Source organism: Eutrigla gurnardus (assembly GCF_963514095.1).
Source record: "Eutrigla gurnardus genome assembly, chromosome: 3".
In the NCBI taxonomy this organism is placed as follows: domain Eukaryota; kingdom Metazoa; phylum Chordata; class Actinopteri; order Perciformes; family Triglidae; genus Eutrigla; species Eutrigla gurnardus.
This window is the reverse complement of record NC_139917.1, coordinates 7388884-7497097: the sequence shown is the minus strand read 5'-3', so window position 1 is coordinate 7497097 and position 108214 is coordinate 7388884. Positions and strand designations below refer to the sequence as shown.

Genomic DNA, 108214 nt, shown 5'->3' with positions numbered 1-108214 from the left:
GTCGAACGAATACTGAACCAAGACTGTGTGTGCATTGTTTTTATCTGCACTCCGTTCCGTCATTTCCTGTTTTCCTGTTTTGGAGTACTGGCACGAGACTAGCGCCACCCGCTGTTAAGGAGGCTTATTGCATCTCGCGCAAGCGCAGAACGTACACGCTGCTGTGGTGTCGGAAGCACGTCGAAGCGGTGTGTACAACGCAACTTTTCTGCCGAACGGGTCAGACGAGAGGCAACAGAGTGGGCGGAGAGTGGTCGGATAAGGCAGTTGGACGTCTGGGCGGTGTGTGGGGGGCTTTAGAGACCGACCGGCAATAGAATACAGGCCAATATTAGAGGATTTACGGTATATATATATATATATATATAGTGCAAGTGCACAGCACATTGTTGATGCTGATATGAGCCCGAACACCAAAACTATGTTGACAAACAGTGTCATATGCAGATTAAAAAAGGTAATATTCTGTGTACGTTATCTTATCACAATACTCAGCATACACGTTTAAAATGGCAGTATGATGTTGTGACTTTAGTATGGTGAAAATTCAGTCAGTCCCATCAGAAGCAGCCTCTAAATAGTGAAATCTTCTGTGAAGCATTTCTCTCCTCTTTGTTACTGACACCTAGAGTTGGAGATCTTTCATCTGGTTTGTTGTGTTGTTTTATCCTCATATTATTTTCAACCTTGTTTGTGTGTGTGTGATAGTTGTACCGTATAGCTCATAGATATTTGATAAGTGAGACCTATGAAGCAGATGTTTACCTCTATGTGGGGTTTGAGGTGTGAGCCTACGTCACAGCTAGTTGGGCAGCTGGCTGTCCTCCGCCTTTCCTTTCAGGTCTTCAATTAATAATTCACCTGGCCGGTCATATCAATAGCACCTGCTCTCTCTTCTCGTCCCCTCGCTCGCTTGCCGGTTCTTTCTACGAAAACTGCTGCTGACAAGAAGGTAGAAGAGCTCATTATTATACGGATGAGAAACCCAGAGAGAGAAGACTATCGTTCAATCAGACAGATGGTATCAGACTGAGGAGCAACAGTGAAGGTGACTCCCACTGCCTGAACACACCATTCTACTGAACATTAAATGGGAATACGGACTCTGTGCAGGAGTTTTTTCATTTTTTGAGGCCTTTTCTTTGTTTGAAGTTCATACTGTCTTTGAAATTGGTCGCAATGTCCGGAGCCACCAGTGACCAGCTGCACAAATCGACTCTGACTGTCTATGTGGTGAGTTTGTTTCTTCTCTTTGCTCTCCACACATGGCCTGTATGTAGTCGTTCACATGGTAGGATGGAGATGTGAGTATCTATCAGATTTTAAGCTACAGTGTGTTTAGTGATAGCGGAAGTCACAATTTCTCACTTTCGTGTGTTCCTGTAGAACCTGATGGAGCAATTCAACCCTGGCCTCCAGAAGCTTGTTGCTTTAGGAAACAGCTATGTGATGGCTTTCCAAGGTGAGTGACTGCTGGCTAGATAGACGCATGACACACATATTGTAACTTGTTTTACGCATTTAATTTTGAATCGTCAGTTGACACACATAAATATCTTCTTTAAAAATAAATAGAAGTACATATAATAATACTGCATGTGTATTTCTTTTGGTTTTAGGTGTTATACTGTTTCATGTTTGACAAATAATCTTTTTGTCTCATGTACAGTTGGCCAAATGAGACCGAAAACTTCACTAAATGTTTGAGACATGTAATATGGTTAATTTTACTCGGAAGTCGCTTGTTAAAATACTAACAACATAACGGAAAAACTACGGAATGGAATAGCGTAACGTAAGGGTGTAATCTAACAACGTAACAGTTTAACCTAATGGCATACACTGTAACCCAACACCGTAACCTCAAAACATAACCCAACAACCTAACCCAAATACTGACCTCACAACATAACCCAACAACATAATACAACACCGTAACCCAACAACATAACTTCATAACATAACACAACAACATAACCCAAATACTGACCTCACAACATGCCCCAACAATGTAACCTAACAATGTAACCTAACAATGTAACCCAACAACATACCCTACCAACGTAACTCAACAATGTAACCTCACAATGTGCTTATGATGCATTATATACATGACCTTCATAGAAAGGGTTACCGCTTAGGTTGTGTGTGGTTCGCTGTACAACATCACTTGCTCTGACTGAAAACGACACCAACATGACTGTCAGTATGTAGGAATAATGAGAGAAAAGCATTAGGCAGAATCTCAACTTTATAACAGGACCTTTTGTGTGAATCCCTTTGTACCGCAGCAGTCTGACTTCGCTAATCCCTCCAGTGTAACGTTGAGTGATTGGGTGAGCAGCATGTATCATTACAGTTTTTTCCGATTGCTAAGCGACAGCGGGCACAACTGAAGTCACATGTTCAAACTAACACAGTCTGCACCGCAGCAGTTCATGTGAACCAAACTCTACTTCCTGTTTCATTGCTTCAACACAGTTTTATAAAGTCTCCACACTAATGTCATGACTTTAACCTCAACCTGCACAACACTGCGGATCTACAGCACTTTGTTCACATGTTAACACACCGCTGTCTAAACTGTACCTCACATTCAACACAGGATGATTTCAGCCTGACTTTCAAACACTGATGATTGTAATTTCAGCTAAAAACCTCAGCAGGTGTCTGGTTTTACACTCGGTAGTGATCTCATATAGATATAGTGAAAGACAGGTTGGTGGAGGGAGAAGAGGGGCAGGGAGATTTTTTTTTATGAAAATAAATGCTGTAAATATTGATATTTTTATTTGAATTTTGCAAGAATTGTTGTCAGTAGTTTATAGAATAAAGCAAATATATGATTTTTACTTGAACACATACCTATAAATAGTCAAATCAGAAAAAGTGATCATGAAGCAAACTGCTGATTTTCATTCGTTCTTGTTGGCCTAAAAAACTATGAGTAACTTGTGTGGTAGGTTTTTTCGTCTCAGTGTATTCTGAGTGACAGTGTTTCGTCTCCATGATGATGATTCACACTGCGCCTGTTTTGCGGGTGTTGTGCACTGTTTAACTCCGGTGAGTGTTGGTGATGCAGACTGAGTTGTGGCTCCACTTGAGCATTTAGCAATCAGAAGAACTGTAATGTAGCTCTCTGGCTGATAAAAAGGAACAGGCCGTCAGTCACAGGGGGACAAACGGTGGTAAAACTATATCCACTGACACGGGGCTCGTCCTCCACCAATCACATATCACATATCAGCACCGTGAGGCTGGTGAGAACAAATACAGGCAGAAACCTTCCATCCAAGACTTGAACTGGCTGTGATATCTCTCATGTTAAGTATTCCTCCATTGTTGTGTGTGCGTTCCCTGCAGCCTTGGCTGTCTGCAGTGAGGCTTACTTCAGCGCAGTGGCTAAGATGGGTGACCAGGCCCTTCACACGCTTTCATCTCGCTCTCTTGGTAAGTGTGTGTGATTGAATACTCATTGATCATGAAAATAGTAAACACACTCAGTGGTGACACCCTCTCCATCCACTGCTCTTATCCTCTTGTGTGTGTGTGTGTGTGTGTGTGTCCCGAGTGCATGCATGAGTGCATATTTTATACAAGCTTCACTTTCACTCTGACCCAGGGGTCAAGTGATAGCATTGTTAGCATAATGCTAGCACGTCCCCATTGAGACACAGAGGTTCTTCTCGGATGGCTGACAAGGTCAGGGAGCCACAGCGTGACCGATGGCCTCTGAATTATAGATGGGGACAGTCTTTCAGTTGCCCTCAATTCATTAGCTCAACCAGAGTCCATGACAACAGCCAACACCAGAGGCACCAAAACATAAAGGGCTTGGCTAACTTTCCAACATCTGAGCATGTCCACCTGAGCAGTGTTAAACTCAAATATCAAGTCACTGCTAAAGCATTGTGTCTTTCTTTTGTAACTTACATAAAGTCACACAAATGAGTGAGTGCATTAGAACGGCAACTTTATCTTTTGTTAAGATTTTAAATGAAAGATATTTTTTCTTCAGACTATTGTGTTAAATTTGCATTAAAATATGAAACAGCCCATACCAAACAGTATAACATTAACAGTAAACTGAGTCTGTGACTAACAACTCTGTTCTACTGTGTCGATGTTTATTGTGTGTAAAACGAAAATTATAAAATACTATTTTTAAAAAGTCTCTGATTTCTCTTTTTTTGCTTTTGTTTGGGACAGGGGATGTCCTGATCCAGATATCGGAAACACAGAGGAGACTCACTGCAGAGATGGAAGGAGTGGTCAGTGAATGTCTTCAGTCAATATTCATATGATTCAAACCAAAATAGATATGATGGCTCAATCTAATGCTGTGTTCACACCAAATGCACCAAACTATTTATCTGTGATTTAATATCAATAACCAGATGAAAAGGTTACTGAAATAACTCCATAATGATGGTGATCAGTAAAAAGTGTGATGTCATGCTTTGTTAGGTCTGTCTGCAAGACCACAAGCTGACTACTTTTAAAATGCTTGTTTTCTGAATGGAGTCTGGTTGATGGGTGCTCGGCTATGCTAACAATGTAGCTGCTCCATCAACACTCCAAATAAGGTCATATAGACATAAATACAGCAGAGACCTTGTTGTTTGGACCACAGACAGTCTCTGTTTTCTCCACATAGTCTGGTCTGGTCTCTGGATTAATGTGAATTACTATCTTAGACCTCTGGGGGACCACAGACGGACACAATATTTGTATATTTCTGATTCTGCAACATCAAGAGTCACTACAGGAGGAGAATCTCAACGTTGATAGGGTTGAGTGACGCAAATTTCTCAAATATGCAAACTACACAAATGACATGAATAGACGCCACACACACACACACACACACACACACAAACACACACACACACAAACACACACACACATACAAACACACACACACACACACAAACACACACACGCACACACACACACACACACACACACACACACACACACACACACACACACACACACACACACACACACACACACACACACACACACACACAGAAAGGATGTGGGCCAGCAGAGGCTATGAACTGTGGCTCAGAGCCCCACTTTCCACTGTGTGCTCTCCTGGCTCCGTAATCTGCAAACACTTAGTCCTGAGTGACACAGTGGGATTTAAAGAGGAGCCAGTTTGTACAAAGGGTCCCAAACACAAAGCCCACAGCCGGCCATCGGGCCCTGTCGGGCTCTCTTTTCATCTCCGCAGCACCGTCGGCGGTGCACGGTCGCTCGGCCGATTGGCCATTTTGAATCCCACAGCAGACGAGGAGCTGTGATTTCCCTGCAGCAAAATGACTTCACAGTGGTGACTTTTTTCAGAGATGAGTGCGGCGACAAAGTCTATGATAAATCTGCTTTTGACAGCAGTCATTAGTCAGGATCAGCTTAGTGTGTCAGGGCTCCAACCTAACTGCCTAGACGCCGAGATCCAACTTTAAATACTTTTATTTTTGGAAGAATAAATAGAGCAGCAGGGAAACCGCAGGGAAACCACACACCTGCTCTGTGTTGCATTCCTTCTAACGGGTTTTTGGCAGAGCAGCAGCAGGCCTGTTTACCTGAACAGCTGCTGGCTACATGGAGCATGACAACTCTGGGATTACGGCATAAATGATCCTCACGATTACTTTTAGTCAATATTGAGATCCCGATTATTCATTGATTGACTAAATATTTTGGATTGCACACAGCGAGGGCACCAGAAAAATATTATTGGGGGGGCAATGAGGGGGTCTGATTGTTTATAGGAGGTGCTAGTGAATTCTGACACCAACAAATAATACTATAATAGATATAGATGTACTGTTCCCGTGGCCGTGCTGATAACCTACATGGGGGGACTGTGGCTCAGTTGGTAGAGCGGTTTGGCCAATGTTCGGAGGGTCGGCGGTTCGATCCCCGCCCTTGTCACTGTGTCATGGTCGTTGTGTCCTTGGGCAAGACACTTCACCCAGCTTCCCTCGTGTGAATGTGTGAATGTGTATGACTGCTGTATGTTTGAGGTGGTGGTCGGAAGGGCCGTAGGCACAGAATGGCAGCCACACTTCCGTCAGTCTGCCCCAGGTCAGCTGTGGCTACTATCGTGTGTGAATGAATGGAACCTAGAACCCTGTCAGAGCGCTTTGAGTGTCTTGAAAAGTGCCATACAAATCCAATCCTTTATTACATATTGTCGAATGCATGTTACTAAACATTTATCATAAACCAAACACAAGCATATTTAACCCACTAAACATTAGACGTCTGATGGACGTGCAGATCATGTCTATATTGCGTCCGTCAGTCCAAGACCAATTCTGGACCTCTTCACGACGTGCAAACTAGGTCCGCTATTTGGACGTCTAATCATGACCCCACTTGGACGTCAATATGCAGTTGAACATTTTAACGTCGGGCTAGGTCACTTTTTTGGACGTCTAAGACAGGTGCAGGGAATTGACGATGTAATTTATTTATGTATGTATTTATATTATAATTATTATCATAGTAGTAGTAGTAGTAGTATGGACATGATTATTTTGTGATTAAACATTATTTTTGAACATTTTTTTTTACATTTTCCTGTTTTTCTTTTCTAAAATAGTGTAATTCTGTTTAATACAACAATAAAAGTGTAGCCTATTGGGAGCAAAAAAAAAAAATACAGTCAACGCCATTGTGATTGGCTGAGGCATGTACGTTTCCCAACGTACATCCTAAGCAGGGGTCGCGTTAACCGAATATTTTCCGTCATTGACCATTTTTTGCAATTCCGTCATTTTGACAGATTGCAATTCACACCCCTGACCACTTGGTGGCGAAGAGCATATTACAGTAATTGGCTCTTGTAGAAGAAGAAAAGTAGAAAAGAAGAAAAATGTCACAGCAGTTGAGTGTCAAGGGGCGTTCACACGGGACGCGATTTGAGCGGCAACTCTACATTGAAAATCAATGTAGATGGCGCGATGACGCGCGATTCAGGCGGCGGTGCGAATGGAGCGTCTGCCGCGTCTATCGCGTCCGGTGTGAACGCCGCATGAGACTGTGCGTTTAGGCCACAGGTGAACTGTTCATATTTCACTATTCATTGTTCATATGTAGCCACTGGGGCCACACAGTCAGATGTTTTTGTTACTGCGGAGAAAAAGTTACATATTCTTCTGCTTGATGTGTGTATCCACAGTGTGGATTATTTGTTCAGCTTGTTTGGACTGAATATTCATTAAAAATTAATTCAAATTAAATGCAATTGAATATGTCATTATTATCATTTAAAAAATTAAAGTGACCGATAAAAATAGATTATGACAGGATTTTTATGACCCTGTCAGTCAAAATGTCAGACAACGAAAAAGTCTAGCGCAACCTCTGATCCTAAGAGCCACTCCCATTGGCCCAGGTGTTTCTCTTCGGTAGAAGCAAATGGCCGCTTGGCTTTGTGCACCGTCGACCTCTCCAACACAACAGTCCGAAAATCAGCGTCCACTAAATTGCAGGTAAGTTCGGTCAGCCGATAGACCCATATGTTAATTTTATGTTAATATGTGCATATATAGCGTTTGCCGTTTTAGCTTTGTTGTGTTAATCTACTTCAAACCTGTTGTCGCTACAATTAGCATTACATCTGCTAACGTTAGCTTTTGAACACGATGAATTTTGTTTACAACGAAGCCAGTGAAAAATCAAAGAATGAAGCGCTGGAGCCGTGGGCTGTTACCCGACCATCATTGGCAACAGGAGCCCCCAGTGTTAACGAGCAGACACAGCCACGTGGGGTTTCGCAGCCAAATGCATTTAAGTGCAATGGAGTACTGAGTTAAGGATTGTAAAGCTTTAGTTGGGTGTTTCTAAATCAGTCTTATCTTAATAGGTGTTACTTGTATAATATATGTTGTTTGTATATCTGGAGTTGTAACAAAAATAATTTCCCCCTGGGATTATTAAAGTATTTCTGATTCTGATTCTGATCCTTTTGTCAGGTGGTGTTTGGTCCTTTTGAAAGTGGAGTGAGGTGTCCTGCCCCTTGTAAGCCAACAAGGTACGTGACCTCATGCTCCTTTGCACACACCCAGTCAAATAAATTGTAAGACTAACGGACTTATACTGCATCTGTGTCTACAGATGTCTATGAAAATGAGAGACTGGCGAAAACGCCAAAGAGACATGGACGAACTTCTTCGTTATGACAGCGAAGATGGACATCAGAGCTTTGGAATTAATAGTGATGTTGTGGCTGGGAGTCAGAGTAGTTCTAGCAGTGTGCCTGGGACCCCACGCAGTTTAACAAGTGACAGCGTTCCTGAGACATCACATGGTTTTGATTTTGACACTGATGTGGACTATTTGACTTCTGACTCTGAATATGAACCAAATGATTATGAAGCTGAAGTGATCAGCAGCCTTGAAGATGACCTGAGAAAGTGGGCTACAGAGCACAAAGTGACACACACAGCACTTAACGGGTTATTGTCCACATTGTGAAAGCAAGGGCACCTATTGCCTGTGGATTGCCGGACACTCCTTGCTACACCACAACAAAACACAACAGAGCCTAAATGTGGGGGGCACTACAAGTATTACGGCTTAGAAAAGGGAATCTGTCGTTACTTAAGTCTGATGGACAGTAATGATGTTCACCTCACTGTAAACATCGACGGCATCCCACTTTTCAAATGTAGTGGAGTCCAATTCTGGCCAATACTGGCAGAAAAGAACACCAAGGACTGTGTCTACAAAGTTTTTGACAGGTATGTTTCTACATAAAGTATTCATTTTGTGTTTAATGTTTGGGTAGTATGTGCTTTTTCAATGTCTGAACTTTTTTTTCTGGCTGTGGACCAGACTCCATGTTTTCATTAGCAGTGTCCCTATTCTGAGTATGCAATAACAGGTGAAAATTGAATAACAAGTTCACAACACAATGCCTTGTATAGACTAGCTGTCCTTTATCAATGTATTATGAAGGGTTTATGACATGTGTATTCCTCTGTTATCCCTGCATATATTGTTCAAATTGATTTATAGATGTAATTTATTTTTCTTTAGACTCTTCACCAATGCCCTGATGGCAAATTTTAACATGAAGGGCAAGGGGAAAAAGTGCAAAAAACCCTTGGAAATGACAAAGATTTACAGAGCAATACAAGGTAAGCCCATATTTCATATTGAAGGGAAGAAAATTTTGCTCCTTCCAATCTCTAAATAATGACTTGATTTGCCAAAACATTTCCTTCCCCGTTGACACTTTAAAATACAATACCAACTGTCTACAATGGCTGATGGTTTTTGATACATAGCATGAGCAACATATTTTTGCTTACAGATATGCAAACTTGGTGTATGACCACATTTTGCCTTTGCATATTTCTTATCATTTGTCTTTTTCTACTTGTGCAGATGGCGTCATGCAATTTGATAATAAGGCCACTGAGGAACTTATAAGGACACATGCTTCAGATCGTTTAAAGCATGCGCCGCAAAGGAGTGGAGGGGGGGGCTTCACAGTCACTCAGGGCTGATTTTGTTAAAAACTATGCTCAGCTATATTATTTTTATGAATAGTTTAGTTTTACATGTGACACCTACACTGTAGTTGCTGTCCTGTTCTTTTTAATTTATTAATAAGATTGACAAAAGGAATGTTTGAAAATTAACCATTTATGTGTGTTAAAAAAAGGCCAGATTTCTGTTTATTTTCATTACGTGAATCTGGTAAGCCCTTTTAATTTTTCTGTGTTCAGATTGCTTTTTTACCCCAGTGTTCACATAGGTGTATATATATATATTGTGTGTGTGTGTGTGTGTGTGTGTGTGTGTGTGTGTGTGTGTGTGTGTGTGTGTGTGTATTATTATTATTAAATATATATATTTTGTAGTACCGACCGAAGAGGTGTAATTTTATTTATTTTATTTTACCACTGTTTTTTTTTCAAACTTAATTGAGGGTTCTGCTGTTTAGAAGTAGTCTCAACTGAAAGACATGTTTGCAATAAAGATGGGGGGAAAAAACAGTCGGGATTGGATTGTGATTTATTATTTCGTCTCGTGTCCAGAAGGTCGGCAGCAGGTTTTTAAGTGGAAATGTATAATGCCTTTATATGCATTTCCAGTTGCCATTTGCTGGTGAGAAAATCAAATGAAGCTATGGGAAAATGAAGTGGAACAGCATGCCACCTTCTGAAATGTGACTACAGTTATGCATAAAAACTAGAAGCAGTACAGTATAAAAACAATGTCTAAAATGAGTTCTAATTTGACGTAGAAAAGACGTCCACAAAGACCATATTTGGACTAGAAATATCTCCTGTACGGAGGTACTGTGGACGTCATAAATGGACGTCAAGTATACGTCGAAAAAAAGACGTTGTTTGGAGTAACAGTCTGCACCTTGAGGTGACCAAAATTAGACGTGCAAAAATGACTTAGAAAAGACGTTGTTTGGACGTCTCTCTGCGCAGTGGGATACTTTTAATGAAATGAAGTGCCAAACAACAAGCACAAAAAACAATACAAATCCACCACAGAGAACATCTGTGGATTTACAAGAGTGTAACTGAGAATTGTAGCACAGTGTATAGTTGTATACAGTATACTCTTACAACTGTCTCTGAACTCACTAAATATGTTTTCTCTCTCCTTCTGTTCTCCTCTCCTTCCCTCTCCACTCCTGTCTTCCTCCTCTTCCTCTCCTCTAAACTCCTCCTCCTCACTCTCCACGCCTGTCTTCCTCTCCTCTAAACTCCTCCTCCTCACTCTCCACTCCTGTCTTCCTCCTCTTCCTCTCCTCTAAACTTCTCCTCCTCACTCTCTCCACTCCTGTCTTCCTCTCCTCTAAACTCCTCCTCATTCACTTTCCACTCCTGTCTTCCTCTCCTCTTCCTCCCTTCTTTTCCTCCTCACTCACTCTCCACTCCTGTCTTCCTCTCCTCTTCCTCCCTTCTTCTCCTCCTCACTCACTCCCCACTCCTGTCTTCCTCTCCTCTTCTTCCTTTCTTCTCCTCCTCACTCACTCCCCACTCCTGTCTTCCTCGCCTCTTCCTCCCTTCTTGTCCTCTAAACTCTGCTTCACTCGCTCTCCAATGCTGTCTTTCTCTCTTCTCCTCTCCCCTCCTCCTCCTTTCTGTTCTCCTGACCTACTACCGCCCCTTCGTCATCCTCACTTTCATCCTCATCCTCCAAGTCCGTCATCACTCTGTCCTGCGTCCGTAAATCACCACCACCATCATCCACTCTTATCCGCTTTTTGGCTATCACAAATCGGTCCATTTCGCTCTGTTGACACAATCGCTAACTAGCCGCTACGCATCAACCACCGCCTGCCCCCCCCCCAATGATATATAATGATATATATATATATATATATATATATATATATATATATCATTGGATTAATCCTGTAGCTCTACGTATCCAACTCCAATCCAAGTCACAGACTATACTTCACAACGTGCCAAGATAATAAGACGGAGTAGATATTAAACTACAAAGCAAAGCTTGCCGTTTTGTTCCCAAATTTTTTCGGGTCGTCTGATTGGATGAAGGTGGTCAATAAGACCAGAACACCTTATTAAGTTAATGTGAAACTAGATGACGTCTTCACTGGTCACATGGGGCCGGTTTATCTCAAACGATCGGGTTCTGAGCTTCTCTGTGCATCGTCATGCAGACGTTAATACTCGTTAATAATACAGACACGTTCATACAAACAGGATTTTGTGACAGTTTTATGAGCAGAAAAGTGTGATGTGGCCAGAACACAAACACGATACATTCTTTCCTGTGAAGCACAAGCATCCAGTAGTTAAACTTCAGAAATAAACAATATTTCCATTTTGAGGGAGAAGAAATAAATGTCATTTGAATCATATTTAACAAAAATCTATTAGACACATTGTCATTCAGATATTATCTTTATGTCTTGGAGGGGATAGTTAAGAAAACATTCTTCAACAGCACTTGACTGGTGGTCGGGAAGAGAAGCAATTTAAAAGGTGTGACATTGAGCTCTGGGAGGCAACGGGGAATTTTTCACTATTTCTAAGAACGTGTTTTCATATGATGGTAACCTTGGAGACCTTTCACTCACTGCCACTCAGCATTACATGTATGCTTTTTATTAGTTTTCCTTTGTTTGTTTTCTTCTACATTGACATTCACACTGTCAAAGAACCAAAAAAAATACATCGATCCTCAAAGGTGGTGGTGTCAACGCAGCGAGAGCGGTGTAGATTTGTGTCGGCGAGGTTGAAGGGTCATCATGTATGAAATGAACACGTTCCCTGCAGCGGAAAAGGCCTGTCGGGACGAGGAGCGAGGGTTACATGAAGAGAGAGGGATGTGGAGAGATGGCACGAAGACGGCTCGTTGAGAGGACACACACCTACACACACGTGCAGACACACACACACACACACACACACACACACACACACACCTGGAGGCCTGTTAACATGAGCTCCACATAAGAGAGAGAGAGACGGAGAAAGAGAGCTGGCCACGCCGTCACAACGAAAAGGTAATTTCTTCTTCCCACTTGAACTGGCCTTAATGAAATTTAACTTGAGTTGTATTTCACATTAAAAGTCTCGACAGTCTTGACAGCCAAAACTGTATAATCACCTCTGAAACTATTTCACAAGCAGCAGCTGCCGACTTTCAAAGGGACAGACACAGGCAATTATCATCTGATTGTATTTCCAATCATCAAATTAACCGTGCAGTGCCGATAGTGTGTAACCACAGTGTGGTTGCAATGGCATGCCACTGACACCGTACAACAAAGAGCCAGAGGACGTGTCTCCTTCCATAATAGTTGTTGACTCATTTGGTTTACAGAAGGAAATGATTGTGATGAAAGTCATCAAGCCATCAATGTCATTTTTTTTTCTATGTAAAGCTTAAACAGAGGGAGACCAATCAGATGCAACTATGCAAGTGATAGTTTTTTCTTTTTGACCATATGCCAGTATTGTGAATGTAAGAATTAAGGCCAATTAACCATTTATTGAAAGTTCATATTGTTCAATATAAATGGTGAAAAATTGTTTTTTTGTGGTTTTCCCTGTTGGAGTGAATTCTTGCCAAACTGTGAGCTTAAAACAGAAGTACAAATGAAACTGGAAATTGTGTGTACCATTAAATCCGTAAATAGCACCATAAAGAAGTCCAGCTCTCCGGCATAACATGTTTTTTTGTTGTTGAACGATTTTTAGGCGTGTGCTGATTTTTGAGAGTAAAAACCTCTCCATGTTTATCGTTTTATCTGATATCTACCCATGCAAGGAGACCTCAAGTGTGCAAGAACGTGGTCTGTTGTAGGATATATTACAGTTGAGCGATTCACTTTATGAGTTTATCAAATGGGACGCCTGACACAAGCCCCCAGTACAAAATATTCTCCATCCAATCAATAGAACAGACTCTCTTGTGTATTGAATGCAATAAAGGATTACAGCAGTTAGAGCCATAAAAATGAAACGTAGTTAGCAACCATCTGTTTGTTGTTGCATTATAATAGAATTTGTTGTTTGCCCTTGTCCACCTCTGGTTTTGGCCTGTTCTGCTTCCGGTTTGTAAGAACTCTGATTGTCAGCTCTGACACCAGCAGCAGTCTAGAACTCCATAGGCCTTTTTTCAAACCAAAACTCCAAACGGTTGTCGAGCACAAGGAACACAGTCTGAATGCATTGTGGCAACACTGATCCACATCTGTGTCAACAGCCAACATGTCTCTAGAAGATTTCGACTTCCAGTCCGATGAGAGTGACTATGAGGCTGAAAGGAACTGGAGCAGTGATGAAGATGAAGATGAAGATGATGATGAGTGCAGTCATCTGGAGCTGGTACTCCTGCACAACAATCTGATGTGGTTTGACTACATCTACCTCAACAATGAAATGATGGACATGATGGTAGGGCAGCTAATGATTATATCTATGGAGAAGTCTTTCAACTAATCCACTAAATGATCAGGGGCTTAATGTGGTCTTAACGTTGATTTCCAACAGAGCTTTGATTATGAAGTAGATTCTGACGCTGAAGATTCGGCGTTGAGCCTCGACCCCAACTATCCATCGGCGAGCAGCTCAGATTCCTTCGAGGATTACGAGGCGTCCTCCACGTCGTCCTTCACATGGTCCGCCACGTGGTCCTCCACGTCTTCTTCTAGCTCGTCTTCTTCCAGCTCGTCTTCTTCCAGCTCGTCTTTTGGCTTCGATGGCCCTGACTGTGGATGGTGAATGCAGGACGGAGTCGCAGAAGGCCAGCTGGGAAACTGAGCAATCTAATAAATCACTGCTTCACCGCTTCAGTTCAAAAACGGTTTACATTTTTGGAGAAGCTGTCGACCGATAATATGGAACAATGACGGTTATCAAACGGTGGAAGAGTTTCACATTTTGAACATCCAACGGTGTACTGCTTCTGAGACGCCTGTCGGCTTTAGAGGTGTTGAATTCTCCTCAGGTGGTTGCATTAAGTAGTTAAGTATGTGACGAGGTCTATGCAGTTTGTTTAACTAAATATTGACGGAAATGTTTTCGCTCAAATTCATCCAAGTAAATGTGATATCTGACCTTGAGATGAGGGATCTCAAAAAGGACCAGACAACAGATGGGTTTAGAATCAACCCAAAGAAATCAGGATAAAGTAAAATAAAAAAAAAGCCACCACAGTCAAAAATGCCAGGATGCACCGATAACAGTACTGAATATCAGACCAATAGGGACACACAAATATCAAATATTCTGGCCAAATTGATTGAGAAATGTGCTTAAAACTTTTAAAAAAGGCACATTTTATACAGAAAAAAATTGTTTTATTGCATCACAGGTGAGACGCATGTGTTGGTGAACATACTTTTTAGTGAAACAAATAAATTAGATGATACTGAGATGATAAATCATGAGGTTATAAATGAATGGCATATATATATATATATATATATATATATATATATACACAGTTTTTCATAAATCATGAGGTTATAAATGAATGGTAATATATATATATATATATATATATATATATATATATATATATATATATATATATATACAAATAAATTAGATGATACTGAGATGATAAATCATGAGGTTATAAATGAAGGGTAAATATATATATATATATATATATATATATATATACACAGTTTTTCATAAATCATGAGGTTATAAATGAATGGTAAATATAAATATATATATATACACAGTTTTCGCTGCACTGAGCCTGTTTTGCAGGTGATGCCATTTTACCTAACTCCAGGAAAAAAAATGTCCCAAAGTGTTTGAATACAACATTTTAAGTATCACTTTTGACTTGTTCCAACCTGTTGGTCCTAAACTGAGGTTTGCAGAAAGCTTTTAGGAGATGAGCTGCTTTCTTGCATTTCACTGCTTGATAAAAAATGCATAGTGCCACTCGAAACCTTGTGCTTGATTGCAGTGGCTTTCAGTGATGTGAATAAGAAGAACTCGTCCTGAGGACAGAGCTCATTTGCATATAGATTCAGTCCCACCAAACAACGGCATGTTTGACCAAGGGGCTGATCTCCATAACGACGTGGCTGCATCTCAGGGACATTGTTCTTCTTTCTGCTACAGTTTCGGTGGTTCCAGATTGAAGTGTTGCAAGCCATGGAGAAGAACGTCAAGCTGGACGAGGAGTACGTTGATGTGAGTTTCCAAAGGGCATAAACAAGATTTTACTGGGCTAGGATTATGCTTTATGATAACTTGGCAGCTATTTTATTGTACATACCCAGTCAAAATGGTTTGCATAGTTATTTTATTTTATTCATTTTATTTAGACGTTTATTGAGCAGGGACAAAACACTGAATATTGTTTCATTTAAAATACAAAATAGATGTCATGCATACAGGTTTCTAGCGGAGGCTAATTTGTAAGCCCTGTCCATGGTTGGGCCTTTACTAAACGTTACACAAGCAAAGATACAATACACAAACTTTACATTCAGAACACCTACAATTCACAAACACGGGGACAACTATCAATGTGTGTGTGTCTGTGTGTATCTGTGTTTGCGTCTGTGTGTGTGTGTGTCCGGTGTGCACGCGAAATTAGTTGGCATATATTAGGGCTGTCATAATGAACGTGTTAATGCACGTCGGTTAATTACTTTGAGTTAATGCACTAATTTATTTTACTGCATTAATGCAAAAAAAAGATGGAACTATCAATACACTGTGTAACTGTCAAGAGGGTAAACAGTTGATTATTAATATTTCTACTGCAAACTCTGCTCTGTTTTTCAGGAAAACACAAAGTTATTGTTAATGTGATATATATATATATATATATATATATATATATATATATATATATATATATATATATATATATATATATACATATACAGTGCTATGCATAAGTTTAGGCACTCCATGCCTAAGTTATGCTAAAGAGGAATAAAAAAACATCTTTTATGAATTGGTCTTAATGCCTTAAAGGCGCTATATGTAAGAATGTGGCCAAAAACGATACTACACTCAAATTCAAAACGCTGCGGCGAGTCGTATCCGTCTCCCCCTCCACCCCCTCCCCTCCAGACTCGAGGTTGCCAGAGCTGTTGGCGTATCCAAACGCGCCGAAGGCGGCCGGACAGCGGAGTAACAACGTCCTCATTTCGATCATAGAAACAAACGTTAGCAGCACAGCTCGTAACAGGACAGTGCTAATGTTGCTAGCGTCCAGCCGATGTCCGGCGGGCCGGACAGCCGGATGCCCGTAACAGGACAGTGCTAATGCTGCTAGCAATAGCTGTGCTGCTAACGTTTGTTTCTATTATCGAAATGAATAACGTTGTTACTCGACAGTTCAAAGTATTCGAAATGTCCATCCCCGTCAAGCTATGATGCTAACTTAGTTAGCCAAGCTCAACTCCTGTCTAGGAGAAGAGTAGCCAATCCTGCATCCGATTTTAAATTCCCCTCAGCTTTCAACTGTCTCCACCGTTCAAATGCATCCCCTATATAGACCCTCGCTTTGCCTCGGTTTTTATCTTGGCGTTTTTGTGAATTATAACGAGCTCTTTTGGGTTTCGTGGCCTCCGCCATTGTAGCTCAGTCGAAACTGGCAACCCGTGGTTGCTCGGCAGCTGAGTCTCTACTGACTGCAATGATTTGTAGACGCCGGTAGGTGGCGCTACGTGCCAAGACATGTTTTCAAAACATAAACAAGATTTGCGGTCCACAAAAAATGTTTTAAATGCGAATATTTTGGCTGTACTGTTGTTGTTGGTGAGTTCAGTATGTTATATGGTCATTATTCCTGAGTCTCTATGACATATTAGGATGATTTTACGGCCAGTTGCTTTAGTTTTCTCACATATTGTACCTTTAATTAAACAAATGAGGAAAAATCCTACCTTTTAGGACACCAATTTTCTTTGAGAATGAATCATGTATCGTAAAGAAATAAATGTTCTTCATTTAAATACAGGGTGCATAAGTATGGGCACCCCTTTGTTAAACTCCCATAGAGGCAGGCAGATTTTTATTTTTAAAGGCCAGTTATTACATGGATCCAGGAAACTATGCATTCTGATAAAGTCACCTGGGCCTTTGGAATTCAAATACAATCCAAATCCTCACATACCCTTCACAAACCTAGAGACTGGCATGGTGCTTTTCAGTTAGCCTATTAGCTGGTTTGATTTGCATTGAGAAATCAGTAGGCTAACTAGCATGCTATGGGCTAACTGAAAAGCACCATGCCAGTCTCTAGGTATGTGTGTATGGGTATCTAGGTATGTCTATCTCTGTGCAAATCCTACAATATAAAGTGCATAGAAACTACAACTCGACATGGAAATAAAGCAAGATATTGATTTTTTTCTCTGCGACCTGCTGACTGGGGACCAATGCAGCAACCTAAGTCTGAATTCTTCTGATCAATTTTCACAAGACCAGAATCAGTTGAGAGGTAGTAAACCTCAGGAAAACCTTCCACTCCCACATCAGAGCTTCTCAAATGAAACCACTTTCTGTGCTGCAGGGTACTCGCAGAGTGTACGAGCTGGAGGTGAGGAACCAGGCAGAGGCTTTGGAGAAACAGCTCAGAAGAGGAGCCTACAGAGACTCTCTGGTAGTTCCATAAACATACACATAAACACAGGTTTATACTGTACACAATGCACACACAATGCACACACACACACACACACACACACACATAGTAGCAATACTTGTGAAGCACTATGTGTAATTTCTTTTTAGGAGAACAGTGAGTATATGCTGTACCTGAGGCAGAGTCAGCAGGAGATCCTGAAGGAGGAGGAGAGGAGGTATCGCTTCTTGGCAGAGAAACACTGTGGCCTCACTCAGTCACTGCTTTTCCTTATCAACAAGGTAAGGACACACAGACGGACACCTCTCGGTGGGGTATCTTGTGATTGACAGGTTGCTCAGAGCATTGTCCTGTCTGGGAGTTTACATATTACCACTTTAATTGAAACATTTTGGCTGCTATTCAGTGGTCGGTTATATTTAGCTCGACCCTCTAGTGTCACGTCTGGTTGTGAAAAAACCAAGATGGCGACAACCAAAAACAAAGAAGGTGACAGGTAAAACTTAAGATGAGGACGACCAAAAACCAAGATGGTGGCAGCCAAAACTCAAGATTGCAATGACCAAAAACCAAGAGGGCGGCAGCTGAAAAATAAAATGGCGATGACTAAAAACCAAGACGGGGACGACAAAAAACAATATGGCGATAGCTAAAAACCAAGATGGGGACAACCAAAAACTAAGATGGTGTGGCTAAAAACTAAGATGGACTCGACCAAAAACCAAGATGGCGATGACCAAAAACCATGATGGGGACAACCAAAAACAATGCAGATAGCATGTTTTTTTCTTGATGCTATGAAATTCACGTCTCAGCGTCCATTGGCTCATGTACTGAAGTGTTTGTGTTCATTCTGTTGCTGCCTGAGATGTAATGTGGTGCCCACCTTGCTGTTCTCATTTCAGACCGGTGCATCTCTCCAGCAGAAGGCAGATGGATGGAAGGAGAAGGTGAATGAGACCAGAGGGTCCAGACCACGAACTCCCACCCATTTGGATCAAGAAGCACAGGTACAAGGCGTTGCTTAGTTTAGTCGATTATTTTGATCCACGTGAACATTATACTTAATTAGTATTCTAAGCACCACATAAACATTTATAAACATAACCAATCAATAATGGGCCAGATACTTTGTTATTATGAACCGAAGAGATATCACTTCATTAGTACACTACTGTTTTACATTTTAAAGAGAATCATTCCTTGTTATGGCTGGAGGCATTATGTTCTTGGGTTCATCCCATTTTCCTGAACATGATTTCTCAGGGGGAAGTGGGTTGGGGTTTTGGAAATTGGCACAAACATCCACATGGGCTGCAGTTTTTCTCTAAGAAAGCTTCATAACTGAGTGAAATCACCCAGAAGGTTGTCATTGGCAGCCATGATGAGAGTTGGTTGGATTCTCTTAATGCTGAGGAAAGGTGTGTCAATGCTTCCTTTCTCATCTCCTTTACCGTAAGGTAACACATCCTTTATGAAAGGATAAAAGGAGATAATTAGGGTTAAAAATCTCTTTGTGATAAACGGTTCGATATGCATCTAGATACACAGGTTACGATTCGATTAAAAAACGATATCCTTTTTTTACAGACCGATTCGATTCGAATCGATCCCATACAGTGTAAGAATGATACGATTCCATTCTACGGTTAATATTGTTTATTTTATAAAATAAAGAAGCCGATTCTATGAAAGTGACATATCCCCAAGCATTGTGGCTGTATGACGCTGGCAAACAAAAAACAGAACAACAAAATCACATGTCAATGTATTTATTTTTAGACATGGACCAAAAAAAAGTCTGTCTGAATCGTTGCCTGGCGGTCACAGGACAGTGTCGTGGACGCTACCCGTGCTGTGGCCGCCTCTTGTGGCGCAAGTTGAGACACAAGTGCTGCGCCCGCCTCTCCACCTCCACCTCCTCCATGTTCCGTGTTGTCCCTTGTTTATAACTCATACAAGCTAGCCAGCTACGGTGTTTCGCGGGCAGCTTCAGCTCTTGCGTTGTTTTAGAGATGCTGGTGTAATGCCGCCAACCGCTTCAAAGTCTTGCGATACCCGATCCATGACTCTATAACCAATTCATCTAGGAATTTATTGATAATTCGTATCGATTGAGGAGGCTGCTACCGATGCAGCCGTATCTCTCACTTGTTGAACCGAATATCCGGTCGCATCGGTTTATTGTTTTCAACCCTAGAGATAATGTGGTTCCACAATTCCTTGTCTGTCAATAACATCCACTGTTGTTGTTTAATTGTATGGATACATGAAAGTGGTCTTTATTTGACTGTGTTATGAATAAGGTGCTTTAAAACAGACACAAATCTGGATATATCAGTGACCATCTTTCATTTAATGAGAAGTATTTAAGAAAGGACATAGGATATTATTTTTGTAATATTTGACAGCAGCCTTGAACTGCACCAGGCAGCAACCTCCTGTTCTGAAAAGTGAAAACAATGCTGAAGTGCGTATACTGGCGGCTCCGCATGGTAGCAAAAATAAATCTGATTGTTTAGAGGTCTATGAGAAAATTACGCTACTTCCCTTTTGATTTATTATCTCAGTAAACATTGTATACATGAGTTTATTGTCTTAATCTCTAGTTTCAAGTGTGCGTCAATCCAGCATGATGTTCATTTAATAAATGAAGGTCCATTTAGAGTCAAATAGACCAGAAAGCAGGGGGTGCTTTAGGGGCGGGGCTAACTTGGGTGTCATTCTGTCCAAATATGCTCTCTTCTGTTCACTGGTTGCACAAATGTGTACATGGCAACTAGAGTTGGGCGGTATCCAAATTTTGAAACCGTCAAACCTCCTCCCTATTTTACCCCGTTATACAGCATTACCGTGACTAATTAAAAATTATGACGTAAGGCTCAGACGACGTCACCAAACTCATTAGAGTTTAGCTTCTCTGCCCGAATTTACCACCACTACCCTCGGGCTGGGTCGGGCCGGGCCTTTAAACAAGCGTTTATGTTCGTTCGTTTGTTCGTTCTTTTTTTTTTTCTATCATTGCATTTATGCTAGCTTTCTCCCCTAATCTGAGGAGAAGGCTAGGCATACACATTAAATATTATTGGTTATATGTTGAGCAGAGTGGGTCTACGTAAGAAATGTGTACAAAGTTACACAAAGTAAAAAAAAAAAAAAGACGCTACACATACTGCGCAGGCATCATTCATAACGGTTCTGCTCTGTGCAGCTAAATCAAAGAATAAAGGAGTTACGCTAAAGTGCAACATGGAGCCTGGAGACATAAAGGATAAATTAAAAACAGGACAATTAACGTTGAGCAAGTCATCAGGAAAGTCCGAGGTACGGGATCATTTCAAGTGAGTAGTGGGAGGAGGCGATGACTAGGGATGGGTAAAAATATCGATTCAGCAATGCATTGCGATTCTTTTCCCCGCAATTCAATATCGATTCAGCCATCTTCTGAATCGATTCAAGCCCCTGGCCAGTGGGGACGCTGTGACGACACCCTCGTGTGATTCGCGCTGTACGGACGGGGGCCGCACTAGACCAAACTCGTAGCGGAGCCCGCTTCCTTTCGACTCCCTTGTTAAGCGATAGTGTAGTTCACACCAGACACGGAGCGCCGCGAATACGCGCGGCCGTCCCGCGCCGTGAAGCGATCGTTTCGGCGTCTGCTGATATCGAAGCATTTCAATCAATATCGAATCGAATCGATATTGAATCAAATCGTGACCCAACGAATCGAAATCGAATCGAATCGTGAGATTCTAAACAATACCCAGCCCTAGCGATGACATACGTGTCGGCTTTGTCCAGTCATATCCTAATCGCGGCACTAACGTAGCCTATAAAATGATTTGTATATTTTTGTGACTGAGTAGTGGTTCAGCCGCACCCCCACTTCCCACGGATATGCACATACAACAGCCTCTTGCATGAAAAATAATTGTTGGGTTGAAATCGGGCTCGGGCTCTTAATTACAGTAATGTGTCGGGTCGGTCCGGGTTCGGACAGAACGCGCACGGGCTCGGGTAGGGTCGGGCTTGATTTTCTGGGCCCGAACTAAGCTCTACTTCTCGTTAGGTCGGAACCCGAAATACTGCCAAACTGCAGAAGTCGTGTTCTTCTTTGAGACCAGGTCACTCGGTGCGCGACTCGCCATCTTTCCTCTCTCTCTCTCTCTCTCTCTCTCTCTCTCTCTCTCTCCTATATAAGTGCATTGCATTTTTTTAATGACGGTATTGAAACTGATAACGTTGCTATTTTTAAGACCCGTGGTATACCGTATTACCGTATTACCGCCCAAGCCTAATGGCAACTGCCAAAATGCTGAACTCTACAGTCTACCAACTGAATTGATTAAAATTTGGTGGCATGAGGTCACTTTGTCCTCAAAACACGTGACCATAATTCCATAATTCATATGCTACTCATGACAATTTCACACACGTCTAACTTTTATGTATTTAATTTCATAAATGGCTGACAATAATGAAGTGACTCATAAAAAGCTTTAGTGTGGCCCTACCTGCACAGATGCTTCTTTATGGCTGCAGTAAATAAAAAATAAAAAAAACGTGCTTGATTTCTGTTAAAACAACCAGCAATGATTGACCTGTGTTTTGTTTGTGAGCAGCTGCGAGGTTCAGTGAGCTCCCTGCTGCAGACAGTAGCCAGAGATGAAGACATGTCCTGGGCAAAGAGGGAGCAGCAGGCACTGGGCAGAGTGCCCTCTAGAGGTGGGAGGAACACATAAGTCTCATAAACCACCTCCATGTTTCCATCACGTGCGTTTTCGTCCCGAGGAAGTCCTCTAAAGTGCCACGTGAAATGTTTTGTTTGTGTCTGAACACATGTTCACGGTACAAACAAACCACACAGTCAGAGTTGCACATGAATAAAACCCCACCTTCTGTATTTCTACTGGCAGAATGCGTTTATATTATTTATTTATTTTCATCTGTATTTATTGATATCCTGATTCTGAATTCAATATTTAATAACCCAGATTCTGATCATAGTGCCTGTTAAACACTGGGAATTATTTATTAATATAAATGTTTTGAGGAAAATTTCAATTATGTAACTCATATCAAACACTCAGGGTGGTCAACCACATGTGACAGAATAGAAATGATGATGAATTATGTACATTTCTTGCTGACAGACAGACTTCACTCTCTCACTTTAAATCCATAAAAAAGGTAATAGGGGCAATAGCATAGCATGACAAAATAAATCTTTCCTATAAATTACAACGTTATTTATGGTCTTTTTGTTGTTCAGAAACTTCAATTAACACAGATTAACGAGATGGTGAATCGAAACAAACAAATAAAATATAAAACTTGATAGTTTAATTAGTTATCTCTCTTCTCTCCAGTATGAAACTTGTGATGTTGAGATCTATCAGATCAGTCCAATCCGCTGCAGAATACATTTACATTTACATTTAGGGCATTCAGCAGACACTTTTATGAAAAGCGTCTTACAATAAGTGGTCATAATTTGTCAGTATATCACTATCAGTACAGTAAGGATTTCACAAGAGGACAAAAGGATTTCACAAGAACAAGTTTCAAGCAGTTAACCCGTAGCTGGTATACATCTGTCGTATACCAGCTACGGGTTTGTACAATTTGCACACCTAAATTTGGTTTGCTAAATAAGAGCTTTGCCACATAAGCTCATGTCTCCTCAGAGCAGAAATAAGAGCTTTGAGACTGCCTTCAAGATGGCCGAACAGAACAACTTCTGGTCCAAAATGGATATGGAGTGCGGATATCAAATTAGAGACTTGGAATGTATCCTCTGATTCCATTCTGATGGCCAAGTCACATTTGCCTCTGCCGATAGATAATAACAATAATCGAGTTTGAGTCTGATTATTATCCTTTTATTTTTATTCATAAAAAAATCTTTCATTTAAGGGGAGGTGTTCTTCGCTGACTCTCTCTCTCCATCCCCTCACCATCCTCTCTTTCATCTACAACCTCTACTTGTCCTCCTGTGGTTCTCCTCCCTCCAGCGCCGTCTCCCCTCCCCAGCCGATCTCGCTCCAGCTCAGTCGGGGAGTCTCTAGGTCTGGGTGGAGGGAGAGCAATGAGGGCCCTGGTGTCTCATCCCTCCTCATCCAACCCGAAGCTTCTCCCTTTCAACAGGGGAGAGACCGTCACCGTGCTGGTTCAGGAGCCTCGCAATGGCTGGCTGTATGGACGCACCGACGGCAGCCTGCGGTGGGTAGCTGAGGTAGAAGACATGTGTCCCACTCCTTCCAGTGGGACTTTATTTTGGAAAAATATGTATGATACTCAATGGGGTTGAGACAAATATTTCTTGATCCCATTTGAATTGTACTGTGAATAACGTGTACGTATGATGTCAATGATTTTGCAAGTCAAGAAAGTTGCATTTTGTCATATAACTGACAGCTTCAGGAAATCCTTCCTCTATGCTGCTGTCAGCCTGCTCAACAAATGATTCAATCATTCCCTTCATTCACTCATTCATTCATATGCAATAATAATATCAATGCGCACTGTATGATAACAATATTTAGAACTCAACCGTTCTGTTTAGCCTCTTGTTCTTACAGTATCCTCTTTGATGCTGTAATACTGTAAATCTCGTCACGTGGAACTAATAATTGATAATTATTCTATTATATCTTATAACTGTGAAAATATGTTATTATAACACACCCAAACATGTGGTAAGCGTCATTTCTCTCTGAAGCTGCCAGGCGGAAACCTCTGGTTCTGAAAGTGAAGCCAACGCTGATATGCCTTAAACTAAAGTCAGACTGCATGGAAGTCTTTGCTTTATTATCTCAGTAAACATTGTAAACATGAGTTCATGGTATCAATCTCTAGTTTCAAGTCTTCTTCAATACATGAAATGAAGAAGAATTGAAACTAGAAACTAAATGAATGACTTTTTGATAAACCATGGGATCATAACTTACTAAAGTAGGGCATGCTTTTCCCCGCAGTGCGACTATGACCTCACTACCACACTACCAATGCAATTAGATTAAGATTACTTAAAAACGTAGCTGTAAAGTTGACACCAGAAGCCAGATGGAGCCTGATCCAGTAAGGTCTCAGTGCCAGATCCACCCAGTCGCTCATTGGTTCTCTTTCCGGCTGATAAATAGAGCATGTATTTCACTCAGCAGTTTGAGTTGAGTCGTGCATTTTGATCTCAACAAAGCAACACAGATCAGGTGTCATTTTGTGCGATGACCACAAAAAAGAGCACTGTACACAGCTGACATAGACGTTATAAACACTCTACACTCTACATTTCAAGTCTGAAAAATGCAATATGTTGTGTGATAGAATGTTTTATAGTATATACTCCTGGTGCAAAGAGGATTTATAGAGTGTATTGTTTATTGTATCTGTCTTCTCTGCAATCCAGTCAGGGCTGGTTCCCAGCTGCCTATGTTGCCCCCGTCGAGGATTTCTACAACACTTTAGCAACAAGGTAGGAATTACTGTCAGTCTGCAGAGACTTTTAAAGGTTGATATTCAGGTCTGTAGGGTAGTGGCAACAATAATAATATTAATATTAATAATAATAATAATAATAATAATAATAATAATAATAATAACAATAATAGGGCCGGGACTTTAACGTGTTAATTAAGATTAATTAATTACACAAAAATTAACGCGTTAAAAAAATTAACGCATTTTAATCGCACTTATTTTTGCACCGCGGAACGTTTCTCACTGGATGAGTTTCAGGCGGACCGATTATACTGGAGCACCAACTAGCGTTCATGACTTCAGACAACAACAAACCACAGTGAACATGAATGAAGAAGCTGATGAGACCGCTTTGGTTGGCCCCGTGGATGGGAAATTTTGTTATGAAAAACGAACGGATGGAAGCGTCGATAAGAGCATGGTTGTGTACAAGCTATGCAACAAGGAATTTGCATATCACTGAACCACTGCACATCGAGCCTCAAGTATCACCTCAATGCAAAACATATAGCAGCTAGCGTGGACGCTAGGACCCACACCCAACCCGCACTCCACCAGATGCTATTGCTACACTTAATGGCAAAAATTGCACTGGTCTGTTGGACTTGGTTGGACAAAAATAAACAATATTTTGTTGCTTAAGCTTATGTATTCGGTCATTATTCAATGGTATACTAAAAATCCATGTGAAAAAAATTACTTCTCACTGTTCTCAGGTCAAATTTATATGCGATTAATTTCGATTAATTAATTACAAAGCCTCTAATTAATTAGATTTTTTTTCTTATACAGTCCCAGCCCTAATAATAATAATAATAATAATAATAATAATAATAATTGCTGGAAAGGAGGCTCCGGCCGATTGTCGAACCTAGGATTCAGGAGGAACAATGCGGATTCTGTCCAGGCCGTGGAACAGTTGACCAACTCTTAACCCTGGCAGGGTTGTTTGAGGGCTCATGGGAGTTTGCTCAACCAGTCTTAATGTGTTTTGTGGATTTAGAGAAAGCTTTGGACCGTGTCCCCTGGGATATGTTGTGGGTGGTACTGAGGGAATACGGAGTACCGGGGCCGTTGCTACAAGCCATAAGGTCCTTGTATGAACAAAATACGAGTTCTGTCCGCATTCTCGACACAAAGTCAAGCTTGTTCTCAGTGGGTGTTGGACTGAGGTTGTCCCTTGTCTCCCATCCTGTCCGTGATATTCATGGACAGGATCTCAAGGTGCAAGATTGCATCCTTGCTATTTGAAGACGTTGTTGTTCAAAGGGACCGTGGTTCTCCACCGGAAAACGGTTGAGTGAGTTGCTTCCCCAAGCGGAGAAGTTCAAGTATCTCAAGATTCACAGTAGTAGTATAAACTATAGTAGGCAAGGCAATGTTATTTGTATAGCACCTTTCAACAACAAGGCAATTCAAAATGTTTTACATAAAACATTAAAAGCATTGGAAATAAACACATAAAAAACAAGCAAATTAAATAAAAATAATAAATAAATAAATACAAGAATATCATAAATGAGGACCATTTGTATCAAAGGAATAGAAATTACAGTGCAGTATAAGGAGTTCATAAGTTGTATTGTTTACTGAAAGGCAGCGGCAAAAGAAAAGCCTTCAGTCTTGATTTAAAAGAGCTGAGATTTGCAGCAGACCTGCAGTTTTCTGGAAGTTTGTTCCAGATTTGTGGTGCGTAAAAACTCCATGTTTGGTTCGGACTCTGGGGACACAGCAGACCATCTGAGAGGTCTGGATAGTCTAGGAGTAGCTACGTTGTGATCGACTGTGTTGAATGCAGCACTGAGATCCAGTAATAATAAGACTGAAATTCTACCATTGTATGTGTTTAATATTACTACTACTGTTTATATTACTAATACTTTTAATACTACTACTATTGCTGATATTAATAATCTAGGTGTTGCATATGAATACACGGGTCATTCCGTGTCATTTCATCAAATTTCTGAAAATCTTCCCACCTGACCATCTCAGAATGTCCTGAAAAAATTCAAGTACAAGGACACACTTGTTAATAGGAAAAATCCAAAATATTAGGTCTCTACTGTCAACAGTTTTCTCATGAAACATCATTGAATGAAGGGTAGTTTAGACGGTTTTTGGCATCATGCTCTGAAAAGCAATTTTTAAACAGCAATATCTGGAAAAATATCTCACGTGTGGCCTTCAAATTTTCTACAGTGTATATCTGTTACTAATAGCCTCCAGACATGAAATATCAGGGGTGTAGCTCAATGATAACCTAGTATGGTATGTACTTAAAATGTGGCTTGTTGAAATAAAGTAGTACATTTGAAGAGTGGCTGAGCTCCCATTTTTGCAGATAAAAGACTTCTATCACTTCTGCCTCTATCTCTGGTGTTGGCTTAAACATTCTACAAAATATGGTCTCTCTTAGATGATCAGTTTCACAGATATTAACGCTCAAAAATGGAAGTAAACACATCTTTGCCCAACTTCAGAGTCATATTCCAAAAAAAGTATCAGGTCCAAACTTACATTTTTTGAAAGATCATATTCTTGGTAAAATCATATTAAAAAATCGGGAGGGTGTTTTGCCTCATTTTGTTGCAGTGATTTTTTAAAATCCTGATATTGGTGGGGTTTTTGTGGACAGTTTTGGTACTGCATGTCCTAACAGCCCACTAGTAAACATCACAGGAGGGCAATTCAATTGTGTTTTTTACCATTTACCAAAGACTTACATGTGACTAAATGCTACTGATAAATTTAGCCTTACGAAAACATTAAAATGTAGGACAGTTGTAGTTACAGATGCAATAAGTCCTTGGATGTGAGTTAAACATGCTGAAAGCAGCTTTTAATGTCTTAAACCATGAATAAACATGATAGCATAATATTGAAGAGTGTACATTTTGTCATACTAGTATATAAATTACACAACCAAAATAAAATAATGATCTTAATTTGAGCCTAAAGATTTTACATTACAGTAGAAAAGTCTCCAAAGTTTGATATTGAATAACAGTTTGTCTCTATGCTCACTATGAGGGATCACACATTTTTCATCTTTTAGATCCAATTCCTTCATCACATTCATTAATTTGGCAGTCACTTTACAAATTGTCTAATGTACATCTCTGCTCTGTTGTGCTCATCTTTTTTGATGGCATACATGCGCCCAGTTTCTGTAGAGAGAACGTCAAATCTTGCAATTCTATGCTGCAGTGCACATTGCACATGTCTTCTCTTCTTGGCCAGTAGAAACTCTTGGCAGGGCCATGTGGGTGCATGAACTGAACCAGTACATCTTCATCTTGAACATCAACATGATACTTCCTATCCACCATTTCTGATCATACACAAAACTCACATATTGTCTCATAGTGAGCATAGAGACAAACTGTTATTCAATATCAAACTTTGGAGACTTTTCTACTGTAATGTAAAATCTTTATGCTCAAATTAAGATTATTATTTGATTTGGTTGTGTAATTTATATACTTAAAGTATGACAAAATGTACAGTCTTCAATATTATGCTGTTTGTTCATGGTTTAAGACATTAAAAGCTGCTTTCACCATGTTTAACTCACATTCAAGGACTTATTGCGTCTACAACTGTGCTACATTTTAATGTTTTCGTGAGGCTACATTTATCAGTAGCATTTAGTCACATGTAAGTCTTTGGTAAATGGTAAAAAACACAATTGAATTGCCCTGCTGTGATGTTTACTAGTAGAATATTAGGACATTAGGGCAGTACCAAAACCGGCCACAAAAACCCCACCAATATCAGGATTTTAAAAAATCACTGCGACAAAATGAGGCAAAATTACCAAGAATATGATCTTTCAAAAAATGTAAGTTTGGACCTGATACTTGTTGTCAGTTTTTTGGAATATGACTCTGAAGTTGGGCAAAGATGTGTTTACTTCCATTTTTGAGCGTTAATATCTGTGAAACTAATCATCTAAGAGAGACCATATTTTGTAGAATGTTTAAGCTAACACCAGAGATAGAGGCAGAAGTGATAAAAGTCTTTTATCTGCAAAAATGGGAGCTCAGCCACTCTTCAAATGTACTACTTTATTTCAACAAGCCACATTTTAAGTACATACCATACTAGGTTATCATTGAGCTGCACCCCTGATATTTCATGTCTGGAGGCTATTAGTAACAGATATACACTGTAGAAAATTTGAAGGCCACACGTGAAATATTTTTCCAGATATTGCTGTTTAAAAATTGCTTTTCAGAGCATGATGCCAAAAACCGTCTAAACTACCCTTCATTCAATGATGTTTCATGAGAAAACTGTTGACAGTAGAGACCTAATATTTTGGATTTTTCCTATTAACAAGTGTGTCCTTGTACTTGAATTTTTTCAGGACATTCTGAGATGGTCAGGTGGGAAGATTTTCAGAAATTTGATGAAATGACACGGAATGACCCACACAGCCTTCAGGGGCAATTTGGCTTTCAGTATCTTGCCCAAACATTTTAATGCAATGTTCATAGCTTCTTACTCGTCAAAACCAGGAGTTGTTTTCTATTATTTATAATTCAAATATCAGCTCCTTGTCCTGTTATAATTCACTAAAAGAACCTATATGTTCCTTTGAGCCACAGCATGAACAGTCTGCTGGACCCCACTGACACCTACACTGACCAATCAGAGAGAAAGAGCTTTGGCGACGTCCCGCCCCCAGCCACACCCAACCGCAGAGCCTCTGTGGACATCCGGCCCAGCTCTCCTCTCCCTGAGAAAAGGCTGGAGTCGGCGTTGGAGTCCAAGACTAGTCAGACCAGGATTTACAATGATCAACTGCCTCCCCCCCCACCGCCTCCTCCCTCGAGTCACTACCTTAGAAGGAGCTCCACAGATTGTCGACCAGTCTCTCTCCTCCCTGACAGGAAGGCTGAGTCAGCATCTGATGTCCAGGTACCAGAGGTTTCATTCTGAAAAGTTTGTTTTTCTTGTGTTTCTTTGAAAGTCATCCTGGTACACTTATCGCTTGTTTTGGTTGTTCACGTTGCAATCCTCTCTTTTTCTTAGGCATCACCACATGGGCCACCTGAGAACCCCCTGTTTCCCAGGTAACCTCAGTGTGTAATGGTTAGTTGGCTTTCATTGTCCATTAAAGAGGCAGTGTGTCGGAATTACTCCCATCTAGTGGTGAAATTGTATTTTGCATTCAAACGAATAGTGCTCTCTAGCGCGTCGCTTTGTTGCAACTACGGTAGCTGTTATGTACCAAGAAGCTATGACAACATGTCATCCAATACCACTTCACCAGTAAGTAATTACTCCTGGAGCAAGATAGTGATTTATGTTGCCATGTTGATATTGGTTTAGTTTTGGTAGCCTTCCATTAGTAGCCTATAGCATCGGCTAACAACAAACACAAACAAATGTGACTAAAGCGCTTATATTGCTCTACAACACTGACTGTTAAAGGCAAGAGGTCGTCCACCACGGGCGAATAACAAAGCTCGGTAAAAGTGGCTCTCTGGGAGCTCCAGGGGGAACAGCGGGACGTGGGTGCGCCAGTATCCGAGATCTGTGCCCCACAGGCGAAAAAAAACAGTCAGTCAAAGTCACTGTCCACTTCAGGGGGGAGAGCCGGTCCTGCGCACGCACCCTACGTGTCTGGAAGCGCCTCTCGCTGATGTGATCTCCTTTCATTTACGCTGGCTCTGAACAAAATCGCGTTTAGATGTTTTGTCCCTCTCCGGCGGTTATAGTCTTCAAAATGGTGGAATGACATGGAAGCCTGCTGAGGACTTACCCGTCCAATGTAAATACAATTAAGAAATTCTTTGCTTACGAGGATAAATCAGATTATTGGCAGAGGTAATTATACACTTATGAGGACCTATTTATGAATGAAGATATTGATTGTAGCTAATAAATTACTTAAAATGTTACACACTGTCCCTTTAAGGATCAGCGATTCAGAAGTCAGTGTTGTATCTGGGATGTAATTTATCATTTTAAAATGATTGTAATTCTACACAGTGGTTGTTTATGAAATGTATAGTGATTTCACCACTACTGCATTTATTTATTCATTGAGGAAAATACAACACTTACATCCTGATTGTCAAAGGCATATAGCTCTCTATCCGGTCCTACATTTAACAATAAAAGCCTAGACACATGTTGACCAGAGGAACTTAAATTCACTCACAGCATTTCAACAAGAGGCAATTCGTCAAAATAGTTAATATTATGTTTTTATTACATAAAAATATGTCTGTATGTCTCGGGTATACTAAGAATAAAGGAGGTATGGACCCAAATGCAGATAAATGATAAAAAAAAAAAGCTTTATTTAAATAATAAGCTAACAAAAAACATAGTCCAAATCCACCAGGTAAACAGAACTCACAAACAGTAATCCAGAAAAACACCAGTGAGAGGCTGGACATATCAGGGGGGTATTCCAGAAGGCTCAACCAACTCTGAACCTAACCCTGAACTCTGAGTTGACCAACTCTGGGATGGGCAACTCTGAGTTTAGCACTGTCGCCTCAAAGCGAGGGGGTCCTGGGTTCGATTCCCGGGTTCCTTCTGTGTGGAGTTTGCTTGTTCTCCCCGTGTGAGCGTGGGTTCTCTCCGGGTTCTCCGGCTTCCTCCCACAGTCCAAAGACATGCAGGATGGGGATAGGTTCATTGATGACTCTAAATGTGTGTGAGTGTTTATGAAGAAAACGAGGTCATTCTTAGAAGGCGGACCAACATAACTGCATAAAAGAAATACATGCATGTGATGCGTATCACACATTTACTGCCTGACGTAATACGTATAACTGAATGAAACAGTCGTTTGATCTAAAGGTGATAAGTCTTTATTTTCAGGCTCACAGAGCGACACTGTGATGTAACGGTTAGCAACGATGCCTACGGTGCAGGCGACAGAGGTTCACCTCCGTGGTTCATGAAGTGGAGGCCTCGAGGGATGCTTGACCTGGCTAAGGAGGCCTGGGAAGAGCAACCATCCCACCACAGATCAGTCATCAAGCATGTAGTAACGATGCAGCAACGAATGTCCCAGGTATGGCACCTGGTTCGAGAACACATGCAACAGGCCCAGCTGGCACAGTCCAGAGTGTATAACCACGGTGCCCAGGTCTGAGAATTCCAGCGAGGAGACAAGGTAATGGTCTTGATACCTACGAATGAGTGCAAATTCCTCGCCAAATGGCAGGGCACCTATGAAGTAACTGAGCAGGTCGGCCCAGTGAACTACAAGGTCCGACAGTCAGGCGGAAGCATGAGCAAAGGTATCATGTCAACCTCTTTAAACGTCACCTTCCAGTTCATGTCCTCTCTGCCCAGGTTAAGTCCTCTGTTCAGCCCGAAGTAAAAGTGGGAAGTCAGGTGTCCCCCCACCAGAGCCAGGAAGTGAGACAGTTGCTGCACCGGAACGGGACGTGTTTTCAGACACCCCTGGACGAACGTCAGTCATAGCCCACGACATTGTGATGGAGTCGGGCAAGAAAGTCTGACTACGACCATACCGCATCCCTGAGGCCCAACGGGAAACCATCAAGACAGAGGTGAGGAGAATGTTGGAATTGAGGGTTATCGAGGAGTCCAACAGCTCTTGGTCTAGTCCTAGTTCCCAACCTGATACCTCCACACGATTCTGCAATGATTTCCGCAAGTTGAATGAAGTTTCACTGTTGGATGCTTACCCAATGCCCAGAGTTGACGAGCTTCTATAGAGGTTGGGGCCAGCTCGGTTCATTAGCACCCTAGATCTAACCAAGGGATATTGGCAGGTGCCTCTGACCCCTCAGGCCAAGGAGAAGGCGGCCTTCTCTACCCCGGAGGGTCTGTTTCCATATACAGTCATGCCATTTGGGGTCCACGGAGCCCCAGCCACCTTTCAGCGCTTGATGGATAAAATCTTACGGCCTCATCGGGCCTGTGCCGCAGCATACTTAGCAGCACCTGAAAGGACCATCTAATTTGGTTGAAAAGGTACTGGAACCCCTCAGGGACGCTGGCCTGAAGGCCAAAGCGACCACGTGTTGTGTGGCTTTGGAGGAGGCAGACTATCTGGGGTAAACCGTAGGGCGGGAAATATAAAGCCCCAAGTAAGGAAGATGGATGCCATCGCGACCTGGCCACAGCCACAGACCAAGAAGCAGGTGAAACATTTCTGGGGTTGGTGGGATATTACAGACAGCTCATACCGAACTTTGCGACTGTTGCAGCCCCCCTGCATGAACTGACTCAAAAAAGTCTCCCCAACCAGGTGAAGTGGACGCCGGCTACAGAAGCAGAAGCTGCCTCTGAGTCCCTATGACGGGCCCTCTGTGGGGAACCAGTCCTATTAACTCCAGCTTTCTCTAAGCCCTTTCTGTCACAGACAGATGTGTCAGAAATTGGCATTGGGGCGGTCCTGTTCCAAGTCCAGGATGGAGCGGAACACCCCATCATCTACATAAGCTGGAAACTCTTGGATCACGCGAGGAGCTACGCAACTGTGGAAAAGGAGTGTCTGGCTGTCAGGTGGACAATGGAGGAACTGAAATATTATCTGAGGGGCAGGAAATTCATCCTAGTTACACACCCCACTAAAATGGATGGCAGTTAACAAGGAGAAAAATGCTTGTGTAACCCGATGGTTTATGGAACCTCAGAATTTCCAGTTCCAGGTGGAACATCGGCCCGGGAAGCGGCATGGCAATGCAGATGCCTTGTCCAGGAGGGAGGACTGTTTATGGACCGGTGCTCCCTGCAGGGGCTTGGAGCTGGGGAGAGGGGTATGTGGCACACCAGTGCCCCGGCTGAGGGGGAAACACCCTCACCACCATGGGCAGAGGCCCTTCCCACAACGCAGGCCACTGGGGAAAGTCTTGGCTGGCCAATATTTACCCAATTACCTGCTCACAGTCTGGGAGGACAGCAACAGCTGACACCGACCTCAGCTGATTAGAGCTGAGGGAAGCCACCCAGGGGTGGCTCATCAGGCTGATTTGACAGGCTTTGTTTTAAGCAGGAACAGGCAGAGAGGAGCGAGAGGGGACGCTTCAGCAGGAGCTGAAGTCTAGCTGGACAGAGGGACGAATAGCGAAGTTTATTCAGCGAGAACTACTACCCCAGACTGGGAGGAATTTAAGTTGTTTTTCGCCACTAACCCGCTGCTACTTTCTTTTGGAAAATAAAACTATATTTTTTGGACATTGCACCTTGAATGTTGTTCACTCATTTCCAATGGTTGGTTGAACTCACCTTGACCTAGGCCAGGCATGTCACATAAGGCACATTATTTTAATCATATTTCACATATTAAACAGTAAATATAAGTGTTATTTCAACACAGAAATGTCCTTAGGTTCAGGAGGAGTGCATGTGCAGGGCTGGATATTCTTGGAATTCCTTGAATTCAATAATGCAACGATACTTTTTCGATAATTAAACCTCAACTTAATGAGTAGATCAACTCTGTCTCTATAAATGACTGCATCCTGACTTCAGCTCATCTATCTACTATATTTAAAATAGCTTATTATGTAGGCCTAATCATGAAATCCATCCATCCCTTCATCGTCTACCACTTACCCTGTATTCAGGGTCACGGGGGGGCTGGAGCCGATCCCAGCTGTCATTGGGCGAAGGCAGGGTACACCCTGGACAGGCTAATCATGAAATGACAGTTGATAATATTAACATCCTGTCATTGTAAATGATAAGAAGTATTAGTTCATTGTTACATACACAGTACATATAAATGGCTATTTTGTGGAGTCTGGTGCAGTGTTCTCTCCACATGGGATGCACCGGGGCTACATGACATCACTTCCTACTAACTACGCAGAAAGCAATGAGGATTTGATTATTCTCTGGTTTATCTCAGTTAAAAACATAATCTGTCGGCATGTAAGCCTGTCGTTACTACATTACCTTCTCTCCACCGGTCTGTCCTCTTTATCAGCAGTGTATGAATACAGAGGACATACTGTCCATACTTACTATACTGGATCACATAAATGATAAATGTTTGTCTTGTTTTCCACCGAGCAACTACAGTAAAGCTCTGAAATGAGGGAAATTTTTCCTCACATCAGAAAAAAGACCACCAATCTCCACGGTCCAACTGTTGCACAGCTGTTATTTTTTTCAAGAAGCGAGATGGTCAGAGAATCTCCCTCCCTGCTGGATGACTCCGTTTATTTTCATTTTGTGAATTATCGCAACATATACGTATTAACAAACACATCGGACTCAGTGTGCAAGGTTTCTGTGCGTAAACATTTTCTCTCTTGACCCGCTCCGGACCCACTCTGGACCCGGAAGTCCTGGAGCTCCCGGAGAACGACATTTACCGAGCTTTGTTTATCCGCCGAGGGTGGATGTCCCGGTACCAAAAATAAACCAATGAATATATGGCAACATAAATCACTATCTTGCTCGAGGAGTAATTACTTATACATGCTCACGTTTGTTTGAAATATCAACCTCATCACCTGAAAGAATACTGGTGAAGTGGTATTAGATGATGTTGTCATAGCTTCTTAAATAACGACTACCATTGTTGCAACAAAGTGATGCGCTGGAGAGCACTATTCGACTGAATGCAAAATGCAATTTCACCACTAGATGGAAGTAATTCCTACAATTACCTTTAATTGTGTCTTTAAATGATTTTTGCAAATGTTAAGTGACTATGTCATCAACATTAAGGTGCAGATGCATGTATGTGTAGAAGCACATTTGTTTCATGCTTGCAGGGCATTATAGTGGAGCGGCTAAGTGCTTATTTTTGTCAGAATCTTTCAGTTGATGATACAAGCGTGAAAATTGGCATGAGCAGTCTCCATGGGTCACTTGCCAAGAAAACTGTCCGAGACATTTGAAATTTCAAGATGGCGGCCATTTTTCAAGATGGCCGACACCTTAGTGGATCAGTTAAGTGATATAATGGTTTATTTGGTGATACAAGCATGGAAATTGGCATGAGCAGTTTCTGTGGGTCACTTGGTAATAAGCCACCCACAGCTACTTGAAATTTTTGAGATGGCGGCCATTTTTCAAGATGGCCACCACCTAAATGGAGCAGTTAAGCCATATAAATACTTAGTTACTAACACAAGCATGCAAATTGGTATGAGCACTCTCTAAGGGTTGCTTGACAAGAAAACATTCCCAGCCCCTCAAAATTTCTATTTTCAAGATGGCCGCCCCCTGGATCCTGAAAAGATTAATTTGGATGCAGTAGCCCTGTGTAGTCATGAAGAGGCAGACTCAGCAAATGTCCCTCTGCAGTGGAAGATAAGTGACCTGCAAGCTTTGGAGAGATTTGTTGTGCTAATGTATGACAGGTCCAGCGATGTCACAACTGTGAACGAGGCCAGGCTTGATCTCTTTGCCAGAAAGCAAAGACAATATGACTTGATCCCACCAACTCAAGCAGCACTGTAAGAACACGCCAAACGTGCTTCTTATGAAGCTGGATACATGTGGGGACAGGCATTGAAGCGACATCCACAAATGCCAAGCCCATCCAACTGGGGATGGGTGGAACAGGATGAGGAGTGGAAAGTCTTCTGGACTCCACTGCCACCTATTGCGGAGAGTTGTTGGGAGTTGACCAAATGATCACCACATCGAATTGAAATTTCAAGAAGCCATTTTTTAGGATTACTACCACCTGCCATGTGGATCTTTAAATGAGACTTTTTCTCATAGAAATGTATTGGGTTCCTCAAAAGGCTCTATCAAGAGAGGTTGTTTGACTGTGTTTTGTCCGATTCCTCGCCCACGACCTGTCCAGTTTGGTAAAACCTGTCAGGAGTTGCCTCCCACCGGCAAAGCTCTTTCAAGGTTCACTGAGGTACACAAGCTCCCTTACCACGACAAGGTAACAGTCACAAGGGAGTTTTTTTTTAAAGTTTTTTGTTTTAACAGCCATTACATTTTTAAAATAAATACTAAGGGATGGGTAAACAAAAAATAAGATTAATAAATTAGCACAGTTGTGGTGCTGAACGAACAGTGCCCCAAAATAATAATTGAGCAATGGCTAATACTGAATGACAATAAGGACAGATCCAGAGGCAACAGCAGCTCTGGCTGACACAGCCACAGAACCATGACAAACAGAAAGTATATCAAACAATACTAAGGAACTAAACTGAAAATGTGCTTCACTGTTAGATATAGGCAGTGGAAGCAATGCTACAAAGTAACAACTGAAAATTTCACAGTAATAGGCTGGTGACAAAGTAAAACATGATGTGCCGATATGGCAAGGTGAAGCCGAGCCATAGGCCTACACCTGAAAACACAGAGGACAACAGGGAATAACTCTGGCAAAAGAAACATGCAAATAGGTTCTAGCAGGGGCAACTACATAGGCATTAGGGTTGCACATCTCTTTGTGATAAACGGTTCGATATGCATCTAGATACACAGGTTACGATTCGATTCAAAAACGATATCCTTTATCACAGACCGATTCGATTCAAAAACGATATCCTTTAATTACAGACCGATTCGATTCAAATCGATTCCATACTGTGTAAGAACGATACGATTCGATTCTACGGTTAATATTTGTTGTAGATATTTTATAAAATAAAGAAGCCGATTCTATGAAAGTGACAGTACAATAGTTTCTTTTCAAATATGTAAAATACCACATATCCCCAAGCATTGTGGCTGTATGGCACTGGCAAAAAAAAAAAAAAAAAACAGAACAACAAAATCACATGTCAATGTATTTATTTTTAGACATGGACCAAAAAAAAGTCTGTGCTGCGGCCGCCTCTTGTGGCGCAAGTTGAGACACAAGCGATCGACATTCAAAGCCGTCCGTCTCTCACGTGCCGTCGTGGAGTGCCTGCGGTCACACGGCAGCGTCGCAGCCGCCTACCTGTGCTGCGCCGGCCTCTCCACCTCCACCTCCTCCATGTTCCGTGTTGTCCCTTGTTTATAACTCATACCAGCTAGCCAGCTACGGCGTTTCACGGGCAGCTTCAGCTCTCGCGTTGTTTTAGAGACGCTGGCGTAATGCCGCCCATAGATATGATGCCGCCAACCGCTTCAAAGTCTTGCGATACCCGATCCATGACTCCGTAACCGATTCATCTAGGAATTCATTGATAATTCGTATCGATTGAGTAGGCTGCTACCGATGCAGCCGTATCTCTCACTTGTTGAACCGAATATCCGGTCGCATCGGTTTATCGTTTACAACCCTAATAGGCATGTGCAACCTAAGTCCATATCTGAAGCACTTACACCTTCAAGTACATGCCTTGGTGCAACCACATTTGGTCAACTCCCAACAACTCTCCGCAATAGGTGGAAGTGGAGTCCAAAAGACTTCCCACTCCTCATCCTGTTCCACCCATCCCCAGTTGGATGGGCTTGGCATTTGTATTTGTCGCTTCAATGCCTGTCCCCACATCTATCCAGCTTCATAAGAAGCAAGTTTGGCATGCTCTTTGAGTGCTGCTTGAGTTGGTGGGATCAAGTCTTATTGTCTTTGCTTTCTGGCAAAGAGATCAAGCCTGGCCTCGTTCACAGTTGTGACATCGCTGGACCTGTCATACATTAGCACAACAAATCTCTCCAAAGCTTGCAGGTCACTTATCTTCCACTGCAGAGGGACATTCGCTGAGTCTTTCAAATGTTTTTGAGACCTCATCACACACGTCTCATGTTTTCCAGGCAGACTTCTTTGATTTGCCAGGATGACACAATGTCACAACCACTGAAGGCATGGAAGAAGAGGATACCACGTGTTTTCTCTGGTCCTATGGCTGAAACCACCTCATGTATTGGGATCCATCTTGTCTTCTCTCCTTTGCCAAAAGTCACCCACATTTTGTCAAGGCCAAGTTGCATCAAAGAGGGCATAACAGATGTGGCTATGATTACAATGTGTGTCATTGGCATCGATCAACAGGGATTTGTGTTCTTGTTTCACTGCATGCTGGGCATGAAGGAAGATATGTGTGTCTGTCTCTTCATGACTACACAGGGCCACTGCATCCAAATTGATCTTTTGAGGATCCAGGGGGCGGCCATCTTGAAAATATAAATTTCAAGTGGCTGGGAGTGTTTTCTTGTCAAGCAACCCTTAGAGACTGCTCATACCAATATGCATGCTTGTATCACCAAATAAACCATTATATCACTTAACTGTTCCACTAAGGTGTCGGCCATCTTGAAAAATGGCCACCATCTCAAAATTTGAAGTAGCTGTGGGTGGCTTATTGCCAAGTGACCCACAGAAACTGCTCATGCCAATTGTCATGATTGTATCACCAAATAAACCATTAGATCACTTAACTGTTCCACTAAGGTGTCGGCCATTTTGAAGAATGGCCGCCATCTTGAAATTTCAAATGTCTCTGACAATTTTCTTGTCAAGTGACCCATGGAGACTATTCATGCCAATTTTCATGCTTGTATCACAAATTGAAAGATTGTAGCACTTATCTGCTCCACTAGTATTGTGTTTTCAAAATCAACTATCTTATCTAGTTATTTTCTTTACACAGTTATTTCTGAGTTTCTCAAAATGTTGTACTGAGGAGGAAATGATTATCAGCCTTCAAAAAGGACATTAGTTGAACCACAGCTTTTAAACCAATACATATTCACATTTAGAACAATGGAGAAACTCTGAAGCGTCCTCACTACACACACTATCTTCTGGTCTGGTGTTAGTTTCCCAACCGAGACTGTGATGAGTGGTGTCGGCAGAAAGCAGTTCAGTCAGCGTGTAACATTGTTGCTAATCTTTTTGTTTCAGAGGGACAAACCCGTTTGCCACCGTGAAGCTTCGCCCCACGACGACCAATGACAGATCAGACCCTCAGATCCACTGATGCAGGCAGGCTTTTGTTTCTGAGGCTGCCGGACCAGGTTCTGAAAGCAGGATGTAATTGTTAAATGTTTCAGGACAATGTATTGACGTCTCTGAAATTTGAAGCGTTTGAGTCACAGATGCAGAGGAAGGTTTTTTTGTTTTGTGTTGGATAAAAGATTTTTCTTGCACCAAGAGTGATACTGTAGATACTGATTTGATGATGTTTGTTGATTTAAAAGATTAATTCTTCAGGTCCAGAAAGTTTCAGTGTGTCGTAAGTGTGTCGCCATATCAATTAGGTTAGTTTCAAACCACTCAATGAACTACATCTCTGGTCTCACACAATGTACGTCACAAACACAACTGTTAGCTTGGCTAGCTAGTTAACTAACTTTGCTACGTTCCATCACAAATGTAACGTTATCTTAGCTGATGTGATTTATCCAGTGACTCTTTTTATGAGCAGGAAGAGAAAGAAGGAGAGAGACCTGTTGTTAGTGTGAGTAACGTTACATCCTGGTACCCAACACACAGAGAGACCTGTTGTTATAGTAACGTTACATACTGGTGCCCAACACACAGAGAGACCTGTTGTTATAGTAATGTCACATCCCAGTACCCAACACACAGAGAGACCTGTTGTTAGTGTGAGTAACGTTACATCCTGGTACCCAACATACAGAGAGACCTGTTGTTAGTGTGAGTAACGTTACATCCTGGTACCCAACACACAGAGAGACCTGTTGTTATACTAACGTTACATCCTGGTACTCAACACAAAGAGAGACCTGTTGTTATAGTAACGTTACATCCTGGTACCCAACACACAGAGACACTGTTGTTATAGTAATGTTACATCCTGGTACCCAACATACAGAGAGACCTGTTGTTATAGTAACGTTACATCCTGGTACCCAACACACAGAGAGACCTGTTGTTAAAGTAACGTTACATCCTGGTACCCAACACACAGAGAGACCTGTTGTTATAGTAACGTTACATCCTGGTACCCAACACACAGAGACACTGTTGTTATAGTAACGTTACATCCTGGTACTCAACACACAGAGAGACCTGTTGTTATAGTAACGTTACATCCTGGTACCCAACACACAGAGAGAACTGTTGTTATAGTAACGCTACATCCTGGTACCCAACACACAGAGAGACCTGTTTTTATAGTAACGTTACATCTTGGTACTCAACACACAGAGAGACCTGTTGTTATAGTAACGTTACATCCTGGTACCCAACACACAGAGACCTGTTGTTATAGTAAAGTTACATCCTGGTACCCAACACACAGAGAGACCTGTTGTTATAGTAACGTTACATCCTGGTACCCAACACACAGAGAGACCTGTTGTTAAAGTAACGTTACATCCTGGTACCCAACACACAGAGAGACCTGTTGTTATAGTAACGTTACATCCTGGTACCCAACACACAGAGAGACCTGTTGTTATAGTAACGTTACATCCTGGTACCCAACAACACACAGAGAGAACTGTTGTTAAAGTAACGTTACATCCTGGTACCCAACACACAGACAGCGTAGCTTCAGAGTGACATCACTAACCACACTTCATTTATTATTTAATAATACATAAGTAAGTAACAGTAAAGTAAATAAATAAGTAAACAGTAAAAATATAAATATAAAAATACAATCGAGACATCACTTACCACACTTTTGGGCGTGTCATCTTTATAATGATGTATTTTCAGTTTTACTACAAAATTATACTTTCTAGATGTGTAGAAATATATTTTAAATTGACTAACATAATGGGCCCTAGTTTCGTGGCGCAGTGCAGGGCGGCGCAGGGTGGCGGAGCCGGCGTAATGCAAGTTTCGACCCATGCAGCCTTGCGCACGGTCAGTTTGGCAGTTTGGTGGATCGCCTGCGCCAAGATGGGTGTGGCGGCGCAGCAGGGGGAGTCATCACAGATTCAGCTTGGCGTAGTGAAAGTTTCGTGGCAAAAAGCCTCGCCGAGACTGCACTGAAAGCTCGCCAGCTGAAACCTGGTCTACTCTCGGCGCAAGGCGCAAATAAAGTCCATTCATTCAAGGCGAATCACAGCTGGCGGAGTGGAAGTTTGGCTGACGGCCCGCAGTGCGTACACGTCACCGAGACCTCACAGGCAGGTTTCCACAGTTCCAGGCACATTTAAATGCAATAAATATTCACAACATACACTATTTAATGCAACTAATTGAATCAACACGTGAATTTATATCTATATAGATTGTCCCGTCACATCTGACGTCAGATCAAAGGCGGATGGCACGCGTAACGGAAACTCAGCCTGTCGGACCAAAACATCTCCCTCTCTCTCTCCTGTTTTTTATAATATCGGCATTGTTATTATTATGATACGCGCGCACAGCGCGTGATGCGCGTGGTTGGAGCGGCAGCGCTGCTTCTGTCATCGGGTTGTCAAGTGACGGATCTTACACTGAACCTCCCCTAACGCATTAAAGGTGAGGAGAGGAGCTCATTTGATTGGTGACAGTGTTGCCAGGTGAGAAATGTAGGATTATCGTACCAGAGAAATAAAATTATCGTATTTTGAGGGAAATTATCGTACACCCGTCATAACCAAAATAACAAGTCTATTGATGCGCTATAGTCACTCTAGTGTTGAATAGCGTCTAACATGTTCACTCATTTTCAGCGCTTCTTCTTCCAGACTGGCTCTGCTTCTTCTTAATTTTTTATTTTTTTTCCTCACTCATGGGGCGGGCGCAGCGGACTATTCAGCCAATCATGGCCGTTGTTCTGAGGCAAACGCATCACTCGTAGCTCACATTTAGAAAAGCACGATTAGCTGGAATTTCCAGCCAATCATGAAACAGATGCCTTCAGATTCACAAAAAAACTCAGACAGACAGTTGCGACAGGCTGGTTACAACCAATTACAACCACACATTCACGGAATGGTGAAATTATCGTATTTCTGATCTTTTTTGGGATTAATGATCGTACATCGTACAGAGGGCAAAATTGTCGTACAAATAGGATAATTATCGTACACCTGGCAACACTGATTGGTGAAGATCTGAATCGGCTGTATTAATCCCAGTCCACGCCTCGTCTCCTCCTCGTCTCCCACTCACGCCTTCTTCTCCTCCCTCTTTCCCACTTGCGCGGGTGGGCGAGACGGGAGGTGTGCCTGCGCAAGCCCGCGCGGTGCACGAAACTTGCAAAGTCCAGGCGGACACACCCCGTCGGCGTGGCGCAGGTGCGCTGAGAGCTGACTGCGCCTGGTCTACGAAACTAGAGCCCCATATGTGTAATTCATGGTACAACAGCTTTATTTCTTAGAGTCAGGTGAGCTATCCGTATGCTAAATATGAAGCAGTCAGCAGCTGGTTAGATTCCCATAAACACGGGAAACTGGCTGAACCCAGACGCAACCTCAGATTCTGAAAGTGAAGCCAATCCTGAAGTGCCTCAAACTTGCCTTCTCTATGCTGGCCATCAGGGGGTGACTCCTCTGGTTGTAAAAAGAAGTCTGATTGTATAGAAGTCTATGAGAAAATGGCCCTACTTCTCTCTTGATGTATTATCTCAGTAAACATTGTAAACATGAGTTTATGGTCTCAATCTCTAGTTTCAAGTCTTCTTCAATCCATCATGATGTTCATTTAGTACATTGTGGTCCATTTAGAGTCAAACAGACCAGAAAGCAGGGGATGCTTTAGGGGTGGGGCTTCCTGCTGATTGACAGGTCGTTACCACGCTACCAATGCAAATAGCTACTTAGATGACTTTAACACTTTGCTGTAAAATTGACATTGAATTGTGAAGCTAACTTTGTTCGCAGCTTCACACCAGAATCCAGATAGATCCAGATCCAGTAAGATTGTTGTAGTCCACAAACCAATAGGGGACATCACAATGACGTCCTTTTCTGATACACAGTCTATGGAGGAAACGGATCAAATGTGTATTTGTTAGCTCTGGACAGTGCAAGGCTGTTTCCCTGTTTCCAGTCTGCATGCACAGATATGTTAACCTGACTGAGGGAGTGTTCAGCATATAGACTTGCCTGATATCAATCTTCTAATCTAAATAAGGCAAGCAAAGCAAATAACTGTATTTTCCAAAATGTTGAACTCTCCTTTAAGCTGATAACAACATGTGTTTTCATTAAACTGTCACATGTCTTGTGAAACAGATCTGTCTTGACCCATCTGTACAATCCGTTCAAATCTAACTTTAAAAACTCATCTTATATTTGCTCATAAATACAATATGATATAATGGATCTCTCACCTTGTGATTTTCCAGTTCTGATCCTGTTCAGTGTGTTATATTTTGTGATTTGAAAGTTTTCTGTCCTCTGTGAGTAACAATAAGTAAAGAGACATTTATTACTCAAGTTTTTGTTTATTAATTACTCACTCATTTCTTACTTACAGAGCTTTGGTCTCTTCACAGCTCATATCATTTTATTTTCTCCATCATGTGATTGGAGGAGGAGATGAAGGAAGGTGGATGAGGAGGAAGAGGAGTGGGAGGAAGATATGTGAACATCTAGAATAAAAACCATTGAGACAAAATGCACAATCTGAAATACACACAAGAATTAAATTAATATTAAGAAGTCTTCATAACATCTACAGCACTAGCACCACCTAACTATCTTTATGAAATCATCCAGAAAGATTCTTAAACCCATACAGCATGTGATTAAATATATAAATATATTTATAAAATGAAAAATAACACTGCTGCCTGTTATGTTTCTGCTCATGGTGGGCTGCTTCTGTCATGTTCAGTAGGGAGCAGGCCAGGTCTGACTTCTTCTGTGGGGTCCAGAGGAAAGTCACAGGAGTTTGAAGGTGGCAGATACAAATCATGAATGCAGGTACGAAGAGGAGGAGGAGGATGAGGAAGAATGGGGATATTCAGCTATCCCCTACTCATGCACCAAGACCTCAAACTCTGAAAAAGAAAACAGTTGCACAAATGATGATCTATATATTCTACATGTTGGCAACAGATCCATTGAGGAGACCAACATTGAATTGATCCTACTAGCATATAGTATGTGTTTAAGATCCTCTTTCAAAACATGCGGTTGCACTTCATTTTTTATTGTCACAGTTGCAGAATAGAAAAAGGGACCAAAATGCAGACAAAACGGGAGGGAGGTAAATTAAACATAAAATGAGCTTTAATTACAAAAGCTGATACAAAACCAACAGGGAACCAAACACCTGGATAGCATGAGGAACGTATACCCAAGACCGGAATAAAGGGCTGATCAAATGGAAATGTGTCGCAAGAAATGCACCAAGCAAAAACGAAATACCATTGAAATTGTTTTCGATGGTATGGCATGAACTTATTCTTCTTGCACCACACATCATATCATTTTTCTAACGGTTAAAATATGAAAACATTCATAACTTTTCAGCAGCAGGTGCAGTCGGACCACTCGTCAATGCCAAACTTGGCAGCAAATCAAATCAAGCCAGAGGCAGCTTGATGCAGGTAGGTAGATGTGTGAGGAATGGACAATTCAAGGGTGATATTAGTGGCATTATTATTTCACAATCTTTTGACGGTCTTTTTTCCCCTCCTCTTCATCCAACAGCAGAGCAACATCAGGAGATCCATGTCTGCTTGAATCCAGATTCAAGCAGACATTCAGAAGCGTTTTAACAAAGAGATTCCGTGGTAAACACATGGTGAGGAGTCACGATAGCACCATTTATAAAGAACTTTGGTTTGCAGTGTAGCACGGCAACGGGGTCTCCTTGTACAGAAGCATCCCGGCGTATTGGACCAGAGAGGGCGTGACATGGAACATGACAAGGCTGATGGTGGTGTGATGTATTAAATAAGCGTTGGAAATATGATTAGCTCTAGTGAAAGGTGAACTTTTAATGTTGTGCATATTTACACGACTCTTCAAGTTGCTGTGCATCATATACATGTTGATGATACAATGGCGGGCTCGTGTGAGTAACTACCGCCTTTCTATCTTCTTCGGATTAACGTTGTGAGCATGTTAAATCCTCTGGTGCCGGGTCGCCTAATAACACGCCTTCAAGACGCCACCTTCTTTCGGCTTCCCAGCTCACTCTGTTCACAAAAAGCTTGTCTCGCCTCGTTTCTCCTCTGTTGTAGCTCTGAGACGACCTCCGTTGGTGTCTACCGGCCGGCCAGCCAGTCAGCCAATAAGCCCCGGAGACGGAAATAGGTCAGTCAGCTGGTTTGGCAATTATTTATCTCTTGCAGTTGACTACTGTACATATTGTTTTTCCAAAATAAGATCCCATGGCGGTCCACAGGAAGGGGCAGGACTTAATCTTTCTATGGACCTCCTAAATCTATGCAGTGTTCCTCCACTTTCTCACCATCAATGCCGATCTTGCCGTCTCCATCCTTGTCTGCAGCTTTGAGGAATGCTGATGTCTCAGAGTCGGTCAGATCTCTACCCTCCTTAGAAAAGCCCTTCAGTACAAACCTGAGAGAAAGTACAGCATGTGGCAGAAAAGCATCAGTTTGAATGAACACATGACTCAGACGTTATGCAGTGTGTTATTTCAACACAGTTTCAGCAGTTTGTGTAACAGTCATCTATTGGTTGCCTGCTGAGGGAGACACATTATCCAATGTTTTCGCATCCCAGTCATCTTCCTTTTGTGCCAACATAACAAGCGGTATGTTGGACAACAAGAGAAGTGTTTGGTTTAAGCAACTAAACCTCTTTGTTATAGATTTAGCAACAAAAAAATGTTAGGTTTCAGCAATAATAAAAACATTAGGTTTAGAAAATGCAATGTTAAAGGTTAGGTTTAGGACACAAAACTAATCCTTCGGGACATTGTCCAACACTGGCTACTTAAAGGTCCTGTGTTGTTGTTGGACATTGTTGTTGTTGTAACCAACCTGTAAACCTGGGTGTAATCCTCGATGACCAACTATCCTGCACCCCCAACATCACTGCTGTGGCCCAATGCTGCAGATTTGCCCTCTACAATATCCGCAGGATTCAGACTTTCCTCACAAAGGATGCAACACAACTCCTGGTCCAAGCACTGGTCATCTCCCACCTTGACTACTGCAACTCTCTCCTGGTCAGACTCCCGGCCTCGGCAACTAAACCATTGCAGCGTATCCAGAACGCTGCAGCACGCCTTGTCTTCAATCTACCCAAATTCTCCCATGTGCCCCCCCCCTACCTATAGCACTGTGCTCATAGCACTGTTGTTCTTAAGGTGGTGAACAGCTACTACTTTACTCAGACGAGGACCTAACACTTGTTTCTATTTTTTCGCCCTTACTTTATCGGACAAAAGCATCTGCTCAATGTCTTAAATGTAAAATGTATGTAATGTTTGGATTTATTTTGACTACATAGTTAGGTTTAGATAATAAAACAAATGTTTGGTTTAGGCAACAAAACAAATGTTACATTTAGGCAACAAAAGTAACGTTATGTTTAGGCAACAAACGCAACATTTGGTTTAGACAACAAAAGGAACGTTAAGTTGAGGCAACAAAACAAATGTTAGGTTTAGGCACCAAACCAAACATTATGTTTAGGCAACCAAACAAATGTAAGGTTTTGGCAACAAAACAAATGTTTTATTATTATTATTAATTCAATTTATATAGCGCTTTTATGAACTCAAAGACACTTTCCAAGTTCCATTCATTCACACACAGTCATACCGTGGTGGTAAACTACGATAGTAGCCATCTGCCCTTGGGCAGACTGAGGTTTCGGCAACAAAACAAACGTTATGTTTAGGCAACTAAACAAATGTTAGGATAAGGCAACAAAAGGAACGTTAGGTTATGCAACTAAACAAATGTTAGGTTTGGGCAACAAAACAAATGTCTTTGGGACAGGCAGTGCGGAACACTGGTTTTGTGGTTGAAGGTCCCGTGTCGTTGTTCAGTCTCTCTTACTATTAAATACCACATTATAGCTCTGGACATGCATACCACATGGATGCGTTTAATTTCTGAGTCCACCATGAAAATATCCTTATTAACTTTCTATTGTTGTTTTGGTGCTGAGAGATACTAACAAAACAGACAATGTGTGTCCCTGTACACAAAAGCAATACATTATTGTGTGACTATTTCACAACCTGCTGTGAGACTGGACTGTTTGTTTTTGTGTGACGTCCTCACTTGAGCTCCTCCTCCTCTATGAAGCCACTTCCGTCCACATCCAGAACCCGGAAGACCTTCTTCACATTTTCAGCTGTCATGGCCCTCATTCCCACCAGTTCAAAGAACTTCTTTGGATCAAATGTTTCTCCTATAAAAGCCAAGACAGACGATTAACTTTCCTATACTTAACTATACTGGTTCAAAAAGACATACACACACACACACACACACACACACACACACACACACACACACACACACACACACACACACACACACACACACACACACACACACATGTGTGTGATAACGTTTCTGTGTTAACATTCCTGTTCCTGTTTCTGCTGAGAATACAACAACTCTTACAGACCTGCAAAGGCTTCAAGAGCTTTCTTGATCTCCTCAGCTTTCAACAGATCTGTCATTGCTGTCATTTTGTCAGCTGGAAAGAAGGACAGAGAGGGCATTTAAACAGTTAGGAATAACATTTCAATTCAATTTTATTTAAAGTGTCATAGCATAGCAGATGTTATCTGAGGACACTCCATGATTGATCAGGACTAGAACACGGTCATGATTTTCAGAGTCAATACATTTTCAAAGTCCCAACATCACAAAGGAGCAAAAGTTACAGAGAGTTACTAGTGGAGAGAAAACACTACCTTAACAGACTTTTCGGCAGAAATCTGTAGCAGACCAGGATCTTGGGTTCCATGTGCATTAGGTGTTGGTAATAGTATAGTAGTAGACATATTAACGTTAGTAGTAGTATTAATAGTTTCTAACCTGACCTGGGAGCACAAGAGTAGAGGATTTGATGTGATCCAGAGTTATTAGAGGACTGGATGAATAGTCCATTGGTCGGAGATCACAAACATACATAAAGTTACTGCTTTTGTATGTTTTGCGATAATTAAAAATCAATTACAGTTTTGTCTGTCTTTAAATTGTTACATTTTATCTGTGGAGAATGTGTCAGTGTCATGTTGTGTTTTTCTTCACCCATGGTCTTGTTGTGCATATACATATACTCCAATCACTTCCATGGCCACAGCTGTATAAAAGCAAGCACCTAGGCATGCAGCTCTCAGGAGAGCTCATTTGAGCAACTTTTAGACAGCTGAAATTCAGGACCATGGATGGGTTTGGGGCAATGTACATCGAATCCACTGTTGTTGGACCTCTGACAGCTGTGTGAAATTGAGGGAAAACAGTATAATAGGGGACCTTTAAGTTGCAATTCTGAAACACACTTGCTCCTTTCTGAAACACACTTGCTCCTGCACACAACACTATTTCATATATAAGACACTTCGTTCAAAAATGAAATCTCTGGGTACCATTGGGAAGACACATCTATTCAAAACACAAAACACATCGGGTAATTGAAAACACTAAGATACACACCTGAAAATACTTACTTACAACACTGAACACCAATCAGCCAGCTACAAAAAGGCCTCAGTGAAGCCATTTTGAGAACTTTGCAAGGATGGATGTAGGGAGAGCAAGAGGCAGAGGTAGAGGAAGAGGAGGACGTGGTCAAAGAGGCCATGCACGGACCATTATTTCCAATGACATAAGAGCAACTTTGGTGGACCATGTCATAAACCATGGCCTGACTATGAGGGAAGCTGGGCAGAGAGTCCGACCTAATCTAAGCCATTTGAGTTTCATCCATAATAAGGACATTCCAACTGGAAAACAGGTATGTCTTCATACAGTACATACAGTGCTGTAAAACATCCATCCATCCATCCATCCATCCATCATCTACCGCTTATCCTGTATTCAGGGTCACGGGGGGGCTGGAGCCGATCCCAGCTGTCATTGGGTGAAGGCAGGGTACACCCTGGACAGGTAACCAGTCTATCACAGGGCCAACATGTAGAGACAGACAACCATTCACTCTCACATTCACACCTACAGGCAATTTAGAGTCACCAATGAACCTATCCCCATCCTGCATGTCTTTGGACTGTGGGAGGAAGCCGGAGAACCCAGAGAGAACCCACGCTTACACGGGGAGAACATGCAAACTCCACACAGAAGGAACCTGGGGCCGACCCGGCAATCGAACCCGCGACCCTCTTACTGTAAAACAAAGCATACCAATAATAATTTGTGATTGCAAGCCAACGCCTGTTCACCCAACAGCAGGAACTTGCCATTGTGAACCTAGTCAGAGCAAACAATGCAATCCGTCTCCAGCAGCTACGGCACCAAATACTTGTGTGTTCAACATAAACCGAGTAAGCATTACCAGTATAAGACATCTTGGTAAAGCACAAAATGACCATGAAGCAACTGTACAGCGTCCCATTTGAGAGGAACAGTGTCAGGGTCAAAGGACTTCAACGTGAATATGTACAGGTAAGTGTTACAGTCCTATAAATTTACAATATAGTATTGCTGTAATCCAGTAACAGCTGAATATGTACCATTGTATCAGTACCACACAGCCATCCACAATATGTATTTTTTGTTACAGAGAATTTTGGCCATTGATGGAGCTGCACAGCCTCATGAATGTATTTTCATTGATGAGGCTGGATTCAACCTTAGCAAAACAAGACAACTGGGTCATAATATAATTGGCCAAAGGGCAATTGTGCTTGGCCCGGGGAAGCATGGAGAAAATATCTCGTTATGTGCCGCCATTGTAGCCTAAGTGGCGAAGTTTCGGGAGCAGGACCACACCTCAACAGCACCAATTTCCGCATCCTATAAATAACCACCTGACCCTCTCCTCCGCTTCGCTCCCGCACTCTGCGCCTTCGCTTCCGTGAGAGCACGCGACTTCGCCCAAAGAACGACCAACTTTGCACGAGCAAACTCGTGCGGATCACCTCAGAGGCAACTCACCTCAAGATGGACTTCGTCTCTCTATCCCCTTCCGACGACGACCTCTTCCACCGAGGCCACGATTCACCAGAAGCCAACGTCACCTCCATACCCGAGACCCCGACTTCAGTGGCTCCAACGATGTCCAGGACGCCAGCGTCCCCGATGAAACCCAGCTCCGTCTCATCCATAGTCAGTATCCCGCCTGGTTCATCCCTTCTCCATATCCAAGACTATCATAGCTCGCCCGACGAATCATCCGTGTCTCCCAGCCCACCTCCTCCAGCAGCCAAGAGAGGACGGGGAAACGCGCGGACAGAACGTCGCTGTCGCCGGAACTCGCCGAGGACCACTCCAGCCTCCCGCCGTCATTCCGACAAACCCGGCCTAACAACTCGCCGGTCGCAACGGCACCATGCTCCAGCCAGATCCCCCGACCAGCCTCCAGCTTCAAAAATCTCCGACTGGAAAGTAGCCACACTCCAAAAGACCTTAAAAGATAAAGGCATTCCGTTTCACAGATCCGATAATAAAGCAAAACTCTTCTCCACACTCATGGCCGCTCGCTCCGTCAACACCAGGTCGCTTTCGGGTGACGTCATCACGCACACCCCTTCCGGCAGCGACGTCGACGCTCTCGTTAAAGGGACAGCACCACCAAACAACTCAGCCCAAAGGAAACAAGAAAAGCAACATCAAAAACAGAGTCAGAGATCATCCGCCAGAACCAACAACCCCAGAACCGTCACCACCACTTCCCGCCATCCCTACACTCCAGAGGGGGCGCCCAGACGGATGTCAGGACCCTCCAACCTCCACCAGGTTCATCACCACCACCAGCATCAGCAACCTACTACCTATTACCAGCAACCATCGCAGCCAGTTCCAGCCGGGGCTCCTGGCACCGGGATGCCAGCGCCCCCTGCTGTCTATTTCCAAACACAGCAGCTCGCGGCAGCAGGGGTACCTGGCACCGGGATGCCAGTGACTCCTGCTGCTTACTTCCAACTACAGCAGCCTGTTCCAGCAGGGGCTGCTGGTGGTGAGCAGGAAGATGCCAGCGCCCCCCGCCGCAGTTTTTCAACAACCACCACAGTCCGCTCCAGTTCCTGGCACCGAGATGCCAGCGCCCTGCGCCAGGTGGCAGGGACCTGCGTCATCCCAGTTCCAGCATTCCCAGCAGCCCTGGTCAGCTGGGGTCATCGGCTCCGGGATGCCAGCACCCGGGCTCCCCCCCCAGCAGGCAACTCCTAGTTTCACTCTTTCCACAGCCAACCTTCCTGCTCACCACCCTAACACTTTCATTTCCCGTCCTTCCCCAGTTCCCACCAGCCTACGTAAACAGATAATAGACGGTAATTACATCGACCTCGCACTCCTAATCTTGCCTTCCCTCCACCAGCCACCCGCCAATAGATCCAACGAAGGTTAAGAAGGGTGCTCCCACTCTAAAGTGAGAGCACCCACACGCTCTAGAGAACTCAACCCCACAGAGTTTGCCTACGCCTTCTCCCTTTTTCGAGACGTCTTATGTTCCAAATTCCCCACGCGACGACATGAACTGGACGACTATCTGTCCACCATCCTGAACCTTGCCTTCCGCTTTGGCGGAAACGGCTTCTATCAATACCACATACACTTCACCTCCCAAGCTGCAGCCCGCCTCTCACAATTCAACGAGGCCACCTACTGGGGCACTCTTGACAACGAAATATACTGCCGCATCTTCGCCGCCCGCGCAGCTCTCCAATGCCCCCTTTGCGGCGGCCCATCTCACCCAGCCTCTTCTTGCTCCATCCCCACCCACAATGAGCCGTATCAAAGCCGAACGAGAGCGTCAGCATTCTCCCGCCTGTCGTCGGCACCTCCACCAGCACCCATTTCTCCTAAACGGGTGTCATCCGCACCCTCCACCTTCCCCATCACCAAAGGCATCGATAAAAAAGGCAGACACATCTTCCACCAAGGAGGACGTTCCATCTGCAACAACTTCAATAGCACCGGATGCTCCATGTCCCAGTGCCGCTTCCTCCACGTCTGCTCCTTCTGCGGCGGGGGCCACGCCCGCCCAGCATGCCCGCACAGCATGCCCGCACAACCCTACCTCGCCGAAACCAGGTGAGCACTTATCTACACCCATTAATATCACAGCTTTAGCAGAAGCACTTTGTAACCACCCCGATCCAGCTTTCGTTCACTTCCTGATTAAAGGATTCAAAGAGGGTTTCCATCCCGGACTTTCCACACACCCATCCATTCCTTTCGAGGTTAAAAACCTCCAGTCAGCTATAACCGATCCAAAATCAGTCGACCGCCTGCTGGCAATAGAAGTCAAGGAAGGCTTCATGATCGGACCATTCGTCCATCCCCCTTTTCCTAACTTTCACATCAGCCCCCTCGGCATTGCAACCAGGAAATACTCCGGCAAGAAACGCATTATCATAGATCTTTCAGCACCCCACGGCAGTACCATCCCCAGCATCAACAGCTTGATCCCGAGTGAGGATTTTTCCCTTCACTATGCCACCATCAACCATGCCATCGCCCTCATTAAACTTGCCGGCAAAGGGTCATGGCTCTCAAAAACCGACATCACCAATGCCTTCAAGTCCTCCCCATCCACCCCGACTTCTGGCGTTTCTTCGGTGTCCGCTGGCGCAGTGTATACTACTTCGCCGTCAGGCTAACATTCGGCTGCAAAAGCAGCCCCAAACTATTCGACACCCTGTCCGAAGCCCTTTGCTGGATCCTGTCCAACAACCACGGGATTCCTTACGTCATCCATCTCTTGGATGATTTTCTTATCATTTCCCCCCCATCATCACCACCAGCCTCCGGCCTGGTCATCTTGACTTCAGTCTTTGCCGACCTTGGAGTTCCACTGTCCGCCGAGAAAACCGAGGGCCCCTCCACATCCCTAGAGTTTCTCGGTATCACCCTCGACACAAATAAGTTCCAGGCTTCTCTCCCGGTTGAAAAGCTCAACCGAATCAGCCTCCTGATCTCCAATTTCCTTTACGCCCCGTGCTGCACCAAACGTCAACTGCTGTCCCTTCTGGGCCACCTTAACTTCGCCCTACGCATCATCCCCCAAGGGCGAGCCTTCATATCCCACTTACTATCTGTCGCTTCTTCCGTTCCATCACTCTTGACCTCCATCTCCCTGGATAGCCCAAGCCGTGCTGAACTCCGCCTGTGGCTCAACCTCCTCTCCAACTGGAACGGTATCACCTTCTTCTACCACGACCAACTTACGCACCCACATGACATCCACCTGTACACCGATGCCGCTCCTTCAGTCGGTTTTTTGGGGTTTCTACAATGGAAGATGGTTCGCAGCAGCATGGCCCCCAGAACTCGCAAATGAATGCCAGGTCGCTTCCTCTGCGCTCTTCGAGATCTACCCCATAATAGCCGCCGCCATCTTGTGGGGACACGAATGGTCCCGCAAATCCATTCTCATATATTCCGATAACCTCGCGGTCGTAGACATCATTAACAAAGGTCGCTCCAACTCCCCATCCATCATGCCATTCACACGACGCCTCATCTGGCACTCCGTCACCCATCAATATGTTCTCCGCGCAGCTCATGTACCCGGTCATGCCAACACCATTGCTGACTCTCTTTCCCGCTTCTTGTTCCAGAAGTTCAGAAGCTTGGCGCCTCACGCCGACATCTTCCCGACGCCAGTTCCTCCATATTCAGCGCTGACATTCAACTTGTAAATCCAGCGCTAAGACCCCTGATCAGCGAATCCCAGAGCTCCATCATCAATAGCCTATCACCCTCAACCCTCTCTTCCTACTGGACGGCTTGGAAAAGCTTCCATTTACATTTACATTTACATTTAGGTCATTTAGCAGACGCTTTTGTCCAAAGCGACTTACAATAAGTACATTTGTCAAAAGAAGGAAACAAGGAAACCACAACGAATCATTGCCGATAAAGTAAGAGCTAAAAGTAGAACAAGTGTTAGGTCCTCATCTGAGTAAACTAGTAGTTCAAGAGCAACAGTGCTACGATCAGAGTGCTATAGGTAAGGGTTTTTTTTTTTTTTTTGGGGGGGGGGGGAGGTCATGCTAGTCGAGGTGAAGTCTGAACAGGTGAGTCTTGAGCCTTTTTCGGAAAATGGCAAATGACTCAGCTGTCCTGACATTAGTCGGGAGTTCGTTCCACCACTGAGGCGCCAGAACAGAGAAGAGTCTGGACTTTGCTGAGCGACATTTGTTTGATTTCAGCGATGGTGGTACCAGCCGGCCAGCTGAAGTAGAGGAGCGAAGTGCTCGCTTCGGGGCATGAGGTTTGACCAGTGTTTGAAGGTAGATGGGTGCCGTTCCATTGATGGCCCTGAAGGCCAGTGTCATCGTCTTAAATTGGATGCGTGCTGCAACAGGGAGCCAGTGGAGGTCACGGAGGAGGGGGGTCACATGGGAGAATTTGGGTAGATTGAAGATAAGACGTGCTGCAGCGTTCTGGATACGCTGCAATGGTTTAATCGCTTCCACCAATACGCTGCAATGGTTTAATCGCTTCCACCAATTCCACAACCTATACAACATAACCTTTCCGTCGTTCGATCTCATCACCTTGACTTCTTACATCACTCATGCCCATTCCATCAGGGCAATCAAAACACACACCATCAAAGCTTACCTTAGCGCCTTAAGCTTCTTCTCCAAGTTAATAACCGGCAGTCCGGGGCTGGCCACCAGCCATCCCCAAATAACTTCCCTCATCAGAGGACTCCTACGCCAAGAGCCAGCCACGAAACCTCAGCGTCTACCTCTTACCGCAGACCTGCTGTTCACCTGCCTCCACACAATCCGCTCCGGGTACGGCACTCCCCAAGTCGCCAGAACCCTGGAAGCCATGTTTCTGCTAGCCTTTTTCGGTTTCCTCAGATGCGCCGAATTTACCTCCTCAACCATCTACTACGACCCGAGCCGTCACGCTTGCATTTCCGATTTGTCCCACTTTTCAGACGACACCATGGTGTTCCACTTAAAGCAAACCAAAACTAATCAATTTGGTCCGCCTACACCCGTCTTCTTCTTCCAGGTCCAATCACCACTAAACCCCTTCGAAACCCTCTCGAACTTCTTGCAATTCCGCAAATCCCAGAGCTCTACAATGACAGATCCCCTCTTTATTTCCGAATCCGGCCAAGTGGCTACACGATTCTGGTTTCACCATCACCTTCGCCTCGTGCTCTCATCGTCCGGTATCGCGCCCCTCAACTATTCCGGGCACTCCTTCAGGATCAGAGCTGCCACTTCAGCCTCCCGTAGCGGCGTCCCAGAACATTTCATTCGCATCATGGGCCGCTGGTCCTCCCAAACGTACCACCGCTACATCCGTTCGGATCTCAAAGATCTCAGGTCCGCTCAATCTCGGCTAAAATAATTGGAGGTTTTGGGGGTCCGTCGCCGCCCGGGAACGGCGGCTGATCCTCCACAGAAGCCCCACAACGCTCCTCATCCAGAATCGAGATCTTCGACATGTCTTTTTCGTTCCAATATCAATAAAATCCTTAAACGCATCTCGTTGACGGTGTGGTCCTTGCTAGTGAATTGTAGCCTAAGTGGCGAAGTTTCGGGAGCAGGACCACACCTCAACAGCACCAATTTCCGCATCCTATAAATAACCACCTGACCCTCTCCTCCGCTTCGCTCCCGCACTCTGCGCCCCTCCCCCCCACCCCATTTTTCTCTCCCTGCTCTTCCTTCTATCCTCTCCTTCATAGGTCCATGAGGGGGTCCGTCGCCGCCCGGGAGCGGCGGCTGATCCTCCACAGAAGCCCCACAACGCTCCTCATCCAGAATCGAGATCTTCGACATGTCTTTTTCGTTCCAATATCAATAAAATCCTTAAACGCATCTCGTTGACGGTGTGGTCCTTGCTAGTCTGTACCATCATGCAAAACTAGGTCCACACAATACACAACATATCATCACATTTCTAGATGCTCTTCATGATATAGCTGTACAGGACAGACCAGAGCAGCCCAGGTTTGTTGTTGTCTGGGATAATGTCAGTTTCCATCAGGCTGCTCTGGTCCGGACCTGGTTCACCAACCATAATCAATTTGAAGTGGTATACTTTCCCCCTTACTCGCCATTTCTAAACCCTATACCTAAACCCTTATAGAAGAATTATTTTCGGCTTGGAGATGGCATGTATATGACCACCAACCACGTGCCCGCATGCCTCTTCTGCAGGCAATGGAACAGGTCTGCGGAGACATTGAGGTGAGGTCAATCCATGGATGAATTCGGCACACAAGGGGATATTTCCCTGATGCCTGGCGGGAGAAGACATTGCTTGCGATGTAGATGAGATCCTGTGGCCAGACCCCAACAGACGGCAGGATCCATAAGCCCACCTACAAACGTGTTTTTCTGTGTTTACAGTATAGTGTATTTTTGGCTTTATTTTTGTTTTATTTTTTTTGCTTTCACTGAATATATAGTACTGTGAAGTACTGTAGTGCAATGTACTGTATTGAGTATTTTATTTTTTTGTTTGTTGTGAAAACGTGCCTTCTGTAGAACTGAAAAAAAAAACAGTGAAAATGTAAGACTGCAGTGTTTTATATAAAGTAGACTAGTGTATTGCTGCTTATCTGAAAGTGTATCATATGATGCAAGGCTGTATCATTTTGTCATCAGTGACGTTTTGACAAAGGATTGTAAGGTTTTTAAAGCAGAGTTTAGGTTTCGATAGCAGAGTTTAAGTTTGACATGGATGTGAATGGTTTATTTCCCAGTGTTGTGTCTTATTTGCTTGTGTGTAGAGTTTTGACACAATGAGCGAAGTTTTGCAAAACATGTTAAAGCAACGGGCAAAAATTGTAATGGAATGGCCAGAGCTTTAACCAAGTTATGTTACCACCAGCAAGAGACGAACGACTGCCTACGACCATTGCTGCAGGCACGGTCGGTATTCTGCAGGGGACCTCTGACGTTCCTTCTAGACCTGTGCCATCCAGACCTGAGACATCCATGTCTGTGACCACTCAGGAACATGTTCTCAGGAACATAAAAATACATTGGCAAGAAAAAGTATGTGAACCTTTTTGAATTTCATGGTTTTCTGAATATATTTGTCATAAAATGTAAATCTTATCTTCATCTAAGTCAAGGGTATTGAGAAATATAATGTGTCCGAAATAATAACAACATTTTTTTTTAACTTGCATGTCTATGTATTGAGAACAATCATAAAGAAATCATAGTGCTTGTGGAAAAAGTATGTGAATCATAGGGGTTAAAGACCTCAAAAAAGCTAATTGGAGTCGGGTTTTAGCACACCTGGAGTCTCGTTAAGATGATAAGTTTGGAGGTGTGGACTACTACTGCTACTTTGACCAATAAAAACCCTGAGTTTGCTCTGCACAAGAAGAACATGCTTATGTGAGCCATGCTTTGCCAAAAAGAGCTTTCAGAGGATCTACGATCAAGATGTTGATCTACATAAAGCTGGCAAGGGTTACAAAGTGATTTCAAAGATTTAGAAATTCACCAGTCTGCAGTTAGGCAAACAATCTACAAATGGAGACACTTTGGGACTGTTGTTACTCCACCAAGAAGTGGGCGCCCAGTCAAAATGACACCAAGAGCACAATGAAGACTCATCAATGAGGTAAAGAAACAACCCAGGAAACATCATGATTTGGGCCTGCTTTGCTGCATCGGGCCTGGCCAGCTTGGAATCACTGAGGGGAAGATGAATTCCCAAGTATATCAGACAATTCTTCAGGATAATGTGAGACTGTCTGTACGTCAGCTGAAACTGTGTAGACGGTGGGTGATGCAACAGGACAACGACCAAAAACCCCGGAGCAAGTCCACAACAGACTGGCTTCAGAAAAACTAAATCCGCCTTTTGGAGCGGCCAAGTCAGAAATCCAGCAGGGACCTCCACCTGGACGCGACTGGGAACGTTGAAAATAAACGGAGTCATAGCAGGATCGTTGATCGTTATCATTTTCTTCTTTCAATTATGAGACGATCACTACATTATCATCACTGCTGGATGACTCAGTTTATTTTCAACGATCCCAGTGGTTGTGTTTTTGTTAATGTCGTGTTTTTCTTTTTTCATTGTGTTGTTGTTAATGTCATTGTGTTTTTTTTTTTTCGTTGTGTTTTTGTTTATGACGTTGTGTTTTTTTGTTGTTTTTTTTGTCGTTGCTGTTAGTTCAAGGCTACCATACTTCTGCTGTGCTATGTCACTATTGAATTGAATTGAATTTCCTGACAGTTCAAAAACATGGAAGAAGAAAATCAAGGGAAAATGTTTATTTTTTATTATTGATCCAAATGTAGCAGCCTGGAGATACTCTAGTTACCTTAATTCCAATATGTTCTTTTAGGATCCAGTTTTCATACTGAGCAATCCAATAACTTTTTGCAGACACCATAAAAACCATTGAGGAACATCTCAGAAGAAATGTACATATATATATATTATATATATATATATATATATATATATAGACTAGATCATTTAAAATACAAATCTGAAACAATCCTCTGAAAATATGTAGCATATTTAGTTTGATCACACAGCTTGAGATGTGTTGACATACAGTATGAATGAATAATCCCCCCTTGCTGCCAGTATTCAGACAGTCAAGATCAAGATTGATAAGAAATGATCAGTTCGTCTGCATGAAATTTATATTGCACACAAAAAACACAACTCTGCTGACATCTAGTGTTCCAAACGCTCATCACCTCTTATTGTATGCTGTTATCCCCCTCAGATTCATTGCATCTACTCTCAGCAGTATTTATTTTGTGTTTCTATCTGAAAAATGTTCTGCTTCCAGTGACATAAGAAGTGAGAGGATAGGAAGTCCATGCTGCAAGAAGAGACTCAAATGAACCAGTTTAGTGAGTAGAACAGAGTATCTCCTGTGGACAGCTTAAAGGAAAACACCACCGCATTTCCATACTGAACTATGTTCTGCTCTGATCTTAGACGAGGTGATACATACCTCCCTCTCCTCTGTGCGTGCACTCAATGGCTCTTGCGCGCACTCCACGCAGCGCTAATTTGCTAGCATGTAGCTTGTCCCAGTATATTCCTTAGGATGCAAAGGGGGGTGAAGTTAGAAGCGACCAAGCACTTCCACGTTGTCCCTATTTAAATACGGTTACGTGAGTAGTTACACGACCCAAGTTTGGTTACACAAAATGAAACATGCCAATTTTTCTAAGCGGATAACAAGGATAACTATATAGTATGGCGGAATAACAACTGGAAGCACTTCGACGTCGGCGCAGTAATATCATCACTCCGCTCCCCCTCTTACTTCCGTCAATAGAACCTACGTGACCTGCACGCCGCCGCCTGCACTACCTGTAGTAGTTTGTGCACAGTTGAGGAAGCATCAGGTTGTAGTAAGATAGTTTGTGAAGAATCAAACATCATGGTTATAACGTGCATCGTACAGGTTTGTGAAAACAAGCAGAAGGTATATAGTCCCGTCATGTTTTGAGTGATGATATTACTGCGCCGACGTCGAAGTGCTTGCAGTTGTTATTCCGCCATACTATATAGTTATCCTTGTTATCCGCTTAGAAAAATTAGCATGTTTAATTTGCAACTACATATAAAGTCAATGCAAAGACATGATTTGCCATGAATTTGCGTCAGGTGATTTCTGTGGCAAAAATAATGCAAATGAGGCACATTTTTTCGAGTTGAAATATTTCAACTTAAGCAACAAATTCATGTGTGGCGCTCTGACGCAAAGCCAATCAGCGTTTAGATTATCTTTGTGTCGTCACTTGTCAGTGAATCAGGAACGGAGGCAAAAGTCATGATAACAGCTGGCCTTGAAAATGAAGCGTACTCCTTCAATGCTGATCCAGCGTGTGATGCTGGGAGCCACTGTATTTACTCTGATCATGAACATGGGAGTTCATCATTACGTTCAGGTAGTGAATGTGGGACTGTGGAATAAACAGAAGCTCTTTGAGAGGAGTGAGAAGTGCTCTGGGACTCCAAGACATTTATACACTCACATTTGCTTTTTAAAACTCATTTGCAGTCGGTATTTGGTAGTGACCTCTTCAACAAAGGACGAGTGCAAAAAAAGACCCAAAATGAAATGTATTTACATCTGTTCTTGATTTAGGCTTTACTGCTAATTAATAAAACATAGACATCAGATATTTGATGCATGTTTTTGATGCATGTGTTTGTTTTCAGGTGAAACCGCATCATTATGTTGCAGAAAGTGAAGTGATGCTGTAATGATATGTTCAATGGTGAGAATAATAATAATAATCCATCCATCCATTGTCTACCGCTTATCCTGTATTCAGGGTTGGGGGGGCTGGAGCCGATCCCAGCTATCATTGGGTGAAGGCAGGGTGCACCCTGGACAGGACGCCAGTCTATCACAGGGCTGACATGTAGAGACAGACAGGTAACCAGTCTATCAAGGGGAGACATGTAGAGACAGACAGGTAACCAGTCTATCACAGGGAGACATGTAGAGACAGACAGGTAACCAGTCTATCACAGGGCTGACATGTAGAGACAGACAGGTAACCAGTCTATCACAGGGCTGACATGTAGAGACAGACAGGTAACCAGTCTACCCCAGGGCTGACATGTAGAGATAGACAGGTAACCAGTCTATCACAGGGCTGACACGAAGAGACAGACAGGTAACCAGTCTATCACAGGGCCGACATGTAGAGACAGACAGGTAACCAGTCTATCACAGGGCTGACATGTAGAGACAGACAGGTAACCAGTCTATCACAGGGCTGACATGTAGAGACAGACAGGTAACCAGTCTATCACAGGTAGACATGTAGAGACAGACAGGTAACCAGTCCATCACAGGGCTCACACGTAGAGACAGACAGGTAACCAGTCTATCACAGGGCTGACATGTAGAGACAGACAGGTAACCAGTCTATCACAGGGAGACATGTAGAGACAGACAGGTAACCAGTCTATCACAGGTAGACATGTAGAGACAGACAGGTAACCAGTCTATCACAGGGCTGACATGTAGAGACAGACAGGTAACCAGTCTATCACAGGGAGACATGTAGAGACAGACAGGTAACCAGTCTATCACAGGGCTGACATGTAGAGACAGACAGGTAACCAGTCTATCACAGGGAGACATGTAGAGACAGACAGGTAGCCAGTCTATCACAGGGCTGACACGTAGAGACAGACAGGTAACCAGTCTACCCCAGGGCCGACATGTAGAGACAGACAGGTAACCAGTCTATCACAGGGCTGACATGTAGAGACAGACAGGTAACCAGTCTATCACAGGGCTGACATGTAGAGACAGACAGGTAACCAGTCTATCACAGGTAGACATGTAGAGACAGACAGGTAACCAGTCCATCACAGGGCTCACACGTAGAGACAGACAGGTAACCAGTCTATCACAGGGAGACATGTAGAGACAGACAGGTAACCAGTCTATCACAGGTAGACATGTAGAGACAGACAGGTAACCAGTCTATCACAGGGCTGACATGTAGAGACAGACAGGTAACCAGTCTATCACAGGGCTGACATGTAGAGACAGACAGGTAACCAGTCTATCACAGGGAGACATGTAGAGACAGACAGGTAGCCAGTCTATCACAGGGCTGACACGTAGAGACAGACAGGTAACCAGTCTACCCCAGGGCCGACATGTAGAGATAGACAGGTAACCAGTCTATCACAGGGCTGACACGAAGAGACAGACAGGTAACCAGTCTATCACAGGGCTGACATGTAGAGACAGACAGGTTACCAGTCTATCACAGGGCTGACATGTAGAGACAGACAGGTAACCAGTCTATCACAGGGCTGACATGTAGAGACAGACAGGTAACCAGTCTATCACAGGGAGACATGTAGAGACAGACAGGTAGCCAGTCTATCACAGGGCTGACACGTAGAGACAGACAGGTAACCAGTCTACCCCAGGGCCGACATGTAGAGATAGACAGGTAACCAGTCTATCACAGGGCTGACACGAAGAGACAGACAGGTAACCAGTCTATCACAGGGCTGACATGTAGAGACAGACAGGTTACCAGTCTATCACAGGGCTGACATGTAGAGACAGACAGGTAACCAGTCTATCACAGGACTGACATGTAGAGACAGACAGGTAACCAGTCTATCACAGGGCTGACATGTAGAGACAGACAGGTAACCAGTCTATCACAGGGAGACATGTAGAGACAGACAGGTAGCCAGTCTATCACAGGGCTGACACGTAGAGACAGACAGGTAACCAGTCTACCCCAGGGCCGACATGTAGAGACAGACAGGTAACCAGTCTATCACAGGGCTGACATGTAGAGACAGACAGGTAACCAGTCTATCACAGGGCTGACACGTAGAGACAGACAGGTAACCAGTCTATCACAGGTAGACATGTAGAGACAGACAGGTAACCAGTCCATCACAGGGCTCACACGTAGAGACAGACAGGTAACCAGTCTATCACAGGGAGACATGTAGAGACAGACAGGTAACCAGTCTATCACAGGTAGACATGTAGAGACAGACAGGTAACCAGTCTATCACAGGGCTGACATGTAGAGACAGACAGGTAACCAGTCTATCACAGGGCTGACATGTAGAGACAGACAGGTAACCAGTCTATCACAGGGAGACATGTAGAGACAGACAGGTAGCCAGTCTATCACAGGGCTGACACGTAGAGACAGACAGGTAACCAGTCTACCCCAGGGCCGACATGTAGAGATAGACAGGTAACCAGTCTATCACAGGGCTGACACGAAGAGACAGACAGGTAACCAGTCTATCACAGGGCTGACATGTAGAGACAGACAGGTTACCAGTCTATCACAGGGCTGACATGTAGAGACAGACAGGTAACCAGTCTATCACAGGGCTGACATGTAGAGACAGACAGGTAACCAGTCTATCACAGGGAGACATGTAGAGACAGACAGGTAGCCAGTCTATCACAGGGCTGACACGTAGAGACAGACAGGTAACCAGTCTACCCCAGGGCCGACATGTAGAGATAGACAGGTAACCAGTCTATCACAGGGCTGACACGAAGAGACAGACAGGTAACCAGTCTATCACAGGGCTGACATGTAGAGACAGACAGGTTACCAGTCTATCACAGGGCTGACATGTAGAGACAGACAGGTAACCAGTCTATCACAGGACTGACATGTAGAGACAGACAGGTAACCAGTCTATCACAGGGAGACATGTAAAGACAGACAGGTAACCAGTCTATCACAGGGCCGACATGTAGAGACAGACAGGTAACCAGTCTATCACAGGGAGACATGTAGAGACAGACAGGTAACCAGTCTATCACAGGGCCGACATGTAGAGACAGATAGGTAACCAGTCTATTACAGGGAGACATGTAGAGACAGACAGGTAACCAGTCTATCACAGGGCTGACATGTAGAGACAGACAGGTAACCAGTAACTAACCAGATGTTGCTGTATGCTCAGGATGGTTTACATACATAGTATGTCCCTGTATATCAATAAGTGTAGGCTAGTGTTTAGGTCTAATTTATAAACCCAGGATTGTTCCACTCTGCTGCGGATTGATCATCAGTTGGTCAACTCACAGCCCACCTGTCTCTCACCATCTCACGTGACAGCTGCACCCTATCTATGACCCTGAAGTCCCCGCCCGCTCGTCACCATGCATGAGATCCGATCAGCACACGCCCAAACGAGCTGGACGCTGCTCTCGTATTAACACGTGACTGGAAGCGGGTCAGCTGTGAAACCTCAGGTGGATCACTTCAGTGACGCGTGCACAGTCACATTCTTCACAATCCATATGAGATACACTATTTTTGTGAATGTGTGCGGAATCTGCTGACGTTTGTTACTACATTTACGTGAAACCCATGGGACGTAACGCCGGCGCATCCAAATTAACGCACCACCTCTCGCTTCCTGGTGCTTCTTTACGCACAGTTCCTCTTCTCCAGTCAGTGTTCGTGTTAGAAGCGCGTCTACTCTTGTAGTCGCCGCACCCAACTCAAACTTTCTTCGTTTGTCTGCAATCAAAGCTGCGCAGAAATCATGTCGCTGCCACAGCATCTGCGAGACGGAAGGTGAGTTCATTAGACGGAACACATCAGCAACCTTGTATTGACTTAATGTCCTCACTGCTCGATTGTTTTTTTTTTTTTTAGCACATATGAATGCCAATACAATGTCCTCGAGATATTATTGGCATCTATTTATATCACACGTTGATGTCTTCTGGTTTCACTTTCTCTTCTAGAATAACACATAAACTACAACGACTTAATGTTAGAGGAAGTAGTGCGTTTTCTTTGGTTAAATGTTGAAGAAATGTGTTTTAGATGGAACTCGTGCAGCAAAATAACACAAAGGAATGTTGAACATTTGACCAAATATGGGCTATATGTAGATATGTTGATCTGTTTGACTTTGATTCTGTTAGAAATTGACCATCGACCTATTTAATATTGTAAACACCAAGGTGTCAAATGTGAAATAAAAAATAAAGATGTAGTTTTCAGCACCAACGCCTCCATAGAACAGGATTATAAATGAACATCTGAAGTGTCAAATACTCTAACCAGATTGTTTGGTTGCCTCAGTGACTTTGATCAGTTGCCTCATAACGTCCCTATCAGCGCCACCATTGCTGACATCGAGGAGAAGAAAGGCTTCATTGACTACTTTGTGAGTTTAAATAAAGCAACACATGCATTTAACTGAGTCCAGATGAGGAAACCAAACGGGCTCATGTGTGCGTGTTTCTATCCCAGGTGTTTGTGACTGAGGTGAAGACTAAAGGCGGGAGTAAGTACCTCATCTATAGGAGGTACAGAGAGTTCTTCAACATGCACCAGATCCTCGAGGCCAAGTACTCTCCTGAAAACCCAGAGAAGTCTGGACCCAACACCTGCACCCTGCCTTCCCTGCCAGGTCAGTGTGTGTTCACAGCACTGATAACTGCAGCTGTGTCGTCATGCAATACACTCATCAAAGGGCCCTCGCTGGATAAACCTCACATTCCTTTTGTTGCTTAATAGACCATCCCAGTCTAGAAAGAAAGAAACAATTTTAAATATAGCAAAATTGTCTTCTTTCTCATAATTCCTGGAGGCCTTTTTTCCAACCAGGCTCTACTTATCTCTTATCGATCTATACAATTAAATTGTATTTATAGTGTCATATCACAACAGAAGTTATCTCAGTACACTTTACACATTGAGCAGGACTAGAATACGCTCAGGATTTACCAATACCTTTTCCTCAACATCACCAGGAGCAAGCGTTACAGTGCCGCCTAGTGGTGAGAAAACAGACTTAGGAAGAAATCTGGAGCAGACTAGGATCTTGGGTTCCATCTGCCTTTGGTGTTGGTAACATTAGTAGTAGTATTAGTAGTACAGTAGTTGTAGTAGTATTAATTGTAGTAGCAATAGTATTAACAGTAGTAGCAGTATTAGCAGTAGTGGTAGTATTAGCAGTAGTTGATGTAGCAGTAGTATTAGTAGTAGTATTAACAGTAGTAGTATTAACAGTAGTTGTAGTAGCAGTAGTAGTAGTATTAGCAGTAGTTGATGTAGCAGTAGTTGTAGTATTAACAGTAGTTGTGGTAGCAGTCTACCATGACAATGAGATAGAAAGCTGATTCAATTCACTCGTGACGATATTTACGATTATCCCAATAATGGAACGTCCCCACGATCAAGTTATTGTAAGTGTTTTTTATTGCACTGTTACTGTTACAAAATGCCTGATATGCATATTTAAACATGACATTTTGGAAAACTTTGTAATACAAATAGAATAGACTTAATGTCAGTAAATCTGCCGTGTATCTTTATGAATGCATCATCAGTCCTGTTTAGTGAGAATAGAGTCAGTCAGCAGTGATACTATGGTTTCTTGGATGGTGCTGACTGAATGCAAAGGCGACACTCTTTTACTGCATCCTTTCTGCCTCGTCACTCTTTACCTTTAGATACAGCTACTGACTCTGCCTCCTTCACATGGAGACAAACAGACTGGTTTCATGACAACAGCTGAGCTGAGTTTTCAACCTGTGGCTGGAGGAACTGAAACCCAGCTGAAGACAGTTTCAAAAGTGAACTGCTTCACATCCTGGACTTTTAATCATTTTACTGTGTGTTGGGTACCAGGATGTAACGTTACTATAACAACAGGTCTCTCTGTGTGTTGGGTACCAGGATGTAACGTTACTATAACAACAGGTCTCTCTGTGTGTTGTTGGGTACCAGGATGTAACGTTACTATAACAACAGGTCTCTCTGTGTGTTGTTGGGTACCAGGATGTAACGTTACTATAACAACAGGTCTCTCTGTGTGTTGTTGGGTACCAGGATGTAATGTTACTATAACAACAGGTCTCTCTGTGTGTTCGGTACCAGGATGTAACGTTACTATAACAACAGGTCTCTCTGTGTGTTGGGTACCAGGATGTAACGTTACTATAACAACAGGTCTCTCTGTGTGTTGGGTACCAGGATGTAACGTTACTATAACAACAGGTCTGTGTGTTGGGTACCAGGATGTAACGTTACTATAACAACAGGTATCTCTGTGTGTTGGGTACCAGGATGTAACGTTACTATAACAACAGGTCTCTCTGTGTGTTGGGTACCAGGATGTAACGTTACTCACACTAACAACAGGTATCTCTGTGCGTTGGGTACCAGGATGTAACGTTACTATAACAACAGGTCTCTCTGTGTGTTCAGTACCAGGATTTAACGTTACTATAACAACAGATCTGATTAAAAGAGTTTCTGGATAAAGCACATCAGCTAAGATAACGTTACATTAGTGATGGGACGTAGCTAAGCTAGCTAGCAAACTAGCAGGATGAGCTAACGCCCGTTTTGGTGCGGACGTTGTGAGACTAGATAAGTAGTTCACTGAGCAGTTTCACACTAAACTAATGATTATGACAAACTGAGACTATTGATTTGAAAAAATATATTTTAAATCTACGTAAATAATATATGTGCAATTCATGACAATTCAAACTAGATAAAAAAAATGTCTCTTTCGCTGTTGACTACTGTACATATTTATTTCTAAATAAGGCCCCAGACCCTGGCATTACAGCAAAAAGCAAACCTTAACAGATTTTTAGGCAGAAATATTGAGCAGAACAGGATCCTGGATCTGCATTTGGTGTTGTTTCGGGCGGCTGTTGCTCAGAGGTAGAGCGAGTTGTCCTCCAATCGGAAGATTGGCCATTTGAATCCCGGCTCCTCCAGTCTACATACCATCTGATACCTTTCTATCAGAACCAACATGAACATTTTCACCAGTTTTCCTTCCTTGGACCCCTTCTGATAGGTACCCCTGCAGACCGGGAACACCCAACAAGAGCTGCAGTTCTGGAGATGCTCTGATCCAATCGTCTAGCATCACAGTTTGGCTCTTGTCAAAGTCACTCACATCCTTACACTAACGGCCATTTTTCCTGCACACTCAACTTGTGTGGACAAAATGTTCACTTGCTGCCTAATATATCCATCCCACTGATAGGTGCCATGGTAACAAGATATCCAGGGTTATTCACGTCACCTGTCAGTGGTCATAATGTTGGGGCTGATCAGTGTATACCACACATCTTCATCTGAAAACGCTCCACTCAGAATAGAACAGAATATTCAAAGAGAATAAATGTTCACAGGACCTATATCAAATTCACAATATTGTATTTTTATATTTGGAATAATAGTGGAATATGAGTGTGCACGTAAACATCATTACTGTTTAAGTATTGTAGTTGGCTTAACATTTACTGCATCTACACGTAGATTACAGATCAAAAAATGACCCTTGAGATTTACACGACTACTTTATTTAGGTGACATTAACCAGGTACCAGTGGACAATATGACTGCTGTATTCTAGAGTTATGTGTTCAGAGTCCACTTTGTGGTGTTGGAGCTCTGCCAGAACTGCATTGACTCTAACCATTAAAACAAGGCTCTCCTGTTTTCTCAGCTCCTCTATGCCCTCCAATACGTGCCTCCTCTTCCCCTGATAGCATTGTGTGTGCTGTTTGCACAGCGGGACAGGCACACAGAGTTGCACCAGTCATAGAAATGCATTTCAAAGTCTAAATTAAATGTAAGATAACTTGTTGGGATTGTGAGCTTTTGGCTTTTGTCCATATCCTAATGTATTTAGAATGGCGAGTGCTTAACCAGCACATTCTCACGTTCCTCGTCAAATGCACCACTCTGGTTGAGCAAAGTGACCTTTCTTAAATCTGATCAAGTGGTAATGTAATATTCTTAAATTACTACTTAGTACTAGACAATGGATGGATGGATGGATGGATGGATGGATACTACTTAGTACCTGCCCAAGTATAGATGTAACATACTAGTTAACCATGTGTTCAAGCGGGTCTGATAGGGAGACTCTGGAGACCCCCCCCCCTCCCCCTCCCTTTTTATTTTCAGTTAATATTCTCCTAAAGATAAGCCAGTAAAGTACTTGCTCTTTCAGGTAAAGGCACATGTTCAGTCTGTTATACTCTGCATTCACAGTATAAATATAATGTTATCACATGTTTGCTTCCTTCCTTACACCAGACACTGAAGCCTTTATAATCTGTGACATAAATTATTTTATAGACTTCTCTTTCAATGTCATGTTCTATTTTGGGAAAGTTCCACTTTTCTACAAACTCTGATTTAGCGTCCGCCACAGAGGAGTCTGCTGGATAATATTAGATCTGATGGGTTTAATTGCAGTGCCAAATCTCATCAGGATGGATCAGGAATAAGAAAGCGGAAGGAGGGAGATGGAGGGGGATGAGGGGATGGTGGGTGACATAGGTCTCTTCGGTCAAATTGAAACTCTTGTGATTAATGAAAATGAATTGTTCCTTCCCTCGCTCTCTTTGCCTTTCTTTGATATGTATGAACAAGATATGTATACAAGAAGTAAACGGACATGGAATCAGATGAATCTTATTTTATCAGCTGTATGCTAAATGCAACAGAGGTCATATGACAGAAAAAGCAGCTCTGTCAGCATAGATTCATGGCCAGCAGAGTGTTTTATCCAGCAAGGCCCCAGCAGATGTTGAAAGGAGAGCAGATGAGTGAGTGATTCATCAGCAAGTTCGTAAATGAGTGAAACTGTGTCTGTGAGTGATGGTGTGAAGAGGAGAGAGGGCTGGATTATGGGTTATTAAGACTGTGCTAAATTAGATTTAACAGCAGTGTTGGATGGCTTTGGATGAATCGCTGAGCAGCCTGATTTAGAGCATTTGGACAGCCTCATCATTTCTGACTGGACTCGTGTGATATTAATGGCTGAAGGCTGTTTTCTACTGGATCTGTCTAGTTTGGGACAAATTAAATGTGGTTTTGAGTTTCAGTAACCCAATAACTACATGTGCTGCTGCGCTACCAAACATTCTTATGGAAATTCAAGTAGAACTGACATTGTCATGAAATATATTGAGATATCGTGATACACAATGTTTAGAGAAGGTGTCAATTCCAGTTCTGAAAAGCGAAGCCAACGCTAAAATGCCTCTTAGTGAACTCTTCACTGGCCATGACGGGCAGCTTGTTAAAAGAAGGTCAATGCAACACAGCATGGAAGTCTATGAGAAAATTACCCTTCTTCTTACTTGATTTAATATTCACTAAATAAACATTTCAATTGCTAGTTTCAAGTCTTCTTCAATACAGTGTGATGTTATTTTGGTAAATTATGGTCCATTTAGAGTCAACCATGGTATGCATTATGCGTCACTATATATGGCCTTGTTACCACACTATCATCGCTACCACGCTATCGTCACTACCATGCTATCGTCCCTACCACGCTATCGTTGCTACCACGCTACCGTTGTTACTACGCTACCGTTGTTACCACGCTACCGTTGTTACCACACTATCGTCGCTACCACGATATCGTCACTACTACGCTATCTTCACTACTACGCTATCGTCACTACTACGCTATCGTTACTACCACGCTATCATACCAAAAAGGTTGGTCACTCCTGGTTTAGAGGGAAGTTCTTTTGAAGACTGTGGTTTTGATTTTAGATCACATTCTAACACTCAGTTCAATGTGATTATGTGTACATATGGAAATATTAAACATTATGTCCTACCTGCATATCCCGTTTCCCTTGGAGTTGCCTCACGATACAGAAGATGAATACAGATCTAAATCGTGTCAGTGTTGTGTGTCAATCAGTGCAATAACGGAGGGATAATGATCACATCGCATATGCATCTATGCATGACACAAAGGTCATATGCAGTCAGTGAAATTGTGCCTAAAATAATAATATTGCATCTTAGGTTCAGTCTATCAGCACTTTTTTAAATTTCAACGAGCAGTAGCAAGTAGCAAGAGCATCTGTTCTTCCTTCTCTTCATCCATAAATATCAGTTTACAGTATGACTGATGACGCTGACCCCTGCTGATTTTATTCCTGCACCTATTTTTCATTGATTCTCCTCAGGAAAAGTCTTCATGGGGAACAAGAGGGAGATCGCAGAGAGCAGAATCCCTGAACTGGACACCTACATGAAGGTAATTTAATTTCATGCATATTGCAGGCTTTTATTTTGTACAGTTGAAAGAGTTGTTGGCGTCTTCTGTGGCGTGCGGTGCAGAGGCCTACAACACAGTGGGTTGAACGATACTGGAGGTGGATCAGCACTGAATCGGATATTTCAGCAGCAGCTTGCAGATGGAGCTCTACATGTAGGCGTTGCTGCTCTCTTCTTGTTGCTCTGCCCTGTGCCCACATCACGTCCGACTGACTGTAGTTGGGAGACTTTTGACATGTTTCAGCATTGCTCCATCGCTAAAAACACGACCAGGTTCTCTTTCTCCCACTCACCCACTTCTCTTTTCTGCATTTTTTTCCCACGCAACCTACATAGTTCTCACTCTGTCGCACTCTCTCGCCTTCACTCGCCTTGCTCTTGTAATCTTTCTCACTTCATCTCCCCCCCATCCACTCCTGCTTCTCTTCCATCAAACTCCTGAGAGTTTGACGGAAGAGTCCCCATCGTCCACCTCAAACACGACGTCATTATCTTTCTCCCTCTCCCTCTCTCTTGTCTCCCCCAGAGGCTGCTTGGTCTGCCAGCGTGGCTGCTGCTTGACGAGGCTCTCATGATGTTTTTCTACCAGACGGACCAGGACAGCCAGCACCAACCACAGGCCCTCAGGCGTCTCCGCCCACCTACCCGCAAAGTGTAAGCCCCCCTCTGCACACAACACTAACAATGACAGTGACTGATAGCGATGCTAAAGAGCTAGCTACCTCTTGAGGCCACATTTGACTCAATATGAAGATAATCTCCACATTACTCTTCCTGTGCATGATGAGAAAAAGTTGCCACCCAACTCACCTTAGATCTCAACACTAAACTGTTAAGGTGCATGCGAGACCCTTTGGACAATAGGCGGTGGATGTTCCTCAAAATAAATAAAATAAATATATAGGCTTTTTAAAAAGTAAATGAAATCAACAGTTATTTTAACAGTGATTATAATTATAAACATACAAAATATACAATTAATATGCTCTCTTCAAAGTCACCAGACTCCAAAAACATACATTTTACCTCACCAATTGAAAAACATAGTTAATTCAAACTCAATAGAAATCAAATTTAACTCGTCAAAACTGTCTTGGTAAGCTCTTTACATTGTTTCAACAATCTCCAACTCCATACACACATTTAATTAAAACTCAACAAAAATTAAATTAAACTTTTTCCAACAATCAATGAAATAAACCCTTGATTCACTGAGTTAGTTGTGAAAAGAAACAGCTGTCATGGTCTCCTCAAAGCCAAGACACTCCCTTGATGATTCCTAAACAAACAAAAATGATATAAATCAAAACTGTTTTGTTTCACTCTTAGTGTCTCTTTTCATTGTTCCAACAAGCACCAACTCTTAACGGTAAAAATTTAAAATGAGTTTGTCATGTTACATCTGAAAAGAAACGGCTGTCATGCTCTCCTCCACAGTCATTTGACTTCTTTGCTCATTGTAACTTCATTCAAACTCGACAGTAACAAAATAAAACACTTTAAAACGGTCTTGGTTAGTCTAGTCTTTCCACTTCCAACAATCACTCACTCTGGTTTGGTTTAAATAAAGCCATATCCTCACTGATGTGACGATATGCTCCTCCACACGCTGTCTCTCTCTCCCAATGTCGACCTCACTACTAGTAATAGCTTGCTGAATGAGTGTCGCTGTGCAATGAAGGTCGTAAAAAACGTATCGTAAATATGAATACTCAAATATGAGTGACGATTAAGTACCTGGATTGCCTCTAATTTGTTCAGAAATCCATTTTGTTTACTGCTGAGGTAAAAAAAACTAGTGCTGTCAATCGATTAAAAAAAATTAACTAATTAATTGCACAATTTGCCGTAATTAATCGCAATTAATTGCTTTCTTTCTTCTTAAGAATAATGTTATAATGGATATTTAAATGTAAAATGATGGAATTTATGTAGAATCAACACAAAAGAAGGCCATCAAAATTAACTGTCAGCTTGTAAAAGGCATATTTCTTATATGCACTAACAACATTTCAAAAAGGTCCACAATAGAACATGCAAATATGGAAAAAAGAACAAGTAATATTCTGCTGTGAAGTCAGAATGATAAATCCTTTTCACTCCATAGAACAACAATTCAGCTTAGTCCGCCTATACATTCAGCCCGTTACTGAGACAGACCAGTCTGTTTACATTGCCAGAGGATAAAGCAGCACACGCCACATCTAGTGTTTCTCACGCAGACAAATTACCGGGATAATTAAAAAAAAACTGCTCGGCGATCATCGCTCGCCACAATTACCTCCCCCCCTCCCTCCCCACTGACACCGCAGCCTCAGCCAAAATCTTACGCTGAACTCTGTTAAATTCGAATGGCTAACGGCTTTGTGGCACACATCGTCATAGGTCTTACGTCAGCCGCCACGGGAAGTAAACAAAACACAGCTGCGTTAATTTCGTTAAAAAAAATTAACGCGTTAAATATTTCATAATTAACGCAAAGATTAACGCGTTCATTTTGACAGCACTAAAAAAAAACAGAAAGATTACAAGCATATTTCCCCACCTCACAGGTCGGGGATCAGGAAATTCATCATGTGAAAAGGATTGTGCTTGTTTTAGGAGCGGTAAGGATACTTATCTTTCAAAATCCTCTGAATGAAGGACTAGAATTTGAAGGATTTATGACATTGGAACAGTCCATATTATCCCTGTAATTCAGCCGTTGAAGGATCCTTGCTTGACATTGAGAAACACCCAGTGGATGCTAATGATGCTTAACAGCTAGTTGAACCCCTCGGGGTCAGAGGAGACTAAATATGAAGATATTACTCCTTAAGATCCCTCATGAATCATCATTGTGTCACATTAAAACTCAGCACAAAGAGATGCCTCCCAACTCACTAACAGTAACAACTGTTGCTGTCAGTAATGAATCAAAATGAATGAACTAAATAATGTTTTGAAATGAGTGTTAAGACTGGATGGGGGCCTGTAAAAGAGGAAAACGATGGGAGATAATAGACTTTTTTTCTCTCAAAAGCATAAACCCTGAAATGCTGATAATTAAACTGGTCATTGGTCAATATTGTTCCCAGGTGAGATATTATGTGGAAAAGGGATGAGTAAAACGATCAAACTGGTCTCTACACTTTCACCTAACTTGTCAACCAGGAATCAACAACTTGACCTTTGTGACCCTTCATGGATGCTGAGACAACATTTAGGCTGACTTTCATGTCATATTCGGGACAAAGCAGAGTAATCTGCTATCAGGTCTGTTTATTGATGGAGGTCAGTAAGACTGAGGAAATCGACTGGAATAAAGTACTCTTATTTTGTATCACAATTTGAAAAGTTGCTGTTTTGCCTTTAGTGTTAAGGTGTTTTCATAGTTTCATGGGTCCCTTTCAGCCCAACAGAGGAACACATATATAACGCTCCAAGATAACTCAGACAAATGCACTTCTATGTTCTTACCTATAGTACTTTGATCATAGCACAGTTGTACTTAATATCCTTGCTGAATAGCTTCTAATTTACTCAGATGAGGACCCAACACTTGTGTCTATTTTTTTCCTACTTTGACGGCAATGATATGTTGGGGTTTCTTTCTTTCAAGGAATGTACTTATTGTAAGTTGCTTTGGACAAAAGTGTCTGCTAAATGCCCTTAATGTAAATGTAAATCACTAATGTAACGTTATCTGATGTCTTTTATCCAGTGAGTCTTTTTATCATTGGGGAAGAGAAACAACAAGCAAGCCCTGTTTAACGTTACATCCTGGTACCGAACACACAGGCATTGTAGCTTCAGGGAGACGTCGCTTAAAACACTTTTTGCGGTGTCGTCTACCTAATTATATAATTTCACCATCCCATACTTCACCAGTTAATAAACAGTAAATACTTTCATGAATTGTAAAACTATCTTTGTGTAATTCATTGCACAATTCAAACAAAAAAAAAGATTTGTATCTTATAGTTGACTACGGTATATTTTTTCTGAAATAGACTAGACACGGAAACCCTCACTTCACCTGTTTGCTCCCCACCACCGTTCAATTGACCCTTAGTTTGTTCTGGTGTGAAAACTGAGTTAAGGGACCTGAGTTGGGTTTTTTAACCGAAAAAAGGGGTGAAAGCGCAAACATCCACTAGGACTCAAGGATGACACACAAATGTCTAACAGAATATGATGATGAAGTGATGGCATATTGTGTGATGTTTTATGTAAACATTTATGCAATTCTGCCAATATCTGAATCTCTCTCTCTCTCTCTCTCTCTCTCTCTCTCTTAAATCAGATATTGATGCAGTTTCAGTAAGTAGAGGGGAAGTAACAGGAATCACAAGAACACAGAGACATATTACCGCTTTTCAGCCTACTTCCTCATTCACAACGGCTGTTCAGGATTCTGATTGGCTCACATCCCTGTGCTCAGATTGCAGCAGATGTGGTAACTCTCTACAGGAAATGATGCAAACATAGACTCTCTCTACTTCCTTTGCTGCTGCATCTGACCTGACTGTTATTTATATGGACGTTTGGGATTTTTTTTTTTTTTTTTTAAGATTTTTTTCTGGCATAGACACCTTTTATTAGCAGTGGACAGACAGGAGACAGGAGAGAGAGAGAGAGAGAGAGAGAGAGAGAGAGGTGTGACATGCAGCAAAGGACCTCCGGCCGGGATTCCAACCGGGGTCGGCCGCAAAAATGCGTATATGGCATGCGCTCTAACCACTCGGCCACCTGTGAGCCGGGAACATTTTTTTATTCTACTCTGTCAAGCATCCATGTAGCAATGATATACTGGCGGTGTTTTGACTTCTGTTCATTCATTAAAAAAACATTGTTTTAATTTGTACATTTTGTGTAGTTGCATACAAAAATTATTCGTGTCTAGTATTGTTAAACTTTAAGCTAATATCTCAGATATAAATTGTGTGAGATGATGATTGAAAGTCGTAAAAGATAGAGTTTTTGGTTACTGGATGTCTAATCTCTGTCTCTCTTTGTCTTTTAGGAAGACCGTCAAACCAAAGATGGACATCTTCTCCTCCCCCAGGGCCGAGGTGTGCGTACTAACTTTTATAGTTGTGTTGCTTTGGTTACAATCCCCATGGTCACCCACAGAGTAACAAATTGTTAGACAAACAAACAAGCATAACGCAACTGTGGACATAACACACCATGTGATCCTGTCCGCACCCTTTGTATGACAAAAACACACACATGCTTTACTTTGTGAGATGCACAAGACTTATTAAATAGAAACAACGCTGACAAACATCAGTGGCAAGTTATAAATGCTGTGTCACAGCTTTTTTCCTCCCTCTCGCCTGTGACTCTTCACCAATAGTTCCCAGCAGAGGTCGTGTTAGACTTTCTCGTTTTCGGTCATTCTGACAAACAAGCTTGTAAAAATTCTGTCATAATCTATTTTTACGTGTCATTTGAATTTTTTTCAATTTTAAGCCAGCTTTTTTGTCGAGCAAAGTGAATTGGACAGAGGTGCTAGAGCTGTGTCACTTTTTATTTTAAATTCAAATCTACTTTTGAAATTTTAAAATCAAGGTTCCAATATCTGTTCATAACCTGAAGCTTCCCTCTGTTTATACAGCAGCAAACATTTTGTGACTGAAGTGAAAACGTTGTTTTGAAAACGCCAGTAATGAAGCAGGATATTTTGTTAGATCAAAACATGTTGAGAATTGTGGAAATTATCTATTGTATCTTATATCTATTTAGGGCCAGAGCACCGACAAGTCTGCCAAGAAAAAAAATTCTGCCATTTTGAATTTTGTAAAAAACAAGTTTTTACTTACTCCTCCGACACCATCCGATTCTTACCAAATTTGGTGTGGCTCATTATTAGACCAAACTGATCAAATGTTATCAAAGGCATTTCAGAATATCATTGCGTTCAGAAGATATTTCCCAATTAACATGAAAGGGGGCGTGGCTCTGGAAATCAATACCCATATCTCCATAAGCTTTAGGCCAATCATCATGGAATTTGCTACCTTTTTAATGCAGTGTATTTTAACGAACTTCTCCTACACCGTTGATCTGATTCTTGCCAAATTTTGTGAGCCTGTTCTAAAGGCCTCAACGATGAAAAGTTATCGAGAAGGTCCTATGAGAGTAGTGTTCATTCCTCCATTGTTGTGAATGTGCAAACAACAAGGTCACTGCCGTATTCATGCTGAGACAACATTATTTTAAGTGTTTATGGAGCAGCTACAGTGTTAGCATAGCCTAGCTCCGGCCGATTTGAGCACCATTCAGAAAACAAGTATTTAAAATGTTATTGGCCTATGATCTTGCAGACAGACTTTACAATTCATGACTTCAGGAGGACATAACGTTATGTAACGTTAGCTTGCAACATTAGCTTGCTCAGCTGTGTGTTGACACTATGTACTGATGAAGTGTGTGTTTCTGCGGCTTTTGAACTACATTGTGCTTTATCACCTTGCAAAAGCACTTTCTTAACCTTGAACTACACAGAAAACATTGCAGCTCTCTCTCTATCTCTCTCTCTCTCTCACACACACACACACACACACACACACAAAATCGGTGTCCCTCTGCACAGCCGTTTTATTGCCAAATTAAGAGCAACAACTTCATTTTACTCCCCCCTGTCTCCCTCTGCCTCCCTTCTCTCCCACACAGAAGTAAAACATCGGTGCACTCCACTCACGAAGCAGCCAGCCTACTCAACATTTATTTTAGCTCTGCTTCCTTCTCTCGAAGGGTGTTGGTGTGTTATTTTTCGGTCCAGTGAAGTGACTGTTAAACTCTGTCCAAACAATGATCGATGACTGGTCTTCAGTCTGCCAGGCATTTTTCATAGTAGAGCTGGTGCAAGCGTTAGCATTTCTACTACAACACTTCATTCCAGCATGATGCTAACGATGCATTAGCTGAAGGGCTTGTCTGGGCCTGTGTGATGGGACTATAGCCTACTGGGGAGAGTCCGACAAGGAAGCAGGGAGGTGAACAAGTGAGGTGTGATGGAGGTCAAAAATGAAAGAAAAAACAAGAAAACTGAAATGTATGCAGCTACAAATGAACAGAGATTAGATCCTATCATAGATAAAGGCAAAACACTTATATGCAGCTAGGCTGAGTACTTTATTTAATCTCATCAATAAGAAGTATGACTATAAAACCCGGGTGTTCACATTTACCTGTATTATGAACTGATATTTTTCAGCAAAAGACTCCTTACTGCCTGTGGAGGATGAGAAGAAGATTCAAGACCTGCTTCCCTGTCTTATATCACAGTGGATATATTTCTACAAACATAGTTTCACCATTGAATGTGAAGGTTAAGAGACTACATTGGTGTGTATTTCATCACAGTGATGAAACACCTAATTCTACAGCCTGTTGTTACAATCTTTAGTCTGACTTGCAGGTCTCCAGAAATATAAAACATGTATTATAATCTTGTTATATATTTTTTGAATGTATAAATTACTTTACTTACAACCCGCAAATAACCCCCTGCATCGGTGCTTCCGGCGCGCCTGGTCACAGCATGCATCCCAAACAATCACAACATCCACATATGTTCTGTATATTAGATTAATAGTTACTCAATTAGTATTTTTATAGTTAGGAACAGACATGTAGGCTAATTTGTGTCAGCATCTACAAAAGACACCTGTGGCAGGTATTAATGTGACATGGCTTATCTTGCATTACTGGAAGATTTAGCGCAGGGTGTTTTCAGAGACTGCTGATCTGTTTGGTGAGAGAACAGAGTGGCTTCTGAGAAGGAACGCTTCCCAGAGCCAGCCCTGACAAATTTGGTGCCCTAGGCAAGATTTCAACTGGCACCCCCCAACCAAACATTTTCCCCCCATTTTCATCAATCAAAACTGTATTCAGAAAACAGGCAAACCCTCCTCCTTGGTGGATACAGCATGAGTGACACATATGAACACAAAGGATCCCACGGCCGAACTCGTGCAAGTAAGACAAATTGAAAAATTACTTCATGTTTGATGTGAACCCACCTTTATTCTTAAACAGTTAAAGTTAAAAATGCAACATCCTTGACGTGTGAAATATTTTAAATTGACAAACTTCATATATGTTATTCATGGTAAGATTCAAACAGGCTCAAATCCTTCACTCCAGGCCCTCTAGAAAATAGGCCATGTTCTTAAAAAAAAACAGTTTCATTAAGCGTCAGGGTGAGGGAAAAAAACTTCAATTCTCATCTACTCCTCCCTAATGCCAGACTAACCAACTGAGGTTTTAACGAGCTCATCAAGGCGGGGTCGGCACAAGTCTAATTGTGGGATAATTGGTTCTGGGGGCTGGATCAAACCAAGGGCTGTGTGGCTCCATTTAGAGGCCGGCCTTTACTGGGGACATGAGGTACACCAACACAAAGTACCTTGTCTGAATAAACTACACCATTAATATACTGATCAGCCATAACATTATGACCATCCATCCATCCATCCATCCATTGTCTACCACTTATCCTGTATTCAGGGTTGCGGGGGGGCTGGAGCCGATCCCAGTTGTCATTGGGCGACGGCGGGGTACACCCTGGACAGGACTCCAGTCCATCGCACATTATGACCACGTGCCTAATATTGTGTCGGTACCCCTTATTGTCAGCAAAACAGTCCTGACCCATGGAGCCTCCATGGATCGGACTTGTTTGTCAGCACATCCCATAGATGCTCGATTTGATTGAGATCTGGGGAATTTGGAGGCCAAGTTAACACCTTGAACTCGTTGTGTGTTTCTGCTTTGTGGTGCGTTATCCTGCAGAAAGAGGTCACTGCCAGCAGGGAATACCGTCTCCATGAAAGGGTCTACATGGTCTGCAACAATGCTTATGTAGGTGGTACGTGTCAAAATAACATCCACATGAATGGCAGGACCTGAGGTTTCCCAGCAGAACATTTCCCAAAGCATCACACTGCTTTCTTCCCATAATGCATCCTGGTGCCATGTGTTCCCCAGACTAGAGTCCGTTGGTGGCGTGCTTTACACCACTGCATCCAACGCTTTGCATTGCACTTGCTGATGTATGGCTTGGATGCAGCTGATCGCCATGGATACCCATTCCATGAAGCTCTCTACACTGTTCTTGAGCTTATCTGAAGTCCACTTGAAGTTTGGAGGTCTGTAAAGATTGACTCTGCAGAAAGTTGGTGACCTCTGCGCACTATGTGCCTCAGCATCCGCTGACCCCGCTCCGTCATTTTACGTGGTCTACCACTTCTTGGCTGAGTTGCTCTTTGTCTTTGATTGATGAGGTAGTGTCTTTGCCAAAAAAAACGGGAAACTATTTTTTCATGCATTGTTATTACTTTCAAAGTCTATTGAAATATTTCAATTGTGTCCTGGCTTTGAATCAGAAATGGAAGAAGTAAATAATATGTGGTCACCGAGAGATCTACAATAGTAGCTCATACTAGTCCAGAGACCAGACCAGATTATGTGGAGAAACCAGAGACTGTCTGTGGTCCAAACAACAAGGTCTCTGCTGTAGTCCTTTTGTAGTGGTTTAAAGCGTTTGTTCAGTTTGGTCTAGGAAAAAGAAAAAAACTTCATGGAAATGTAATAGTTGTGTGGGAATGGAATTGAGTTGGAGACCAAAGCTTTGTGTTGACTTCAACCAAACGTTATCACCTGATTAATTTGGCATCATCACTTGACATGGAAGCACCTTGCTATGTCAATTGCCCACCAGCAGTTCACGCTCCTCTACTGCTTTCTGTAGAGGTAATTTCTGTCTGTCTGTCTGTCTGTCTGTCTGTCTGTCTGCTTCTGTATGTGGGTGTTGGTGTCTGTTTGTCCCGCTCGCTCTCTATTTACACACAGCTGACGAATCCGTGGAATAAATATGTAATTTATTAAAACATCACAAACATCAGTGACACTCGACTATTTCTAATAAATACAGTTGAGCTCATGTGGGAGGTGAAACAGGGGAATTGAAACTTCCGTTGAACATCAGGGAGAAAAAGGAGGAATGTCAAAAGTGTGGGTTGTAAATCATAGAACGTGATGATCCTAGTACATCATTTACATTATATAGTTGTATATAGTTGTAGTAGATTATCATTGTATTTTCTTCCCAGTTTCAGTCTCGGGATATAGATAAATTCGATCTCAAAACTATGTGATGATGGTGATCCGGCTGGCAACCTCCACGGCACATCCTATATAAACAGCCAAACTGCTTCACCGGAACCGTGGCGATTCATGGTGCTTCTGTGTCCAGTGTGAACCTAGCGTAATGTGTCAGAGGGGCCAAATGTCACCTGCCAACGTTACATTTTGAGCACAATACAATTTCCAATTTACGCAACAAGACTACTTGGTATTCTAGAGCACGTGACTTTCTCCTTTGCTCCTGTCCAAGATGGTGATGGACAGAATGCAGAATGCAGAACAGAATGCAGAACACAACAGGCTTTTGGCCAATGGGTGACGTCACCATGACTACATACACTTCTTTTATACAGTCTGTGCTGTCATAATTACTATGGTCACTAGAGGTCTGTATCATCTTCTTTTACTTCTTCTTATGAATCTATGGTAAAACCCTTCTGGCCCTTATCTATATGAAGCTCATTCAATGGGCTGATGACAGGCGACCAGGTGAAATGCCGTCAGCGGTACAGTACACAATTAGAAACTGCCAAATAATATTTACATAATATTACATCTTGTTATGCAGCTGTTCTGAACAGTCAACTATGTTGCCCTCATTATTTATTTAAAAGCATTGAGTTGTTCCTTCACTGATCAGATTTAAGAAGTTGGCTGAACCGTTCCTACAAACAAAGAACAATGGTCTGAAATAGAGACAAAGAGAAAAGGACAAGTGAAAGTAAAGGGATGAAGAGGTGGAGCGCTGATGAGGTGTTTGTGTCAGAGATAGTAGCTAATCACCTCCAACACATTTTCACATCAGCTGAAAATAATAAAAATAAATGACTACCAGCGGAGGGTCAACACTAATAATGATCAGCTCCTGTAATAATGCATCAAAAATAGCAGCTCCACATTCAGAGTGTGTGTGTGTCCACAGGGTCAGAATAATCTCAACGGATTGTTAATCCAGACAGCTCCCTCTCTCCCCAGCTTCATTAATCTGCCACCAGCCAAAAGTGGGCACACTCATTCTCACACTCTCTCTCTCGCTCTCTCACTCGCACACACACACACACACACACACACACACACACACACATACACACACACACACACACACACACACACACACACACACACACACACACACACACACACACACACACACACACCGCACGAACATATAACATTTATAGTTTCATTTTTTTAGATTTCAACATGCTAAAACTCATTTTTGATCCCCGTTTCTTTGCTTCAGTAGTTTTCTCTTTCATAGTTAAAGATGTAAATGGCAGAGTGCACCTTTACCACATAGGATTCAGCACACACCGAAGAGTTCTGAACGCTGAAGTGCCTTAAGTTTGCTTTTTCTCTCCTGGCCATCAGGGGGCGTCTCCTCTGGTTGCAAAAGTAAGAAGGGTGTGGCTACCTTGTTATTGACAGGTTGCTACCACTGCCTTTCTACCGCGGCCTCTCTACCACACTACCAATGATAGTTAGCTACTAGGGTTGTAAACGATAAACCGATGCGACCGGGTATTCGGTTCAACAAGTGAGAGATACGGCTGCATCGGTAGCAGCCTCCTCAATCGATACGAATTATCAATGAATTCCTAGATGAATCGGTTACAGAGTCATGGATCGGGTATCGTGAGACTTTGAAGCGGTCGGCCGCATCATATCTATGGGCGGCATTACACCAGCGTCTCTAAAACAACGCGAGAGCTGAAGCTGCCCGCGAAACGCCGTAGCTGTCTAGCTTGAATGAGTTATAAACAAGGGACAACACGGAACATGGATGAGGTGGAGGTGGAGAGGCGGGCGCAGCACAGGTAGGCGGCTGCGACGCTGCCGTGTGACCGCAAGTACTCCACGACCGCACGTGAGAGACGGACGGCTTTGAATGTCAATCGCTTGTGTCTAAACTTGCGCCACAAGAGGCGGCCGCAGCACGGGTAGCGTCCACGACACTGTCCTGTGACCGCCAGCCAATGATTCAGCCAGACTTTTTTTGGTCCATGTCTAAAAATAAATACATTGACATGTGATTTTGTTGTTCTGTTTTTTTTTTTTTTGCCAGTGCCATACAGCCACAATGTTTGGGGATATGTAGTATTTTACATATTTGAAAAGAAACTATAGTACTGTCACTTTCATAGAATTGGCATCTTTATTTTATAAAATATCTACAACAAATATTAACCGTAGAATCGAATCGTATCGTTACACTGTATGGAATCGATTTGAATCGAATCGGTCTGTAATAAAAGGATATAGTTTTTTAATCGAATCGTAACCTGTGTATCTAGATGCATATCGAACCGTTTATCACAAAGAGATGTGCAACCCTATTAGCTACTAAGATGACATTAACACTTAGCTGCAAATTTGACCTTGATTTATGAAGCTAACTTTATTAGCAGCTTCACACCAGAATCCACATGGATCCAGATCCAGTAAGGTTGCTCCTCGGGGTACCGCTCTGCCGCTTATGTTCATCGGTTTCACCCGCCGCTCCTCCACAGTCCAAATATGGTCACTCCCTTCACTGGTTGCATATTCCAAGATAGCGATAGCCAAAATTCAAGATGGCAACAGCTAAAATGCCAAATTTGAGGCTTCAAAACCGTAGTGCACAAACCAAAGGGTGATGTCACCATGACTACGTCCACGTGTGTCGGGATGACTCCTCTCGAAAGCTGAATCCCAATATTTGACTATTCTGATTTGTTTGTAGGGTTCCTAATCAATTTTGGGATTCAGATATACATTTTTTCTTTTCATTTAATTAAATCACTGCTAAATAATTTATTCTGGGTTCCTCCAGCTGTGGTAAACCAGCCGACGTGTGAATCCACTGCATCCAGCTTGGTGAAGTGTGCACCATTGTATGATCCATGAAGGAAGGGCGCTTTCTTGCTCTTCTTGTTGCTTTCACAACATGTACAAAACAGCAACAGTGGTGGTTTCAGCCGTGACTGATGACAAGCTATTGGTTTACATGGAGGTAGACTCACACAACACTAGGTGAACCCACTCACTCACTCACTCACTACTCAATCAACCAATCACTCACTCACTCACTCACTCACCCATTCACTCACTCACTCACTCACACACACACTCACTCACTCACTCACTCACTCACTCACCCACTCACTCACTCACTCACTCACTCACTCACTCACTCACCCACTCACTCACTCACTCACTCACTCACTCACTCACTACTCAATCAACCACTCACTCACTCACTCACTCACCCATTCACTCACTCACTCACTCACACACTCACACACTCACTCACTCACTCACTCACTCACTCACTCACTCACTCACTCACTCACTACTCAATCAACCACTCACTCACTCACTCACTCACCCATTCACTCACTCACTCACTCACACACACACTCACTCACTCACTCACTCACTCACTCACTCACCCACTCACTCACTCACTCACTCACTCACTCACTCACTACTCAATCAACCACTCACTCACCCACTCACTCACTCACTCACTCACTCACTCACTCACTACTCAATCAACCACTCACTCACTCACTCACCCATTCACTCACTCACTCACACACTCACTCACTCACTCACTCACTCACTCACTCACTCACTCACCCACTCACTCACTCACTACTCAATCAACCACTCACTCACTCACTCACTCACTCACTCACTCACTCACTCACCCACTCACTCACCCACTCACTCACTCACTCACTCACTCACTCACTACTCAATCAACCACTCACTCACTCACTCACTCACTTACTCACTCACTACTCAATCAACCACTCACTCACTCACTCCTGAGGATTATCACACGGTGAAACAACCAGATCAGAGCTGCAGTGATGGCATCAGCTCTGCTCCTCTGTTTAACTTTCACTTTTCTTCTCCTCCTCCTCTTCACCTCCCTCCCACTGCTGTATACTCCTCGTTCTTTTTTGGTCTCACTGTGCCTCTCCTGATTCTCCAGCTCTCTTTTTGTTACATCATCTCCCCTCATTCCTCTTCTTCTGAGGCTTTCAATCATTCCCCAATCATTCATTAATTCTTAACACAAACGGTGTGTGTGTGCGTGTGTGTGTGTGTGTGTGTGTGTGTGTGTGTGTGTGTGTGGGAGGGGGGGGCATTGCAAGTGGTGCAGGCTGCACCACTTTTACTCCTCGTATATGCTTTTTACTTCATCACACAGCTGTACAAATGCTGAAGTTATTTTTGCCTCCGCACACACAGAGGTGCTGCATGCATGAAACTCGTGCTGAAATAGTTCCTTTAGATAATTGTTCAGTTAAGTCAAACAGCTTCTCAGATGTCTGTTTTAAATAATTATAAATAAATAATAATAATGTGTTTTATAAAATAATTAGATATTTATTGATAAAGTGTTGGTAAACTGGTGACCTGTCCAGGGTGTACCCTGCCTTCGCCCAATGTCAGCTGGGATCGGCTCCAGCCCCCCCGTGACCCTGAATACGGGATAAGCAGTTACAGATATATGATATATAATAATCTTCCCAAACTCACATTTTCATAGAGCCGCTGATCACAAGAAGCAATCCTTCTCTAACATCTTGCTTCCTTTAACTCTCTCACATTCACATCTTCACACGTCATTGCCTTCACTCCTTTTCATATCAGTTCATTTCAACTCTCACAAGTCTTTTCACGTTCAAGACTTCACTACTTTGGTGCAGCGCTTCCTCTAAAAAGCTCAACTTTGTCAAACAAATAGAGCATCAAACCTCTCTTCACTCACACAATTTTCTCCATCAGCAGAAAGGTTGTTTTACCTGTCTCCTGCTCTGTCTCTGCTGTCTTTGTGTTGAATGTGTCCTCTCCCTTCTCACTCTGTGTGCTTTCTTCCCAGGCGATGTTTGACTTCCGTGGAAACGGCAAGGCAGAGTTGAACCTGAAGAAGGGAGAGGTGATCTTCCTGCTGCAACGGGTCAATGCTAACTGGCTGGAGGTAAGAACGGAGAAAGGAGAGAGGGATGGAGGGAGGGAGTGGGAGGCAGAGATGAGAGGGATGGGCAAGATATGGAAGAGGTGGAGGGGGAGTGGAGAGAGAAAAAATATAAATAGATAGAAGGAGGCATCTTGATTGGGATGATGGAGGAGAGGAAAGAGGTGAACCTGATGGGGAAGGAAAGGGAGGCAACACAAAAAAATAATCCAGAGAGAGAGAAACATATGAACAGTGAGTTATATTGAAGGAGAATGTTGGATGAACGACCATTTCCTCCCAATCTCATGGGACAAAAAGCAAGGGTCTGTGTCCAGATAGGGTATTTTTATTCTGGCAGAAAAGCTTCCACAGGGCAGTAGGAAGTGCTTTATCCCAGCATTTCATCAAACATGCTTTTTAAATTATTCTATGACAACAACATCACCACTCTAGCCACAGACTCATTTATTATGTATTTGGGATACTTTGTGGCCCTGTGATAGACTGGCGTCCTGTTCAGGGTGTACCCTGCCTTCGCCCAATGACAGCTGGGATCGGCTCCAGCCCCCCCGTGACCCTAAAAATACAGGATAAGCGGTAGAAAATGGATGGATGGATGGATACTTTGGATTTGTTTGACATCGTTTTTACCAAGAGCACCACCAGGGGGATGTTTGCTTCATACTTTTTTACGTTGAACTTGTCTGAAGAATGATCCATGAAAAGGGTGGCCAAGGATAGTGTGAGTCCAGTTTAAGTCCAATGCACTTGGCCACATGTGTAAATCTGACACCCACTGTAGAACAGAAAGGTACTAGGATTGAAAGACAGCGCTCACACTGGACGCCGAAGTGCTGCAAAACACAAGGATTTAGGGAGAAATGCTGATGTGATCTTCAGCAATAGTTTTGGCATCTGAATGAAAGTATAATAAGATGGAATAACTTGAATTAACATTCCGATTAGAAACAAATATTACATGTGCCTGGAGGTAACCTGGTTGCATTCAGAGGGATGATTACTTTAAGAACAAATGTTCCGATTACACACACTACGTCCAACATTGTGATCTGGTTTAATTAGCCGCCTAACATGGAAATGCAACACTGCTGCCTGCAAATAGAGTTAACAAAAGGTCAGGAAAATAGTCTGTTAAAATGTGCAAGGTGTTGTTAGATAGAGTGGGAGAGAGAAGGAGGAGGTGGAAGCTGATACGGTGAAAGAGAGAGTGAGAATCAACATGGTCTTATCTTGCCTCTGGCTTTCTAGAGATGGTTCAGTAATACAAAGAGAGAAAACTCTGATGTATTAATCGTCATACAGTGCTGTGAAAACACCATCTGTTTGTCCTTTTTGGCAACTTTGCGCCCATGCTTTTCGTAAGTGTTTTTTTTTTTTTGCTCACAACTTGTGAAGCTATCTGCAACATCCGGTTCTGAAAAGTCAAGCAGATTATGAAGTGCCTTAAACTCAGTCTCTCGACTGGCCATCAGGGGGCGACTCATGTGGTTGCAAAAATAAATCAGATTGCAAGGAAGTCTATGAGAAAATGAGCCTGTTTCTCCCTTGATTTATTACCTCAGTAAACATTGTTTACGTGAGTTTATGGTCTCAATATCTAGTTTCTTCCTGCAAGATGTTTATTTTGTAAATTATGTGCTATTTACTGTTAAATAGACCATAGCAGGGGATGCTTTCGGGGGTGGCTATCTTTTGATTGACAGGTCACCATGGTAGCGAGGCCATGCTACCATGGTGACCTGTTAGCTACTAAGATGACTTAAACACTAAACTGTAAAATTGACTTTGTATTATGAAGCTACCTTTGTTAGCAGCTTCACACCAGAATCCAGATGGATCCAGATCCAGTAAGGTTGCTGCTCGGGGTGCCACTCCGCCGCTTGTGTTCATCAGATCCACCTGTCTCTCCTCCACAGTCCAAATATGGTCACTTCCTTCACTGGTTGCAAAAAGTCCAAGAAGTTGACAGCCAAAATGTCGATCTTGAGGCTTCAAAACCATAAACCACAAACCAATGGGTGATGTCATGAAGACTATGTCCACTGTTTATGTGCAGTGGTCCAGCATACATCATATTTTATTTAAGATAAAATAAGATGATCCTTTATTAGATCCGCAGCAAAGACGATATTTTTCAAAATACTGTAGGAAGATATTAATATCTGCCCTCATGTTAGAATTGGGGTACCACCTGTGGGTCAACAGGAATTCACAAGAGTTTAATTGAATGACTCTGACGACCATTATTACTATTACCAACATGGGACCTTATTTGGGAAATAATATGTACAGTAGTCAATTGTGAGAAAAAAATACTTTTTTTCCTGTTTGAATTGAACCATGAATTACACATTTGATGGTGGTCAATTTAAAGGATAATTAAGAAAGTCACATTTTGTGGCATAAATGTTGAAACATAAGACATGAAAATACATAATTAAAAAGACGACACAACCAAAAGTGTGGTTTGTGTCTGTGGAGCTACGCTGCCTATGTGTTTGGTGCCAGGTGGTAGTGTTGTCACGATACCAACATTTTGGTACCGGTACCGGTACCAACATGTGTTTCGGTACTTTTCGATACTTTTCGATACTTTTTCAAATAAAAAGTGAATCCAAAAAATGTCATTACTGACTTTATTTTAATAGAAAATCTACAGAACAATAACATATTAATCAGCACACAAAATAAAATACCACAAAGACAAGCTTTTCTAATACACACAATTTTAAAAATGTTAAAATATAAATACAATAATATAATATAAAATATAATAATATAAATAAACCAGCTCTATTTTTTTCTTCCAGAGCTACTTTTGTTAAGAGTGAAGGGGGGTGGCGCTTGCTTTTAGCACTGAATGTGGCTTTTTTTCCTGAGTAAATGACCTGTCGTTCCCTGAGCTCAGTGTGCAGGTCTGGGTGCTTGTCCTTTAAGTCGGAGGTGTTTCCGCAGTTAGCCATGCTTGTTTTAAACACCGTTTACAAAGTGGTGCATCGCGTTAACTGCCTCGCCTTGCTCATTTGTTTTTAGCTAAAGTACGGCCATATCGCACTTCGCGGCGCTGGTTTGTCCGCAAGTTGCGGCGTGGTGACGGTTGCAGCAGCCATTCTCCTCTCCGTGCTTCGCTCTCTCTCTCTTTCTCTCTCTCTCGCGCTCTCCAAGCTTTCCTCCTGCGCCGTTTTTTTGCTCCAGTCCACACTGCTAGCTAACTTGCTAGCCGTTTCCTCCAGCTTGCTTGCTTTTTGTTTTTATTTCCCCAAGCTGGCTCGCTCCTCGTCCTCTCAGCTGTAGTTACAAGGCAGTGACGTCACGTGGCGAGTTCGCTGCGCTGTTGCGGCCGCTGCAAGTACCGGTCCCGTCCAAATGCAATATAGTACCGTTTTAAATGCCTCAGTACCCCGGTACCAAATTAGTACCGGTATACCGTGCAACCCTACCAGGTGGTAACATTACTCACAAAAGATCTCGCTTCTCTTCTCAGCTGATTAAAACAGGTATTTGTGATGGTACATATCTAAGTTAGCTAGCTAGCTACAGAGCAAGCCAAGCTAACAGCTAAAGCTTTGGTGACCTACAATGTTTGAGACTATGGGCCCTAGTTTCGTAGACCAGGCGCAGTCAGCTCTCAGCGCACCTGCGCCGCGCCGACGGGGGGGGGTCCGCCTGGACTTTGCAAGTTTCGTGCACCGCGCAGGCTCGCGCAGGCACACCTCCCGTCACTCCCACCCGCGCAAGTGGGAAAGAGGGAGGAGAAGAAGGCGTGAGTGGGAGACGAGGAGGAGACGAGGCGTGGACTGGGATTAATACAGCCGATTCAGATCTTCACCAATCAAATGAGCTCCTCTCCTCTCCTTTAATGCGTTAGGGTAGGTTCAGTGCAAGTTCCGTCACTTGACAACCCGATGACAGAAGCAGCTCCGCCGCTCCCACCACGCGCATCACGCGCTGTGCGCGCGTACCATAATAATAACAATGCCGATATTATAAAAAACAGGAGAGAGAGAGGGAGATGTTTTGGTCCGAGAGGCTGAGTTTCCGTTACGCGTGCCATCCGCCTTTGATCTGACGTCAGATGTGACGGGACAATCTATATAGATATAAATTCACGTGTTGATTCAGTTAGTTGCATTAAATAGTGTTTGTTGTGATTATTTATTGCATTTAAATGCGCCTGGAACTGTGGAAACCTGCCTGTGAGATCTCGGTGACGTGTGCGCACTGCGCCAAACTTCCACTCCGCCAGCTGTGATTCGCCTTGAATGAATGGACTTTATTTACGCCTTGCGCCGAGAGTAGACCAGGTTGGAGCTGGCGAGCTTTCAGCGCAGTCTCGGCGAGGCTTTTTGCCACGAAACTTCCGTTTTTTGCCGGCTCCGCCACCCTGCGCAGCCCTGCGCTGCGCCACGAAACTAGGGCCCTATGTGTATATGTAATTCCTGGTACAATCCAAATGAAATCAAAAATGATTTACATATTGACGTTATACTGTATATTTTTAACAAAATATCATCCCATAGGGAACAAAGGAAGGGGAAGGACATAGCCTCTCTGTTGTGAATTGGGTCGTGATGCTTTGTCATGTTAAAGTTGGGAAAAAACCCGACTGTGGAATATTGTCATTCATGCATCTCACTGAAATATGGAAATTGTTGTTATCCAAGCCTGAACTTATTGTATACTTTACTGGTGAGCTTTTTTTTTATTTTATTTTTTTACAAAAGATTATTGCCTGGTGCTGCTGACATCATGGGTATTTCTCATCCCCTCCTTATCCTTCTTCTATTCTGTCCTTCTGTCTTCTCCTCAGGGCACAGTGAACAATCAGACAGGCATTTTCCCACAATCCTTTGTGAAGATTATCAAGCCCCTCCCAGAGAGTGACTCAGAAGGTGATGGTGAATGCCCCACCTACAGCTGTCTGCGTTGCTTCCTGCTAACCCCCTCGGGAGTCCAAACCAGGTTTGTTCAGGACTAAAGTTACTAATTTCATATCACAGTTAGAAACATTTACGTTGTTAGATGGTTCTGATTCATGGTGGTCATAACATTTGTAAAATGAATGCAGTCCTAAAACAAGGACATGAGTCAGTAGTCATCTCGGAGACTGAGTTTTTAATTAGACCTTTTTCATTTTTAGGTTATCAACTTATCGTGCGATAAAAGACGTGATCTTGATCATGTTAACATTATCAACTTAAGGCCTGATAGACGGACATGACCTCAGTTTATCGACTGATAAATGGCACTTGTATAATGATAATATCATGACATAACAATGCTAGAACATGTATTGTATTATAATTATATCAGTGGCATAAAATGGTCTTTAAATGACAATAATATTGTTGATTATTATTATTATCTGTGACAATATATTGTCCAACAAAATTAGTTATTATGAAAGGTCTGTGGTTAACAGAAAAATATTTTCACATATTTCTTTCCTACGACATATACATCAGTAAATACCCCTGTGGTTGAATATGAAGCTTTAGGTCATCACTCCAAACATGAGAACTCGTGTATTTACTAGTCCTCGTTTACAGCCTTTACAGGACGCAAATCGAATTACAAGTTGGAAGCTTAGTGGTGACATGAAGTATTTGACTGTCATGTAGTTTGTTCATAGCCTCGTAACGTTATCTTTTTACTTCTGGCAATTGTATTCATGCTTCAAAAATCCTAAAAATGGTGTTCATTTGGGAATATTGTCTTCCTCAACAATACATGTATGTATCATAAACAAGCTTATTTTCTGAAATAATTCAAAATCCCATGGAAAATCCAATTTTTTTGTGTGGAAGGAACCAGTTCAATGCTAAATTCTTGTTGGACTGCAAAAATATGAGATCCCTGCAGCACTGTGCCTCTTTTGATAATAAGTTGGTTAGGAAGGATTTGATGCTTTGGTTTTGGGTCACCAGACTTGTGCTGAGTTCACAACAGTAGCACACCCATCAAACAGACGCATTTTAAACTTTCTGGTGCATAAAGTGCAAGTAAAAAACACTAATGATCCCACGGTCAAACTCTTGACTAAGGCAACGTGAAGATTTGTTACATGTTTGGTGTGAACACACCTTTACATTGAGCCTAACTCAACTTTTTACAATGCAGACAACTTTAGTAACAGGACAAACAAACTATTGCTAAAAGGTCTCTGAAAGTTTAGATTGCAACATGCAGAAATCTCCCTGCGTGAACAAAATCATCGTTCCACATAATGAGGTATTTATTCGTCGTAGGTTGTGTTTGTGAGTAATCTTTTGAATCTTAATTGCCTTCATTAAGATATTTTTTCAATGTGATAAACAATGTGATGAAATAAACATTTCATTGGGTGTATTTGTTGAATTTAAAGTTACACCTTTAGTCCAGTCTGAACTGTGTGCTTCTTCTAACAGAGATGTGTGTGTCCAAGAGGACCTCACTATCCAGCCGACGTACAAGGACCTGCTGTCTCGTATGAGGTGGGTTTGTGCCAAAGTGTTTCAGAGCACTGGAACCAAAAGTATGTCTTTTATATCATGTTTTTATTTCATTTTCACACATCAGGAAAGGGTGATTAAGAGAAATATGAGGATGTATTTTGTCAGCGTTCAGAGTTGAATGTTGTTTTGTTGTGTGGAGGGGGAAATGATTGCATGCATCCTCACACCTGGAAATTAACTACAGTACCTTCCAAAAATAGTTTAATGGAAAATAAAGCTATTCATGAACGATTGAAATGGAGGCAGTGATGAAAGTAACAATTCCACCTATTTTTTGTGCATGAAAACATCCCATTATAATCACATTAAAAATATCACGTAAGCCAGTTACACCACTATTCAATTCAATTTTATTTAAAGTGTCATATCACAACACAAGTTATCTCAGGACACTTTACACATTGAGCAAGACTAGAACACACTCAGTAGTGGTGTGCATTGGCACTGCCCTCACAATTCGATTCGATTATGATTCACAAGGTAACGATTCGATTCAATCCAATTCTACGATGCATTGCGATGCATTGTGATGCATCAAAATTCTACTTCACACAACAAGGCAATTTTTTCATTAGTCATGAGGCAATACAAGCAGTCAGATATTGAACAACAGATTTTATTGGCTGCTATGTTTGTATTATCACTCTCCTGTATCTTTGACATAAATGTCATTAAATAAAATAAAATTGAATGGTACAGGATATTGGATATGGCATTTTCAAACCTGAAAAAGAAAACATAAATCACTGCTTTCAGTGCTTTGATTGAGAAATGTTTCTCTTCTCCCTGCTTTTTGATCATATTCACTGAAACCGACACTATGCTCCGATAGAACAACATAAATCATCCGGTTTTAGAAAAGAAAACGCGCCTCTACGTGTACGTAGAGCTTGTTGTTGTTTTGCGCCCGTATCATCCTGTCCACTCAGCGCAGTTCACAGTTCATGCACACGCCACAGATCCCACCTCCCCCCATATCACAGACGCACGCCTCAAGCTAGGCATACACTAAATGACGTTAGCAGTTGCTATCTATAAGTAAGTTAGCCAGCCTACCTCTGTGTAGCGTGTACTCCATGCCTTTATTGATGAGAGAAGACACGGTCGGTTCACAGAATCTGGTGCATGTGCACTGACGAGCACTCGATGGGAGGGAGCAGAGGAGCTCGGTGGTAGAGGGGGAGGGGCCTGAGTGTTGTAAATGTTCGAAATGTGACTTGATCTGCCAGACTTGCCGACTGCGACTGTCTATCGCAGTCATCTCCCTCCACCTCAGCCGTCTTGATACTTGTTACGTGTTGTTGTTCGGTAAAGTGCCCTGGAAGTAATTGAAACTTCACAACTTTATTGTCCACTCGAGGACAGAAAAAAAACAGTGACATAATCGATTGTGGCACGTTGCCGCATCGATGCTGAATCGTGCATGCCCCGCATTGCGATGCATCGCCGAATCGATTATTGTTGACACCCCTAACACACAGTATTTTCAGAGTCAATACATTTTCAAAGTCCCAACATCACCAGGAGGAAAAGTTACAGCTACCGTGGTGAGAAAAACTGCCTTGATAAACTTTAGGCAGAAATCTTGAGCAGACCAGGAACTTGGGTTCCATTTGCATTTGGTGTTGGTAATAGTATTAACAGTAGTAGTAGTTTAAACAGTAGTAGTCTATGGTGGCAGGCCAAGCCATGCCGAGATGGATCCATCCCAACCATGTTACTGTAGACCAAAAAGCAGTAGTTGTTGAGCAGTCACAACAGCGGGCAGGTGGAGCTACAATATGGTGTTTCCAGCATCAGGCCAGTTAGCAGTCTGTTTCGGTCAGGACCTCTGCGAACTCTGCTGGACCAGAAAGCACAGCCAGACCCCTGGGAGTAATCATGGGATCAGTAGAGTCAAGCAACAGTAGAGATGCAAATTTAGTCAATTTCTTTAATCAATAGTCAGCCGCCTTAAAAATACTAGCAGTAAGAGTAGCAGTAGGAGCCCCCACCCCCCCAAACCAGGCAAACCTGAGCCAGCCCTAACTACACTATATTGCCAAAAGTATTTACTCACCCACCGTGAGTGTCATTAAATGATATTGCCGAAAATATAAATTCAAAAGAATTGGTCCGAGCCCAGAACCTTGAGGAACACCATATGTAACTTAAGTGTGAATGCAGGATTTTTCATTAACATGCACAAACTGAGATCGATTGGATAAATGGGAACTAAACCAGCTCAATCTGGTTGCTTTGATTCCAATTATTTTTTACAGTCCAGCAGGACAAGAACAGAAACCAGTCCTTTGTCAGAAGCAATTAGAGGGTAATTTGTAATTTTCACCAGAGCTGTCTCTGTACTATGCTGTACTCTAAATCCTGACTGGAAGTCCTCAAGTAGACTGTTGTAATTTAGAAAGTCACACAGCTGATTGGCGACTACTTTCTCAAGGATCTGAGAGAGAAAAGGAAGATTAGATATACTGTAGATCTGTAGTTTACCCTGGATAAAGGATTCAAACCCGGGGCCACTGCAGTGAGGACTTAGCCTCCGTACATGGCACTAACTCATCCAATTCAAGAGGATGGCACTGGCTTCAAGGCCATCAATGGAACGGTACCCATCTACCTTCAAACACTGGTCAAACCACACGCCCTGATGCGAGCACTTTGCTCCTCTACTTCAGCTGGCCGGCTGGTACCACTATCGCTGAAATCAAACAAATGTCGCTTAGCAAAGCCCTGACTCTTCTCTGTTCTGGTGCCTCAGTGGTGGAACGAACTCCCGACCAATGTCAGGACAGCAGAGTCACTTGCCATCTTCCAAAAAAGGCTCTTCTATGTTCTTACCTATAGCACTTTGATCATAGCACAGTTGTTCTTATCGGGATAGTTCGGAATTTTGGACATAAGACCTATTTTCCAAGTCAGCCGGTGTGTTCGAGACGTCTGGAGACGTTTTCAAGAAATTTCATTCAGTTCTTCTAGTTGCCGAGTTCGCTTATGCTATGGCTAGCGCAAGTCAATCGTTCTAGTTTTAGCATGGCATTAAAAACACTCATACCGACTCCACAGTGCACCCGAGGCAAATCAATTGTAACGGCAGACAATTTATGTACATATCTGTGTTGATAGAATGTTTGAAATACACCAACCTAAGGATTTATGTCTCAGCAGCAGCAACAGCGTATCATACTTCCTAGTAGGCTATGGCAGCAGCGGACTGATATCAATTAGCACTTATAAGTTACCGGTTCTATAATAGTTTGTTTACCTGCTGTCATTGCTACAGACACAGAGTAGCCTGCAGTGCTAGTTTCTTCAATCTCACAGTAATGGCCACTTTTGGAGAATATACTGAAACTTTTGAAGACTGATGAGGAGTTTTTTTACACCCAAACCCAACCGTACCTGTATGAGCCTGAATATACAGAGGAAGAATTGCGCGAGAGGGATGCTGAAAGGGCAGAACGTGAACGAGTGTCTGTGGAGGCCGAGATAGCCCCCGCTGGAGCTGAGAACCGGGACCGAACAAACGGAGACTGGTGGTGCAAGGAGGGAATCCCCAGCAACACGTGCGAGGGTTTACGGTTTTCCGGACGGAGCAGAGGTTCGGGTTCGCGGTGCGTAATTGTGGGTTCGCGGGGCCGTGTGCTGCCCGGTGTTTGAGTGAGCTCCGAGGGCTTTTCAGACAGCCTTGGGGGCTTAAGGGCCGGCAAATCGGCGGTGTTCAGGTGTGTATTTACCGGCTGGAATCCGAGCAGCGCGTCTTAGAGTTTTGAGTCCGACCGAGCAAAGTAAAATTCCGCTGCTGCTGAGAAACTAGTCCCTCAAAAAATGGATGATTCATGTGATGCGAGGTTAGTTTTGTTTCAAATATTATTCTATCAACACAGATATGTACATCGACAGTCTAGTGTTTTAATTGATTTGCCTCGGGTGCACTGTGGAGTCGGTATGAGTGTTTTTAATGCCATGCTAGCTAGAATGATTGACTTGCGCTAGCCATAGCACAAGCGAACTCGGCAACTAGAAGAACTGAATGAAATTTCTTGAAAGCGTCTCCAGACATCTCGAACACATCGGCTGACTGGGAAAATAGGTCTTATGTTCAAAATGCCGAACTATCCCTTTAAGGTATGTTTGCTGAACAGCTACTACTTTACTCAGACGAAGACCTAACACTTGTTTCTATTTTTTAGCTCTTACTTTATTGGCAGTGATATGTTGTTTCTTTCTTTTGACAAATGTAGATATTTGGACAAAAGCGTCTGCTAAATGCCCTAAATGTAAATGTCACTCTACCACTGAGCTATCCGGCTCCACGGATGAAGAGATCTTTGACGTTAGTTGGTTAAGGTTGGTTGGAGAAAAGCAGTCTAATATCAGGTCTTAGGGCCCTAGTTTCGTGGCGCAGCGCAGGGCGGCGCAGGGTGGCGGAGCCGGCGCAATGCAAGTTTCAACCCGCGCAGCCTTGCGCACCGTCAGTTTGGCAGTTTGGTGGATCGCCTGCGCCAAGACGGGTGTGGCAACGCAGCAGGGGGAGGCGTCACAGATTCAGCTTGGCGTAGCGGAAGTTTCGTGGCAAAAAGCCTCGCTGAGACTGCGCTGAAAGCTCGCCAGCTCCAACCTGGTCTACTTTCGGCGCAAGGCGTAAATAAAGTCCATTCATTCAATGCGAATCACAGCTGGCGGAGTGGAAGTTTGGCTGACTGCGCGCAGTGCACACACGTCACCGAGACCTCACAGGCAGGTTTCCACAGTTCCAGGCACATTTAAATGCAATAAATAATCACAACAAACACTATTTAATGCAACTAATTGAATCAACACGTGAATTTATATCTATATAGATTGTCCCGTCACATCTGACGTCAGATCAAAGGCGGATGGCACGCGTAACGGAAACTCAGCCTCTCGGACCAAAACATCTCCCTCTCTCTCTCCTGTTTTTTATAATATGGGCATTGTTATTATTATGATACGCACGCACAGCGCGTGATGAGCGTGGTGGGAGCGGCGGCGCTGCTTCTGTCATCGGGTTGTCAAGTGACGGAACTTGCGCTGAACCTCCCCTAACGCATTAAAGGTGAGGAGAGGAGCTCATTTGATTGGTGAACATTGGTGAAGATCTGAATCGGCTGTATTAATCCCAGTCCACGCCTCGTCTCCTCCTCGTCTCCTCCTCGTCTCCCACTCACGCCTTCTTCTCCTCCCTCTTTCCCACTTGCGCCGGTGGGTGAGACGGGAGGTGTGCCTACGCGAGCCTGCGCGGTGCACGAAACTTGCAAAGTCCAGGCGGACACACCCCGCACCTGCGCCGCGCCGAAAGCTGACTGCGCCTGGTCTACGAAACTAGGGCCCTTAATGCTATTTCTAAGATTCCTGAGTTTGAGGGCAACGTGGTTCCAATTAAAGGCAAGACGTGAATAATTTTGTCTCTGATAGCTGTAACATTGTATCATTAAAAAAGTAAAATAAAGTCATTACTACTAAGGTCTATAGGAATAGGTGGCACTTTCAGCCTGGCTACAGTACTGAAAAGAAATCTAGGGTTGTTTTTACTTTCTTTAAGCCTTTTTATAAGTTTTTAGTCTTGCCAGTGTTGGGACCTCACCATTAGGACTACACAATGCGGCCTACAAAAGCCTCCACATGCGGTCAGAACAAAGGGACAAAGGAGATAAAAAACTGCAACCGCCATTTCAGTTTCACTTCTCACCGAGGTGCGAAGTGAAACGTCACACAACTGGCGCCCTATTGGCTGACAACCACAGGTACCCCAGGGGGTCCCCGGGAGCAGCCGTGAGCTATATAAACCGGCGCCGCCTTAAGAACTCGCTCTTCCATCGCAACACCACGTTGCAACAGGAGGCGACTCCTCCACCGCAGCACACCCCTGCAACAGGAGGCCAACTTGTAACATCTGCAGCGTTTCCTTTGTCCTAGGCCACAGTCTTCTCCCCGATCTCGCTGGATGAGCGACAGACTGTTTTTCCCCGTTTTCCGAGACTCGCCCTCTTTTTCTTTTACTCGTTTTTGGATCCTGAGAGATCGCCACAGCCGCGCGATTCTCTGTGTTCACCTGCAGAAGAGGAACAAAACCGGTTCCTGCATTCCAGCTACCAGCTCCTGTCTGAAGTCAGCTGACCAAATCGCCAAGCCGCGATTATATTGTTGCCCGCGGAAGGAAGAAACACAAACAGTTTCTTTATTTCAGCGACCAGCCGGAAGCCCAGCTCCTGTCTGAAGTCAGCTGACTAAATCGCCAAGCGTGCGATTATATTGTTGCCCGCGGAAGGAAGAAACACGAAACAAGAACTGTTTTCTTTATTCAAGCTTGATCAACGAGAGGAAAACGCCCCACTCTTGTCTGGACTTAGCCGACTCATCACGTCCCCCGCTGAGACACACTCCACGTGTGTCTCTCCCTTTTGTTTAGCTTAGCTTTGTGTGTTAGGTAGTAAGGTAATAAGGCTTTGTTGATTGCAGTGTTATTGATCGTGATCATTATTACTGGTTTTAATCAATCTTATTATATTATAACTAGCGGTCTCTTGTGCTTGTTGTGTATATGTCACTGGATAACAGCAGGTTGTGAAGGCTAGTGCTAGAATTTCACGCCTTTTTAATTGTTAGATTGTTTTTATACTTTTATGCCAATGATTACGATGATTGGCATGCGAGTATAAAACCTTTATATTGAGACTGAATACAGTTTTTGGTTATCTTTTCCCAGGGTTGTTTTTACTTTCTTTAAGCCTTTTTATAAGTTTTTAGTCTTGCCAGTGTTGGGACCTCACCATTAGGACTACACAATGCGGCCTACAAAAGCCTCCACATGCGGTCAGAACAAAGGGACAAAGGAGATAAAAAACTGCAACCGCCATTTCAGTTTCACTTCTCACCGAGGTGCGAAGTGAAACGTCACACAACTGGCGCCCTATTGGCTGACAACCACAGGTACCCCAGGGGGTCCCCGGGAGCAGCCGTGAGCTATATAAACCGGCGCCGCCTTAAGAACTCGCTCTTCCATCGCAACACCACGTTGCAACAGGAGGCGACTCCTCCACCGCAGCACACCCCTGCAACAGGAGGCCAACTTGTAACGTCTGCAGCATTTCCTTTGTCCTAGGCCACAGTCTTCTCCCCGATCTCGCTGGACGAGCGACAGACTGTTTTTCCCCGTTTTCCGAGACTCGCCCTCTTTTTCTTTTACTCGTTTTTGGATCCTGAGAGATCGCCACAACCGCGCGATTCTCTGTGTTCACCTGCAGAAGAGGAACAAAACCGGTTCCTGCATTCCAGCTACCAGCTCCTGTCTGAAGTCAGCTGACCAAATCGCCAAGCCGCGATTATATTGTATCCCGCGGAAGGAAGAAACACAAACGGTTTCTTTATTTCAGCGACCAGCCGGAAGCCCAGCTCCTGTCTGAAGTCAGCTGACTAAATCAGCTGACTAAATCGCAGATCCCAGGGTGGTGCCTCGTTTATTCATGATTATATCATGATCATATATTAAATATAATTATTAGTATCGAAATCATATGGACATTAATAATTAGCTGTTGATAACCAAATCTGCTCCTGCTACATCCCCAACACCAGACAAGGCGGGATTCTTCCCGTTTGGTCGAGCGCCAGATGATTTCAAGATTACGCAATTTTTGTTTTAATATACCAGTCTGAGAGTTATACCATGGAGCTAACTTCCTTTGTTTTATAGTAAAGTCCTCTATTTCATTAAAACATGGCACTGAATTCATGATCGGTGGAATCACTTCCTTAAACCCGATAGAGCCGATAGACACCGAGAGTAGTAGCGTAGTCCATTAGTAATAATTCAAAAGTAATGGTCAGATAAAGAACAATTTTGAGGAAAGATTATAAAGTGTTCGATTTCAACACCATAAGATAAGACGAGGTCGAGAGTGTGGCTATGACAGTTAGTTGGTTTATGTACACTCTGACTGAAGCCAATATAATCTATTAATGAAGTAAATGCTGCACTAAGGCTGTCATTTACAATATCCACATGGACATTAAAATTGAATTAATAATTACTTTATTTGATTTAAGGACTAAATTTGATAGAAACTCAGATAATTCAGATAAGAATTCAGAATATGGACCAGGAGCTGAACAAACTTTTGGCTGCATTGTTTTCCAGTTTGGGTAAGAAAAACTAAGAATAAGGCTTTCAAATGAGTTATAGTCTATTCTTGGTTTCGGGTTGATTGATAGGCTTGAATAAAAAGTCAGACAGAATAAATCAATACGATTATCTCATATTAAGTCATTGACTAATACTGCTTGATGAGAGAGATATGGGGCCCTAGTTTCGTGGCGAAGCGCAGGGTGGCGGAGCCGGCGCAATGCAAGTTTCGACCAGCACAGCCCTGCACACGGTCGGTTTGGCAGTTTGGTGGATCGCCTGCGCCGAGATGGGTGTGGCGGCGCAGCAGGGGGAGGCCTCACAGATTCAACTTGGCGCAGCGGTAGTTTCATGGCAAAAAGCCTCGCCGAGACTGCGCCGAAAGTCCGCCAGCTCCAACCTGGTCTACTCTCAGCGCAAGGCAAATTACAGCTGGCAGAGTGGCTCACCGGCGCGCAGTGTGCACAAGTCAACAAGACCTCACAGGCAGGTTTCTACAGTTCCAGGCACATTTAAATGCAATAAATAATCACAACAAACACTATTTAATTCAACTAATTGAATCAACACATGAATTTATATCTATATAGATTGTCCCGTCACATCTGACGTCAGATCAAAGGCGGATGGCACGTGTAACGGAAACTCAGCCTGACTGAATTAACACAGCTGAAACTTGGACCTCTCGGACCAAAACATCAGTTTCATCCTGGGAAAAGTTTGGCCGTCTGGTGCTGCTGCTGCTGCTGTCTTCTGATGATGCAGATGATGAAGACGGTGATGATGATGATGATGAATGGCCCGGCGGCTCATGCAGGCACCGGGTTCTCGCCACCATTATGTCTACTGCTGTGCGCCCTGACCCTGTTTTGTGATAGACATGCCTAAAATGTGCCTACAATTTCTATAGTGATATAAAATCAGCATTATAATTATTATGACTATGATGATTTTTCATATTTTTGGTACCCCCTCAGCATTTGGTGCCCTACACACCGCGTGATGCGCGTGGTGGGAGCGGCTTCTGTCATTGGGCCTTGGCGCATTAAAGGTGAGGGGAGGAGCTCGTTTGATTGGTGAAGATCTGAATCGGCTGTGTTAATCCCACTCCACGCCTTCTCTCCTCCTCGTCTCCCACTAACGCCTTCTCTCCTCCCTCTTTCCCACAACGGGGGTAGGAGTGATGGGAGGAGTGCTTGCGCCCGACTGCGCCGTGCACGAAATTTGCAAAGTCCAGGCGGACACACCCCGTCGGCGTGGCGCAGGTGCGCTGCGCCCCGACTGCGCCTGGTGCACAAAACTAGGGCCCCTAATGTTTAAGAGTCCACACTTAATTATTTTATTATGTTGTACAACATCAGAAATGTTCTTCTTCTGTTTGACTGAATTAATTTAAGTTGTCGGGTACAGACACAGTTCTTATGCGGTTTTGGGTGGGTGACTGCTCTGATGGAGGCACAGAGAAGTGTATAAGAGATCAATCCAGACTCCATTCAGAAAACAAGCATTTTAAAAGTAGGCTATGTAGCTTGTGCAGACAGACCAAGCATGACTTCAGACTTTTTGCTGATCACCATAATTATGCGATCATTTCAGCATCCTTTTCATCTGGTAATTGGTATTAAATCACAGCTAAATTGTTTATTTTGGGTTCCTACGGTACTAGGTTAGCCTTTGTGCTAATTTGATTTGTTTAGCTTCTGTGCTAACATTATTGGGTTAGCATTTTGCTACTGGGTTATCTTCTGTGCTAATGGTAATGGGTTTGCCTTTGTGCTTACCAAACTAGGGAAGCCTTTGTACTAACTTTACAGGGTTAGCTTCTTTGCTAGTGTTACTGGGATGGCCTTTGTGCTACTGGGTTATCCCCTGTGCTGATGGGTTATCCTCTGTGCTTAAGTTACTGGTTTAGCCTTTGTGCTACCGGGCTAACTTCTCTGCTAATGTTTTTGCATTAGCTTTTGTACTTTTGGATTAAGCTCTGTGCTTAAGTTACTGGTTTAGCCTTTGTGCTACCGGGCTAACTTCTCTGCTAATGTTTTTGCATTAGCTTTTGTACTTTTGGATTAAGCTCTGTGCTTATGTTACTGGGTTTTGCCTTTGTAGTATTGGGTTAGCCTCTGTGTGAACATAAAGGTTATCCTTTGTGCTACTGGCTCACTCTCTCTGCAAATGTTACTAGGTTAGCCTTTGTACTACTGTATTAGACTCCATGCTAATGTTACTAGGTTAGCCTCTGTGCTAATGTTACTTGATTAGCCTTTGTGATAACATTACTGGATTAGCCCTTGTGCTCCTGAGTTATTTTGTGCAGTTTTTAGGTCTGCAATAGCCTTGTCAGTGAAAATAGCATTGAACGACAGGTGTCAAGTGCTAGTTTGCACATGTGCAGTAGTGTTCGGGTAGTGAGTGAAAAGTGTTGTTGTTGTTCCTGTGCAGCTGAAACGTGCTGATAAATAATGACGTCATATCAGATCGCTACATAGAATTGCATTCTCACTGATATGCGATCAACCATTTTAGGCTGCATCGAGGCCTTTCTGATACTGCTATCGGAAGGTTGAACCATTTGAAAGGCCCAAATCTAGATTTGACATAACAATAAGCATAACACTATAAAATATTTATTATTGTTTATTACATTTTACACAAAGCTATTTTAACCTCCTGTTATTTTGTTTAAAGATATTTGGGGAATTCTTCTTGTCAAATGAATAAAAGTAAATATGTCTGGGCTTTAAAACATCTAAAGTCATCCTCGCCTGTTCTCATCTCGCTACAGGAACGTCTTTAAAATGGATGACATTGCCTTGAACTACCGGGACCCCGAGGGGGACCTCATTCGTATGCTCGACGACGAGGACGTCCAGCTGATGATCAGAGAGAGCAACGGACAGCAGGACCAAGTCAAGAGACCTGTCAATCAGTTTTTGTGGGAACTGCATGTGACCTTGTCCTCTGACCTCAGTGTGTACAACACTGAGGCCTGAGAAAGTGTAGATCAAAGGAAGTACAGAAGATATTGAGTGTTCTCATATCAGATCAATGAACTTGACCAGGTTGCCGGTTGTGTGGTTTTCCTTTCATTCATCTGACAAAAGTCATTGCTGTTTCTGTTAACTGCAATACATTTCACTTAGTAATAAACACATTTAACAATAATTTTTGCAGTTTGTAATTTTTTTTAACATTACCTAGTCCATCGCTCAGAGGAGCAGAGGACTCGCTCTCATGGATCACTCAGTGAAAGTTCCTTCATAACAACAGACCGATACACTGATGTTTAAGGAGTGTAATAGACTGTTTATATGTTTGTGAAAATAAATACAATTTAATTGAATTAGAATTAAACCGCTGCACGGTGGTGTAGTGGGTAGCACTCTCGCCTCACAGCAAAAGGGTCCCGGGTTCGATTCCCGGGTCGGCCCGGGCTCCTTCTGTGTGGAGTTTGCATGTTCTCCCCGTGTAAGCGTGGGTTCTCTCCGGGTTCTCCGGCTTCCTCCCACAGTCCAAAAGACATGCAGGATGGGGATAGGTTGATTGGTGACTCTAAATTGCCGGTAGGTGTGAATGTGAGCGTGAATGGTTGTTTGTCTCTACATGTCGGCCCTGTGATAGACTGGCGTCCTGTCCAGGGTGTACCCTGCCTTTGCCCAATGACAGCTGGGATTGGCTCCAGCCCCCCCGTGACCCTGAATACAGGATAAGCGGTAGACAATGGATGGATGGATGGATAGAATTAAACCATTAGTCTAAGTTTAAATGTATTTATTTGTAGTTGGATACAGTGGGCTTGCGATATACGGATAGGATTTCTATGCTCTGGGTCATACTGACTCAAGTGACTCAGGAGACTCAAGTCACCCGGATCAGTTTGGTGATTGACCCAGAGATCCATGAGTCAGCACACCGACTTGACTTTACCACCTCTAGCTCTGAAGACTTTGAATGCAGCTTCATGAGCAACAATGCTTGGTGATGTCATAGGTCTATGTCACTTGACTGACCAATGGTTGCAAGTTGATCAGTTATTTACTTACTTAATTACTCAGAGGCCCCAGAGCCATATAGGGCTGGTCCTCTGATCCCTTTAATAAGTTAGATCCATGTCGGAGAAACCCATTAAATGAAAAATGGTATTTATGAAAGCATCAACATACCTCATACTTTTATTATCCAGCATCAGCAGATAAATGAAAGCATGGTGTGGTGACTGGAAAATGGCCTGACTGGACAAATCAGCTGATCCTTCAGTCATCGGATAGCGTATAGCTAATGCAATTTAAATATCTACAAACCATCCCGGATAAGGATTTAATAGAAGTGTGGAACCATTTGCAGCCTCATTCTCTCCCTGTTTGACTTTTCACCACAGAGGGGCACTGTTGCTCTTCTCTTCTTTCAGCTGATGGATGACTGGATGCTGCAGAGGCTCAGTACATTTTCATCATCATCATCATCATCATCTAAGTCGTTAGCATCAGGACTATAATCATCATGAATATAAGCAGCTTCATATACATGTTGATGATACAATTGTGGCCTCGTGTGAGCAGCTACCGCCTTTCTATCTTCTTCAGATCAACGTTGTGAGCTTGTTAAACTCTCCGGTGGCGGGTCGCCACGTGACACGTCTTCAAGACGCCACCTTCTGTTCCGGCTTCCCTGCTTGCTCCGTTCACAAACAGCTTATCTCACCCCCTTCTGTCTCTGTAGCTTTTACAATAACGGTGCGGGAAAAAAAAGTGATTCTCAGAACAAAGAGGAAGCGTAGAAGGGGCTGTCGTCACTAAAGAAATGTACAGGCTTGTTCTATTCAGTCTATTCTAGTTGCTATTGGCCTGAGTTGACTATGCTAGTAAGCTATCTGTGTCTGGATGGGCTCGGGCTAGTTTATGTGCATATGAAAGAGGTAATGTGAAAAGACAGCGAAGACTATTGGGTAGTTAGTAATTGTATTCTTTATCTGTGTTTCTTTATGTAGCAGGATGAGATCCTTTCCCCCTGATCCAGGTGAGTGAGTGTTGCCTGGCTTTTCTTGCCCAATTGCTGCATTAGGCACAGTATAAAAATGAGTAGGGTATCTTCTCTCCCTCTTGCTCTTTGGCTCGCAGGCCCTCCAACTTCCGGGTCGCCTCGTTCCCTTCCTCCCTCTGCTTTGTGCAGGTATGGCAGCAGTAGTCATGCGCCTACGACCAGAGACTGTTGGCCTGAGATGTTGGTGTGAGGAAACTGTGTGTTTTTGTTTGAAATATGAAAGGAGAATATTGGTGAGACCAGTGGCGCCGCCAGCCGGAATCTTGTACGCACTGTGCGTACTTTTTTTGAAGGTGGGCTAGATATTTAAATTTCAGCGGGTGACACCAAACAACGTCTGCCCAAGCAAGTCAGAGCTTTTCTTTCGCTCACACAGTGACCTGGAGAGACGCAGCCGCATTTGAGAGGACGATCGCGCGTGTGTGCGCAATTACTCATAGCGTGTGTTGGCCCCTCTCCACTACACAATACAGCTCGGCTCTAGTCTCGTCACCTCTCTGCTGCTGAGCACTGTGGGCCGAGCCGATGCGTGTCTCTCTCCCCGGGCCGGGAGAGTTATCATACCATACTGTGCGTGTGTGTCCAAGCGTGTGTGTGCGTGCGTGGAGTGCTCACAAGCGTGCGCTTGTGTTTAGGGCGGGGATGGAGGGCACACAAAAAATATTTGCACCGGGGCCTATCACCATGATATACGCTACTGATTTCACTGATACTGAAAACATTCGATTTTGTCTTAAAAAAGTATTTTTCCATTTGTTGTTGTATTTTGCCGTTTCTGTGCGTACATTGAAATTGAATCCTGGCGGCGCCACTGGGTGAGACAAGTGGGTGGAGGGAGAGAAATGACAAGAAAGATCAAAAAGTGAGAGGTCGAGTTAAAAAAGTAAACCAGAGAATTTTGATGTACGAGATGACAATAAAAAGAGGCTTTGCCAGGAGATTTACAGTAACAAGTATTTTTTCCTGGATTACAGTAAACTGGACAGTGTGTGAGTGTGTGAGTGTGTGTGTGTGTGTGTGTGTGGCTTCTGACAAGACATGAAACAACAACAAAAAGAGGCCAAATGATTTAGGTCTTAAATCCAAATCCTCTTTTGGCTCCTCTGGTCTATCCATGAGGATTACATTCACATACTGTTAGGGTACTGTGGCTGTGACATTTGACCTCTTTAGTATAGAGAGGCTGAGTTCCACCCCTTTCTGTGTTATCCATGGGACCTTTTTTTCACTAAGAAGTACAGTAGTCATCGTAAATGGGCCCATTTAATAAGATATGATGTTTGACAATTTAAAAAATGATTCAGACTTTGTAAAAATAAAACTTTGTATTCCATTCACAGTAAAACATTGCACAATAACTTTACATTGGCGGTATGGAGAGCACACCTCCCTGCCCTCAATGAGCCTACAGGGAAAACCAAAGGTGGGGA

General features: G+C 43.0%; 3 protein-coding genes across 3 annotated transcripts; 2 read left to right on the top strand and 1 right to left on the bottom strand.

Annotated features, from left to right (window-relative positions):
• The first annotated feature begins 1096 nt into the window (after positions 1-1096).
• Positions 1097-40945, top strand: baiap2l2b (BAR/IMD domain containing adaptor protein 2 like 2b). The gene is made up of 14 exons (XM_084006373.1): positions 1097-1233; positions 1387-1462; positions 3364-3450; positions 4210-4271; positions 15612-15683; positions 18025-18114; positions 18246-18377; positions 19002-19106; positions 22719-22821; positions 24111-24318; positions 25505-25570; positions 30189-30501; positions 30616-30656; positions 40340-40945. The coding sequence occupies exons 1-14, from the start codon at positions 1180-1182 to the stop codon at positions 40413-40415; spliced, it is 1485 nt and encodes a 494-aa protein (XP_083862499.1). The 5' UTR covers positions 1097-1179; the 3' UTR covers positions 40416-40945.
• A 3854-nt stretch (positions 40946-44799) lies between these two features.
• Positions 44800-87068, bottom strand: pvalb7 (parvalbumin 7). The gene is made up of 5 exons (XM_084006386.1): positions 86938-87068; positions 48913-48984; positions 48561-48690; positions 46772-46881; positions 44800-45350 (listed from the first exon to the last, which is right to left on the bottom strand). The coding sequence occupies exons 2-5, from the start codon at positions 48974-48976 to the stop codon at positions 45325-45327; spliced, it is 330 nt and encodes a 109-aa protein (XP_083862512.1). The 5' UTR covers positions 48977-48984; positions 86938-87068; the 3' UTR covers positions 44800-45324.
• Positions 65257-104907, top strand: ncf4 (neutrophil cytosolic factor 4). Its single transcript, XM_084006378.1, has 10 exons — positions 65257-65500; positions 66017-66101; positions 66188-66347; positions 71911-71981; positions 72528-72655; positions 77007-77055; positions 87015-87113; positions 91924-92075; positions 93521-93586; positions 104530-104907. Exons 1-10 carry the CDS (start codon positions 65469-65471, stop codon positions 104735-104737), a joined length of 1050 nt encoding a protein of 349 aa, XP_083862504.1. The 5' UTR covers positions 65257-65468; the 3' UTR covers positions 104738-104907.
• Positions 104908-108214: the final 3307 nt, after the last annotated feature.

Excerpts from the sequence above, each read along its gene's own strand:
- baiap2l2b (XM_084006373.1), top strand. The coding sequence starts at position 1,180 with ATGTCCGGAGCCACCAGTGACCAGCTGCACAAATCGACTCTGACTGTC. Across the intron at positions 18,378-19,001 it reads TGCTTTTCCTTATCAACAAG|ACCGGTGCATCTCTCCAGCA; the intron begins GTAAGGACACAC and ends TTCTCATTTCAG. Across the intron at positions 22,822-24,110 it reads GGGCAGAGTGCCCTCTAGAG|CGCCGTCTCCCCTCCCCAGC; the intron begins GTGGGAGGAACA and ends TCCTCCCTCCAG.
- pvalb7 (XM_084006386.1), bottom strand. The coding sequence starts at position 48,976 with ATGACAGCAATGACAGATCTGTTGAAAGCTGAGGAGATCAAGAAAGCT. Across the intron at positions 48,691-48,912 it reads AGCTCTTGAAGCCTTTGCAG|GAGAAACATTTGATCCAAAG; the intron begins GTCTGTAAGAGT and ends TGGCTTTTATAG. Across the intron at positions 45,351-46,771 it reads CGGCAAGATCGGCATTGATG|AGTTTGAGGTCTTGGTGCAT; the intron begins GTGAGAAAGTGG and ends TTTCTTTTTCAG.
- ncf4 (XM_084006378.1), top strand. The coding sequence starts at position 65,469 with ATGTCGCTGCCACAGCATCTGCGAGACGGAAG. Across the intron at positions 66,348-71,910 it reads CACCCTGCCTTCCCTGCCAG|GAAAAGTCTTCATGGGGAAC; the intron begins GTCAGTGTGTGT and ends GATTCTCCTCAG. Across the intron at positions 72,656-77,006 it reads CGCCCACCTACCCGCAAAGT|GAAGACCGTCAAACCAAAGA; the intron begins GTAAGCCCCCCT and ends TTTGTCTTTTAG.